This window comes from Lytechinus variegatus, chromosome 1 (assembly GCF_018143015.1).
Source record: "Lytechinus variegatus isolate NC3 chromosome 1, Lvar_3.0, whole genome shotgun sequence".
NCBI classification, from domain to species: domain Eukaryota; kingdom Metazoa; phylum Echinodermata; class Echinoidea; order Temnopleuroida; family Toxopneustidae; genus Lytechinus; species Lytechinus variegatus.
In genome coordinates, this window is record NC_054740.1 from 64,762,837 (window position 1) to 64,907,015 (window position 144,179).

Here is a 144,179-nt window from a genome sequence, read left to right on the forward strand (position 1 = left end):
ATATATTGAAAATAATCAAAATATATACAATTTAAGAATTTATATAGTGAATGTTTGGCATCATTGTTCTAAAAGAATACATGGAATTATATTGACTCTGAAAATTGAAATTTAATGCTATTTTTATGCGATAGAATATTTTCTTTGTTCTAGTCAACTTGTTGGGAGGATGAAATGGGATTTAGCATCATTGAATCATTTGAGTGTGATGTTTAATCTGATTAAATCTTAAATCTTTGGATTGTGACTCATCTGCACCCCCACCCTCACCCGCACTGCCATTATTGGGGAAAAATATATACAATTCAGGCTGCTCTTGTATGAACTCGCCCACACCTTAATGTCATAAGTGAGATGTGGCTCTATAAAAGCTTTGTATAATAATATCAAATAAATTTGGGTACAAAATGTTGTAACCGAAACAAAATTCCTATTTTCTTACATATACTTGGGTTAAATCGTCCGTTAATAGCCTTTCCATGACAGATGCTTATCAATTGTTATACCTACAAAAGTTGCTTCATCAACTTCTTCCAGTTCCTCACCATCTAGTTTAATATTACCATGCAACTTAACATTCCTTCTTCTACTGCTAATTAACATAAATTTTGTTTTCAGAGAGCTAGTAGTTAGCGGCAACACACCACTTTTGTACTTTATTAATATCAGTATTTATCTCATTGGTATCGATCTCATCCTCTCTAATTGGAAAGGTGTGAAAAAGATTAGTCATCAGCAAATAATCTAAAATTTAAAACTTTTGAAACGGATGGAAGATCATTTATGTATGTAATAAAAACAATGGAGGCCCTTATACCGAGTCTTGAGGGACACCTCATCTTATTTTCATTTTCTTTGAATATACATGTATCTCCAAATGCTGAACAAACTGATATCTGCAAGCTAGATAGTATTTAAACAAGTTTAAAGGAAGCCCTTGGACACCATGGTGGAAAAGCTTCTGTATAAAAATATTGTGATCAATTGTATCAAAAGCTTTTTTAAAATCAATAAATATTCCAAGGTTAACTAGTTCTACCATGGTCTAAGGATTAAGAATAGTGTTTGACGATTTGATAAGCGACAATTTTGTACTATATCTTTTACGAAAACCATACTGATGATTGAATAATGCATCATTGGATTCTAAAAAATCTATTGATCTTTTAATGGTTTCTTTCCAACCTAATGAATATTCATAAAGACATGCCTAAAACTGTCTCACCGGAATAATGCAAATCTTTAAAATTCAATAACTTAGTTATTTGTTATCCAATTTTGATCAAATTTTCATCATTTTGCTTTGTGAATATTACTCTATTTATTGAGATAGAAATATCTCCAGCCTGGACCATCCCTTCAAGCAATTGACTTTATACAAGTGTTGACTTATGCAGAGTCTACTGTGATGAGTGTAATCTTGCAAACAGGCGCCACCTAAAATTTTATCAAATAGGTTAGACACCGTAAATCTTGCCACTTGTTGAAAAATGTATGGCATTTAGATTGATATTTTTGACAGCAGGTCTATTTTGTCAATGTCAAATTCTATTCTGAAATATACTAGTACAGGTCTGTTGCAAAAAAAATCCTATATTAAAGCTATTTGGTGCTGCAAAAAAAACTTTATTTGGAATTATAAGAAAAAGTTACAGAAAATCCAGTATTTGATTTCTTTCATTGGTATAATATTAAATAATGTGATTATCTGATAACATCTTTTAAAAAATCTGAAAGTAGTTGTTTGTGCGTCTTCAAGACTGTTAATAATTTCACTACGCAGTCTCATGTATGAGTTTAGTGTGTACCTAGCGTATCCTAGATATATTTTTTTACACATATATGATGCCAACAAAAAGATAGCAGTTCCAAATGTTATTAAATAGTGAAATCTTGAGAAAATATACCATTCACTTGAATTATACATGTGCTGCAGTTCCAATTTACATACCTATAATAATTACAGTATGTGTTGTTTTCTACTTTCATAATGTTACTTGAATTTACAATGATCATGATATAAGTGGAATACTCTGTGGTACACGGCTTTGTTATGAATGTTTGTAGACCTGTACATGGAAGCTGCCAAATACTTGTTAATGCCAGCCACCTATTTTTCTGTCTGTGTACCCCTCTAACTATAATTAACACAACCACTGTGCATCTTACACATATGTCAGTCTACTTGCTTGTCTATATACTACGCACTGAGCTCCGGTGAAATTAGTTCATTTTCTTAGGCTTATATGTATGTGCAGTGGCAGACCGTGATGTGGAGGAAACAATGATTGGAAGGGCACTGAATTATCTGTGAACGATGCTGTGCCCCTCCAATGCTTTGTCTCCTCCGCCCGTCACGGTCCGCCTCTGTATTTGTGTGGTAATAGAGAAGGAAACCCTTGGAACAAGTGACCATAGGTGAAAACAAAGATATCTGTGAAAATTTGAGAAATTAATAAAAGTTTCTGCATGAAACCACTAAACCACTAAAATATAAAATACCAAATAGGATGCTCAAAGGGTTTGCTTTATTAATTAAGGGCTTAGGCAAAGTTTGCACATCCATTGTGACATATTTCTTCATAATTTTTTTGATGTAAATCCGGGAAAAGCAATTTCAAGCAATGTTTCATAGATAAATAGTAATGTTGGAATTAATTTCTCACAAAATATAATCAAAATTATCAGAGCTATTCGATGCACAGACTTGTGAAATCAGAGCAAATTGGGTTCCTCTCTTTAGTGTCCAGACATCCATCACACTATCAAAGCACTTACAATTAAGAAAAATGTTGATAGAAATAACATGTTCATGCTTTAATTTTTATACACTGACACGATTCACAGTGATTAAAGGGGAATTAAACATTTGGACGAAGTGGGCTTGTGTGGAAAAGAAAAATCAAAGAATAAGATCAAAGATAGTTGGAGAAAAATACTTGATCTACTAATAGATGTGATAAAAGAAGCTGTTTAAATGAAATAATTATATAGACAAGTAATGGGAAAGTTGTTCACATGTGACGTAACATATCTTTGTCGCATTGCCAATTGGAGGATCTACATTATAATAATGATCTAGACTTCAAATTCTCAAAACTTTATTATTTAATCAATTTTCTCACTTTAGTTGATCTATTTCTTTGATTCTTCTGATTTCACACAAGCTATCTTGTTGCAAAGGTTTAATTTTCCTTTAATGAAACAATAGGTTTCTTGAGAACAGGAAGAGCCATGATACCAAAAAAAATATGCGGTATAAGCCAGTTCGTAGTTCCTGTCTGCGCATGATCAAAAGATTCTACGCATGATCAGAAGAAGAAGGTCATTTGTACTAAAGTGACATGGTGCTTTAAAATCTAATGAGATAAGCACCAACTTTGATGTCCTTATTTTGAATTGTCGTTTTCATTTACATCCCCAAAAAACAACAATGCTTCCACAAACGACTGGTATTTCACAGTTTGTCAAGTACATTGTGCAACATGCTAAGATATGCATTCAAAGTAAGAATGCAACAAATACCTTCATTAAGTGTTCATTGGTGTGCTATTCTAGTCACCTGGTCTATTCAATTTCTTCATCCTGCTATGTAAGGCAAGCTTACGTAATATCTTGCTTTTAAATCTGCCTATCATGATGAAAGAAATGAAAGGTCATTTGACCAAAATTGCCCATGAAGTAACTACGAACTGGTCTATTCTGACAGACGAACACAGTGAGCTCAAGGAAATGTTGGAAGAAACTGTTTTGAAAAAGACAGAGAGAAGTGGTTTGAGAAGGATGGGCCACCTTGTGAGGAGGGAAGATGGTGATCCTGTAAAAACCGCATGGGACCTGATCCCCGTCTTACACAGTGTTCCAATATTGATCCAATCAATCTCAAGTTTATGGAAATCCATCAATGTCATAATTTTTTTCTCTAGAAAATTTGCTCGTCCTTTGAAAACAAAGAGAAGCATACTGAATTGTCAACAAAACAGTGAATCTATATGAATATGGTCATTCACAAAAAAATATTTTGAACACACATGTATTTTTTATGTTGATGTTGCTGGCTTTCCATAGTTGCGATTGATCAGATCAATCACACAACTCTTCATAAGACGGGCCCCTGGAATTCGATGGGATGAGAGGAAAGGGAGGTCCAAAGAAAGATATGGTGAAGAGGGATTAAAGCAGTGAGGTTGGTTGGTCTGAATGATGAGGATGCTCAAGACAGAAAAAAAAGTTGGAGAAGTGTCACCTTGGCATGACAGAAAGAGGGAAAATGCTAACTGAAATATATGGTAATGATGATGATCGACTTGTTACATAAAAAAAATATTGGTAAAGTCATTCACACACTTGCAACAAACATTTTTAGTCATCCCCTATATTAGATAATGACCATTGGCGACGAAACATTTAAAATGAAAGGTACATACATGTTGATTTTGTAATATCAATCATGCAATTCAAAGTTTGGACTATATTGTAGTTTGCATTAAATAACTAAAAGAATAAAAGTACCGGTAATACAGAAATTAACACAACAAAGAAGGAACAACATACCAAGGAACATGTTCATCTGCTTTGATTTATTATTCAAATTGATCAGTTTTCTTCCTCTTACCGCTATATATTACAGTTCAAAAGGTCCTACTCTCTAGATCACCCATTCTCATTGCCCGAAACCATCAAACATTATATACACATATCATCCCCACTCAAAGATATCAATCACAACAAAAAATATTTGAGAATAGCTGATGATACGAATTACTATTCATACCTATTTTCAATGTCTTTCGAATAGTCCTTTCAGTAAAATTTTCATTGACTCAAAGCTCACAGTTTTAATAGTAAACATAGTATTGGAAATAAATCTGGTTAAGTACAGCATCATTTTGGTCAAAAAACATTACATAATACATTTTAACCTTGTTTTCCTGTAAATTCTATGTACTAATTAGACTGCGCTCTGCCTAAGACTCTGGCAAGCAGACCTTATTAATCTCTACAACAAAACATCAATTTTATGTAATAGATTCCTACCAATTTTCATTTCACTTTATTAGCTGAAAATTGGTAGACTGATCAGCAGATTTATCTTTTCTCTTTTTTTCCAGGAAACCAGTGGTTGCGATTTCTTTCTAGAATTTAAATCCTCATGATTCTTCACCATAATTTAATGCCCACGAACATGGGTCAATGTTTTCATTTCTAAAAAAAGCCAAGCAAATACAAAGTAAAATTAAAGACATAATACATGATTAACATTTAAAGTCTGTAAATTAGAGACTAGCTCAATGCTATAGAGTTTGAGTCTGAGCATGGCTCATGGCTCAAAATTAACATGAAATTATCATTACTCTCTTAGAACATCAGGAAATAACACAGTATTTTCTTTCTGCACTTCATATGAATACACTAGAAATCTGTGCGGCCGATTTTGGTTTCTTTTTTTCAAAATCATAAGGTTGGAAATCAAACCTTTGTGACAACTGTGTCCTGCTAGTATTTCTTATCTTCATGATATCATATCAAAATAAAATAGCTGCACATGTCTGTTCTTTAATACTAAATCTATTCCAAGCCATGGAATGGGCTGAAACTTTCAGGATATATTCTGTCTTCAGATTTAGGATATCCAAACGCTACATTTTAAGATAACTGCGCAAGGCCGATTGAGATTTAGATAATATTGCTTTGACACATTTTCGTGGCACATTCAATGAAGTTAACATTTATCCAAGTTTATAAATCAAACATCGCATGGTTATAATACTTAGATCATTTAGAGCATGATTTCTATCTTACATGAATATTAGCATGATCGTTGTTTTCAATTGAATAAAATACTGATATAAATATATTTCCATTAAATGGAGGTCCTGATTATATTTTTTAGACACAAATACATTTTCATTCAACAATTATCATTTAAATACAATAATCACCCCCATTACACTAATTTCTATGCTATTATAATCCCCCTTATTTGGTTCATATTTTGTTATACAATTGTAATTCTCTACAGACAAGGGTATATTTTGTAGTAATTTGGAGTAAATTATATGGTTGGTAATAGTCTATGTTGTGACACAGCAGAGTATCAGCTACTTTAAAATAAAACCGAGAGGATTAGTGTTAGTTACTGGTGCAAGGAAACGAATGGCAAGCTCCAATTTGTGAACACAACAAATACACAAGCTTCAAATTACTCAAAAAAATTGAAAAATATACAATCGTTTCTCATTTCATTTTATCAGACCTGAATGCAATTTTTGCTAGCTCTTTTTATGTCGGATATATAAAAAAAAAATCAACACAATATATACACGACAGCATACATCCATGCACAAAAAATGAATTGGTGGACGAGCTTGACAAAAAAGCCTGGTTGTAAGATGTGCATATTCCATTCATTGCTGACAACATTGCAAATGCAACCAAAAACAAAGTGGCTTTAAAAATAAGTATGTTAAATTACAAATAATTGAAAAGAAATGAAAATGAAATAAAATCATATCCCACACTACACAAATATACTTATATATCCATGACACCCATATCATCCCAATGTTTTCATTTTTTTCTTTTTAATTAAAAAAAATTGCAACTTTTTCTCGAAGTGTAAAAACTAAAACTGGAATATCTACACATCATTTAATTCCAAAAACCTGCATATGGTAATCAATCACAGTTCTTACAACTTTTTATCATCTGAATTCAACATGACCTAAACATAACAAGGCTATTGCAATCGACCACTATAATGAGCTACATCTGCAGATAATCGGAAAAGAAAAATTGCCAAAGCATAAATCTCAAACACCATAGGATCTACAGGTTGCATATTGCAGGCAGTATATGTATAGTAATCATGTGAAAGATTGCATTTGAAGCATGTGATATTGGAGTGCTGTGTGTACTGGAATAGATTAGTGGTGAACAAATATGTACAGACCCTAGAGGAGGTGGTTGGTCCCTGAAGTGACCTGACCTCAATGTGGATATTTTTCTGAGGAGCGCAGCCCCCGATTTGTCGCATTTGCATCACTACAGGAGCGATAGTTTCATCACCAAACCTCTAAAGGCCATATATTCGGTTGATACCCATTGTCAATATAAGATGCAGCAGATAGGAAACACTATCATACCGATCGAATGGAGGATAAGAAATCCCAGTCTTCGTGCAATATTAAATTACCACAATTATCACAACAATCTGATAAAGGTCTTAGTTGATAATCATGTCGCGATATAAAAAAAAATCTAAAGCATGCGGTTGAAGCTTCACCCAAGCAGTCACAAATAGTCTTTGTACTGTTTACGACTGATCAGGTACTATTATCCCCTAGTGATGTCAGAAGTCAGGATTCATGGCATTTTTGCCAGATTTTGTGACGTTGGTTGGAATTATCTCTGGCCAAGGGGTCTAGACAAGTCACTTCTTCAGATTATATTTATGATGGATAAATTGGTTAATATCTTTTCACCAACTTCTAGGAAAACATGAAAGCTTGTTAGTAAGCAACTAAAGGACAGGTCCTCTCCGAGGGACCTGGTTTGGATGGTAAATGCCTTTGATCCCAAAGGGCACTAGGTCACCAAACCATCGGTACAAAACTGAGCTATGGCACTGCCTTGGACAAGATGAAATTGCAGAGGGAATCCTCCATGTATATCTTTGTGGCACATCTTTTTTTTCTTTGATTTTAGCTGTATTGCTCTGCACGAGAAATAACAATACATATGAGAGATTTTTTTTCACTAAAGTCACTATTACAAACGGAAATAAAAATAACAGATTGCATTTCACCCAATTTGAATATGTACAGACTTGGAAGTTTGTAAGATCAAATGCAACTCCGGGTATCTTTTTTATGTTTCTATTTCACTTATGTCGAAGGATTCAACATGACTATATGATTGACATTCCGTAACATGCATTCTAGCTAGCTGGAGTTGGAAGATAGCAAATACAGCAACAGTCAAGTGATTTATTTGTAAAATACTATTATATACAGTAAACATAGTTCAAGAAAGTACCACCAGTACGTCAGTTGATTTTAATATATAAGAAAGGATTGCATATCTTTCTCAATTTTGACAAACTATTAGTAAACAAACTTACAAGCCAAAATTTTCACAGCACTCAAAGCCTTAGTGAATTATGGCACTTCATTTGAAGAATAAATCCAAATAGTATTTGGGTTTGACATCACTTCACTATTCGAAGAAAAAAGAATGCATACAACACACAAATCAAGTTGCTTGATTTACAAACATGATCAAATATACAAAATTAATTCCATAGGCATGTACACAATCCATACCTTTTTTTTTAAACAAAAATCACCATACAATTTACACAACAATCACCAATTACACATGCAGTTTACTTCTTGTGAAATTTTACATTCAATAGATCTTGAATAGACAATAGAAAATTAGAAAATGAAAATAAAATCCAATCTCGCTCATCTGGGTCCGATAACACAACAGTTTACGATTGATCGTGTGTTTGATTTTCACTATTGCTTGTACAGTGTGGACAGTGCAATGAATCGTAGAGAGTTTCTTCTATAATTGCTAAGCTTTGAGTTACAAGCCCCAGGTTTTGATGGAACCAGAACAAATACACATGACACTTACAATCGGTTGCAAGTTTCTAAATACGTTCTGTCATAGACTTACAGTTATGATTAATTGTAAATTTGATTGCATCTTTGATGTTACAGGGTGTGTGAGAGTAGTAGCATGGAACATCATTTCTACAAATGACCCTGCCAGGGTTTCAAGGGGATCATCAGTCCAATATTTCACGATAGAATTTAGATAAGCAGGTGAAAATGTAGTGAATTAGACGCAGAGTGACAATGGAACTGGGCGATGAGGCCAAATAAACAATTGATTCTACGTTTGATATCCATGATTGATATTACAGTGGTCAATGCAAATACATTGTACAATTTCATTCTATGATCGGTTGCTAAGTTTTGTGTTACAGGTCCAAGGCCAAATCCCTTTTTTTTAATCCCATCATTTCATCACATGATTTACTATAAGACTAATATTCCATTCGATTGAGGCCATAAGTCAGAAGAAAATCCAACTCAAGGATGCTTTTTGGATATATAAACAGAAAATAATCAGCTTTAAATCATAATTATAATAGTAATAATAATGCAGTTTGTGCATATCACATATCAAATTATGATATAAAATCACTGTGCTCTTCCTAAGAACTTGGATTTGGTTTTCCTTGCAAAAGCAGGAAAAGCACTACTCTCTATTAGACACTATCATGGCTTGATTCACATCAGAATATCTCTGACACTATACTTAATAAAAATATATTTCTGAGACCAAGCTCATGTCCATTGACTTGCAATGAAGTTTGCAATAATCAGATATAGGGATTTATAATGACACAACAATATAAAAGAGGAAACACACACCTCTATCCTTATTGAACATTTGATGAAGAAACAAATATCTTCCTAAATCACTTGATAATTTGGAAGAGGCCTCATAGTGTGCAGAGGGATTTATACATAAATAAAAGCAATACGTAGTGATTAGTACAACATTTAAAAAAAAATACACATTTTTACTCAATTACAGCAACTACCTACAAGGTTTAGGTATCTTTATGATGCAAGTTAACACATTCGATGCCATCCTACACAGATGTAGTAGAGTGAGCCATCCAGGGTAAGCTGGGGATGAGAGGTGGAGGGTTAATCATCAGGATACTGATCTTGAAGATGGTAGTAGGCGTCATACCAAATCTCACCAGAAGATTTGAGAGACCTGAAAGACAGAATGGAAATGAAAGCTAATGATATCCACAGACCATCCACAAATTAATTCAATCTAATACAAAATGTATCGAATACATCACAGGCATCAATGGCATAATTGTGTAGAATTCATTAAATATGAATTAGACCTATAATGTAAGTGAATGCCAATTTTAAAATGCATTTTATACTTCATATTTTGCAGCTCATGTGTCAGCAATGTGATGTGATGGAAATTCATACTTGTTTTCACACCAAAAGTATTAATGCTTTCTTGCAGAAAGTTCTCATAATCATGAAATAAACATACCTACTAATCTATAAGTTTTGCTTTCGAAATGGCAGCTAAGCCTTTACACTTACAGTAGTGTTAAAATGTTGGTAAATCCCACCAGAAAATGAACATATTTCAAGTGTTCAAGTTCTGCCATGTTTTAGATATGAAATTGTGAATTCAAGTGATAAAATATTACATTGAATAAAAATTTATTTTTCTGGGCTCGCCAAACATTGTAGTTTTGTTGTCTCCATTCAACACTCCGCATGAAGGTGTGCATTTTCTGGTGGGGTTCACTAACTCTCTAGCACCACTGTATTTATATGATTCATGCATTGAGGCAATGTGAGAAGTATTCATGAGACAGTCAATTGCAGTTACTGCAAGGGAAGTGCAAGCTGCACTAAAACCTGTGTACACAAAAGAAATCACATCCTGTTCTTTCTTCTCTTACTTTAGAGGGCAATGTGAAAAGAAGCAGGTAAAATTATAGCAGTCAATGAATTTAAAGTGAAGCGATTAGCAGGCTGTGTATTTATCCTGCTCTTTCTTTTCCTATAGATTTTTTTCTGTTTACAAATTGCACCTACAGATATCTGGGTTACTTCATAAGTTATGCCTATTTGATTCAAGGTTTGGAGGCAATGTGAAAAGTAAAAGTATTAGCAGAAAATAAAGGAATTAGCCAGCTGTGCCGCAACATCCATTTACAATAGGAGAAAGAACAGGATATGCTTTCTTACAGAGAAAATCCTCATACCTCTTAATATTATATTGTTTAACCAAGTGCAATTCAGTATTTGTGACTGGGAAGCATGACCCAATAAATGCCATACCATTTCAAGTCGCATGTGATTTCAATTGAAATCAAAGTCATAAAGTAATTAAAGTGGAATCCAACCCAACTAAAAATTTATAATTCAGAGGAAAAAGAAAAATCAGAAAAGTTGATCGGTAAAAGTTTAAACAATATCGGACAAATAATAAGAAAGTTATGAATTTTGAAGTTGTAGACATTGGTAATCACGATACCCATGGAGACTTCAAATTGGCCACATATGTGATGTAGGGCAAGGACCACTCTTCCATGCACTCCACTACATAAATTTCTAAAATGTCATTTTTCCCAAAAGTTTTTCAAATTATTAAACAATATACTACCTGGGTTATATTAAGATAACTGCCCCAGGGGAATAGGTAATAGGAGAAAACCACAAACTCCTGATAATTAGATACATGGCATACGGGAAAGTTGTCCTTGCTCCTTGTTGTAATTTACTTACCTAGTCGCCAATTTTAAATCTACATAGACTTAGTGATCTCGATTTTAAAGCAGCCATAACTTTCTTGTTACTTGTCCGATTTCTTTCAAACTTTCACCATTCTGTTTAATTATCTTCCTTCTTTCCAACACTTCATTTTATGATTAAGGGTGGCTTCCCTTTCGACTACTCTTGAATCAACTGTAAAATTAATTTCAGTTGATAAAAAAAAACCTAATTTGTAATCTCTAAGAATACATGGGTGAAAGTAACATACATGTATTAATCCCAGATCCTTACCGGACTATATCAGCAAAGCCCTGTAGCAATGTCTTGGACTTGTACTCAATACCATGCTTTTTGCACAGAGTCTTCACGAGCGGTGCAATTTTATGATAGTTGTGTCTTGGCATCGTTGGAAACAAACTGCAAAAGAACATACATTTGGCAACATGAATAACACTTATGCAAAGTTAAAAAAATAAGTCATTTTTCGGCAGCAGTAACTGACAATGGAGGCTTTCACATTAAACTTCGAAAAAATCTCCCATCTCCCTATCAGTTTTCATGAGAACCTTGATTTTTTTTTCCAAATTCAACATTTATCTATTACCTCTCAAAAAAAGCCATTACGAAACTTTGTGTTTAAAAATGGATCTCATCTGACACCCCAATTTCAAATTCCAAGCTACTTTCACTCACCCCCCCATCCCCGATATCAAAAAGGAATGGTTATCCTTAAGTAAATAACCACGCACTCTCCCAGATAATCCACCTTCCCCCAAGGAGAAGTGACCTTCATAAGGCCTGGCAGAGAGAGAGAGAGAGAGGGTGATTTTTTAAACTTATTGTTATTTCGGCAATTATGGGTCATTTTGCATCGTTCCAAATTTCATGTCGATCTTCATCTAAATTCCGAATCGTTTTAGATATGCTAATGTCCTAAAACAAATAGAATACAAATTCATTCTTTCAAGATTAATGTCAGCCAGGAAGCTCTGAAGAGTTTGTTTACACTATTACGTAACAAGGACAGCTGCAATCCCACTCCATGCTGTTCATCAGCCTGTTGTGGTGGCAGGCATTGGTGTTATCGGCTCTTATCAGCAGCAGTCACTAAACCGACCCCACCCCAGTTTAAACGCGAGAAATGCAACTTTCTCTAAAAACTGAAATTGGGGTGTCAATACCCCACTTGAGATCCCATTGACTAACACGCAAGGCATTATCAGCAGTCAGATGAACCCCACCCCAGTTTAAATGAGAGCTCTCCCAAAATCTGAAATTGGGGTTTCAAATACCCCACCTGACCTCCCATTGACACAACACGCAAGGCAATGGAGTTCCCGTGTTATAAGCTGGTGGGGTATTTTTTAAACACAGGATTCGCGTAATGACCAATATACATCAATAATCAAAAGATTTAAGAATCACTTAGTAAAATGCACAATTTTACAAATATTTAATCTTAATTTTCACATCTGTGCATGTTTGAATAGTGTCAGAGTCTATACTACAAATATCATGACTCAGGTAAATTGTTTATATTCATATGCCCCCCCCCCTCCCCGGGCCATATGGTCTCCCAAAATACCCTCGCCTAGATAGGGTTAATGAGATGAAACTTACTGATGCTCAATCTGGAAATTAAGATGTCCAGTGAACCAGTCATTGAAGAAACTTTGTTCAAGGTTACAGGTGGCACGGAGCTTGGATGAAAAATAAAATATGAAAAAATTGAAATATATGACAAAGGAAAAACTCTTTTTGATTCATACAATTCAATATCCCAATAAATTCATTAAGCAATATTGTCCTCTTATTTAAAGGTGTTTCCTTGTGTTACATAAAACAAACAAAATATGTCTTCATGCATTCATTATAAGATCTATCTGCTCTTGTTGAGGCTGTGTTCAATCCACTGTGCTGAGCCTGGTGGCTTTAAGCAACAGTTTGAACAGAACCTCAATTATACAATGTAGTTTGGGTAGATCGTAAATGAACTTGGGTGCATACCTCTTTGATATACTAAAAAAAGGGCCCATAAGTCTAGTAATTTTGTCTATTCCCTATATACTTTAATAATTCCCTCTATACTTTCAAAATAAAATCCTGGTATATCATTATTAATATATCCTACATTTAATGAGTTGGACCAACAAATCTTGATAATCTAGCTCTTGTACACATAGCTCATCTTTATTTAATCTGAACCAAAATATAAATAACATGCTGCCCTGACTGACCTACTTTTCCTGAAGCTAAGTGCTTAGCAGAACGCGGTTTGTGCCTGCGCCCAAGAGGCTGCTCGATCTGTGCCAATGATTTGTGATGTCAATGATGGAACAGTAATCATTGACGTCACGGAATAGTAATTTTTCTTCAGAGGGCGATTCATTTTTAACATCATTGTAAAAGAGTGAGAATATGTTTGGTCACATGATACTAATCAAACCAATCGGCATACATGATTTGATTCAGGTAGGATATAACAAATATTATCATCAATATAGAGCGTTTTAGCCATACATTAAAAACGCATATTTTAGTCTACATCAATTGCCTGCGCAGTATTAGAGCAGATCCCTAGAATGATCGAAATCTGAAGAATATTCCATAGGCTCCTGTACAAAATTTGCTATTGACTATGAGAGCATATTCCACAGTATAGTGCGCATGCGAGAATGCGGGAACTATACAACATACAACAATGAAAGCAATGCGGTGCGCAGCAGAAGAGCACAGCGACACTCAATGACCTCATAATGAACTACATGCAAGTCGAATGTCAACAACCTTATTTGATCTTATGAAGTGATGATGCCATTATGTGACAGGTGATATGACTTGTTTAATCAAATTTCTCACTCTTTTTGATTGCTAGAGATGGGATAGAAGATAATAATTATATTGTATGGCTTTCTTTCATTGAATACCAGAAATATTCAACTCATAAGGGCCAATATTCCACTCATCTGCAATTCTTGGAATATTTGCCCAAACTCTTGGAATATTTCTCGCATTCCATTCTGAGCCATCCAATACGATATAAATACTTAATAAGCACATAATAACTGGAGTACTTCTCTATGCACTTTACACTAACCTGTAGCTCTAGCCATGGACGTGCTGCATCTTCATCGATCTCCATGGGTATGTGGTTAGATTGAGATACCCAGGTAAACCAAATACTTTCCATTACTCTGTAAATTAAGAAATAGGATTATTTATTAAATACCAATTGAGTCACAAAAGGATAACACCTCAAAAAAAGGAGACCTGTTTTCAGCTCTCTAACACTATCATCAACTAGGTTTTTATTAGAAATATGATAATCACTGTAAGAGTAAAATAGCTTCTTTAAATGGAGATAAAATAGATTGTGAATTGTTCATATATGATAGATTAAATACTAAATTCATTGTATGTCAGAAACATGTCAGAAGCCAAATGTCGATGAAACATTCTCCAGGAATCAAATCCAAAGGTGTTTCCCTGAAACAGAGCAGGTCCCCATACCATAGAGAGTAAGGGTTGATAGTTGATTTTTGGAATTGATCATACACAATAATCAATGCAATCAATCATAGAAATAGGCCCCAAGACCAATTGCTATATAAAGCTCTAAATTATGGGACCCTGGACTGATTAAACTCTCCTGCCCTTGGTGACATAACATGACCTGTCTGTCGAGGGGAGGGGGGCCACGTGGGTGAGTGGTTATGACGCTCATCCCAATCTGATCTGAGGGATGTGGGTTTGATTCCTAGCCCTAGCCATCGCTTTTTTTCATTCAGAAAGAAAATTACTCATATTGTGCTGCACTCAGTTCAGGTGAGGTAAATGCGTACCTGGTAGGAAGAAATTCCTTGAATGCTTGAGCGCCTAGACAGCCCAGCCAAAGCCGGGAAAATAATAGCAGCAGGGCCCGCTGGGAGAACAGTTTTCGGAACTGAATTGGCAACACCGGGGAAAAATGCCGTCATCATTATTATCATTTTCTATTAGTAAACAAACCTGAAGGATTCATAGAAGAGAAGAAGTTGCCACCATGTCATGAGAGGTATATAGAGGTATAGAAACCTGGCATAGTATAAGATGTTGCAGAACAAGTCCTAGAGGAGAAAAATGCAAATGAAAAGAAAATGAACAACTATTTACACATTACCATTAACACTATTGATAAAATGTGAATACAGATGAGGATATTGGAGTTATTAGATGTGGTGGGGAGGAGAGGGGGATGCCAACCTTCCCTCCACAATTTTTATTCTTCTATACTAAGCTATACAGTACGCACAAGTAAGGCCAAACAAATGCATGATGGGGTAATGCAGGCATTTCTGGTGCTGAATGTACTTGTACTACATGTATGCTGCATAAAAGAACTATAGCCCTTCCTGATGACTTAATTTTGTTTTCTATTCATGATCGGGTGTGAAATGATTTGTCTATTGATATACAATATGTACAGTGAAAACTATGTTCAATTTTCGGAGAATATGACATTTCATTGATTTTCTACCATTCCCTATGTAGGAATGCTGCTCGCATAGACATCACAAATCAAATAATTTAAATTCTAATAACTTTTTAATTATTTGATGAATTTTTCTCAAACCTTCGGCAATATTTTTCATTCTTTTTTCTGCTATTTTTACAGTAAACTTTTTGTCAGGGTAAACTTCCCCTTTAAGTTCTAGTGATATTGTAACATCAGTATCAGTTGTTCACGGCCTTGCTGAAAGCGGGCTTTTTAACCATGATTAAATATATAAAACACAATAAAAATACAATGATGAGGTTTGTCACACTTCGTCTGAACGAGCTCTCACATTCGAATTTTTTTCCTTAGGAAATGTAAGATCTTGATAAGATCTGAAAAGGAAGAACTGGAAGGGCCATTACTTGACAACAAGCAACCACTTCCTTCAAATCTTCTTGTTAAAGGGTACCAAGGATCTAAGCATATATTTATGTCATATGCCCTACATGGATAATTAAATACATGTAATCAAGAGCTTCAGTCCACCCCAACAAAAAGGTGATTTGAATAAAAAGAGAAACAATCATGAATAACACTGATAATTCCATGAAAATCTAATACAAATAAATCTTTTAACATTATAAAATGCATGTATTGCTTATTTTTCGGTTATACATGGATGCACAACACAGCAATATTTCAATAAGAAAGTTGATGATGTCAGACATTCGGCATTTCTTTTGCATCTTATTGTTAATAATAATTTTTTCCATTTTTGCAGTACCCATCACAGAAGCTCTTCAATGACTCATAATAGGTTCAACAATGTTAATTCCGAGTGTTCAGGGGGGAATCAAACTTTGATTTACAACATTATGTGGAAAAATTTAAAATGTTTAATATTTCATCATGGAATGAAATACAAACGAAATCTTGATTCGGTGACATCATTGATTCCATAATTTGTATATTTTGTTTAATAAAATTCAGCAAAACTTTGAAATATGTTAACTGTTTTATCTCATATCTGAATTTGACTAAATTCTGATGCTTGTTTGATTTTTATTTTTTCCTCAAAAGTCAATGGTTTGTTGGGGTGGACATGTCCTTTAAATGGCAAAAACATTTTCAACTCACCGTCCATTCTCTCTGCTTTATCATGTGACGATAAATCATGAATTGGAAGTATACAGGAAACAGCAAAGGAGGTCCAACTAGAAAATAAATTACAAGACATGATAAATCAGATTATATCAAGCTTAATGGGAAAAAGAAATTATTGGTTATATCACAATTTCTTACCACACTATGACAAAATATCAATTTCAGTTTAAATATTACTGAGCACTTCTAGAAATGTACGTCCACATAGTGGACTGGTACGAGATGACGTCATTTTTTGGCCTGCCATATGCCTCAGGTCTTCACACACGACCACTATCAGAATCGAGAACCTCGCCACATCCATTTTGCGGTTCTCCTAAATCATAGTGGACGTGTACGTGAGTGACGACATTTTTACCGTTTAAGCCCAGCATGAAGATCAACCTTTCCCTTTTAAAACAGTTTTCAATGACTTTTCACAAAATTAATGTAAGTTGTGCGATGAATTATGTTTATCATATTTGAAATTGCTTTCTGATCTACAAAATATATATCGATATAAATCCTAACTCTCGTAAAAAGGAATCAAAGCGAGTGAATGGGCAAGCGTGCACAAGTTGCACCTTCGCATCAACCGACCGGGTCGCCAGGCGATGGTACGCCAGATCTTCCGGGTCAGGCAGCGTGTCATGACCTGATGGTTATCATGCTGTTTCACATGGACGTACGTACACGTACCAGTAGAGTGAAATCTAAAGTGTTCGCATCTGTAGTGAACAAGGGCAGATGACGATTCAAATGATCAGACGACTGCTACGCCGTTCTTGTTCACTGTTCCTAAAAGTCTCCACTATCATGCTAAGAAGCCTCATAGGATATGAAAACAAATGATTTGCCAAAATTTGAGGAGAAAAAAATAATTTATTCAAAAATAAAACTGAAAAAGTTCAATGACCTCAAATGACCTTTGACCTTGATTTGGAGAATTATTGTTTCTGTTGTGCGAGCAAGACAAAAATTAGTGAGGTTATAAACCCATGGCTTAAAGTTTGTCAGAGCACATAATTAAACAAATCAGTGTCATGACAAATGATGTGATCAAGCCCACTGGTGAACTTTATCTACTATTGTGAAATTTCAAATTTAATACCAAGTTGTTAAGTTTAAAGCATGAGAGAAAGTTGACCCCCCCCCCCTTGTGAATATGTCAATAAGAATGCTACATAGAATTGGCTACTTTAAGAATCATTTCATAATCAATTGGTGTGACATCAAATGAAATAGGGGCCTGTTCTCATTGAATTTGGTTCATGCAGCTTTTTGATTCTTAATAGCGCATGGATGCTCGTCAGTTTGGACAAATGAACAGCTAGAGAGCTCAATGCCCTCTCCAAGGGATCAAAGGGTACTAGTGCATCAACTTGGTATTAAACCCAGGTCAGAGGATTACAATAACACTCCTTTATCAACTAAGCTATCACACCTCCTCAAACAAACTGTAAAACTGGCAAACCACTCTGCAAATCTTGCGTATAGGCGGAGAATTGGAACACAACTGATGAGATAGCAAAGATTAACTTACTCAGGAAGAAATACTTGTGTTGATGATTGTATGGCATCGACGACTGGCCACTCTCAGCGACCATCACAGGCATCTTCTCTCCAACAACAAAGAGCTTTTCAAGACGAACATCTGGATCTTTGTTCATCTGAAGCAGAGAAAAATGAAATATCAATTTTGTTCTCATATTTAGAGTCATCATCCTGCTACATGTACATAGTCATATACATCATTTTTTTTGTATTCATGACCATAAGCAGGGGAGTGGCAGCTGTCCCCCCCCCCTCCGCCACTGCAATTTTTAAAACTTACATATTTTACTGAAAATTTTACAATATTCATGAAAAATGTGCACAAAATCATTCAATTTCACTTCAGAACATGCAAAAGTACCCCAATGACAAGCTTGATTGCTTCGTTCCCTCAGTTTTGAAATTCTTAAACTTGCATGCCCCTGGGAAAAAAAATTTCATACAGACATGTTTGTATTCTATAGTTCTAGAAATTGTTAGGTACCAATTTACCTAATTCAGGCAGGATAAACATGAAAAAAAACATTTTATACTCATACAGTGTAAATATTCTATTAATAATAATCCACTTTTGTTTAGCGCTACTATCGCAACAGAACAATAAATCACTTTGCAAATAAATTGTTACCTTAAGTCATTGGATTCTGGCTCATTTACATGTAATTGCACTTTCTAAACGTATTTCACAGAGTACCAAAATGATGACATCACAAAAAACTTTTGGGGGGCATTTCAGCATTCTTTATACCATACCTCGGCAAGGCATGATACAAAACAACCACTACAAAAATCTGGTGGGAATCAGTCCATGGGGGCCTTAAATACATGTATGTCCTCATGAATACATAATTAGCCCTATTGAAGTCAATGTATTATTGGCCTGGTTCCTAACATTTAGAACCAGACCAATTACCGATATACATTGCTTTCAATGAGGCTAACTATGTATTCTCGAGTCCATATCTAAGGCCCCCATTGACCGATTCCTACCAAATTTGGGTTGTGAGGTTTTTCATCATGCTCTAACAAAATATGGTATCAAATATGCTGGAAATGCAAAAAGGGAAAATTGATGACATCACATTTTGGTACTCTATTGCAGAATCAAATCATTATTTACTTGGTATTGAGTTGGCAACTGACACTCCATAAAAGTGATGTTTACCTATCAGTTAGTAACCTCTACAAATGTCCAATTTCCCCAAAATAAGTATTCATGGGTATTGTGTACATGGAATTCAAAATATTTTGCAATCTTAAGATCGATCATTATCAAGAGGAGTAAAACAGAAATAGGTTGTTAACTCTGTACATACCACATTCGGCTTTGCATGATGCTGATAGTGCATGTGATTCCACCATTTAGCTGATGCACCCTGTTGGGAAGGATAGAACAATGTATTAGGATTCATACTATGTATCAATACTTCACTTCATTATAGCAAGAAAAAGTGTAAACAGCCCCTTTCCATTTCTAAACAGACCATCCGCAAGTATTCTTTCTGTTTCCTGAGCGCCTCTAATATATTCAGATAGAAAGCACTTTATACGTGTAAATGACTCGTATTTATACTATTAAGCTTTTTCGGTATTGAATTTTTCAATACCAGAGTTACTATTGCGTTGAATACCGGTATATCAATACCGTCTCTATTTCTGAGATAATCGCTTGCGTGACGATAAGGGGCACTGCGGAAAAAATTTCATTTTCTATTGCTTTACCTTTTACAAATAAATTCCAAAAGCAATCACTTCCAAGTTCTTGGTAATGGAAAAAATTGATCACAACAAGATGTCTAGGTTAATCAGTCATAGTGGCTGACCTAATAGACGACAGATATCACTCTGGGGCCTTTTTATCAAAGTGGAGACAATGGCAGAGTTGGGATTCGAACTCACAACCTTGCGATTATGAGTCCAATGCTCTAACCACTGGCCCACACGACAAGGGTTACTTTGTTTGCACAACAAGCAATTCGAAGCATAAATGCATAGGCCTACATCTTTATCCTGACATAAGAATAATGATTTTCTAAATACTCTTGAATACTATTTGTAGTAGATCATGGGCGGACTCTTAAAAAAAGGTGGAACACCTCAATCACTCTGGCCTGCATTACAGAGTTCAATATGGATGCAGTGCTGACTTTGAAAACTAAAATGAAGAATAAAACACCATTCATATGATAAGAAAATATGAAGTTCATGGAATCTAAAATGACCTTTAACCTTGATCTGTACTGAAAATTGTGCAAGACGATCAGTGATACTTCCCTATGTCCAAGTTTCATTAACTACATGTAGATCCATTAACTTTCAAAAAGTACCCACAACACGGTCAAAAAGTTCATTGATCCCCAAATAACCTTTGACTTAATCATATGACCTAAAACTCATGCAAGACAATCAGTGACATTTGAATACCCTTATAGCCAAGTTTAATTAACTAGATCGATATGCTATTCAAAGTAATGATAACATTTAAAAAACTTAACCTTGGTTAAGATTTCAATGTTGACTATAACGTCGTAGAAAAAAATGTACATGTATAGTCTTGCTCTGCTATGCACAAACTCATTCAAGTTGCACAATTTTAGGGGGTTTGGGCTGTCATGACCGTGAAACTACTTGCTGCCCAAATGTAGAACTACCACTTACCTTGACTGTAGACATGAAGATAAAGTGCAAGGCATGGTTCCACTTTGATGACTTGAAGCATGACAGGTGACCAAGATCATGTTGAAACCATCCTACCTGTGCCTGTATGTGAAACAGAATACCGTAAGTAACGGTGTATTAACCGCACCTTTTTCTCGGCGGGGTAGAAGCAAAAGTCGGGGGTGCGGTTTATACACGGTGACGGGTCTGAGCCAGCCCGCCGTAACCCCTCCCCTACATGTACGATGTCTGCCAGTTCACAACACATCGAGTGGCCGGGCGTAGCCGCCCAGGCAATGTCGTTTAGAGGGGTATGAGCCGCGGGTAATGGGAAGCGATTATTGCAATATTAATTAAATGTTGTCCATAACAAACGCACTCACCTTCATGACACTAATTTTGACTTTATTCTCGATTCAAAGTAGTGAAGTTCCCTGACTAATTTAAAAGAGACGCCAAGCATACTCGGTAATATTTTGTCACCGCTGAGCGAGAGTTGAGTGAGCTTAGAGATTGCGTTGTAATGTGGTTACAGTGCGACTTAAGCTGGCGCTATTCAAAGTCCCGTTTCGCGCCAGCTTGTTTTTTTTTCTTTCCTGTTTGCTTTTCATAAGATACCATGTAAACCACGCACGAGAGAGACGGCACGAAGTAGTAAAAAAACAACTGGAAAAAATGCCAATTTCTTTGTTTCTTGAACCTTCCTATAATCCCGTATCCAAAATTCATGCTAAGACATCAATTTTCTGAAAGTGATTGTGAGATTGTGATGCAAGAAATGTGAATGTTTCTTCCTCCTACGCTGGGAAAGACACAGATCATAATTTGATAAGATGTACTGGCATGACTTGTACTGTATCGTAGTTTGCAATGTAATGGCAGTGCTGTGTGTGTGTACACTGTGACTGTGAGGTGAGCGAGTGTGTAAGTTGCCAATATTGGCGGGACCGTTCTTTCTTTCTAACATTTGTAGATGAATTGATCAAGAACAGCATATTTCTGCATACCGGTAATCTCTTTGGATACTTTGAAATCTTAAAAGCTTAGATTTTGTTTCTCCGTACCTCAAATATGCATGTAAATGTGAGAAGATTTTTTTTTTTTTTTTTTTTTTAGTCCAAAGTTGGGGGTGCGGTTAATACACGGGTGCGGTTAATACACCGTTACTTACGGTAGTCGCTTTTCAATCATGTCTTCATGAAAATGTACCAGTACTTCAGGGGGGTGTTCTTAGTATAAATGTATGATACTGTATGTATGTACCACAGTCCATTTTCAGCCTAAAATTCTGTTCAAGAGGATCACCAATTTAGAAAACCATAGAAATTCCTATTTTTTCCTTTTTCCGGAGACCCCCAAATTTGTGGTTTCTTGTTCCAGTACCCGCTCATACCATGGACCTACTACATACTCAGCGCAGCACTGTGGCAAATTGCCATTGACTGGATTCAGCAGACAGCCAAAGCTCTGCACAGCGATCCAAAGACCGCTGATTGGTTCATTGCACAGAAATTTCATGCATATTTATACAATGCTCCGAAAAACACCTTATTTGTGCCATTCCAGAGCATTCCATTATTTATTCTAGGGCAGTTCTGGAGATCCCATTTTAAAACCAAAGTTTAGTTCCAGAGCCCCCTATTTTCTTCATTTTTGGCGCAGTACATACATGTACAGTGGGTATTATGTTATAATACAAGTTATGAAATCATAATTGTTTAAAATTTTCATATATGTATGTATGAATGATATGTCTCCCTTGTAATTAAATAAGTTGCAGCAATGAGTATCTACATGCAATGCACTAAATCAGTTATCAATCCAATTTTTTAGGCGTTGGAGGAAAAATTTAAATAAACCTAATATATTTATATAAAAACATACAAAAAAAGAAATGAGGGATATGACATCATCAGTTTTTACTCATTAAATATTCATGACGACATGCCTAAAACTGTTTCACTGGAATAATGCATGTTTCTTTGTCTGATTTACATGTAGATCTGTTCAAATTGTATTATTTTCAGCCTGGGGTATCCTTTAACAGGCACTAGCAGTAAAGACGAATGTTCAATCTACATCATTTCGTTGATAGTTGGTTGGTTTATTGAGTATACATGCAAGAAAAATTGGCCACTAAACTGTTTGATAAGAATTATTATGGTATCCTTACCATCCAATAGGGTAACTACCATGGTAACCATATACGCTAGCCCATCAAAATCAAGGATTTCCTTGAAGTTAAATACCAATGAGTTGGCAAAATTAACACTTTGTAATAACATAAACTTTCATGCAACAGCCCTGGATTTGTAGTTCACCATACCTGAAGTGTACCGTGCATAATTACACATGTGATAAACGTCAACCACGTTACTCCAAATGTCCTCATGACAATGTAAGACAAGATCTCCAAGCCGATGATATGACTCATATGAAGGAAGAAGAAGAGGAAATTGGCATTGAAAAGACCCTGAAATATAAGAAAAATGAAAATAAAGATAAATTTAAGGTATAACTGTTTTCATATATGTCATAAAAATACAGGCTTTAAAAAATCTTTTAATAAAGGGATGGAGAATTAATTTTGGGTTTCGGAGTGGACTGACGTGCAAGATTTAAAGATCATGCCTGCCTGAAGATATACGTTGTGACACTTAATGCGACAAAAAACAGATGTCACTATGAATGACTGCCAGGCTTTAATTATGAGCTCAATCAATCTTCTTTTTTTTTTACTTTGAATCCTGACCTAATCATAGTTGTAAACCATTCATAATGTATCATCAAATGAAAATGTACACTACCCATCCTGTGCAACCTAAAATTACTGTAAAAAGAAGGCAATTTGGCACAAACTATCCTTATATAAAAGCACTTATGATATAATAATATGATAATAAGTTACATGTCACTGTTTTTGCCCTAAAGAATTATATACTCATCACAGGCAGCATAAAAATGAGAGGACCCTGACCTCACACAATCATTTTTGTCTTCTTTTATGAATGTGATTTCAGGCATACTGAGGGCTAATTTTAGGTTCCATTTGGTTTACATAAATATGAAACTGATAAGTCTTTCTCTCATTGCAAATTGTGATTACTCCAATTTAACAAACACTGTTCAAATTCTTTAAATATTTTTTTTTCTGTTTCACATACTAACATGTACAAAGGGTCAGTAAATTACAAGTACATGTATGTAAACAATTTTATAACAAAGATTCAATTCAACCTTTAAAGGTCATTTAGCTTCAACAATCGTGATGATTCAAAAATAAAACTTGAATTGGAACTTTTAATACAAAATATGAGGAAAATAAAACTTGAATCAGAATGTGCATGTACTGTACATGTACCTTACACAAGGTACATGCAGTTGCATTTGTATAATACCAAGGATGTATTGTGTCAATATTACCCCAACTGTGTTCTGTCAAGGACCACATGACTTTGTGATAATTTTGGGGAGATAACCAATCTACTAATTAGCACTGGAGGTAAATAGCACATGTACACCCATCATTGACCTGCATGCAAACAATTCATTAGGTTTAAAACCGTATTCTCATCTCTGAACTGTCAAATTACATAAACACAATAATACATAGACAGTTACATAAACCAACATGTAATTGTTTCAATATGCACACATACACTTAAAACAACCTCTACATTGTAAAATGTTCAACTTCAAACCTGTAAATTATCCTTTAGTCAGGATATTGACCAACATGTAGAAAATGTTGTACAGTGTACATTGATTCCCCTTTTTTATTGTGTACATGTACATACTTCTTTTTTTTTCTTTAAAGGCCACTTTTTATGGCCACTTAATTTTTTTAAGGATTGGAAAAGTTCACATTATTAACACTTTACCAAAGCTTCAGACAGGATATAACCCTGTCTGAACACCTTGCATACCAATGTGTACTCTACATACTATGATGAGATTGATAAAGACAGGGTGATCACTGCTCAATTAAATGCAGAATGTTGGTACAGTGTGTCATAATGTTTGTTCATTGTTTACAGCCCCTGTTACATGTTTAGTATCAACTCTTGTATGACACCTACAAGGCTTTTGCTATGATGTAAAACCAAAGTTATGCAATCACTGAAATGTGTCAACCATTGTTGCTTATAGAAGGAATATAAATACACAGAATAACTGAGAAACCTTAAAAAAAAACATAATAAATGTGCAGTTTCTTGTGGTTTTTTGTTTCATAATCTTGACAAGATTATCATCAAATTATTGATTGGGGAATAATATTTTCTGAATGGGGCAATTTATACCTTCTTGTTTGAGCCACATGACACTCTTTAACGAAATCACTAAATTAATGCTCCTGCTTTCAAAATATATGTCTGAAAGATTAATGCTAATATTTAAACAAATAATGAAGAAAAAAAATGAATGTGTGTCACAGAACACTCAAAGCCATTATAAAAAGTGAATTTAGCAAGAAAGGAAACCAATAAATACAGCTGTTTATGAAAATATATATTTCTGCACGTTAATGTCAAAATGAGCACAAATACTGTAGTTCTAAAGAAAGGAACAGTAAATATTAGAACATGTACAGTATATGTGGGAAGTTTCCTCTTCAATTACCTTCCTGTATTGAGGAATTTTCCATTTGAAAGGGTTATTCTAATAATCCACTGTGAATAGTAAGTACATACAGGTACACACAGAATAGTTCATGATGATTTTAGCCAATTACATGTAATCACAGTACCAGCTCACAAATTTTACATGAAGCCACTTCTACATTTTTTCAAGAAAAACTGAGATTTTCAAATGTCAAACCTTTGTCAAGGTTTTGAAACTGAATTGCATGAAATTTGTAACTGTTCTTGAATATATAAAAAGGGAGGAGTATGCTCTATAAGATATCAATACACCACGTGCATAAATCTCATATAAGAACTGACTGTATCCGGTAATAAAAAGATAGTTAATCAATCTATGGGAGAAAGTCATTACAATGTCAATCCATGAACAGTTTAAAAAACAAATCATTTAGTATACTCTTCATGCACTGTCAGTCTGATATGCATGTTTACTGACAAAGTTCACTACAGATATACAAACTATTTATTAATCTTGACAAAAGGTCTGCCTAGAACACAAATGTCAAAAACTTCAGGGCCTTAAAATTTACTTCTTCATTTTCAAGGGCCAATTCATAAAACTTGTTATAATAACATATTTGCAATAACAGTTTAACCCTAAAAACACCAGGGGGGTGAGGGGCTATTCACCCTCCCCCCTTGACATTTTCAGTTACCGCTCCGGCAAATGCGTCACTCACTGACTTTTTCATATGAAGTCTTTCGCATCTTTTTGAACAAAATTTAAGATGGGTGTGTGGTTGAAAAATTATGCAACATTACACAAGTACAAAGTCAATACAAATTGAGTTTTCTCATCTTATTCATACAGATACATTTTTACTTTTCAGCTGAAATTAATTTTGGCATAATTATCATGCCAATTTTGGCATCCAAGGTATCACGGGGGGATTGATTCAGCACCCCTCTCCCCCAGTCATCATATAACATCAAAAAAAGCCCCGCCTGGTTAGGGTTTATAAAAGCTAATGAAATCATATGATTTGATTGGCTGATAGATAGTGTATTTGTTATAGAAATCATGCATTATTTCTTTATGATAAGCCTTCAGAAACCCAGGTATTGTTGTAAAGGTACGTGCAATCTGGCACAATGCTTAATGCCATAGCTGGTCAAAGTTCAAAGTAAGTTTAATTGCATATACCATCAGGGATCTTGTTCTATTTAAGTCATCAAAACCATACATGTACAACCCTAACATGAACCAGATGGACCTTGCATCAAATCCAAATTTTTGACAGGAGCTGATCCAGATGACTTAAAACATTTGCTAAGATAGGTCCACCCAAATATTTGTAATGGCCAAATTTGTTCAATATTATTATCACATAAAAATACATCTATAGACAAATACCGGTAATTGTTATGAGTTGTTGATCACTGCTCAAGCAATTAATTTTAGAACAGGGGTTCTCCGTTGGCAGGATATGTGCCACTTGGGTTAATGAAGCCTAAACAATAATTTTTCTAATTGTGTAGGGCCCATTAATGTTGTTTGCAGTGTATATAAACAGACTGAAGCTATCCAAAAGACATCATATTCAGATTTTTTTTTGAGGGGGGGGACTCTATCTCCTGGACCCTTATCATGAGGTTTCACTTCAACTTGCTACACATATGTACCATCAACTGGCACTGACAATATTGATAAATAGTGGATAGTGGAGGTAGATAATGCAAAAAAAAAGAAGAAACATTGTATATTGATTATTATATAATATTCTTTTTAAAAAAATTAATGAACAATATTTAGAGCACATGATTTCTTTTGTGTCTTTTTTTTTCTGAATACCCCAGATTGAAAACCTTTCATAGCTCCCAATACCTACCATTTTCTCAGCAGTTTCTCGTAGCTCAGCAAAGTCTTTTACAACTTCTTTTTGCTCAATTTGATCTTTGGCAATCTGTCCAATATGGATAGACTTCATGAACTTCCTCACATATTGTTCATCATTGTGAAAAGCTGTAAATGCTTCCTGTGGATGGAAGTGAAAATTCTTTTTAATTTTTTTAATCATTACCAAAATTAATCCATTAAGTATCATGATCAGCATTCACCTGTAGGCTATACATCATACAGTGAAACCAAGGGGGGAAATACCTTGATGCTCTATCATTACCTAATCACAAATTTAATCAATTAGGAGTTTCTTTTTCTATATGATGCAACTCATATATTGCATATAAGAATGACTAAGTAAAAACAAAATAGTGAAAGGGAACCAAGTCAATTATTCCATTGATAGTACGTGTTCTGGCTCTTAAACAGCAAAAAGAGCCTTACGGATCCGTCCTGTCCAGCGTAGTGTGTGATGACTTTAAACCCTCCCGGATGCCTCTTGCTCCACTGTGTGATGTCATAGACCTGGTTATCAACTACCAGCCACTTCTCCTTCACGGTCTTGCCATCGTGCTTCTTCACCTCATCCCAGGTGACATCACCCACAAACCTCCTGGGCTTGTGCACGGCACCCTGTACCTCTCCATTGGCTTGGTTCCTTCCCAGACCCATCTTTCACGCTACGGAAAACTACTTTACAAAAGAGTTAGGGAAAAGAAAACAAAAGACTTCATAACATTGAAACAGGATAGAAGATGAAGTGAACAAATTAAACATGTAAATCATAAAAAAACAAATATTGATGATCAAACTGATGCAAAATTTAAATGACCATTTCGTTTTTCAAGCTCTTGCACATGCGTCAGCAGCTCCATGATGCCTACAACCTCAAACATTGGAAAATGAATCCCTTTTGCAGTTCAATTCTGGGAGCTGATGGCAGCATGTACAATCAATGGCCGACAGTGACATTGGAGGTTATTTAGAATTAAAAGTTAAAAGTGACAAAAAGTTAGAGCTAATGTTGCAAATACAAACATAGTTACATGTATTTGATTTATTACTGAATGCTGAGAAAGAATGATTTTACAAAGCTAATTATTCAAAAATAATCCTTAGATCAATGTTTGTTTTTTTTTAAATATCTTTATAGCCTACATTACCGGTACTAGTATGAAGTGCTGCAAAGTATGACAAAATGACCTCGAATCTGAAAAGATGGTCAAGTGGTTTGGAATCACTCCTCACTGACATAGATCTAGATCTCATAAAGCCTTTGGCAGGTTTTTGGTATTTTCATAGCACAATAGCTCCCAAAAAGTGCTGATCCTATATTTTTTAACAAGCACATGAACCCCCATTTTTAACTTTTACACGTAGGTCTAGAGATCTACAGTCTTTGCCTTCCTCTAAGTTACAAGTTTGCAAATTATGGTGAAAATGACATGGATTTTTTAAAAAATTACGGAGAGCATAAATTGCAGCATTTATTGTACTTCTCAGATTTGTATATTTGAAATATATTTCAGGTGCTATAAAATTGAAGTATATCTAATGTTAACATCTAACTCTGGAGTCTGTACAAAATTGGTGAAAATGATGTGGAATGTCCTTAAATTAAATCCTATCCGCCCACTCAGGGTGACCAGACATCCAGTATTTCCCTGATCATCCCTTATTTTGTTCCTTTGTCCCAGCATCCTAACAAACCCTTCCCGAGATGCCTATTTGTCCTGTATTTCAGAATATTGAAGAAAATATAGTTGATACATAGAAAAGTGAAGAATTTTCACCAAGTAATCAACAGATGAAAAAGCAAAAACAATAAAATCAATTACTAATAAACTTTTGCAAGCTCTGCAGTGATTTTCTTGCTACCAAATACATTACATTTACAAAATTACTCAAACCTAAAACTCAATCACACAGTCGAAGCCTGTGAAGTTCCACAGATAAATTATTGTTTCAGATTCCATTTCATAAAACAAAAGCCACACTAGGTGATCGTGCATTTGCACTTCCTGCCCCTAAAACTATGGAATAGCCTGCCATTGACATAAGAAGCTCTCAATCCTTGACCTCTTCAAATCAAAATTAAAAACATATATCTTTAGTTAAGAAAATATGCTGTGTAGACATAAGTATAAAAGAGCTCTGAACAAACAAAGCTGAGTATATCCATATAAAAGCTGCGCTATACAAATTAATGTGTATTATTTAAATACAGATTCTCAATCGTGCAATTGTGCAAACAATCTCGCATGATAAATAGTTTTTCCACCAAAATAATAAGTAAATCAGCGGGAAATTTTTCAAAAAATATTCCGGATTCTCGGATTATTGATTTGGTGATGTAATATTTTCATAAGGAGATCTTGTTGTTTCAGCTTTCACTTTTGAGTCTTGTTGTGATCGATCGTGCAAACTTGTAATGGAATGAGAGATGTCTGTATGTGATGCTACAATATATCATTCAATATTTCAGTTTGACAATGTTTCAATTTGAAATTTCATTCATTTCTAAAATATTCTAGTTTTTTCTTTAATTCTTAATTACAAAACCCAAAATCATTTACATTTTTGTGAGATTTTATTTTTTTTGCTTGAAGTTTGAACCTTTTTCCTCTTTCTTCCATTTTTCTTTTCTTTTCTCTTCTTTCTTCATCCTTCTGTCCCTCCTGTTTACTATTTTTATTGTTTCTTCTATCTTTATTTCCAATTTTTCCTAGCTTTCTTTCCTGATCATTTCTCTCTCTCTCTGTCTCTGTTCATTTTTCTTTCTTTCCTTCTTTCTCTTATTTTCTTTCTTTTTCTTATATTTCCTTCATTCTTTCTTTCCTTGAATATTTCTTTGCTTCCTTCTCCCTCCCTCCCTCTCATTTTTCTTTTCGTTCTTTCTTTCCCTCCATTATTATTCTTTCTTTTTTATTCTCTCCTCCCTTCATTCTTTCCTCCCTCTGTTCCATCCTTTCTTTCATTGTTTATTTCATTTTTTCCTTCTAATCCTTTTCACTTATTCTTTCCCTTCCTGTTCCTTTTTCTTTCTTTCTTTGTTTCTTTCAAAGAATGAAGGAAACATTTTTCTCTCCTTCATTGTATCTTTCTTTTTTTTTTACTTTTTCTTCCTTTAATGCTCTCCTGTGTTTTATCTTGAAATCATATATTTATTCATCTTCCATTCCTTTAATATCTTTCTTTATCGATTTCTTAGAATGACCAAACCTCTTTTTTTTTCTTTCATCCTTTCATTCTATATTTCTTTTTCATTTTTCCCCTTATTTTTTTTTCTTTTCTCTCAATTGATCTCTTTTCTTTCCTCTTCCTTTCTCTCCTTCATTCTTTCTTTCAACCTCCCTTCCTTTTCTTTACTTTTTTTTTAAAGTCTAACATTGTGGAGCCTTCCTCATTGATTTTTTTTATCAAGACCTGACTTGGTTGATGCACTAATGCAGCGTGCTTTGTAAATTGTCTCATATTCATTTTGTGAAATCTGGACTTCTGGTCACCCTGTGCCCACTACTCACTAGCCTCTTGTCGTGGCCCTGGTGGTTGCTAGCTTCCCGGGCGAAGCGAGGGATTTCCTAATTCGCAAAGCGAATTAGGTCAGGGCCTCTTGACATCTGGGCAGAAATTATATATTCATGAGGAACGTCTTCCTAATGAATATACACAAATGCACGCATCCGTAACGTTGGGGAAGAACAACAGGAAACAAGATGGCGGCGTAAATATCGGGCAAGTCTCTTCCATCTTTTCATTATATTTTTCTCATTTTTTTTCTGAAGGGCAAGTCCAAGAATTCGCGCGCGTTACGTATGGGACATTTCAGAGGCTTCAATGACCTGAAAAATAGTGTTAATTGACTTTTATTAGATTGAATACCCTCATGATGGTAGACATCTAGAATAATCGTGGAAAAAATGGTGACATATGACCTTGACCTTGACCTTTTAGAGAGAAAAGATGGGCCGTTACGTATGGGACGCAGAAAAAAGACAATTTTTAAAACATTTTTTTCAAGTTGAGAATTCTCTGAAAGTATTTCATTTGACAACTTGTAACTTAGTGTGATAGAAGTCACAATACTCTAGTATATCTAAGGCAAGTTTCATGTCATAAGTCAAATCCCTCTAATTACAGACTCTAATTAAACAAATTAATGACATGTTACGTATGGGACAGTTACGTATGGGACATTTTGTCCCCATAGAGAACGTACACAATTTTCCCCATAATTAAGAAAATTGAAATAATTTAAAATTTATGGAAATAACCAAAGAGTTTCTGTCTTTTCAAATGTTCTATTGAGACATATTTGATATGACTGAAAAGGAAATTAGCCATTTCAACATTTTTTTTCTTGTTTTTCATGGTTTCATGAATTTCTTATGTATTTCTATTGTTTTTTATTTTTTTCATATTTTTCCATTTTCACAATTTTTTCGCTTCAGTTGTTTTCATTAATCAGTATTTATAACAAATCAGTGTTCAAAAACTAAAGAAAAGGTAAATAATCACTATTTAGAGCACTCTTTAAATTTGTTTTTCTCCATTCACTTTGTACACAAACCTACCCATTGCAGCGTCGGAATTACACGGGGGCGACGGGCGATTTCGCCCCCATGACAGCCCAAATCGCCCCTAAAAATTCTCAAAACCCAATGGTTTGGGGCGACTATTTATTTTAGAATCGCCCCAATAAAATACCATCGACAATGCAAAAAATACTTCACACAATTAAGTTCCCCGGCGGCGGAGCAAGCGCATCTTTTATATCGCCCTTGCCAGCTTCAAGTTGCAATATCCGAGCCTTCCGCAACACCGGAAGCTTCGCGATCGTAAATAAACGCGCAATGCAATATGGGATGCGGAGTACGCATAGTCTTTAGCACAGGCTTTTTAGAATTGTTGACGCACTTGCCGCATGGCTTCTGTATATGTATGCGTGCACAGCTGGTAAAGAGACCACATGCATCGTGCGGTATATGTACTAGGCGGTGTAAGCAATCAGTTGGACTGTGACAGCTTTGCTTATCGACATCGTCGAGTCGGAGTGCGAGATGGATAAGCAGCGAAGCCATATCGTACATGTATAAATGTAAATATCTGGAAAGCTAAAATCAAGTAACTTTCAATTTACGATAAGCACAGTTTCAAATTGCCAAGTGCGTCTCTTTTTCAATAGCATGGTTTCTCCATACTTCACCATGTGCAATATCTAATGCACACATTTCCCATTCGGGATATCACAATTCTGTGATATCGTAATTGTAATTGCTCAGGAAATAAATCCCTGTTCAGTTATAATTTACAACTATAAGCAAAGTGATTTTGGATTATTAAGGCTCCGTTTTGACAAGCAAAGACAGCGACTGTGAGGATAAAAGACTTGCACATCGTATGTGCTAGTCTTTTATCCTCACAGTCGCTGTCTTTGCTTGTCAAAACGGAGCCTTAATAATCCAAAATCACTTTGCTTATAGTTGTAAATTATAACTTTTTAATTTCTTTCTTGAAGAGGGGTAAATATCAGACAATAAATCATCAAACAAGGCTCAATCTAAAAAAAAATAGGACGCCGTGCGCTTGAGTGTGGTACTTGCATGCTGTTAGCTAGCCAGTTAGAGCTCAAGTTCTCTGCCAGAGCTCTGGGTGAGAATTATATCAGTAATGGCCTAAGTGATGGTGATTTTCTGTTTCAGATAGAGTTTAGATTTCATGTTAATTTTTGAAAACTGTCAAAACACTTTATGATTTCTTCATTGTGATTAATATTTAAGTTATTAATGAATACATTTTCACCGATTTTAGACTCTCCCAGAATGAAAGGAATTTTCTGTGGAGATCTGCGTTTTCAAAATAACTTGCGAAAAACCTAAGGTACATGAACCTACAATATTATGTACATAGCCTGTGGCTATGTGTCGGAATTTGAATAGACTGAGTAAGATATTGATTTCATTTCTTTAACATAATTTATATGCAATCCAAGTGCACTTCATAGTCACAATCACACACAAACACCCACACCCGTGATTCTAACCATGAAATTATTTTTTTTTTTTGATTTATTATTTGATCTGAATTCTCTCTCCATCTCTCCCTCTCTCCTTTATGTTTGTTTTATTCATTAATTTCATTTAGATTTTTTTTTTTTTTGGGGGGGGCGGGGGTTCATTGTTCATGGTTCATTAAAAGATGAAAAATAAATAAGCCCATGTGTGTGTGGTTGTAAAGGGGATGTGGAGTGAGGGTGTCAAAACACACTTAAACATTTAAATCTGATTTCTTAAATGTTTGAATAAGCCATTTGGGGCCTCAATTGGCTCAAATCTGAAGTGTGTGAAGCTGATTATTGTAAGGCCTGTAGGGCATTCCCCCACCACCGGGAGATAAAAAAAATGTTCTGAGCTGTTAGGCGTCACAGTGAGTCTCGTAATGTCAAAAGGTAATTGCTGATATGCGATAAAAAAGTAGCCCCATGAATTTGAAAATAGCCCCAAGATATTCAGTGGTAGCCCCAATGTAAAAAAAAAGTAGCCCCTAAAAAAAAAAAATTAATTCCTACCCTGCCCCATTGACATTGTGTATAAATGTCCCATACGTAACATGTTGTCCCATACATAACAATTTTTTAATTAAATTTTAAATAAAAAGTAAACTCTATTTTTAAAACTTTTGTGGTATAACATTTTCATACTTTATAAATTAGAACTTCCCAGAGATGCAACAATACAAGTATTGTATAAAATAACTTTAAAAAACATCCTCAAAACATTACGTATGGGACATTCCATCCTTGGACATGACCTAATTTGCATAATTAATTAGATGACACCACTTTTTTTCCCTCATAAGTATTAAGATGTTAGGGGGTCCATGTCCCACCTATGACTAAATCTCACAAGTTTTGTTTTTATTTTTATGAGTTTTTATAATTGTCCCATAAGTAATGCCCATTTTACCAATTATGCAAATTAGGTGCCCCAAATTAGCATAAATATGCATATTATCACACTTTTCTTAATGAAATTTTAAAATTCAACATTTAGGCTTTCTTACTCCACCAAAGATAACTTCTTAAATTAAAGATGAAATTTTGCCTTCTAGGGTGACCTTTTCTTGGACTTGCCCTGAATTCTTGTTTAAAAACAAAATTGATACCGTAGGAAATAATGTCAGAAATGAAGTTGTATCCCATACTTAGGCCATGTATGATGGGGGGACCTAAAGCTACGCACTTTGTTTAAAAACAACAAAAATTGTGCCAATTTTAATATTTGGACAAATTATCTTTCATTAATTTGTTGCAAATATTCTAAAGATCATAAACCAAGAAGAAAATATCACAAAACTCACAAAAAATACGAAAACCCCGCCGTGTTTCCTGAACACCTCTTAATTTCGCCGCCCGATGTAGAAGGGGTCCTAAAGCGACGCACTCGATTTGTAATGCAAAAAAATTGTATTTCCTGTGCCTCAAATAGTAAAATTAGTTGATATTATTATAGAAAAAATGTAACTCCAAAATTCCAAAGAGTTGTGGATTTTCTCTGCATTTAGAATTAGAGATTAACTGGAGCCTCTGAATAACAAACTGAATAGGAATCGTTCGTCACTCTGCAATCACAATTCCACAGAGAGAGTGCGCATTTGCCATTAAAAACTGCATGCACGATGAGTGGTGCGTAGCTTTAGGACCTGTGCCACACTCCGCTGTGCAGCTTAGGACCCCCTACGGCCATGACGGCCAGCCTACCACCATACATCATAAAGGTCTACACCTTTTTGAAGGAAAATAGAAATCTTGGGGACGAAAGTTTCAAGTTTTGGGGCCGTGCGTGCAGATGAATGGGAAGGAATACCTGGCTTCGTTGAGAGCAAGCATACGTTAGTAAATGATTTTACTCTCTAACTTAGAACTTGGCCTCCTGGCTAGCCATGATTGGCACGATCATGTGTGAACTTTGATGAAGAAAACCCGGGGGGGGGCACTCAAATTATTTTTTGATGGGGGTGTGCCTCGCTAAACACTGAAATGGGGGTCTAAGGAACTGACTACAAGGGGACTACAACTACAAGGGTGAAATACGGGGTCTTGGGAACTAAAAATGTACTTGGACGTGTGAAAAACAGGGTCTACGGAACTAAATCAAATCAATCAGGGCGGGGAAAATGAGGTCATGGGAACGGCACATTGTACCGTAACGACTGCAATCGCGCGTGCTCTATAGCTGGCTGTATTGTAGCTGAGGACATTTAGCTTGGAGCCGTGCGTGAAGCTTGCTCTCCGATCCGGGGTACGGTAGATTTTCACGGCTCGCGGTGCACAATTTTGGCAGGGCTTGGGAACGGAGGTGTTTCCTAACAGGGGTCTTGGGAGCTGGTTATTGAATAGGCAACTTATGCAACCTTAAAACTAGGCCTACAATAACTTTCTTATTTCTGGGCCCTGGGGCTATTGAGATAAATGAGGTGTTACATTAAAGGTCTTGATGAGCTCTAAATGATGCCATGAAGAAAACATCTTATTTCTGAGATCTAATTTTTTTGCAACATACCTAACTGGATTGCCTTTTTTTCTGACTTCTCACCTCCTGAGATTTATTTTTTGCAACATGCATATTAACTCTTAAAAAATTTATGACGTTTCTCTTTAATCTGTATAATTGGTGAGTGGAGCCAACATAGTTCTGCGGAACAACCAAAAATAACAGATTGAAGTTTTTGGTCCAACGTTAACGTTACCCGAATACCCGCCCACAATTGCAATGCACAACCGTCCATGCTCCACACATTGACTGAGTGATCATGCGGGCTACGTGCCGGTACCCTGGGCCTGGCGTCCAAGGGCAACCAATCCCCGCTCGGTTGGCTCGGCTGGAACTGGTCAAATCACATTGATATAATTCATGCTGTAAAAGGTATATGAATAAATTCCATTCGAAAATCAATTTCTTTCAATTTAATTAATAAAATAAAGTGAAAACAGACAAAATGTAAGTAAATTACTCACTTAAATTCCCGAAATTGATTACGGGTCACTCACACGAGCTAGCGGCAGCTGACAACGATTATTACAGTTATGCACTGTAAAGTATCGAACATGCGCCGGACCGATATCGTGCCCTTTGCCCTTCAGGGCCATGCGCGTGCGTGAACTGACAAATACATCAGCTTCCATGATGCCAGTGTTATTTAAATTCATTAATCAAGAACTTATCGTTTCAAAAAGGAGCTGTTATTCTTCGTTTTGCTTTGATTATAAAATTTCTCATAGAATAAGCCATGCATCGTTTGTTTTAGAACAATACATTTCAAGTCAATGATGTGTATACCTGGGAGCACAGAGTGTCGTTAAATGTGAAAGGTCTTTTCAATAGCATCGGGTGATCTTTCGCGTATGAGGCGAGAAACATACGATATTATGGGTCCGATATCACATCGATACAAAATTCACAAATTACGCAAGCCTTGCATATTCTGTAGGCACAGACCCTTGGTTTCGCAATTCGCAACATACTACAGAGTCTGAAGTAGTGAGACTAGTTTCACTGTGTACTGTGGCTGGCTAGCATAGCTTCCTGTTTGAGCTTCCAAAGGGATTACTCCATCAAGCATCTACAGACAGACTCTTTGGAGTAAATACTCAAGACCTTTTTTGTTTGACGTGTTAATCATGAGTCTGTGCTTGCAGACTAAACGGTGCTCGTAGTTACGCCCCGCCCTTCATTTCCATCACTGCATTGCCATAGTCTGCAGGCACAGACCCTGATTGGAACTTTGATCAACAAGTGTGCCTCCACGCAAAGACTAGCACATACAAAACTTGCTGTTCCAATACAATACTGAGCGAGAGAGCCTTCAGTACACAAGGCATGAGTAGGCTGCACATTCAGACCCTTATTTCGAGTGAAGGGTTTGCCCAGCAGACTAGCATTGCCATTGGGCAGGCAAAAAGACAATTTGACAAATAATAATTTTCTGGAGCGTATAGACCTCTGGCTAGTACTGGTTATCAACCTATACATTTATGATTTATGATATAATCATGATTATATCATAAATCATAATTATATCATAAATCATAAATGTATAATCATGATTATGATGATTATCATGATAAAATAATGATGATTATCATAATTCGTGAATTCCATCATGATTGATATTCCATCGGACCTTATGGTATCGGGCCTTATATGCAAGAAAAATGCCCCCTCACAAACGTGTAATGTGTCCCTTTGGCACCGGAGAATGTTCCGTTTTATCATAGGTCCATGGTTTTATGTATGAGCAAGTGCCCCATTGTCTTCTCGTAAGTTCCCTTTTCTCGAATCAGTGCCCGTAATGAACGTGTACTGTGCCCCTTTCACCTGAGGAGGGCATGTTTTAGGTGTCAAAAGTGCCCTTTCTCGTTATAAGTGCCACTTTTTAAAATAAAAAAATGCCTTCTCTCGAACGTATTCTCTGCCCCTTTCACCTGAGAAGGACCCGTTATTGCCCCCTTGCCTTCTTTTATAAAGTGTCCTTTCTCAAACCAGTGCCCCTTTTTACCCCAAAAAGTGCCCCGCACGAACGTGTGCTGTGCCCCCTTATCTGAGAAGGGCCCGTTTTATGTGTGAGCAAATGAATAGCTTTCTATAAATTGTAAGTGCCCTTTCTCGAATCAATGCCCCTCTTTACCCAAGAAAGGTGCCCCTCACGAACGAGTTCTCTGCCCCTTTTTCCTGAAATAGGACCAGTTTTACGTGTTAACGAGTGCCCCTTTGAAACAAGAAAACAATATTCCTATTTAGTAAGGATGATCCTTGTGCCTTAAAGTCAAGCTAGAGTGGGCTAGATTAGCAGAGGCGTTCAGATAGATGAATGTTTGGGGACTTTTGCCCCTCCCCAATTCTTCACGACCGAGAAAAAAAAAGAGGAAAGAAAAGAGAGAAGGGTGAAATATGATATAATTTTCTGAATATTGTCTAAATCTATCACCTGAAAATTGGATTTTCGTTATAAAAATATTGAAATTTGTGCTCGCTCACAACTTCTTATAAAGTTACGTGATACTACATATCTTGCCCCCTAAAAATTGTGGCCCATATATAGCGCCACTGAAGACTTTCATTCTTTCTTTGTTTTAAGAAAGTGCCCTTTTTGAAAGAAAATTGCCCTTTCTTCCCTGTGCCCCCCCCCCCCCAGTTTCAACTTCGCTCCGCCACCCCTGCAGAATATTATATTACTTGTCTTTCTCTTCTAATTACATGCGATTAATTATGCGTGCCACTTAACCTTGATTATCAAAGATCTTATAAGTTGATATTATTTTTGATACAGAATCATAATGTAGATCTGGGCCCCGTCCCACAAAGAGTTACGATTGATCCAATCCAACGTCACCTTCTAAAATACATGTTTGTTTCAAAATATACTTTCTAGATTGTGATGTAGTACATTCATACATTCACTGTTTTCCTGGCAATTTAGTCTGTCATTATGCTTCTCTTTGTTTACAAGGGAAATTTTCCAAATTTCCAATTAAAAAAAAAAAATTATGACACTGATGGATTTCCAGGATCAATCGCAACTCTTTGTAAGACGGGGCCCTGTTCTTAATTTGACGTGACTCTGCCCCCTCTTGAGAGATTTTAATGTTGATATATGATTTTATTCTTCATATCAACGGTCGTTGACTTTCGTCTTAGTTTCTTTGATTAGAATTTGCTTACTCTATAGGCTGACAAAAAAGGATGAGTCCTTCCGCGTCATTTGAAGTTGAAAGAAATATAAGTCCTAATTCAAAGAGTAAATAAACAACTTTTGTGTCTGCATAATACTGTTGTTTCCCTTGACGGCTGAAGCCAAATATTTCAAGGGGGATCACCGATTTTTTTTTAGGGGGATCGTCCCCCCCCCCTCAAATTTAGGGGGGATACGTCACCCTTGTCCCCCCCCCCCCCCCCGCTTCCGCCGCCTATGTTCCCTTTTCGTTGTCCGATTCGTTTCAAATTATTTCACCAATCTGCTTTTATATTTTGTTTATTTCTCTTTCATTTTTCTTTGTCCCAGTACCCTCATGTTAGCTAAACGGCAAAAGTTCGTTCAATTATCAATATTGATCATAATATTTTTTCAATAATTTGCGGGAGTGGTCTGGTTGCTATTCAAAAAGACCCCTAATTCGTGAAGTATTCTCTGCATGTTCTTTTGGAATAGTTATTGTTCAAAGTTTTTCAAGGCATGGTTGTTTAAAGCCCCCCCCCCCCTCCCCCCAAAAAAGTTCATCAGCAAGAACTGTTGGTCATTTTGCCCCAGAAATTTTTGACAAGCTTTTCTTGCCCCCCCCCCCCCTTCCTGGCAACGGGCGGGTTGCTATTCATATTTTCCGAGCTTCGTTATTTCGCAATTGACATTTCATTAAACTTATTTCGTTGTCCTTTTGTAAGGAGACTCACAGGCGCGTAGCCAGGGGGGCGGTGGGGGCGGTCGCCCCCCCCCCCCCCTCAAAAAAGGGGGGAAAAGAGAGGAGAAAAGGAAAAGGGAAGGGAGGAAAGAGAAGAAAGGTAGCTTTGTGTTTTTTTTATTCTTCATTTTTTTCTCAAAAGAGAAATTCCTTCACTCTTCTTGCTCTAAATTTACATATGAATTTTGCTTCCGCGCTGCGCGCAGTTAAATGACAATATTGAAGTTCTCAATTTTTTCCCCCACCTTTTCTCTTACCTTGTTTTTCCACCTCAGCTATGTGCTTCTTGTCAGTTAAAGTTAAAATTGTTTACATTATAGGGCATGAATTTGAGTAAGGTTAGGCCGAAGTAATTATAATGAAGTTATCTTATTTTTCAATTGATCGCGCAACTTCTGGTCTGGTCGGCTCCGAGCGGGTAAAATCTTTATATCAGTTTCTACCGTCACCTCCATAAAGTCAACATCTCCCGCTTTACAGCTCATTACTTAACAATCATATTTTTGGGGCAAACAGGTTCCTAATTTAAAAAGAGGAAGGTATGAAATTCGTGTCGTATTAAATAAAAAAGTACAATATTTTTTATCAAATTGTATTAAACTTCATGTCATTTCCCTGTATACATTCATCTCCTGTCCTGTTTTGCGCCCTCAGTTTGAAATTTTGAATGACACTTACGTTTCTATATATTCAAAATGAAGCGCTTCAGGATAAGTCAAAGAAATTAGACATCATTTTTATAGATAATTTCAATAAATCACAGAAGTTTCAACTTTTTGCGCACTATTTTCCTTGTAATGAAGTTCAATAATCTTAGAAAATCAATTGAATTAGAGCCAATTGGGTATTAGAGATATCTACATTTGATGAAACGTCCGCCCTTTGAAATTTCAGAGTTTCATTGCTCTGCACGGGAGGAATATCTTACTCTTACACTTCTTCTCCTCTGACTTTACGATTTAAAGATATGCACTGTTGCTAAATTGTTTGGAATCAAATATGATCTTTCCAAGGAAAGTATTCAATATATCTTTGAGAATACCCTTTTCTCGGGACCCTTTTAATGGCAAGAAAAATTGAAAAAAAAGCTTTAGCTCCTGCGCTACGCGCGGAGTTATTATAATTTTAATTTCCTCCATTGTATACCTTTTTGTGCGTTTACAATCACTTTTGAAAAAAAGGTTCAAAATTGCAACATAGTCGACCGAATTGGAGGTACTAGAGACAAGAGAAACGGCTCCATTTTAATTTATGAAACACTAAAATCTTCGCGCTTCGCGCGGGAGACTCCCCTCCCTGCACCCACCCCCTGTAATTGTTGGCACGCTTTGCATGCATTTACCGCCCCCTCCAAAATGAATCCTCGCTACGCAGTTGGAGACTCAAGATGGCAGTGTTTAACAGCAGAAGGTGATTATTTTATCCATATCTTTATGTTTTTAACCTGATTATCATGACAAGTCATGGATGACATGGTTACCATTTCAGGTTTTATATAAATGTATGTCCGACAATTTTCGTTACTTTCAGTTCTAAAATTACAATTTTCATTCGCAAGAGTTTTTTTATTGCATGTAATCTTCTATATAGCTTCATCAATGTTGAAAAATGATGGGGAATTTTGCAACAATGTAGAATGTGTTATGGCCTATTCAGATTCCTGTGATAAAGAAGACAATTTTCAACTTATATTTAATGATTAAACAAACAGATTAATGCTATTTATAATTTATATAACATGTGTTATATTCGGCGTGCTCCACTTTGGTTTGGGCGACCCTCTGCGGATGGTTACATCTAAAACCCCATTTCTGAAAGAAAATAAATATGACTTGGTATTCTAATTTGAAGTTAGACATACTGTATATAGAAATTTCTAGCCGAGCTGATTTCAATGTAATTGTTACAACTACATGTATATGCATTATACTGCGGGTAGAAATGTGAGCAAAATTTGCTTGTAAGGTATCATTGCTATGAAGCAAAAAAAAATGGCCCGAGGTCAGTTCCCTGAAGTAAACCTTGCAACTGAAATATTTGTTATCATAAAAAAAAAATATTTTCAAAACTTGGCAATGGATTTTATTTTTTCGTCATGTCAGTTTGTTTACAAAAAATTAAGAAGAAAGATGCGGAATATTATTATTAGCCAATACTTTTTTTTTAATCTGGGCTGTACATTGATCATTTCTATAAAGTCTACCATTCATTAAAATCTTATGATGTGTTTTTCATTCATGCACTTGAAGTCACCAGAGGACGTCATAACAATTCTTGTGATACAAAGATCACGTGGTTTGGTTCTATCGTTCATCTTACATGTATGGATGGATATACGCTGAAAGGCAATGGGATCATTCAATGTGTCCCAGGAGGATCGCAATTCTATCTGATATGGAACGATTCCATTCCAACATGTGAGAAGATTACAGGTAAGAGTAAAACAAATATTTTATTGTAGTAACCTTGAAATAATATCATTCAGAAATTTATATTTATTAAGAAACGTGTATGATGATTACAATCCTATTTCCTGCTTCGGTGAGTTTTACAGTGTGGTATGATGTAATTATACTGTTTCAATGTTGTTTTTTTTTGGGGGGGGGGTGGTGTTCGATAAGTTGTTCATTAATCAATTATCTTTTTTTTCTTTTTACCTCTTTTCGCATTAAATGAAAGGTAATTAATATGATCTTTTATTCGACAAAGCATCGTATAATTGGTAGGAAGGTGTATACCCCAGCCCAGGTGCAGATCCAAGGGGGGAGCCGCCCCCACCCTATTTTTGGCAATGAAAGACATTCTCCTGCACATCAACGACCGAGTAGCTCTGCATAGGAGGATTAACCTTTTTTTTTTTTAATCGTAAAAATGTCCAGTTTTCAGGCCTTAATATTAATATATTTCGCGCTCTCATTAATATTAAATTTAAAGATAAGATAGGCCTAACAGTTTCATGATTTCCTTTAAATGAAACTGTCCCTTTTTCAGAATGGAATATCGGCAAGTTTCATCTCGCGTTTCAAAAGAGGAATATACAGATAGTCGTCATTAAATTATGATGACGAAATGTCCTTACAATGCCCCGGCACTATGTCAGAATAATAATTTAAAAAAATCGACCCGTCGCGCTCGCATCGTTGGTCAAGTGTATATTCACTCATTTTACAATTTTGACACAGTGCTTGAAATAGTACTTAAATTTACCCCTTTCAGATTCAGCTCGCGCATTATTGATTTTGATGATACAAGCAATATATTTAGAATGCCCATATTCTAGGTCTAAATCTAAAAAACACGCGTACGTTTATTGAGATAAGCAGTTTGCTTTTCTTTATATATATATTACATCTTTTCAATTCATTGTAAGCGCTTTGGGCCTAATGGGAAAAGCGCAGTACAAATAATAAGTAATAATAATAATAATAAATTATCCATTTTTTATATCAGAATATACAAAATTTATTCTCGCGCTTTGCGCACGCACTATTAATGTACGTAGATACGCAATTACTCATCCTCTTAAAGATGTACATAACATAAACATAAAAAAAGGTTAGCGCATCCCCTTTTTAGGTCTAAATCTCTTTTTTTCCGCTCGCGCTTCGAGCTCGCATTAATAATTGTTTAGTTGTATACCGAATACCGATCCTATTCATGATTACAAAGTGCTTAGAATGTAAATTTTTAGGTCAGATTGTCAAAAATTTCAGCTCGCTCTCCGCGCTCGCATTATTTGATTAAATAACATGTATCGTTTTAACTGCAAACACTCCTTAACAGATCCCTTTTCAATCAGGCAGAACGAATAGGCCTATTACAAATTTCTGTTCGCAATTCGCGCTCGCAGTGATTTTTAGTTACATATACAAAGCTTGTTCACGATCACAAACATTGCAAAGACTGTTCATTTTTCAAGACAAAATGCATGAAATTTCCAATAAATAGCTAGCTCGCACTATTCGATTAGGGCTTATGATGATATTATTATTTATTTATTTTTGTAAGAATAAAGCTAAGAAGTGATTGTTAGGTCTACCACTTCAAAGAGACAAAAATCAACTTTGAGCGGCTGATCGAAGAAAATATTGGAAAATATTTTCGCCCCCCCCCCCCATTAGTGAAAGCTGGATCCGCCCCTATACGCAATAGAATCTTGGCAAACTCAAATGAACAACATCTTAAACATAAAATGATGGATTGCAATCATAACAGACATAGGCTTGTACTGACTATACAGGAAGACACAATTTCTGTTTTATTATAAATTCACTTTCCATTTTTTTTTTATATCGACAGTTATGAAAAGGCATATGATGCTGGGGATGCACCTCTCAAAAAGCTTTATTCCTCCTCTATATGTGTGTGTTGTTTGCATGATACAATTACTAAATCATTTCAAAATCCAGATAGCAACTTTGCAAAGGCCCCTTTATTTGGATCAACTTTTATCTTTTTTTTTCATGATTACAGCCAAAAGACCCCTTTATTTGGATAAACTTTTCTTTTTGTTGCTTTCATACCTACAGCCTCAGATAAACCGACCATCGATGTCATCACGGAGCAGTTTGGGGGTAATATCATAATGATATATTTTTATGGGTAATATCTATAGGTAATATCCAAAATTCCCTCTTCATGTTCGTGATAATTTTGTCCATGTTAATGATGAGGTCGGAAGTATGCGTGGGTTTATACGAGTGGTTTTATTTCGTAGCACCCTTCATGGACATGATTAACAAGAGTTTATAAATTATTTCCATGTAATTTCATTTCTTTGATTTATTCATTCATTTATGTCTTAAGCAAACGTTTAATATATAAAGTTGATTGCGTCAATTAAACAGCAAATATTTCTTGATCGGAAATAATGTAGTTAATTTGGATACAGAAACTTACATGTCAAGACAAATACATTATGGTATAAAGCACACAAAACATCTATCTTATGATGGAGTTGTCTTTTGTGAAAGATGCCCAAAACATGCTGATAATTAAAGTTATTCTTAATGAAGCTAAAACTGTATTTAATCTATGATTCTTTATTCTAAAAGGGTACAAAGAGATCTTTCATGATTTAGTTCATCTTAGCAAATTATTTTCTGGATTGATGCTGGATAATATGAGCTGGCTGTTTGGGTTATAGTTTTAGTTAAAGAATTTGTTAAAGGCGAACATTTTAGAGAAAAAAATGATTCGCCACAGTTGTAATTAAGAGTTCAGAAAACAAATCCAATCAGCCTACTTTCAAATATGTGGAATAACTCAAATTATTTTTCTTTTTTTTTTCTTCATTTTGAAAATATACCCCTTCTGTTTTTAAAAAATTTATTAATTCAATGAGTTTGCATATGGGATCGCCATCTTTCAAGTAATCAGCAGCACAAAAAGATAATAAGTAATGCAGTTTTCAAGTAAAAAGAAGGTTATAATAACAATTCTTCTTACATGAATACCATAATGATTTCATAGACGATCATTTTTGTTTGACATGAAATTACATTTCAGTATTTTTTTTACTAAGATTCACACGAAACAGTAATCCACATATTTATGTGAGTTATGTAATAAAAATCGTAGATGAAATAATAAAAATTAAATAGACATCAACCGATGTATCAATGATAATAGCCAACGAAGATAAACCTACACGGTTTAGCGCCTTATACTTATGCTTACTTCCTGTTTATCTGGCTTTATGTTCTGTTCATGATTATGATTATGTTCATGATCTTATGATGAAAGTGAGAGTCGATGGCGAAGTATCACTCTTTTGGTTTCAAAGAAAGAGGTGTCGAAATAGAACTCTTTAGACTTCTTGAATGTTGAAGGGTTTACTGTACATATCAAAACCGAGTATTATGGGCTCTTAATCTTTTTTGTCTGATCGTTTCTGTACTGTTGAGTCTATCAATGAAATAAATTGGGTGGTGGGTGAAGTGTTGTCATTTTTTCATATCCCTATAGTTTACAAACCTATAGTATGATGGGATCTATGGTAATGGATAATTGAGACTTTATGATACAGAAAACTGCATGTGAGACCTCTTGTATGGGAACTTCAACAGCATTGAGAGAGCCAAGCAGTAGATAATTACAGTGTTCTGTGATCCATCTCACAAAATATAAATTAATGGATAATTAATTGATAATTAAAGGGATAGACATAGCGGCCCGAATTCACAAAAAACCTAGCTCCTGGTTTTTGGTGGTTTAAACCCCCTCCTGGTTTAAACCCCGAGCTGGGTTTTTCATTTACGTTTCACAAAAGAGGTTTAAACCCCGAGGGGGTTTAAATGCGTCATAAAACGTCATGAAACGTCATATTTTTTAGTCTGCTCTTAGATGTGGTTTAAACCATGGTTTAATTTTATGAGCATGCGCACTTGAGGAGTTTGTGAAAAATCGCTGAAGTGAAGAAAATTTTTCTTGCGGACCTGCACCTGTCAAGCGGTCTTCTTGATTAGAAATTCGTAAGTATTCTTCTTTGAATTCGTAAAATAAATCCCCGCTTTCCTTCTCTGGAATATATTGATACGTTTTATGCAGTTATATGAAATTGGTAGTGTTGTTTTTCATGACTGCGAACGAGGTTTTGGTATTGACAAGTCCAGACGATGCACTTTATCGTCGCGTGTGTATTGCCACAGTCCCATCCGTGCATTTAAGTGTTGGGATATTTTGACGCTGTGTTGTTGAACGAATTGAAGGTGCTCAGCCGCGGGCCGGGCTTAAGCCCTAATTGTTTTATGAGCTTCACAAGGATGTTTATATTATTATGCTATCTATATCATAATTTGTGAATGTCAAGATAAAAATGAAATATCTAAATCTATATAATTTTTGTACTATTTGGTGCATTTTAAGAGGAGAAACTCAGAAAGATTTTTTTTTCAATTTTATTTTGAATTTGCCTTGACCATGTTGACTAAAGTAACTTCGTACTAAAAATAAAAAGCCTAAAATTGCATTTCAAAATATACATTTGTAGATCGAGACCAACCTTTTTGCTTTCGGCACAGGCCAATTTTTGAGGCTGTAGGAATATTAAAGAGTTGATTACTCAAAGTTTGGTCTAAAGTCTTTTCACTTGCAAATGAAGAAAATAGAGCCCCCCCCAAAAAAAAAAAAAAACCAGATTTATTTTAAGTCGTTAGGCCTAGAGGCCTACTTTTGAAAAGCATATTCACAGTTTCAAGCAAATTATTACAATGTTTTTTTTTTATTGCATTCACCGTGTTCACTGTGAGATTTGCATTTAAAAAGTGATAAACCAATGAATATTTTTTTTTTAATGAAAAATTATTATTTTTTTTTAATTTGACCATTGTTTCACAGAATTACATTGGCATCAGACTGATCAGAGGTACCATGCAGTGTAGGCTCCAAGGATTATCTCCATCTTCTTCACAGCCTTAAAATACTAAGAGGTATGATTATTAATTTGATTTACATTGTTTTGATTTGTTTAAAAGTATTATTGAAATGATCTGTTAAGATATCGAACATGAAATATAATTAGACTGAAGAAATGAAATGGCTTGAATGTAGTTTTTGTTAATCTCAGGAAGTAAATTAAGATTGCAGTAATTATGTTGGCAGATCAAATCTACATGCACATGTACAGTTTGGAATGATTATAAAGATCACAAAATAAAAGAATTAAAAATAATATTCAACTCTTCTGCATACAGCTACCTTTCCCCAAGACATTGTGGGCTACGTGATGCTAAAAAGCCATCGAAATCGTACAAGGATGGGCCATCTCGAGATCAGTATCGACTGTCAAAAGAAACCGTCACCAATATGCTGGAAGCCGAAATGAAGAGGGACATACAGAGGATTGATCAACTTCCTGTTTATTTGCAGGTGTTGACAACTGTCCATTTTTATGCAGTGGGTAAGTAATTTAATTTTTTTATAAATGATTATTGAATGTTTTCTTGGAACTGTTAAATCTAAATGACTGAGATTGTTTCTATAATTTAAGGACTCCAGATAAAGCTGATGACAATATCTAGAAATCAGAGGAGCACATAAAAAAAGAGTATCATTTCAGCAAACAGTCACGTACCTATGAATTGCATAATTTAAAAATTCCAAAACTACCACAACAGTAGTGAGGCTCTGCTTTTACAACTGTTATGTCAGGTTAGAGTTATAATTTTGCCATTAACCCATGGTAGAGCTTCATGAGGTAATATCATGAGGTTCACCAAACTTGTACACAAAATTTTGAAATTTTGAGTATAAAATTATGCTAATTTATGCAAAATTTATTCATGCTAATTTATGCGAAATTCATAATCACAAAAAATGCTTCTGTATTTGTAGACCAATTTTGATTTTTTTCATCCGTCTGGTAGAGCTACATGTACATGAGGGTCCCTAAATTTCCACACAGACTTAAAATTTTGACTAGAAAATTATTTATGTTAATTTATGCAAAATTTATTCATATATCACCAAAAAAATGCTTCTTCTATGTCACTTGTCTATTAATTTCAATTCTGTTTCCTCAATTTATGTCACAAATATAATTCACTAGTGATGACTTGGCTGAAATTAAAAATTGATGGTACATTGTTTGGGTACTGTACAACCCAATTATTTTTTTTTACTTTTAATCAAAAGATGTGCAAAACTTCAAGGTAAAAAGTCATTAACGCATTGGGCAAAAAAAATTATTCAATAGTTGTTTTTGAAGTCAGCACTGCTGCTATATTGAATCGCATAATGATGGCGAGACTGCCAAAGGCGTTCCACTTGTTAAAATATATTGGAGAAAATTGTATGATATTTGTACAAGATGAATATTCATTGTTTAACATCTGTATGTGCTTCAATGAAATGTTTTAAATTACCTCAAAACAATCACCTCACCCATCAACCATATGGTTTGTTTTTATTTTACAGGATCATTTTAAAAGATGCATGGTGATGAGGCAGCAATATCGCAGTCATCAATGTGTCAGAAGCTAAAGCAAGAGGCAATACATGAAGATTCCTACAACAAGAGAAGAAGTTGAAGCAACTCGAAGACAGTTCTATCTAACTGTTAGATTTCAAGGAGTGAAAGGTGCAACTGATGGGACACATGTCTACATCAAGAAGGGGGGGGGGATTGGGCCATATGCTTCTTATATACCCCTTCCAACTTCATGTGGAGAGGAATGCCTATAACAATGGCAAAAGCATTAAGAACATAGAAACACAGAGTTCATTCAAATTTATGAAGAATACTTTACTTCTTTATTTGTTAATGAATTGATTATTATAACCCTGTGATTCCTGCAGCTTAGCTTCAGCAACCTCTCTTTATTCAAAACGTCCATTCGTAGTTTGTGCTCCTTCAAGCTCATATCGTGTCTTTCAATCTCATTTCATGCTCTTTCAATCTCATATCATGTTCTTTCACTCTCATCTTGTACTCTTTATAAAGTCGAGACCATGTTTCTTCCATTGAACTTCAATTCTAATGGCATGCACTTCTACCTGCTCAAACTCTTCTGATAAGATGATTCTTTTTTCCTTGAGATGGGTAATTCAAATTCCATTTTGCAGAACAAAGGTTTGTGGTATTGCTGCAGGGTTGCATTTAAGTACATAACATATAGTAACAGTACAGTTGTAAAACACATACTATAAATCATGTTGTCAAAGATGTATGTTGTTTAACGTACTGGTAACTCTCTACTTGATCGGTTCAGCTTTGACACCAATGTACATTGTTGTGTTTTCTGATTGTTCTCGGAACCATAAATTGAATTTTTGAAAACATTAAAGACTTAATTATGAAAATTTCTTTAAAAACAGACAACAATGCAATGTATTCTTTTCAGAGGTATACAATATTCGGTGCACAGTTCATTGAATTGCTTGAATCTGTTAACATACATATATTGAAGCCCTTTTCATAGTTCAAATGATTCACCCTCCCAGTTCAGTTTTATAAATCCCTCTTCACCTCTAAATACCTTACTACATATCTAGTATATTCAGATTATTTTGTGTGTACCAGTGTATTGTGCATCCAATTAACATGATCTTGTAATTACATGTACATGTACTTGATTTGGGGATCATGTTTAATTTGTTACATTATTTAACATCTTTTTAACTACATCTGATTTATGAGTCTGGCCAAAGAGATATTCTGGCAGAAAGGGTTAATGGAAAAGGGAAACAAAGGCATTGTAATTTTAATGATACTAAATTACCTTGAAGAGGAATGTGATTTTGAAGAAGTTCCATCAGTCTGGGAATGTTTCCTTGATACCTCAGCCAGAAATGAATTTGTAGAATTTGTCCTCGTGGTGAAAGAAATAGATGAACTTCTGTTCTTATGCAGGTTTATAAATTTCAACAATGTGTCACATTCATCTCAGTTGGGAGGGTTTTATTATTTTGTTTCAAGGAAAGTGATGAATATTCTTGATAATGTAATTATATGACGATTTGGGAAGTATTTTGAGAGGTCCACTATGTGAGATAGCTTTTATTCAAAATAGCTTAAACTGGACATGGAGTTTTCACATTTGCAATCATTATTTGTGTATTAATTGCAACAAGCATAAAAAAGAAGAAAGAATGACCTTTCATTTTGTGAGGAAGCATTTCCTGATTTAAGGACTGTTTATTTCAATAGATTATTAAACGTATTTTCGTTTCATAAAATATTTAAAAGATAAAAGTTCTTTATACGGTTGATTTATTGAGATATGTCTTCAGTCAATGATGGATCTGAAGTGGGGGGGGGGGGGGACAGGATGTTTGATTACATGTAGGTTTTATTCAAAGTTCTTATATGCAAGAGTAGTTTCTAATCATGCATTACAATAAGGATTAAGAATGCAATTTTATAGGATTTTTGTTAGTAGGAAAATTGTATTCTGCACTTTTGTTATAAGTACCCCCTTGTATATATTATGGGGGGGATGTCAGATATTCACCTAGTATTGGAAAACGAAATCAGAGTAGATGCACTTGGTTGTTTAGGTGGTGTAACTTGAGGCAGTGCTGGATTTGAAGTTGGCGTATTCCATGGTTAAGGGAAATAAAGATGATTGTTTAATTCTGGGAATGCTTGATATTTATATAGATTTTCAACAAAATTAAATGCATAATTGATCTAACCTAACTTATTAAAAGAATTTGGTATGTATGAAAATGAATTCATTGGAGAAGTAATAAAAAAAAATCAATTTAAAAAATAAAATCCATTGTATATTAATGTCAACACAGTTACAAAAAATAAGCGTGAAGCGAGTGAAGTCAAAGAAGATGCACTGACTTTGCTAGGTGTTACTGGAACTTGATCTATACATGACCTGCAATGTATATATAATTTTTTTTTTTTGGGGGGGGGAGAAACATTTATTGGATTAATACATTACATGTACTGAGAATATTATATGCCTATAGAATGTACAGTCTAATGAATTTGACATTTGAAAATATTTCCATTATATTTTTTGCCAAGGTATTTTGTTGTACAATCATTAAAACAGGAAATAATTATTTGATTGAATATTGAAATTTTCATGATTTCTCTATGTACACCGCCTTGAAATATTGAAATAAAAAAATAGATAACTTTAAAATATTTAAACTGCTTCAATTTAAGATGCTTCTTATTACAGGTATTCTGTTGATGGACCTTGGAGACTTCCTGGGAAGTTGATGTTAGTGTTGGTTTGTCACTGTAAAAAGATAATGAAATTCATAACACAAGATTTTTATGAATATATTTTATAGAGAAATGTGTGGGGAAAAGTTGGTTAAGAATGGTTGTGACCAAGAGCTCAAGAACTTTTCTTTTAGAATGCCAATTTGTAATGCTTATTTATCCATTCAAATACATTTATGTATTTCCGAAAGAGCAAGGGGGGAGGAGGCGGCAGAGAGAAAAAGGTAGTAGAATGGTGAATGTGTGTGCAGTAGCGTACCTTGGATTTTCCACAGGGGGGGGGGGGCAAAATCGTCAGCAAAAAAAGGGTCTTCAATCACAAAAGGATTTCATACCAGAAAAAAAATGGACAAGCAAAAAAAAAAACAACTTCTCGTCAGGAGGGGGGGGGGGGCAGAATAGGTCCCTTGCATGGGCTGTGACTCGTCAGGGGGTAGTCTGCCCCCCCCCCGTAGGTACGCTAGTGTGTGTGAGAGAGATAGAAAGAAAATGAGCGGGAACAGGAGAAAGATTATGAGAACGATAAAGAACAGTTCATCAATTTCACTTCAATATTGTTTAACTATTGAGAAAAGTTTCAAATTGAAATGAGAAATAGAAATTAAAATAATTTATTTTGATAAAAAAATATTCAGAAAATATATATGCTAAATAAAGCCTCTAAAATATTAATATTACGAATTCTAGCTACAACTACCCCACCCCAAAAAAGGTTATCTTTCCAAAATTCGGGTCATCTCATCCCAAATACATGTTTTATTTCGATTTTGAATGATTTTGTATTTTTTACCATCATAAAAGACCTAAACTATTTTGAATAGGGATTTCCGTCAATGTTTCAGTGATCCACAAATATTTATTTTTATGCGTGCTAGACTTATGGGATGCACCTTTGATTACCATTAACAAAATGAAGTCAAGATTTAGGGAATAAACCAGGGCGGTCTCAATTTTAAGAAAGGAAAATAAACAAATTAGAGGATAAAGTTTACTTCAGAAAATTTTGGGGACTTGTTCTTTCTAGAATTTACATTTGAATTTAAATTTTTTGATATTTTTGGCGATGGAACTGGATTCAAAGGTCGTTTCGCAATTTTGATTATGACGTAAGAACAGCTGATCGGCAATCTTTGTTATGATTGTTGTTTTTATACTGAAAAAGCATTAGAAGATCCATACTTTTAGAATATTGGTTGCCGGACGACTGTACGGGCATGCATGCGCGTTGTTAACTCTCAGCTCAGCCTCAGCTAAGCTAAGCGATCGAGATCGTAGACATGCAAAATCAACAGCTGATTTTCATATTAAATGCAGCTTACCACCAAAAATGTAAGTATTATGAGAAAGCAATCTGATAAGATACTACTTATTCTTGAAAATGATGAAGTAATTATATTCATATTTCAAGTTTCGTCGGGTAATCTTCATATTACATCTGGTTGTTGTCATTTTATTTTCAGCCGAATTAAATTTATTCAATGATTAAAAACATGACATCGATGTTTACGGATGGGACCGACATGAGATTATCGTCGACGCGCAGACGACCGCAATGGTTGAGACAAATTTTCATTTTTATTGCATTTTGTGATGTATCTAAAAATAGCAGATGTACAATACAATTCGACTCATCCAACAATGAATAAGTTTTTAATGTAATTTCATTTCATGTAGTCAATTGAGATTGCAAATTTCGGTAGTTTAAACCCAGACTTTGGATTTTCGATCCCTGTTTGCCGTGGTCAGCAAAGACCGTAGCAGACAACATACGCTCTACTGAGCATGCTCAGAACCGTGGACTAAAATAAAACCATGGTTTAAAGATAAATTCCAGTTTTGGTAACGATCTCAAAATGACTTTTCACAGAATCTAATATAATTACCACCCAAGTGTTTGTTTGTATGAATAAAAAAATATGTGCCAAAGGATTCTGGAAGAAATTGTGTAATTGCTGAGAAATAAGCAAAATAAGCACGGATTCGGTCACTTCCGTCGGGTCTTTATTTCAGCAAAAATTATACACTGTCCCACGTGTGCCTATCTGTGTTGGTGATCTTCAGTGTGAACGTTTTTCAGCGTAGATTTCAAGATTTCACAAAGTTCAGTTTATGTAACTGTACCAGATCTAGATCCTCGATGATATACTGACAATTAAGCCTGGTTTTACAGACTTTCTCATGAAATCAGTGTTTACTGCAACTACTGGTATTTCTCTTTAAACCATGGTTTAATTTTAAACCATGGACTAAAGAAACCATCGTTCGTGAAACGGAGAGGGGGTTTAAACCCCCTCGGGGTTTAAACCATGGACTAAAAAACCTAGGAGGGGGTTTAAACCCCCTCGGGGTTTAAACCTCCTTTGTGAATTCGGGCCGCTATGTTCACAAACGCTGACGTATTGTGTCAGCACTTAAAATGAACATGAAAGTTATATCACTATTATCATTAAATATATATATATATATATATATATATATATATATATATATATATAGATGCATATATATATATATATATATATATATATATATATATATATATATATATATATATATATATATATATATATATATATATATATATATATATGTATATATATATATATATATATATATATATATATATATATATATATATATATATATATGTATATATATATATATATATATATATATATATATATGTATATAAATGTATAGTAGTGCCTAGTAAATATGCAGAATCGAAATGAAAATTATCATTTTTGTCAGATTAGATCCACGCCTTATATAAATATATATATATATACACACATATGTAGTGATAATTGGATTTTTAATCAGTTTGGGCGGCAACGATAATGACGATATCATCATGCATGAAAATGGTATAATAAAATGTAAAATGTGCCTCGGACAAAAAATGAATACATAATCTCTAAAAAAATGTATTCTCATCATTTTTTTTCCTTTGGTAGAATGTTATGAAAGCAGTCTTTCTAAGCAGATTAATCATGTTCCTTATAATATTTCGCATTTTATGGAGCAGATGTGGATGTGAAATTAATGATGTATCACATAGTGATAACGACTACCAAGGAATACTCTGATTGCGTGAGATTCGTATACTGTTATTTTGTAAAATTATTTTCACTTTCTAATTCTTACATGGATAATTATGTATGTTGTGGACATTGATTGAAATGAATGATCACGGATCATCAAACATGTATCTCTACAATTCAGTAGGTATATTTCCTTGTTGATGTTCTGCTGATGATATCTTACCAGTCCTAGTACATACCATGGACAAAATGCTAAGACTGAGATTGCTCTTCCTGAAACGTTTGCCTTGTAAAATGTATAGTAGTGCCTAGTAAATATGCAGAATCAAAATGAAAATTATCATTTTTGTCAGATTAGATCCACGCCTTATATAAAAATTCTGGGTGAAAGATGCATTTCGTCCCTTTTCAGCTCTTCTTACTCACTTATTTTTATTTTGATACAGATTTCGAATTGACGTCATCAGAAGATAACATGACATCCACAACAAAAGGTAAATAATTAATTTGCATCTTATTTTATAAAATGTTCCTTTTTTCCATTTTGGGGTTGAATATTGACGACTTAACTCTCCTAATATCAATAGTGAAGATGTATTAAAATCAAAACATTTTTTCTCTCTTAACAAATCAAATAATCATACTAATAGAGAGTGCAGATCGTAATGATTTTCCTAAACGCTACATGCAATAATAAAATTGGTGAACGAGTTCATTAATTGGTAGAATTATGAAATAGTTGGGAAAGTAACGAATTCATCCATCAAACCAACAAAAAATTGGGGGAAACAACCTTAGGAGAGATTTACAAACGAATAATTTTCAAAGCTTTTCCAAAGCTGTCAGCATGTTCAGTGCTTCCTAAGTTGATATTTTATTTCTCTCATGAAGTTCCTACCCAGGAGTGTGTGCCATCGACCACGCCCACCCTCGTTTTCATGGGAACTACAGGTGGCTTGGCCATTCTTCTTCTTATCATAGCAATATCCTGGATAGTCTATCGGATCCGAGGTCACATGTCTAATAAAGAGGTTAATGGAACGCAGGTAGGTGTCAAAACAATACCATAGTGCCGTGGTGCAGTCGTTTGTTCACTTGCCTCGTCGGGTTGGGGGTTCGAATCACCCCATAGGGGAGAGCGGGGTTGTCCGCCCCCGGGGCAAATCCGCCCACCACTTGATTTCCTACTTTGCTGTGACTGGATGTATAGGTTTTGTCGATGATGTAATGTTAACCTGCCCAAGGTAGCATCATACCTTGGCGAGAGGTCATCTGCTCGGAATTCCAGAAAATCAAATTTCCTTTTTTTAATAGACACTCATGAATGCAGTTATATTTTTTGTTAGAATGGTGTGATATTTGCCTACTGAAATATGCCTTTGATACTTCATATTTTGAAGTATCAAAGGCATATTTCTTTTTTTAAAAAGAATAAAAAAGAAAATGGCTGCCAGGGGGGCTAGTTCGCTCCTTTTGCGATGGCGCAGGTCCGCCCCACTTTTATACATAATTATACGCACATAGACCTACATAATATCCATATAAACATGACATGACATGCACGTATGTCGGTTTATGTGCTAAATAATTATAACTTTTCATAGATTATCGAACTATATTCGAACTATATATATATATATATATATATATATGTGTGTGTGTGTATATATATATATATGTATATATATATATATATATATATATATATATATATATATATATATATATATATATATATATAAACAAAAGTTTATATATATATATATTTATCACTGTTTTTCCCTATGGGCGAACTCGCCCCACCTAACCGGTGAACTTGCCCCAGGGTGGGGTAGGTTCGCCCAGCGGCAAAAGATTTCTTTACGGACCATTTTCGCCCAAACCGTATGCATGTCCTCGCCGAAAATAAGGTATTAGGTAGATATTACCTAGACCTTTATACATCCTAAAGCACGACCTTCCTGCTAAAGAAAGGGCGATTCTAGAAGAGCGTAAAAAAGGGGCGGACTCGCCCTGCTCTCCCCTACGTTGGCCACTCTCCACCCATGCATGTGTTGAACGTAATAACTGACAGATGTGCGCTTTACGGAATGGCGCCTGGTCAGGATATTCTCTCAGGAGTAGAGGTGGTGCACTTTCTATGTCAACAATGATCCATTCTTTTTTATTTGGGACATTCCATAATGTCATAATGAGCCTCGCAACGGTCGGTTAAGGAAAATCCCATTCGTTTACGTGCATTTTTTCAGTTGTTTTATCTGTAAGATTATGAGTGAATGGATCCTGTTTTGGTTAAAGTGTCCAGGTGAGTAGAGTAGCAGTATCATTCTAGAAGTTGTCACGATATCTTTTTTTTTAATACTTTTATTTGCCTTGTCATTTTCTTGTAGGTGACACACACTTACCTCGACATGTCTCGATCGCCGTCCCAAAAGGTTGAGGGACTGAACCAAGGGATATCACCAAAATCCACTCTATCCAGACCTCTCCCGGGACCCCAGCCAGGAGCTGAGGATTATGAAGAAACTACAAATATACAAAACACTGGGGTATTGTACGAAAGCATTCCAGAGAACAAACTCGGTGGGCAGTACGAAAACGCTCCAGAGCCCGGATCAATACGCGATGTAGAATGTGACTACGAGAGCGCCACCGATACTGTTCTTTCAGATAATCTTCAAGGAAGTGTAGCACTTGCGGATGATAGGGGCAATGCGGAATCTGTGGACCAGGATGAATTTGGTTATGTTCTTCCAAACGCTCGATCGAGTGCGCGGGTGCAAAGTAACGTGTTACCAAGTAAGATGAAATCGAGAGGTCTATTCATGGTCTTTGATGAAGATGGTTATCTAAACCCACACTCGTGAACATTGTATTGATTAGCCCTCATGCAAACTGGACCACATTCAACCATCGTGATAACCTACTCGATACATGTGTGACCCAATATGGTCATGGGTGGTTATGATGGGTTATTAACAGAAACAGAAATGAAAATGCTATAAAAATTGACCTTCGAGACAGAATATTTTCACTACCATGCATTACTGGAAAATGCACTGCAGCTGGCACATGCAACTATTAAATATATTCTGAGAAAAATTTCATCAACACTTGTAATCTTAAACGTGGTCAGATATGTCTGACAACTTATTAACGTTGCTGCTATTTAACGTAAATCTTTCAGTCAACATCGATTGACTGGAAGTACTGTTTACATGGTCCTGTCGGATAGAAGAGGGCTCATCGGGTCATAAGGTATTGATGAAAGGCGTTGTATATTTGGCGAGTTTAGGTCTTTACTATTAAAGACAATGTTTCAAATCAAATGAATGAATGAATACTGCAAAAAAAATCATACCTATGGATACCAATGGATGCTTGTGAACGCAGTCTAAGACTCTATATTCAGTTCCAAATTCTGTCTCCTCTTTAGGTTGGCCGGATCATGTCCTGGTGGGTCAGCATCAAACTTGAACTTCACAGGTTCACATCTCCAATACTTATCCAATCCATTCTCGAAGCTGTGGACAGTGGGTGCATTTACTAATTCATTACTTAGGCTATTCCAAGGTTTCCTCATTCTTATGTAAAAAGAATTCTTACGTTTCTCAGTTACTGATCTCGGAATGTACAATTTTTTTATCATGACCCCTGGTAGGCCCATGCACCTGTCCCAAATCTGGCACTACCTCTTGGTCATACCTTTGAAATAACTTGTATGTTTCGATCATGTCTCCTCGCGCGCGGCGATATGCTAATCGGAAGTTTTAGTTGAATCAATCTTTGTTCATATGGAAGGTTCTTAACCTCAGGTACCAACTTAGTGGCCCTTCTTTGTACATTTTCAATTGCTTGAATATGTTTCTTTAAGTATGGACTCCATACTGCATGAGCATACTCCAAATGAGGTCTAATCAATGCTTTGTATAGGAGTAAGAAGTTCTCCTTGTGAAGATAAACAAATGTTCTCCTAATTAGATTCATTAGGCTATTGGCTTTATTTATCTTTGACTGAAAGTGCTGGTCAAAACTAAGCTTTGTGTCGACAATCACTCCTAAATCTTTACTAGTCTCAACTTGAGATAGATTATGTGAGGCATTATCATGTTTATAGTCATTGAAATCATCATTATCACAAGATGGGAATTTTGACATTCATTTGGTCCATAAATGTTCACAAAAGGAATGAAGTTTACAAACGAGATAAACTATGCAAATCAATTACATGTCAGCAGTAATACAATCGACTTAATTTCAACACAATGTTAAGGTTATATAACAGTAAAAATGGATCGTAATCATCATCCTTGTGTAGAAACATGTAAACGGGTTATTTAAATATCAACATCGAATGAAGAGTTAATAAACGATATTTCTGTCTTAAATGTTGAAAAAAGAACATGTCATAGCTAGGCGATACTGTGTTCTGTCGAAATTGGGGCAATATGAGAAGAAAACGTCGGAAAGACGCCTATGGTAACTTTTCATTTCTTTTTCTCGTCGCTAATGTTATCCAAGTTCTTCTTGGAAGAACTTTATTTCAGTAGTATAAGACCTGTATTACGAATCCTTAAATAGAAATAGGCAGCCATTTTGTGAAAGCCTTATCAGGTCATCTGTTTCCTTTCGTAATGTAAAAGAATAAAACATTGAAAATATAATTTCAATAATTGTTTGATGTTGATATGTAACTTTTCTTTCACTTAATATAGTGTCATAATTATGTATCATTTTATTGTCCATTTGAGAAGGCAAATTGAAAATAAGGAAAGAATCTTGATACTAAATGCTTTTTAATATTTCACAACTGTGTTGTGAGTCTTAATACAACCTACATTTACCCGATTTTCTCCTTCGAATTAAAGCAAAATTATTTGTGTCTAGTTCAAAGATATCTTCATTCTAATTGAATTTCGGATGGAGAAGATGTGATGTATGTAGATGTGTAGTTTAGGCCTACTGTAACCAAAGACTTGCAAGGAGACGGAACACATGCATAATGCGTATATCACTTACGTTTATTGAGATCTGTATTACATTTCAGGAACATAATATTGAAACAAAATTTGATGTGATGATTTTTTTTGTGCAATTAAGATATTATGCACCTTAAACAATAAAGAAACAAGCACTTCGTACCATGATGTAAAAATTTATCGGTAGCTGCCTACATGGCTTGATTTTAACCTAAAAAAAACCAATGTAAACATCGAATATTACATAAATGTAATGTATGATACTATGATACCAATATGAAGACGACAATGTCATTTCAATTGCATATTATTCATCGTTTATACATTGAAATAAACAAATATTGCATAAGGGATTTCTGAGTATCACAATGGCACGATTCAACCTGAATATAAAATAAGATCAAAGATATTAGTAACATTGATACTTTTAAGCGCAAACTTAAAAAGTTTTGTCAATAATTTGTCAATACTCCACCACCAACAAATCAAGCTAAAATAAAACTGTAACTAAATTTGTCAAATATTGTATATTCTAAATAATGTCACTACAGTGCCTAATAACCTGTGTACTTGCCATGTTCCTCTTTTCATTTCCAGTTTTATTTGCACCACCCTTTTCTCCCTCCCTCTTTCCTTTTCCTCCCCTTCCCCTCTTATAATTTCTCCTTAAAATTTATCATTGTTATATCATTACAATTATTATCTAAATTACTAGTACTTTCCATGTTTTGTTGGCGCTAACATTCGCTCTATTTTAGTATTTTGTAGATTACGTATTTTAAGTTCGTTTTCCGTCCGTCCCTCCTATATATATGTATGTATATATATAGTATATATATATATATATATATATATATATATATATATATATATATATATATATATATATATATATATATATAGGTTATGTTAATTAATATTGGAACTAAGTTTAGGGACTTGCCTTTTTTTCACAAGCTCTGCTTTTCTTGGCAAGTCGGTCAATTCATCTTCAAATATTTGTTATGAAATGTCATTGAACTGTATGTATTACTTTGAACATGTATTTGCACTGTTACTTCGATTATATATATTTTTAATCTAAATCTAACATACATGTATTTCGTCGTGAACTACATCACATAAACATTTGGTAATAATTTCGAATGAGTAGTTATTCACCATTTAAAGAAAGTATAGAGATATGCATTGTGGTGTCTAAAGGTCATTTGAATTATTGATGATACTTATTATTTTAAATGGACTAAAACATTCAACACAATAAATGTCTATAGAGACCTCGTTATGAGTAATCCTCATGCATTCATTTGTATTGTGTATACAAATAGTCATAATAACGGATTATAGAACTCTGCAAAGAACAAACAACTATATATCGTCGAAAACTGTATATATAAAATATTACATGATAATGTGAAATGGAAGAACAGTAAGGTGAATATTGGTCGAATATAATATAGCACACCACTCACAACCGATGGTAGCGTACGGATGGTAGCATAAGAGATAGCAAGGATAACTGAATGCTTGTAATCTTAGACACGTCAATTTCTAGCAGATAAGATAGTCGGCCCGGCTGATTTCATGTCTCCATCGATTATTAATATTATCTTATCATTCAATTACATCAGTTCGCAATCTTTTCCGTTGTCGCCATCGAGACCAACATAATGGAGCTATACACAGGAAAGCGTTGAGGACGTTCAGTCCCGATATAAAACCAAACGATATGTCGTATGATTTAGTAATGTCATACAGACGACCTGTAAGAAATGAGAACACAAGATTCCAATTATACAAATATTTATATAATAGCTGCTTACTGATTTTATGTCTTCAGATAATACTGGATTTTCAACAACTATGCTTTCTTCACAATGGTCTTTCTTACCTTATCAATACATTTTGACAACATTAACAAGGCGTACTTCAAAGAGGTATCACTTTATTTTAACGACCGAAGTTACATCAACATAATTTCCAATATAGACTGTTCAAATTTTCTACTGTCAGTTTGCTATAAAATGTGTTTTGAGTTGTCTGCATCTGACACCTTAAATTCAGTATAATTGAGAGGTCTTATCCAAAGAGGGCATGTCCTAAAACATGCTCATCATCATCATCACCATCATCATCATCATCACCACCACCATCAAATGGGGTAAAAAATGGTTTACCCCATTTCGCCAATTACAACAGACGATGCAATACTGCAAAGGTCGAGTCTGTGATTTTGAAAAAAGAGGGGAAATAATATGACAGAGACAGTGAATATCGGACTCGGCAATAAAAGACAAAGATGGATGCATCCGTTGTTTCATGAAGCAGTCAAAACGTTTTGGATTGGCAAGCCATGCTTTAATAGCATACAATGGTTTACCCCTCCAAACCATCATCTCTTCAGAACCTACCGATACCACTGTCGACTGTGGACAATATCTACTCTTCCACTTTAATTGTGAAGGCATGACGTCCCGCCTCCTCGGATTAAGAAACTTACCAAATATTGCTCCTGCAACTGGACTGCTTAGGCCACGTCCTATGAAGAATATTGACATTCCAGTCTTATAATCTTCAGGGGAATCTTTACCAACGACATTCATCACTAACTGAAATTGAGATGTCACGAGGGCACCCATTAATACACCATAGAACGCAGATAAGACCATCAGAATTTCGAAACGTTGTACGACAAAGTTGATCCAGAAGAGAGCCGCAGACAGGAGGCATATCAGAGAGTGCCAGAGTTTAAACTTAATGTATTTTCGGGACCAGAAGAAGCCGATCCCTAAACGACCTATGAAGTTAAAAGCGCCTCCTACGATCGATATTTGGACTGCTTTCTGACTAGAATGGCCTTTAGCGAGGGCATTGGGAACAATGTATAGCAGCCAACCGATGTAAGAGAGGCCAAAAATAAAAGCTTGTAGACAAAGCAAGGCCATGAGAGGGTGATCTTTGAAGATTGTTAAACCAATGAATCTTGTCGTAGTTATGAACCCTTTGGAAATAATGCTCCGAGTCTTGACAGACCGGCCATCATTTTGTCCACCATCATCATTAAAACTTAGCTGACCATTAGAAGGTTCAGATGCCGCATTATATGTAACTCTATGTAAAGCTTTATGGGATCTTGATAAATCATCCGAACTTGAAAATTCGTTTTCATTTTCACCAGCACGTGATGAGGATGGGCTTTTCTTGTCCGAGTCCTGGGAAGAATCCATCCTTTTAATTGGTTCCAGCAAGGATGCTACCACAACAAGGTGCGCGTTTAATCCACCAAGTATCAAAAGTGAGCCCCTCCAACCATATTCGACAAGCAGTTCTCTAAAGAACCATGGCATCACCGTAACACCCATGCTTCCTCCGGATAACAGAATACCGGTTGCTATCATTACCAGCTTAGGGAAATAATCCTTTGGGCAAGTGTTTGTTGGAACCAAAATCAGTATGTTGCCGATCCCTGTTAAAGAAATCGAGAACAAGAAAAATAAAACTATGGTAAGTTTTATATGAATGTAGGTAAAGAACTAACTTTTTCTAATTTGAAGGAAATGATTTACGATACAACATGTGTCCTTGAAAGAACTTATACCCCTTTCATAAACCCAATTCTGCGGCTAATAGCAGCATAATTTGGTGGTAAAATCGGAGGAGGACCAGAGTTGTCCGCAATATTTTGATGCTGCAATTATCCGCATAATAGCGTCATCGGGACCAGATTTTGACTTTATGAACGCATTTCGAAAGTAATGCGGATAATTGCCATGGTGCGATCACAAGGTCACCCTTTCCTAACACGACCGCATTGGAGGGGGTGTGTGCGGTTGCCATGACGATTATCCGCCTTTTTCAGGACGGGCGCTCGTAAAAATAGTGCGGATTATTTTCGGAGTTTGTGAACGCAATTTTTATAGAATTATCCGCATTACTTAATAGGCGGCTAATTGGAGGATGGGTTTCTCTACAACTAAACACGCCGACTCAAGCCATTTTTCTCTCATCTACTCAAACCTCTCTCAGACTCAAGCCAGCCTTCTACATTTTGATGACTATCACATGGAGAACGTAATCCTATTATCTTTAAAAAAAAAAAAACGTTCAACGGTTATCTCACATTACTATAAATAAAACTGTTACAATCTTTAGGCCTATGCTGCATGTCTAATTTATTGCAATGAACAAATTTCAATAATTTTGTTTATTCTTTATCTATTTCTACCCCACCCCTTGATGACACTTTAAATGTTTTTTTTTTTCAAAATTCAATTGGCGAAGTTGTGCATGTTTCTCCTATTTGTTACAAGATGAAATGGGCAATATGACCTCTTCATCCTTATGGACACATACGTGGTAAAACCCAAGGATTATGTACCAAATGTCAACATAATTGATGAAGAAATAAAGAAATGAGAGCAATTTGAACAAAAACTTGACCTTTTGACCCCTAGATGACTTCTGACCCCATGACCCTCATGGACACACATGTGGTATTACCCTAGGATCATTATGTACAAAGTGTCATAATTGATAAAGCAATAAAGAAATGAGAGCAAGTTGAACAAAAAACTTTAACATTCTTTTGAACAGACATGACATATCATTTAAAATTTTTGACCTATAGATGACCTTTGACGTATCACCGTCATGGACACATATGCGGTATTACCCAGGGTAAAACCAGGGCATTGTATCCTCCGGTAATTTTTTTTAAAATAAATCCAGCTATTGTTATTATTATTACCCAAGGATCATATGTACCAAGAAATAAGAGCAATTTGAACAAGAACTTGACCTTTTGACCCCGAGATGACCTTTGTTACGACACTGCAACAAATACATGTAACAGTAAAAATTTTGTTTTAAATTTGATTTCCTTTTTTGAAATAGATCATTCATACACTAAACAAAACAAAAATAATAATCTTACATCTCTTGAAGGGGTTAGTGTCAGTTCTGATTAGTCCACAAATGTACATTCTAAATGAGATAATAGATATCCAATTTGGCTGGCAATGGTTCCTTAAATTAATGCCCACAATGCTGGCGATGATGAAAGTGATGTTGAAACTCGAGTTGAAATATCTGTGAAGATGATGTTGACTAACAGTCAATTTTAGCAATCCATGCGTGGGTTGAAAAAGCGTTCATTAAAACAGGTTGATGATCTCGATGAGAACCGAGAATTCCTCTCTCAAAGTAACTTCAAACAGTTCATTGATGGCGTGCAAATAATTCCATAGAAGATAAATGTTGTATTCGAGTTGGAAATAAGCTATATAAGGTCTGGTGTGAAACTCTGAGTTCTGATCTGATATAATGAATCCTGCAGAAACTGCCAGTTTATATATATAAATTTCCACTATTCTTCAAGCTTCTAGTATTATCTTTAAAAAAGAAAATTCTCCTTTTTTCTAGAGCAGTTCAATTCTGTAAGAATCTTGAATGACCTCAGTGAAAATAACAATGTAAAAAAAAGAGCTAATCCTATTGTGATTTTCCACTGCTGGCATGCAGGCTCTATTGTTTAGCAGTCAATATTGTCTTTGTACATTCCAGAAATAACAAAAATTACTCAGCCTTATTAAATAGGCATGCCTAAAAAAACCGGTGTGTTGGCTCAGTCGGTAGAGCGTCCGTCTCACAACCGGGAGGTCGGGGGTTCAAACCCCGGCCGCGTCAGACCAAAAGACGTTAAAAGATGGGAGTTGCTGCTACCCTGTTTGGCGTTCAACGATTAAAGGGATAGAGCCTCGTCGATCTGCCGGGCCCATGATCAATTGGGCAATGCAAATTTTCGGAGTATTTCATTTCTATTTCGAACAATAAATTATGGATTTAACAAAGCTTTACAGAGATATTCTGGAATATTCTTAATCGTTATATGCTATGAATTTCCTTAAAGAAGAAATGACTAAATAAATAAATGTAATTGCTCTTTCACTTCTTCTTCATAACACCTTTGTTGTTGACCCCAACACCCTCATGGACAAACATGTGGTATTACCAAATAATTATATGAACCAAGAGCCAACATAATTTAGGCAGAAATAAAGAAATGGGTGCATTTTTAACAAAAACTTGACCTTTTGACCTCTAGATGACTTTTGACCCCACCACCCTCATGGACAAATGTGGTATCATCCTAGGGTCATACGTATCAAGTGCCATAATTGATGCAGAAATAAAGAAATGAGAGCAAGTTGAACAAAAACTTTAACATTTTTGGAATAGACATGACCTCATATCATTTGACATTTCGACCCCTAGATGACATTTGACGTATCACCGTCATGGACACATATGCGGTATTAGCCAAGGATCATATGAACCAAATGTCAGCATAATTGATACAGAAATCGCGAAATAAGAGCAAGTTGAACAAAATCTTTAACATAATCGTTTGCCCTTTTAACCCCTATATGGCCTTTGACCCCCATCACCTTCATGGACACACATGTACGTGGTATTACCCAAGAATTATATATACCAAGTGTAAACATAATTGATGTAGAAATAAAGAAATGAGAGCAATTTCAACAAAACTTGACATTTTGACCCCATCACCCTCATGGACACACATGTGGTATTACCATGGGATCATATGTACCAAGTGTCATAATTGATGCAGAAATAAAGAAATGAGAGCAAGTTGAACATGTTTGAAACAGACATGACCTCTTATAATTTGACATTTTAACCCTTAGATGACCTTTGACCCCATTACCCTCATTAACACGTATGCAGTATTACCCAATGATTACATGTATCAAGTGTCAACATTGTAGAAAAGCAATTTGAACAAAAACTTGAACTTATGACCCCATCACCCTCATGGACACACAAGTGATATTACCCTAGGATCATATATACCAAGGTGAACAGACATGACCTCAAATCATTTGACATTTCAACCCCTAGATGACCTTTGAACCCATCCCCATCACATGTGGTGATACTCAATGATCATATGTACCAAGTATGAACTTAAATGATGCAGAAATAAAGAAATGGGAGCAAGTTGAACAAAAACTTAAATATGTTGGAACAGACTCACGGACTAACAGGAAAAGTGATTTCTAGGTCTCTACCGAACTTCGTTCAGGCGAGACAAAAATGTTTTCTCTATATTTTTCAAAATTTGAATTAGCTACTACGACAACTACTACTACTACTGCTACTACTACTACCACTACTACTACTAAACTGTTAGCATGTACTACCACTACTACTACTAAACTGTTAGCATGTAGTATAGTTCTAAGCTATACTTCTTTTTTCTTTTCGTATTTCTAGCAAAACCATTGGTATTGATTTTGTTGGTCTTGTTAGTGTTATTCATATTGTTATTTTTTATCATGATTATAATAATTATTTTACTATGATAACTATCATCATGGTATGTGCATTTCCCCCAGCCGTGTTAACATCTCGTCCCTCCAATTTACGAGCTAATGCTGATTAAAACAAACAAACTCCGTAGATTATCAAGATTAGCGAACGTTTCAACCGAAGTTGATACAAATGTTGCTATCATATAGAAATACTGCTTTGCGCGCCTTCCTCTTGACGAAACAATACAATGCGCGTCAGATGATCAATAACGACGTAGGCCTACATGTACATGAAACATGTTTTTCGAATATGAACTTCATAATCTTACCATATGCTGACATTGCAGCTGAAAACTGGCTGGATGTTTGAGCCCATGAAGATGTTACGAGTCCAAGGGTTGACACCGTCCCTCCAAACATAACGAGCTGCCGGACCGAAAATCTTCGAAGGAGAGGGATGTTCAACCATGCTGATTGAAAAACGGGTAATCTTAATTCAATTTTCTTTTCAATTCAATCAATTAATTTTTTTTCCACTTTCAATTTCATATTTACAGTTATGATACAATTGACATGGTAACATATAATCACATTTAAAGTATATACAAAAAATAAATAACATTCTAAAATTACAATAGACAATCATCAAATCGAGATATATAATAATTGAAAGGGAGGGAGGGTCAACTGAAAAGCAGAGCTTGTAAATGTACTGTCACATTACATTTGAAAATACATATTTATAGTATATTCTCGGTCCCGTCATTGTTCTATGATCCAGAGGCGTCGATCCTGTAAAGCAGGGGGCGATCGCCCCACCAATGAAAATATTGGGGGGGCAAACATATCGGTTTGCCCCCCCCCCCCCCAATATTTCCGCATGTGCAAAAAATAAAACAAGATTGTAATGTTACACAGAAATCAGCAAGCGAGATTGAAATACACAACTCTGAAATACACAACTCGTTCTTTATTTTAAATCGTGCTCAAAAAGTACGCTTTTCAGATTGGAATATAAAACTTTTCAGCTCGCACTCCGCGCTCGCATCATTTCTGTAGCAAAAACCCAGAATTTTCATGATTAGATAGGTGAATATAATGTCCCGTTTTCAGTTCTAAACCTCAAAAGAAATCCCCCTTCGATTTGCAATAATCTTTTGTTGTATTGGATATAATGTCTTGTTCTATATTAAAACGTCCATCAAACTGTCATTTTTTCAGATCGAAATGTCAAAATTTTCAGCTCGCGCTTCGCGCTCACATCTATTGCTGTTTTTTTATACCAATCTTAATCATTGTGTCAGGAAAGAAATTTATACAATTGTAATGTTTCAATTGAGTTCAAACATGTGCTTAGCATTTATTGTTTATGTTTCAATTGATGTTTAAATGTACATATGTTTTGGATGTTTCAAAGGCAAGCGTTGGAAACGTTTGATCCCCTGGAGTACAAAATCAGGTGGATGCCATATTTTGTTCAAGTGTTAAAAATATTCCGTACTGCTAAGCATCTTCATACAGGTGTCTTAAATAGTTAATACTGTGTTTTAGCATGGATGAATATAGGTATACAAATGCACAGGAAGTCCCTTGTTATTAAAAATGTGTTGCTTTATGTACTCATCTGTCACTGAAATTCTTTGAATTACTTAATAGAAATTTCACAGTTAGTCCTAGTAACGGTAGGGTATATTAGGAGGTTAATTTTAGTAATTCGAGGAGAACCACCTAAGCCAGAATAGACTACAGATGTTCGTGTAGGCAGTTTTAAGTTATAACTGAGGGACTACGTCGGTGACGAGATAACGACCCCAGCTGCCGCCGGTTCTCCACCGACATGATTGGTCAAAATTCATGTCATCATTGGGGGCTCGATCTCGTCCACTAATTCGTTGAAGCCACATCTCTCTTATCTGGGGGCTACTCATCGAGGGGTAACACAGTCTGCGGAGGCCGAGGCCGAGTGGAAGAGACATCGCAACCTGCGGAGGCCAGGAACTGGACCGACCACCAGGGCCGAGTGGGGCATGTCAGACCAGATGTGATGATGGGGGCTCACATTAACGATTACCGTTTAAGTTAAGTTATATTTTGTTATCCATAATCCATATCCATGTATATTTTCATGTAAATCATTGTAAAAGAAATCAAAGGAAACCACAGAATGATTTATGAGCTTTGATTAAATCTTTCATAACTGTAATCCTCGTTTTTTTCGTATTCCTTATTTGGTGTCAAGCAGCAGTAGTTAAATAATTAAAAAAAAGTCACTTCCCACGTGACAATTTGGAGGTCCCACCGAGACACTGCTGCTTGAAATAATTCAAAATTATTTAGGAAAGAAATTAATCTGTGGTCATCTTTCTAAATGGATACTTTATTGATGGTCTATTGGTAGTAGCTCTTAAAGTATTGCTCCCCAAGGTGTGCATTGAAGCCTTGGTACTAATCATACTTGCTATGCTTGAATTTACATTTGGATAGTACGGTGAATTATTGTGGGAAATTTTCAGTAGGAAAATATATTTCATATACCTTTTTTCGGCCGGGTAAACAGCATTTAGGGAAAGCAGACCCTGTTTTGATGCTATGGTATATAGTGGGCTGTTGGTCGTTAGGATAAAGGATATGTCGGGAAGAACTGTTTGTTCTTAATTCACATAATTACTGTCTATTCTTACGGGTAACTGGTTGGCATGATACCCGGGGGGGCCACTTCCATTCACGAGTGGATACCATGCGCGACCATGGGGTCTCGAAAAGCACCCTAAACACGTAATTTCCATTTTCTGAAAATGCACCCCTTAACAAGTATTGGCGTGTGAAACCCTACCCTTAACAAGTATGGGAAACAAAACGATACTCTTGGCAAATATTCCCTGAAATGAACCCCTAAACAAGTACATGAATGTTTTATTGTTACGGGTCCTTCGGTCGTCGCGGCTTTACCTTATTTGGTTTAGTACGACCCCACTTCTACACCTCGCGCAAATCGGACTCTAAACACGAAGTTTTGGGGCAAAAAGGACATCCTTTATAAAACATTTTAATTCTGTTTTATCATCCCCGCATATTCGACCCTAAACACGTAATTTTCCTAGCGAAATAGATACCCTTTTTTCATTATTTTGGTGTTTTTGACACCCTTATCACGTTACGTACGTAACGTGCCCTATCGTGAAAAAGACATCCTTTTTACGTGTTTTTTTGGTCGCGCATGGTATCCACTCACCAATGTAAGTGGCCCCCCCCCCCCGGTGCATGATAGCAAGTATTGAATGTTACAGACTGTGAATTTTGTATGTGTGAAGTGGGCTGTGTTCGCATGGTTGAATAATTGTATGCTCGTGGAGATACGATTTCTAGTGCGGTGCTTGTACTAGGGTTCGGCATTTGGTTGCCAGGTTAAAGCTAGTGTTGCTTTGTTTTGCGGACGCCTTTCACAATTCAAGTCTGGTTGTTAGGTTTTGGAATTTAGTCAATATGGCTAGTAGTATAGAAAAAATGAAGGAGTTTTCTTCTCTAGGTAGAGAGATGGGACTTAGTGGTAGCGAATTGAGTAGTTTTGTCACAGAGTATGGAACGTGAAAAAGAAGCTGACGAACGTGAGCGAGAACGAGAAAAGGAAGCTCATGAATTGCGCTTGGCCCAAATCAAAATAGAACAGGCAAAATTAGAGGACCGCCCTCTTGAGTTCAGTGGGATTAAGTTGAAGGTAGGAAAGTTTGATGAATCAACTGACAGTTTTGATTCTTACATAACAAAGTTTGAATTGTTAATGGATAGTCAGAACATACCAAAACAAGTTAGGTGCTTGCATTTAATTTCAAATCTGACCGGAAAATCACTGGATGTAGTGAATAGAATGAATAGCACTGATCGCACTGATTATGATAGGGTAAAGCGTGAGCTAATGGAATACTTCCATCTTACTGAAGATGGTTATAGGAAGAAATTCAGGTCTGTGAGACCAAATAGGGATGAGCGCCCAAAACAGTTCGCTGTTAGGATGAAAGGATACTTTGATAAGTGGTTGGATTTGTCTGGTGTTAGTGATTACGATTCCCTGGTCGATTTGGTTGTTAGGGAGCAATTTTTGGATTGTTGTCCCAGAGAGATAGTTGGATTCTTGAAGGAGAGGAATTGTGGGAAGTTGCATGAGATGGTTGAATGTGCTGAGATATATGTGCATGCACATGGATTGCATACTTTCATTGGTCATAGAAATGATAGGTTCAATCCTAAGAATCAGAACCAAAGACAGAATCAAAATCCGAAACAGAAATTAAGTCAGATCCATAACACTAAATCAGTATTAGGTCCACAGGCAGATAGGAAGCCTAAGTATGCTAGTTCAACAAAAAATAGCATAAAACCTAGCTATGGTAATAGCGGTACAAAGAATGGGTGTTATACGTGTGGTAGTCCGAGTCATTTGAAATGGAATTGTCCAATGAAGCCCATAGTTCATTCAACTCAGGCTATGACTGTGGAGGACACTCCCCTGGATAGTGTTAGGTCAAAAAATTCGAGTTTACATTCGAATAAAAATGAGGATTTTATGTCAATAGGAACTTTGCGTTCGGACGATAGGGCAAGTAGTCAGTCGAAATCCACTGGATTTGTTGAAAGTTCAGCTGGGTGTGTTCTCATAGGCAATCCAATGATTACAGTTCTGTCAGAAAGTGCGAGTGTTGAAACGCTTGGTATGGCATACGATGAGGTTGGTGCAATGATTGATGATATGCCAGTTGTATCGGGTAGGTTGTTACCCATGAACAAGCCTGTTTCCGTGCTGAAGGATTCTGGGAGTAGTACGAGTGTTGTGAGGACGAGTCTGGTGTCAGACGATCAGTTCACGGGAGTGATTCAGTTAGTTAGGCTGATAGATGGTACTCTGAGGCGTTTTCCTAGGGCAAATATCATGCTGGATAGTCCATATTTCATTGGAGAAATCAATGCGTTGTGTATGCCCAATTGTTTGTGTGACGTCATTATTGGTAATGATGTGAAGGGGGCACGTGAGCCCAAGGATCCTGACCTGCAATGGGTGCCTAGTATAGTTCAAAAGGCGAATAGTTCCGATGTTGATGATCGGGTATCCGAAGTTGATATGCAAAGTTCGGAAGTTGTGTCGAGTTCGGAAGATAATGTTCGGGTTTCCGAAGTGAGTGAGTTCGTTCCGAAAGTTGAGGCTTTGGATGATGCGTCTTCATGTGTGGATGAAGCGATGGCTGTTGAAACTAGAGCACAAAAGAAAAGTCAATCTAAACCTAAACAAGATTTGAGAGTGAAAGACTCGGGAGTAAAAGTGAAGTCGGAGGACTTTTTGCGCGCGCAAAAGGATGATTTGTCGCTTAAACCGTTGTGGAACAAGGTGAATGATAACGAGTCTAGATCGAGATTCTTGTTCATGTCAGAGAATAATTGTCTTTATCGACAAGAAAGGGATATGAGAAATCCAAGTGTTGGTGTTGGTCCCAAGTTAGTGGTTGTTCCAAAGTCACACAGGTCTGAGATAATGCGAATTGCCCATGATTCATTGTTTGGTGGACATCTCGGCATTAACAATACTTTGTCGAAAGTCAAAGCCCAGTTTTATTGGCCAAGCATGTATGAGGATGTTGCCAACTTCTGCCGATCATGTGACGTGTGTCAGAAGACTATTAGTAAGGGGAGAGTCCCCAAAACGACTCTCGGTAAGTTGCCGATAGTTGGCGTCCCATTTCAGCGTATTGCGATAGATTTAATGGGTCCATTCATTCCATCTGCAAGAGGACATACTCACATCCTAACGATAGTTGACTATGCGACTAGATATGTAGAAGCTATACCATTGAAATCAATATCGACTGTAGATGTAGCTGAGGCATTAGTCACTGTGTATAGTAGGGTAGGTGTTCCTTGTGAAGTGATGTCAGACTTAGGTACACAATTTGTATCTGATTTGATGAGGAAGGTGTCACAGTTGTTGTCAGTCAAACAAATAATTAACAAGCTCTAGATATCATCCGGTGTGTAATGGCCTTGTAGAAAGATACAATGGAGTAATTAAGACAGCTTTGAGGCGTCTTTGTTCTGAGGAGCCACGTCAGTGGGACAGGTACTTACCTGCTTTGTTGTTTGCTCTGCGAGAATCGCCCAGTTCGAGCCTGGGGTTTTCTCCATTTGAATTACTCTATGGTAGACATGTGAGAGGTCCAATGGATATTTTGAGAGAATTATGGACGAATGAGAATATTGACGCAGAGTAAGGTAACGAGTATGAATACGTAATTGACTTGAGGAAGCGGTTAAAGCTTCGTTATTATTAAAGTTTCTCAAACATTTTTTTTGGTGGAATTTATGTATACAAAAAAAAATACGATCTTTAAAAAAAAAGAAAATGAATGGCATGTAATTTTAATTTACTTGAATGTAAAGGCTGATTTTGAGAAGAATTCTACATACATGAAGCAATGTTCAAGGATTATACTTTCTTTTATTGAAATATAGAATACTATTAAAACTATGAAAGTGGTAACAAACACTGCACTTTGTTTTAAAAGAAAATGTATTCAGAAAGATTACTGAACTTAAAACATTTATTTGACAAAACGAGGAAGGATTGTAAATTTTAATGTGCTTTGCAGAAACTTAAATTGAAAAAAAAAGGGATTTTGAAACTGAAAAGTGAATTTGATCTTTTACAAAACCAAAGAAAAGCTTAGATGATTTGATATGAAATGGTTTTGTATAATGCATTTGGCATATATGTTATATAGGTATAGAAATCGATATTACTTTTGTTTCTGGAAAGGGCGTTATAATAGTTTGGTCAATACTTTGATAAATAAATTTCTTTAATAGATATAATTAAGGTTCCCTTAATTTCATCTTAAGATGGGGGATATTGTCAGGAAAGAAATTTATACAATTGTAATGTTTCAATTGAGTTCAAACATGTGCTTAGCATTTATTGTTTATGTTTCAATTGATGTTTAAATGTACATATGTTTTGGATGTTTCAAAGGCAAGCGTTGGAAACGTTTGATCCCCCTGGAGTACAAAATCAGGTGGATGCCATATTTTGTTCAAGTGTTAAAAATATTCCGTACTGCTAAGCATCTTCATACAGGTGTCTTAAATAGTTAATACTGTGTTTTAGCATGGATGAATATAGGTATACAAATGCACAGGAAGTCCCTTGTTATTAAAAATGTGTTGCTTTATGTACTCATCTGTCACTGAAATTCTTTGAATTACTTAATAGAAATTTCACAGTTAGTCCTAGTAACGGTAGGGTATATTAGGAGGTTAATTTTAGTAATTCGAGGAGAACCACCTAAGCCAGAATAGACTACAGATGTTCGTGTAGGCAGTTTTAAGTTATAACTGAGGGACTACGTCGGTGACGAGAAAACGACCCCAGCTGCCGCCGGTTCTCCACCGACATGATTGGTCAAAATTCATGTCATCATTGGGGGCTCGATCTCGTCCACTAATTCGTTGAAGCCACATCTCTCTTATCTGGGGGCTACTCATCGAGGGGTAACACAGTCTGCGGAGGCCGAGGCCGAGTGGAAGAGACATCGCAACCTGCGGAGGCCAGGAACTGGACCGACCACCAGGGCCGAGTGGGGCATGTCAGACCAGATGTGATGATGGGGGCTCACATTAACGATTACCGTTTAAGTTAAGTTATATTTTGTTATCCATAATCCATATCCATGTATATTTTCATGTAAATCATTGTAAAAGAAATCAAAGGAAACCACAGAATGATTTATGAGCTTTGATTAAATCTTTCATAACTGTAATCCTCGTTTTTTTCGTATTCCTTATTTGGTGTCAAGCAGCGGTAGTTAAATAATTAAAAAAAAGTCACTTCACACGTGACACATTGGTACCAAAAATGCTTTGAATATCAAGCTTTCAGGTCAGAATATAAAGAAATTTATTCGGCACACTCGCATTATTGTGTAGTGAGATATGTATCCTCTTCATGAGTTACAACAAACAGTCCTAAAGGCTCGGTGTAAAAATGGCAGAGGTAAAAATGGCAAAGGTAAAAATGGCAAAGGTAAAAATGGCAAAGGTAAAAATGGCAAAGGTAAAAATGGCAGAGGTAAAATGACAGAGGTATAAAAAGCCAGTCTTAAACCCCCACGCCAACAAATCCAAAAGCCCTCCATGTACAATAGATTAAATAAGAAAGGTTCTAAGAAGAAAATTAGAATTATAATGTTTGACTAATAGAAAGAGTAACATTTTTAAATCATACTGTAGATTTTCTGCACCAAATTGATTGCACCTGAGTTGGTTTTTCGTAATTCAACCTGGACTTACATGCACAGCCTTCTCATGTTAAATCGCTCTTCCAATATTCAACTTTGGAGCACGCTTTGGATTCCAAGTATTGTACTTAGGTCATTAAAGGGGAAATTCACCCTGACATTAAGCTTATTGTAAAAGTAGCAAAAAATAATTAAAATGATATTGGTTAGGGTTTAAGGGAATCAATCAATGATTTAAAAAGCTATTAGAACTTTATATTTTAATGGTGACGTCATTTGCCAGCAGTTTTTTTTTCAAAATCTGGCTTAATAAAAAATATCAATGAAATGTCATTAAAAAAATGAATATGGTATTCATTGTTTTTCATCTTTTTTTATTTCAATTTATTTCATTTTCAACAGAACAAAGTAAAGTGATCGAAATAATTACAATGAACTTATACAGACAATATAGATTGAGGCATGTCCAATATATGATATTTATCCATAAGTAAAACAAAACAAAGTATCATATATTAGCAAAATATCATTATAAAATAAAACAAATAATGTCTTTTATCCTGCTTTCAAAGAAATGGAAATGCTATATGCATCATTGGTAACTAGGTGTGCACTTGTTTTGTTTTTGTTTCTTTTTAAAAGAAATGCATATAATTATGCGCATAATCACCCCTTGAAGAGAGCTATTATTTTACCAATCCACATGGTTAAATTTGGAACCTATCTCTTATAAAGTGTGTAACCTATATAGACGTATGTGCAAGCCCTGATGGTAATATTTTGACCGGCACGGCCATCCATTTTTAAAGGGTGCTATAAGGGCCTACGGTTTCTGTGGGACCGGAAAATTGATTCGGTGTGGCTAAAATTTGCGACTTTATTATTTGAAAATAGTTGTGTTCACGTTGTTACTTTGCTATACTTTAATTCTTTAATTCTTTAAATTGACTTACCCAGATAGTGAGGTGCACCGAATACAAGTCCAAGTAGAGTGCCGAGGTGCGCGGCAGTGATGTCAAACTCCTGGGTGAGATCGTCCAGGATGAGGGCGATGGATCTGATGATGCCATTTTCCAAGAAAGATACAAAGAACAAGCCAAAGAGAATGATCCAACGCTTCCTCCTTAACCTCAAGTTGTTTCCTGGTTCACCTGTTGATGTAACACGAGTTACTGCATTGCAAGTATGATATCACCGACATCAACACGCACACAGACACACTCCCTCACCCTACCCCAGAACAATCAATTTTGCAAAACACGGAACGAACACACATAATCAACGCACATCTTACAAAGTTTGATCCGCCAGGTACAAGATGAAAATACTGCTGACGTTTTGGAAGTATTTAAGTGTATAGGCATGGGCGGAAATCCCAGGGGGGGGGGCAGGGGGTCGTGTCCCCCTACTCAAAATAGTAGGGGGGGGACACAATATCAAATGTCCCCCTACTATTTTGGGTCATCTTTAGATAGCTAAGGTTGCGTCTATTTTGCACTTTTTGTTTTTACTTCACTTGAATTATTGGCCCCTTCGTCGCTTTGCCCCTTTATTTTGTTATTTTTTTTTTTTACAATGATCAATTTCAAAACATTGCACTTACTCGGACGCGTATTGCAACCCTTCTGTTCCTGGCCAACATAGAAATGCCAAAATTCTAATCAAAATTGTGCTACCCATATATACAACACTATGGTTAGAATTTTGGCATAAAACAATCGTCAAGATCATATGACAAATTCGATTTATATAAATGCTGACAAGATATCTTGTAATAATAATAATAATACATATAATTTGTATAGCGTCTTTTCCATTTTGATTAAATGCTCAAGGCGCTTAAGAGAGTAAGACATAAAAGTAAAGAGAACTAAGAGAAGTACAAAAAAGGGCAAATTTAAAAATGAGGGAAAATTACTGTCTTCAAACCTAGTACCTGCTGGTGAACAAAAGCGATTTTAGGTTGCCCTTAAAGGATGTTGCAGAGTTTGAGTTCTTCAGCTCCTGTGGTAGTGAATTCCACAGGGCTGGTCCGGCATGAGCAAAGGCTCGATCGTCCCAGGATTTTTTTGATAGTGGGATATGCAAGAGACTAGATTGGGATGATCGCAGTGTGCGTGCAGGTTGATAGTGGTGTATAAGAGATTTGTTGTAATCGGGTGCGGATCCATTGATGATATGATGAACCAAAAGTAGAATTTTGAAAACTATATGCGATCCTTTATGGGCAACCAATGGGCAACCAATGGAGGTCTTTAAGAACAGGAGTGATGTGATCGCGTTTATTTGACAGAGAAACAATGCGAGCTGCTGAATTCTGAAGTTTTTGAAGTCGGGTAATTTTGGAGTTAGGTATATTAAAGAGAAGACTATTACCGAAATCAAGACGTGAGGAAATTAGTGAGTGCACAAGTTTCTCTGTTGCAGAACGAGTTAAATATTTTCGAATGAAACCAATGTTGCGCAATTGATAGCGGACAGATTTACAAATAGTTGTGACCTGATTTGACATTGACATTTGGGAATCAAAAATGACACCAAGATTGGTGTGGTCACATTAACATTTGCAAAATATACCTGTTCGTCTGATAAATATCCTTTTTCAGGTCTGGGTTGCACAATAAAAAACGCCGTTTGAAATTTTATACAACGATGAACTTTACAGATTAAAATGTTAATTTTTTGAAGATTACATATAAAAATAAAAACTTTTGTAATTTGTTATACAACTACAGGACAATTCACACAAATGACTTGCGTTTTTAATGTGTCCTTCATCTTTCGGGCAAACTTATAAGCATATATGTTCATTGTCTAGACCTAATAATGTGTGTTAAATATTGTCGATGAGAAATAACAACTCATGTTGGGCAATATTTATTTATACCCAAAGATAGGCAATTCTAGTGACAACGACAGTTTTGGCAGTGACTACCCAAATATTTTATGGGCAGCAACCCCGCCCCCCCCCCATGTTGGATATGAATTGGTTAAGTCATTGACCAACCATTTAAGAGGGTATGAATATTGTAGAGTATAGTTATAGAAAAAAATCATTCTACAAGTATAAAGTTGGCATATTGGATTAGTGTTGTATAATGCGTTATGTTTACACATCTCTGGGAATATATAATACTAGTATTGAAATCATGTCTTTATTGAATTCAACTACATGTTGACATACAGTTAAAAGTTAGTGATCCCCCACCAGAAAATGAACATATCTAAAAGTGTTCAAGTTCTGTCATATTATAGTACTGTAATTAATTGGGAGGTCAGGTGGTAAAATAATCATATTCAATGAAGTTTGTTTCTCTGTACTCGCCCGACATTGTAGTGTTGTTGTCTACATTTAGCATGAAGGAGTGCATTTTGTGGTGGAGTTCACTAAATTTCAGCACCACATGTTAGGTCCATGGTTCTATTCTGAACGCATGGCAGGTCAACCACAAGCATATAATACGTTAACATTAATCATATTCATTTAACACAGACACATATATCACATTCAAATATATAACACATTCCAAATGGTAATTTTGGAATGAGGTCAAGTATGATTGTGCATATCCTAAATGGTTATATTGCTCTGAATAGAGTGATCCATCCATATCGCTTGTCTCAACATATTTCATTATACCGTGCGTCCCAAAAAAAAACTATACACTTTTGAAATGACTGCCAAATAAAAAAAATATAGCACTTTAGGGGAAAAGACTTATAGATATGAAAAGCCAATAACGCTAACTTTCAAATGACACCAACAACTTGGAAAACTATTAATGCTTGAGCGAGCACTGCCCACTGAAACAAAGGGTATGAAAATTAGGGTGGGCTGGAAATTCCTGGAATTAGCCTTCCAATTTTTTTCACGATTTTTTGTTTGGTACCTTCAAAGTTAAGTGTTATTTGGTGAATTAAAGATCAGTTGTGATCGGTTTGTTGTTTGTAAAAAAATTAATGCGTTATTAAATTAAAATTTGATGCATGAGTGATCATGAATTGCAATTTTTAGTGCAGCATTTTGTCTTTATCATGTGGATCTCAACAATGTATTCATGACAGTCAGAAGAAGAGGGAGTATATGACTTAGGTAGGTGATGGGATAAAGGTCAACAGAACATTTAGCAACCCCTCCCTCCATCTCACCATCCCCCCTCCCCCCCCCCCCGCTTCTCACCACCTGAGAGACTAAGCACGGCTGGGCTGGGCAGGAATTAGCCTTAGAACCATGACAGTACTGTTGTTTTGAGTGGTTAGTCCTTTGGAACTTGCTAAGCCAAATTAATGAGTGAGATAAGTTTGAGTTTCTTAATGAGTTACTAAATTGAAATTTAACATGAGTGAACAGGAATTGTAATTTTAGTGTAGCATATTCATTTTGTGGACCTCAGAAGTGTGTTCGTGAGAGTCAGAGTAATGTGATGGTACCTGTTACACGCAAGAGGGTGAGATATGCTAACACTTGGTAAAAAGGACATTCCTCTTCTTTTTGTCCTTTTACAAATTAAAAGTCATATGTACCCTCCCCACTCCATCTCCATTTCCCAGCCACCCCCTCCCCCCTCTCTCTCTGTCTCACTTCCTGGATTGTAGCCTATTCAAAACTTAATTGCCAAGTGACCGGTGCATGGCTGATGGTCATTTTTTTTCATTGAATGATTACCAAGAAATTTAATTATTATGATGATCATAATGAAATAATTTATTTAAAAAAAATGAATGTTTGATTGATCGCATTGCACATTGAATTAGTTGATTTACTGATAAATTGTTGATTAAAATTAATGATTGATAGGACAAAGTTGATGCCCCAATTCAGAATTAATCATTAAATCAACATTCTGCTCTTTCACCAGGGAGAGCGGGAAAGAGGGAGGGGGCTGAATGTTCTGTTGACCCTTATTCCATCAACTAGTCCAATCTCACCCCCTATTCTCCCGACTCCCTTAACACATTGCTGAGATCCACATGATAAAGTTGAAATGCTGCCCAAAAAGTGTAATTTGTGTTCACTCATACATTAAAGTTCAATTTAATAATTTATAACATTTGCTTAAGTATCTAAAACTGGTCACGGTTGATCATTAATTTATCACAACGCCCTTAACTTTGCAAGTTCGAAAGGATTTGCCTCTCAAAAACTGACATAAATTGGAAGGCTAATTCCAGCTAGCCCACCCTAATTTCCATACCCTTTGTTTCAGTTGGCAGTGCTCGCTCAAGCATGAATAGTTTTCCAACTTTTTGGTGTCATTCGAAAGTTGACATTATTGGCTTTCCATATATGTAAGTCTTTTTCGCCAAAGTGCTATATATTCTTTATTTTGCAGCCATTTCAAAAGTGTATAGTTTTTTGGGACGCACTGTAGTTCACTAAAATGACCACGGTGTCATGCGATTTGTAGTTACGGTAAATAGAACCTACTAAACCAAATCAAATGATTTTCAATAGTCAAAGAATTAATAACTTGTGTCGTAGTTCAATGTGCAAATGATTATTTATAAAATGCATACGAATTATTTTTCAACCAACAAATGAATATAATTTTGTTTTTTTGTTTGTTCGGAACAGATAAAAAGGAATACAATAAATAGCATATACAAAACTAAGTCGTATAACATAATAACTCGACCGATAGCATAATTGAACACTGCTAATATAACAGTACCCTTCTTCCTTTGGCTCCTGCAAAATTACATAAAATAATGTACAGTATATAATAACCATAAACAAAATACCAAAAATTAAACACGAAGAAAATTAACATACACACACCGCGAACGCACGCGCGCGCAAACACACACCTACAAAAAAATATTATTTCAGGAAATATGTAAAATGTTTCGTATATCAGGGACTTAGACCCCTGTTACATCTGAGAGATTCCCTACCTCGGGCCGGCCCGGGGCCTACCTCGGGTCGGAAAGAAATCAGATGTAAACATCCCAAACCTACCTCGGGCCACCTTTTAGCGAACCTACCCGAGACCACATCCAGAGGTAGTCTCGGGTAGGTATCGGGCCGGCCCCGGTCCACCGATTGGTAGATGTAAACGCACACAAGCTTTCGAACCTATCTCGGTCCGTTCGCCAGCTGTCAAATTACGTCATATAGTGCGTGCTATCCCCTCCCCAGCCCCGTCGTTCTTCGAATGTTTTTGCGGCATGCGACATGTGAATTGTGATTGATAAAAGTCTTTGATTTGAGTGAAAAGAAGCATTTCAAACGTATCCTTTTCAAGTCGATCATATCTTCCACGACTGCTGGGATCATCAGCATTCTTTCAGAATCTCGGGTAACTTCAATTAGCGCGCGCGAATTATTCGGAGATAGATCGAGAGCGCCTTTTAAAGGTGTCAGCAATCGGATGCCGCTCGAAACAGTACAGATAGGGTGATAGGGGAGGGAATGAACACTGTGATGTAAACAGACCACATTTCGGACTCGGTCCGTTCGCGAAGCTAATACACCAATAATCCAGTCAAGGTTGCAAGTGGACTCGGTCGGGTCTCAGGTAGGATACTTTCAGATGTAACAGGGGTCCAATTCATAGATAGTTTAAGAAAATGTTTGTTGTTGTTTTGGTGTGATTTAAGTAGGCCTTATTGTGTTGTATAAAGAGAGATCTTTGTCACTCCTTCATTGACAGTGATGACAAAAAAAGGGATGAGTAGTTTTTTTCCGAACCGAGTCCAACCAAATCACTGTTGGGTGTTTTTTTTTCTATCGAGATTTGGTAAAAAGAAAATTCCATGATTTATTACAGTAAATAAAACGAATCACATTTTTACAAACCAAAGTTGAACTTCGAAACAATTGGTCAAGATTTTGGGCAAAAAGCGTTGGGTAAAATCTGTGACCAATAATAATTGTCGGTCGAAATCCGATTCAACTTTTGCTCATAACACCACACTTTTTTTCGATTGTTGGTTAACATCGAGTATTTTGCTCAGTTATTGAGCTAAACCATCACCAATGATTTAAATAACAGACCAGTCTTCCGATAAAATGCAAAAAGAAATGCATTTCAATTGTTTGATGATAGTATTCACTATTGTACTGAACTGTGTAACAAGAATATAAAAACAATATTTGTCATTGCATTATTATGGACATTCAATGTTTAAAGTATTTTGTTTCACGGAGAGTTTTTATTCAATATCAAATAATGATCATAATACATATCGGATTGATTAAACTTACCCATATCTGTAAACCCCTGAACACAGCCACCTCTTTTCTGAAACGAAACGATTAATAAAAAAAAGGTATATATTGAGAACAGCTTTTGTTGGAACGCTGTCGCATCGGTTGAGAGGTTTTCAAAATAGAACACCGATACGCGGGGTGGCAACGGGCATTTTCATAGGAAAAGAGGGCCTCGAATGACGTCATTTACATTCTCAATTAAGCGAAAAAGAATACTTAACTGTATATAAAAATGTGGTATTCATTTGTGTACATGACCACATCGGTCATTTTACTACGAAGTCGGGTTTTTTTAATGTAAGTTCAACACTATGGTGTTATAATACAACACCTTTGGATTTTAATTTTATATTCTTTGGTGTTAAAGGTCAAGCTTTTTCCCCTAAAAATGTTGATTTGAAATAGATAGAGAAAAAACTCAAACAAGCAAAAGGCTGAAAATTTCATCAAAATCGGATGTAATAGTCATGACATTTTGAAGTTTTGCTTATTTTTCACAACACACTGCAGCGATATGCGCAACTCAGTGACATGCAAATGAGATCATCGATGATGTCCCACTCACTATTATTTATTTTTTTAATACTTTGAATTATACAGTACTTCATTTTTTACAAAGTTTTCACAATAGGGACCAACTTGGATGCATGTATATTAAACATATCCATATGTTCGGGGAGAAATTAATAATTGTTTCACTCAACAACGAGGAGGAATTTTGAACATTCCATATTTCATATACAAAAGAAATATGGATGTCATCAGTTTCCTCGTTAATTTTTGCATACCCACCAGGATATGTTGTTATTTAAAATTAAGCCAAACTTTAAAATTGTCATTACTTTCTTATTTTACATCCAATCTTGATAAAATTTTCAGTGATATATGCTTGTTGGATTTTTTTTCTTTTTATCAAATCAACTTTATGTTTGGTTGGACTAGTCCTTTAAGTTTAATCTCTAGGATGCAATTTCAACTCGTTGGTTTGTGGTCCTCTGTATCAGGGTCCCGTAACACAATGGTTACCGATTAATCACACACTTTATTTTTATGATTGATTGTATATTGCAGTCAATGGAATCAATCGAAGAAAAACGTTCTACGATCATTTCTAAGCTTCGTGTTACGGGCCCCTGGTTTTGCAGTGTTCAGAGTTCGACGGACAAGCAATATTTTTGCAATACTCTTATTCAATCTTTACATTACCTCCTCTTGTTTAATTGTCCTATTTATGAACTCAAATTTCTCAGTACTGGTATGAAATTGGAAAAAAAACGAGCGTATACCGGAATAAATCGAAATAGAATGTAAGATTTACTGAGAAATGTAAATTTCCTCGTTATTTTTCCATCTGCTTGCAAATAGCAGGGGAAGGGTGGACTCAAAAGCGATCGGTCCATGTTAAATTGGAACGTTTCAGTGGATTAAGAACCGATCGTATTCACCGTTTTGTCAGTGGTAAGAAGAGCTCCTTCGTGAATAAAGGCGTTAAGATGACAGTGATGTTGATGATGATGATAATGAGGATGAGGATGGTGATGATGATGTAGATGATGGTGATGGTAATGATGGTGATCATGATTGCCGATGCCATGATGATGATGGTAGTGGTGATAGTGGGACGATATCAATGATTAATATAATAATCATTAACTAATATTGTTCGAAATGAAGGGTCATATTTTCTTTTGAATGTGGTCCCATCCACGGGCACCGCTTAGCTTGATTCAGATTCAGATTTTTATTTCCAACAGAAATGACATAAATATTGATACAAATCATTTTTCATACATCATAACAAATATTTACGATACAAAACATCAATGATAGTTAACCTATAAAGATATAATTATACATTTTGTATACCATCTCATATTGAATCCATTACATCCAGTCCTCGCCGGAGAAACATTTTATAGACAGATTATAATATATAATGCAGATAGAAGAAAGGTATCTGTGGAAATGGGAGATTCACTCAAAAGCATAGCTTGTATAATGTGAACCTCCCTCAAGGAAAAGAAAAGAGGAGAGGGAGGGGGAGAGAGAGACGCAATATGGAGATTTACTGAATAGATTAAACAGAACAGGATAACCAACAGAACCATTCTCAACCATCTCTTTCATAAAACCATATGGCAACCTGTTCACGAAATGCAAGTATTATAACAGCTGAAAATTAAATCAGTATTTTGGTGAGGAAACTAATATAAAAAAAAATACCATAGGGCAACACATTAAACAGACCCTTAGAAATCAGTTGCATGAAACCATCGGTATAGGCCTATTCATCTTTCTTTTTAGTAATGAATGCGGAAAATCCGTACTACTTGGCAGCTCTTTTTCTAATTAAATCATGCAAGATTGATTGGTAATTGGTTTAATTAATAACTTTGACATTTATGCTTTAGCCTCATCTGTTGTTAGATATATTTCAGTGTTTCAGTTAATGTTTCTTTAGCAATTAACAAATTGATTATGGGCTAGTTTTGGCCAATGAATGTATACGACACTAGGCTATTTCTGCTTTAGCGCCATCTGCCGTTGTATATTTTATAATGTCGAGTAGCAGAAGACATTTCAGGCTAGAAAACAAAAATTGAGTAAAACTCGTCGAACACGGGTCAAAACGTAACAAGAAATTTCGAGCGACAGACTGTTCGATGTAACCGATCGATTCATCGAAAAATTATATCGAACACACTAACTTTTGCCAATTGCATTGTTTGTATAATTATAATCATGTACGGCGCGCAAAGGCACCTTCACTTAGTTTAAAACAGGTGTGTCTGAAATTGTTTTCTTGTTGACCCCTTGTCCAATCCAAAAGTTCCAATCGGAGGTCTGAATGTGTCCTATCAAATATCGGGGGTCTGAATGTTTGTGAGGAGATCTTCATAATTTCATCTAGCATAATCGGGACGAAGTATTTGGATTTATACCAGGGATTTTATGGACATCGGTTTGCTTGAAATATGAGCTGGTCGGATCGGAAGGAACACCGGCTGTACCACCTTGCGAGGAAGTGGGACGAAAAATGGAGTGACCAGCTGGGAAGTTTTGGACTGGCATGCCTGGAAGATTATGATTCGGATTCAGATATCTCTCTCGAAATTGAAACGGTGAGTAGGTCTATCTATATACTCTTTCAGTTAGTTGTAATTTTTATGTCGATGACAATATGATCAGATCAGATGCGAGTGGATTAAGGTATGGTTCTCTGTATGTGACGACGGCGGATGATGTCGGGTTCCATATAGTGGAACGCAACATCCCCGGAACTCTTCCGGTCTTCGCTGTTGATATTGGCCGGCCAGGACCGTACCACCAGTAGATCTTCACCTGCCTCGTTTTGCTTCTGCCGGCAGACAAATTACCGGCATGGGCAATGCAAAGTAAGGACTTCTCTGCCTTTCCCACATGTTTATGCTTTTTAAATACAGTCCAACCTGAAGGCCAACCATTGACACTGATTGTTGACAGGTAACCTATTAACGTTAGACCCTATACTATAGACAGCTTCCATCACATGACGGGCCATAGATCTATGTTAGGCCTGATTTTTTTCTTCAAATTAAGGAGACAATTTGTTGGCCACTAATGGTAGGATTTCACTGTAAAGACCAGTGGTCAATAAGAGGCTGTTCTCACTATGCTCCTAAAACTAGTTTAGTGCACTCATCCTACAAACGAGGTTATAATATAATGGTTTAGTGGAAACTAGTTTAACGTGTAGTGAGAACGGTCGAAGCGGTCTTGGAAGCGATCTTTTAAACCAGTTTGGAAAACCACCTCGCGATGTAGTTTTCAAGATCGCTTTGCCTCGTTAAGCTGGTTTTAGCGTAAGTGAGGACACCACCGTTCTTCGAGAAGCGATCTTCGCACATTTTGAGCGCGCTACTCCACACGACAGGTGTAGAATGACCATGCTGAGGTTTCGAATTTCGCACGTGTCACCCCACTGAGAGTGTTTCCATAGCAACAAGAGTGCTCTGCGTGAAATGATTTTGAAAACCACTTTCGTGTGATCAAGGGGGGGAACGCCAGCAAAGCGATCTTTCAAAGTGGTGTCCTGAATCGGCTTCCAGTATTTAGTTTTAGAAAGCGTAATGAGAACGGCCTCTAAGACAGGTTTCTGTTTGACTTATTGTGACCATTCACAGATCGGGGTATCTTATGTCATCAGTGATAACTGAATGAGAGAAAAAAAAAGGAGATTGACAGAAGGTGCAAGATTGGAGAGAGAAATTGAGAAACATGAGGGATAAAGGAGACAGAGAAAAGGGGGTTGGTAAGAAGGAAAGGAGTGGGGTGCAGAGAAAGAGCGACAGAGGGGGAGAGAGGAAGGAGAATTTGAGACAGCAAGTAACATAGGCTGAAATAGAGACTAGAAAAAAAGGGACAACTATTTATAAACTTTGAGTGGAAAAAAAGAGAGATGAAAAAGTGATTTGTCATGGCCCAGTGAACTGGATAATCTACATGTTGGTCTCTGAGAACTGACCTCTTTTGAAACAGTCTTGGATAAAAAGACCCAACTTTGCTCTGCCTTTTGTCATATACAGATGAATGGAAGCTCTTTTGGGGCAAATCACTGTTTCCCTTCTCTATGCTGAAAATATTTTGTTTGATTATTAACAGTCAACATTTTCATTTCCTCAGAATATAGGGGGGGGGGGGCAGTCAAATATATTGTTTCACTAAGTGTGAACAAAAAATGCGTTTAAAGGGGTGTTTTTTTTTTCAGTTTTAGAGGCGGACCGCACGTGCACTCGTTAAGGGTAACAAAAACACCATTTTTGTTTAAAAAGGGGTAGTTTTGAAGAACTGGTCAATGGTCAGTCGCAGGGTCAATCGTATTTAGGTTTTTTTTCTCAAAGCTTTATTTAAGACTAGATCTAGCCAAATTTGTTTAGGGTATGGTTCCCCCCCCCCCCCCCCCCCGGAGTCATATTCTGGCGAAAACTTGTTGAGGGGCCAAAATGTGTAAATAAAGTCTGCTAAAAAAATTGTTTAGGGGGTTATTTTGCACACAGAGATAAACTTGTTTAGGGGGTGTTTGGAAATAATTTGGGCACGCGTGTGTACAGCAATACATTTGACTCCAAACCCCCCCCCCCCCAGAATATACACAAGTCATGCTCACTCCAGCAAGGACTGGATGTAATGGATTCAGAATGAGATGGTATACAGTGCAGCCTTGATATGAAGGGGGAGATAATTGGTCATGTGTGTTAGTTCTGTATGATAACCATGGAAGTATCATGGTTAGGGGAGATGTGAGGTTTAGAGAAGATTAAGGAGGGAGAAAAGAGAGAATGAGAGTGGGGAAGATGAAGATGAAAATAGCAAGAGAGGGAGAGATGGGGGGGGGGGGGTAGGCAGAAATAGAGAGAGAGAAAAAAAAGAGGAAAAGTTGGTAAATGGCAAAGAGATAGGCCAACACTATTATAGTAAGAATTGAGTGAATGTATGTATATGGGAAGGAGAGCAACAGAGAAAGATACACTTTAAAAAAAGAAAATTTATGTATTGCTAGCTTGTTTTGATTGAGTAAATCTAACTCAATTAGGCAAAGATGATCATTACTTATAAATTATTGTTGAATGTACTTATATATTTTTCAATTTAAATAATGCATGAATATTCATTAGACATGTTAGAGCAAGTTAATGTTTTTTTTTTAATAACTGTTATATCTATTTTGTGTTTGATTTTTTTTTGGATAAGGGTGTGCTAACTCTTTTATTCTTTTGTTAAATCAAAGAAAGAGCAACATTAAATAGTCATTTAGCAGAAAATTTCAGATGTCATTTTAGTTTATCGGAAAATGCTTATATTATTCTCACTGTTTTATTTGTAAGAATGAAATGATCACGTATAAATATCAATGTAAGTGAAAATGCACAAAGTCTAAAATTTTGATAAAAGATGTTCAAGATGAAAATGATGCCACTAAAAGTGGGACAATGGGGGAGCGGACTTTCTAATAACAAAAATCCACTCCCCCATTTTATTTATTTTTCTTCAAACATTTTAGTGATTGTTTTACTAAATTGAATTAAGTTATCGTAACTTAATTTTCTTGAATGCAATGGATGCAAAGAAAGTATGTAAATTTTACTTAAAACTGCCAAACTCATAAATTCTTGAAAAAATTCAGGCAATTTGTTGAAACAATTTTATTGAGTAATTTTCAACCAATTTTTTTTACAGTGTAGAGAGAGAAAGAAATGACAATGAAAAGGACAGGAGAAAGAGAGAAGAAAACTTGATAAGGGTATGCCTACTGCCATTGAAAACAGCTTCCCATTTATATAGTCTACCTAATGGATATTATGAAGAGTAGATTGTAGGACAAATCTAGGCATTGGACAAAGAGCATAATTATGAAGTTTTGGATTGCTAATGCTCTAGTTACTGAAATGATGCAGTACTCATGTTAATGTAACATTTTAAGATGATGATTATCATTCTACTTTGAATCAATTATCATCACAAATATTATCCCCACATACATGTAGATCCACAGAACAGCAGAAAAAAAAACTTTTAAAAGAGTCCCTGAAGATACTAATCTATTATTAATAGGAGGTCATCAAATCAATCGAAGTCAAGATGTAAGGTTTCTGGGAGTTGTAGTTGATGATCACTTATGGAAAAATCACCTCAGTTATGTTTTGTAGTACTAAGGTATCAAGGACACCGTTCTCACTACCTTCCCAAAACTAGTTTAGTAGAAACTGAAACTAGTTTAACGTGTAGTGAGAACGGTCGAAGCGATCTTCCAAATCGGTTCAGAAGACCACCTCTCGCTGTAGTTTTCAAGATCGCTTTGCCTCGTTAAACTGGTTTTAGCGTAAGTGAGGACACAACCGTTCTTCGTGAAGCAATCTTTGCACAATTTGAGCGCGCTACTCCACACGACAGGTGTAGAATGCCTACCCCGCGGTTTCAAATTTCACGTGAAAAGTGTCAACCCATTGAGAGCGTTTCCATAGCTGATAGCAACAAGATTGCTTTAAGTGAAGTGATTTTGAAAACCACTTTCGTGTGATCAAGTACATATAGGAATGCTAGCAAAGCAAGAGAAGGTTTATTGTACATATGAACCCCCCCCCAAAAAAAAGAGAAAATAATTGATAATGAAAATTAGAAAATGCAAAATTTTGAAAATTTGAAGTTCTAATCATTCTTATAAAAAGGGAAACTGATTTCAAAGGAGCCCACAAGGGCTGGTGCTCTTTTATATGATTTGGATGCTGTTAATATTAAAGTATATAATGATATTCGTGCCAAATGTTTTCCATTGTTATTATATTTTCAAACATTGTTTCATAGAAATATATAAATATAAAATCTATGATTTATATTACATTTTCTTTCATGATATGTCGCAACTGAACAAAAAAGTGTAATCTGGAATGTTTGTGCTGAGAAGTAACTAGCACAAATATCAAATGTTTTTATTAAGTTTTTAATTTGGATTTTTGTCTCACCTACATAGCAGAGTGAGACTATAGGTGCGGCTTTTCCGACGGCGGCGTTGGCGTCAACATCAAATCTTAACCTAAGGTTAAGTTTTTGAAATGACATCATAACTTAGAAAGTATATGGACCTAGTTCATGAAACTTGGCCGTAAGGTTAATCAAGTATTACTGAACATCCTAGTAGAGTTTCATGTCAAATGATCAAGGACAAAGGGCATTTAGGGTCAATGAACTTAGACCATGTTGGGGGAATCAACATCAAAATTTTAACCTGAGGTTAAGTTTTTGAAATGTCATCATAACTTAGAAAATATATGGACCTAGTTCATTAAACATGGACATAAGGTTAATCAAGTATCACCAAACGTCCTGCATGAGTTTCACGTCACATGACCAAGGTCAAAGGTCATTTAGGGTCAGTGAACTTTGGCCGATTTGGGCGTATCTGTTGAATTACCGTCATAAATTTAAAAGTTTTTGAATCTGATTCATGAAACTTGGACATAATAGTAATCAAGTATCACTGAACATCCTGTGCAAGTTTCAGGTCACACGATCATCGTCAAAGGTCATTTAGGGTCAATGAACTTTGGCCGAATTGGGGGTATTTGTTGAATTACCATCATAACTTTGAAAGTATGTCGGTCTAGTTCATAAGACTTGGACATAAGAGTAATCAGTTATCACTGAACATCCTGTGTGCATTTTAGGTCACATGACCAAGGTCAAAGGTCAATGAACTTTGGCCATAATGGGGATATCTGTTGAATTACCATCATAACTTTGCAAGTTTATTGATCTGACTTTTGAAACTTGGACATAAGAGTAATCAAGTATCACTGAATATCCTGTTTCAAGGTCAAAGGTCATGTGAGGTCAATGAATTTTGGCCACATTGGGGGTAATTGTTGAATTACTATCCTATTTCTGTAAGTTTATTGGTCTAGTTCATAAAACGTGGAAATAAGAGTAACCAAGTATCACTAAACATCTTGTGCGAGTTATAGTAGTTTTCAAAGTCAGCACTGCTGCTATGTTGAATCGCGTGATGCAGGTGAGACGGCCAGAGGCATTCCACTTGTTAGAAATTATGAAGATTTCAGGGGAGAAAATGACACTAAATATTTTTCAGCTCCTGATGACAAAGCAATGTGATGAAGGGGCATGACATACTCATTTGTTTGATATCAAATTCGTCATGACAGCACAAATATTTTATAGGATACAGTAAATTTATGTTTGGCAAGTGTCAAATTTTCTATGAATTTCCCAGGTGGGATAACCCTGCTTTTTTGCAGGGCCAAATAATCCCGTACTATAGGTGGGGTTAGCCAACTTTGCAAAAATGCTGTGTAAAAAGAAAGTGGGCTAAGCTTAACCCCGTACTATAGGTGGGGCTAAATTGCCATTTAGCCCCACCTATAGTACGGGGTTAAGGAAATTTTAGCCTGTGTAAAAAGGGTATTAGAAGGTTGAAAAACTGCCAAATCTATGATATATTTTTGTTTTAACTTTCTAATTCAGATTGTTATTCAGCTTAATTGTAATACTGCCGTAACATTAAGAAATAGTGAAAAAGGTTGTTTCAATTTTAAATCTGACCATGAACTTAATGTCAGTGGATTTCCAAATAGCCTTTTGTGTTGGGGATCATTCCTCATGTGATTCAACATTAAGTGTAAATCCACTCTTTTTAAATTTTCATCTTAAAATAACTTTAATTTTTAAGAGATGCTTCATGGGATGGAAAGATGTCAGGATAGTATATTAGTTCAATGTTGTAAACCCATCAGTTACTTCACGTGGAACCATATGTTGACATACTTATAGGGCTCAGAGTGGAGGAGAGAGCTCGCTAATTCATTTTCTTGACAAGATTGGTAGAAGACTTGGTGTTACTCATTCTAATTAAAGGGGTATGTTATAATTGTTGTTTATTGATTTTTTTCTTGTTGTTTGATGATCCAACTCCTGACACCATTGAAAGGGTTCGTGCCGAAGTCAGACCGCACAACACAGACACGAGTCACGAGGACTGAGATTTTGTGAAATTTGTTATCTTCGTCTTCAGGGTAGACCTGTGTCCTTCACACTTGAAGATTAATAAGGCGATTTGTGTGTCTGGTGCTTGTGCTGGACGGTGCAGTTGAACAAAAATAAAATCACAACTGAAACAGCCTCTGTATGATAGTAATAAAACATAAACAACCGCTTTACTAATAGTCGATTTGACATTTTCCGAACCTAGAAATGTTCTTTCCGATGAAGTTTTTTTCTTGATTCGTGTTCCTATGGGGTCCTAGAACAAATTCAGCTTGGTTGCCAAAAGTTGCCGTTTGGGCAATTTTGCTAATTTGCATAAATCCAAAATGGCCGCCATATGCAATCTTGAAAAATTGACTTGTGTTCCCCTTGCCCCAGAATGACGAGTAATACCTCTATTTAGGGGTTTTGGGGTGTGCAGAATCCATTTCTGCTTTCTATTTTGCAATATAATGTCATCTTTAGGTCAAATCCAAGATGGCCGCCATATGACGCCATCTTGAAATATCAATTGTTGAACCCTTTGCCCCAGAATCATGAATAATAACCCTATTCATGAGTCATTAGGTATGTTGATTCAATTCATGTAGTTATTTTGCACAAAAGATAATCTTCAGATCAAATCCAAGATGGCTGCCAACCGCCATCTTGAAAAATTACTGTCTGAGGCTTATACGTGTTAGAACTAATGTAAAGGGATTTCAGTAAGAATACTCATTTCTTTTATTAATTCTCAAGTTCATTTCAACATTAATTGCTCAACTTAGAATGAATCCTCTTTAGGTTTGGGCTATCCATTTCGAGTGTATTTTTTTAAGGTCCATTCATACCTTTGTACTGAAGAGGCTTTTAGGGTCTTATTTTAATTTGAAAGTGTTTTATCAATATTATTTTTCTAAATCAATGTGTCCAATGATTGGTAGGCATCAGTTCGCCTTAAAAGACGATGGTGTAGCGCTAGGCCTTACATTTTCGAGAGTGACTATAGAGCACCACTCTAGAGTGGCAGTCTCTAGAGCAAATTTTTACAGATGAAGGAGGATGGCGCTGAGACACGTTTATATAGAGATGATGCCCTAGCCTTCCTCCTAGGCCTTTGGTCTGCCAATTTAGCATTCCGATAATTTTCTGACGTCTTGACCCCTGTACTTAGTAGCTCTCCATAGAATGGATGGCGACTATCATCTACACCTTCATAAGTGTTAGTGTCTATGCCGGCAAGTTTTATGTCATATTTGCATGTGTCTTTAAAACGGAGGTGTGATCTATCGATGGGGTGAGACCAATCACACAGCTTACCTTACCTTGGCGAATCCAAGAAGGGATTCGCCAAGGTTTCATGGGGCAAACATGCCCCAACCACCTGAGGTGCCTTTGACTAAGGAGCGAGAATAAGCTTTTGATGCCAGCACTTACGCTGAAGGGCCTCTGTATTTTTCACTTTGTCCTGCCATTTAACGTGCATGATACGTCCGAGGCAGCTGACATGGAAGGTGTTTAGCCACTTTTCTTGGTCGGCGTACGTTTTCCAGGACTTACTTCCGTGCAGGAGCTTGGCCATGACTGTGACAGATTTTACAATCCTGATGCTTATATGCTTGTCCTGTGAAAGGGGACAAGAGACATATAGTCGGTCCAAGGTAGGTGAGGAGTCCACCATAACCAGACGAGTGTGTGCTGTTGATATACATATCTGGAGGACAGTCGGTGTCTTGAGTCTATCAGGATTTCTGACTGTCTCAAAGTCTGATGGATGGTCCAAACCCCTTACATGCACAAGACAGGCAGCTGTTATGTATGACTAGGTCTTGTACTCCCACTTCTTGAGAGGCAGGGGCGACATCGTTTCCGTAAAACATTTCACGAATGAGAAGAATCCTGACCGTGGAACAGTCTTGGGGAGCCTATCTTCTGCAGGAGGCTAAAGAGTGCACTCCAGCTGACCAAGTCAATGGCTCTTGTCAGGAGGAAAAGTCCAATAATAAATATAAAGGAAGTTAATAATTAAATCATTTTTGTCTCACCTGCGAAGCAAAGTGAGACTATAGGCGCCGCTTTTCCGACGGCGGCGGCGTCAACATCAAATCTTAACCTGAGGTTAAGTTTTTGAAATGATGTCATAACTTAGAAAGTATATGGACCTAGTTAATAAAACTTGGCCATAAGGTTAATCAAGTATTACTGAACATCCTTTCAGAGTTTCATGTCACATGACCAAGGTCAAAGGTCATTTAGGGTCAATGAACTTAGACCATGTTGCAGGATTCAACATCGAAATCTTAACCTGAGGTTAAGTTTTTGAAATGTCATCATAACTTAGAAAATATATGGACCTAGTTCATGAAACTTGGACATAAGGTAAATCAAGTATCACTGAACATCCTGCATGAGTTTCACGTCACATGACCAAGGTCAAAGGTCATTTAGGGTCAATGAACTTTGGCCGAATTGGGGATATCTGTTGAATTCCCATCTTAACTTTGAAAGTTTATGGATCTGATTCATGAAACTTGGACATAATAGTAATCAAGCATCACTGAAAATTTTGTGTAAGTTTCAGGTCTCATGATTAAGGTCAAAGGTCATTTAGGGTCAATGAACTTTGGCCGAATCGGGGTATCTGTTGAATTACCATCATAACTTTGAAAGTTTATTGGTCTAGTTCATTAAACTTGGACATTAGAGTAATCAAGTATCACTGAACATCCTGTGCGCGTTTCAGGTCACATGACCAAGGTCAAAGGTCAATGAACTTTGGCCGAATTGGGTGTATCTGTTGAATTACCATCATAAATTTAAAAGTTTATGGATCTGATTCATGAAACTTGTACATAAGAGTAATCAAGTATCACTGAACATCCTGTTCAAGTTTCAGGTCACATGATCAAGGTCAAAGGTCATGTAAGGTCAATGAACTTTGGCCATGTTGGGGTTTTTTGTTGAATAACCATCATATCTCTAAGTTTATTGGTCTAGTTCATAAAAAGTGGACATAAGAGTAACCATGTATCACTGAACATCTTGTGCGAGTTAGAGTAGTATTCAAAGTCAGCACTGCTGCTATATTGAACCGCGTGATGCAGGTGAGACGGCCAGAGGCATTCCACTTGTGTGAATTACAAACCTATTTTAAGTCTGATGTGGGTTTTAACTCCTAAAAGTAAATATTTCATATGTGTGAAGTATCTTTAACTGAGGTAAAAGACTGACTTTGAAGTCAGCAATAGCTCCTATGCAATGTGACTTATTGGAGTAGCCAGACTCTTCCATGCTTTCTTTCTCTCTCTTTATTACCTCGATCAGTTACAGATACTGAGAAGGTTCAGGAAAGAAATAAGTTCGTAGAAATGGAATGTTTTTTTTATTGCAAATTATGTGTTTATTTTAGGAGTGAAGTGGATTTGAACTCATGAAATTATATATTTCATATTTGTGAAGTATCTTTAACTGAGGTAAAAGACTGACTTTGAAGTCAGCAATAGCTCCTATGCAATGTGACTTATTGGAGTAGCCAGTCTCTTCCTTTCTTTTTCCTTTCCTCTCTTTTTCTCTGTATTTCTTTCTCTTTATTACCTTGATCAGTTACAGATCCTGAGAAAAGCTTTGCTAACTCAAATAAAGGTTCAGGAACGAAATAAGTGCATGGAAATGATTTTGTTTTGTGAATTCCAAATATATTTTTAGTCTGAGAGTGAAGTGGGTTTTAACTCATAAAATTATGTATTTCATATTTGTGAAGTATCTTTAACTGAGGTAAAAGACTGACTTTGAAGTCAGCAATAGCTCCTATGCAATTTGACTTATTGGAGTAGCCAGTCTCTTCCATGCTTTCTCTCTTTCTCTCTCTTTATTACCTCGATCAGTTACAGATACTGAGAAGGTTCAGGAAAGAAATAAGTTCGTAGAAATAGAATGTTTTTTTTAATTGCAAATTATGTATATGTTTATTTTAAGAATGAAGTAGATTTGAACTCATGAAATTATATATTTCATATTTGTGAAGTATTTTTAACTGAGGTAAAAGACTGACTTTGAAGTCAGCAATAGCTCCTATGCAATGTGACTTATTGGAGTAGCCAGTTTCTTCCTGTCTTTCTCCTTTCCTCTTTTTTTCTCTCTCTATCTTTCTCTTTATTACCTCGATCAGTTACAGTTACTGAGAAAAGCTTTGCTAACTCATAGGTTAAGGAAAGAAATTCCAAACATATTTTTAGTCTGAGAGTGAAATGGGTTTTAACTCATAAAATTATGTATTTCATATTTGTGAAGTATCTTTAACTGAGGTAAAAGACTGACTTTGAAGTCAGCAATAGCTCCTATGCAATGTGACTTATTGGAGTAGCCAGTCTCTTCCTTTCTTTCTCTTTATTACCTCGATCAGTTACAGATACTGAGGAAATCTTTGCTAACTCAAAGGTTGAGGATAGAAATAAGTACATGAAAATGATTTTGTTTTGTGAATTCCAAACATTTTTAGTCTGAGAGTGAAGTGGGTTTTAACTCATAAAATTATGTATTTCATATTTGTGAAGTATCTTTAACTGAGGTAAAAGACTGACTTTGAAGTCAGCAATAGCTCCTATGCAATGTGACTTATTGGAGTAGCCAGTCTCTTCCATGCTTTCTCTCTTTCTCTCTCTTTATTACCTCGATCAGTTACAGATACTGAGAAGGTTCAGGAAAGAAATAAGTTTGTGGAAATGGAATGTTTCTTTTGCAAATTATGTAGATTTTCATTCTAAGAGTGAAGTGGATTTGAACTCATAAAATTATATATTTCATATTTGTGAAGTATCTTTAACTGAGGTAAAAGACTGACTTTGAAGTCAGCAATAGCTCCTATGCAATGTGACTTATTGGAGTAGCCAGTCTCTTCCTTTCTTTTTCCTTTCCTCTCTTTCTCTGTATTTCTTTCTCTTTATTACCTCGATCAGTTACAGATCCTGAGAAAAGCTTTGCTAACTCAAATAAAGGTTCAGGAACGAAATAAGTGCATGGAAATGATTTTGTTTTGTGAATTCCAAATATATTTTTAGTCTGAGAGTGAAGTGGGTTTTAACTCATAAAATTATGTATTTCATATTTGTGAAGTATCTTTAACTGAGGTAAAAGACTGACTTTGAAGTCAGCAATAGCTCCTATGCAATGTGACTTATTGGAGTAGCCAGTCTCTTCCATGCTTTCTCTCTTTCTCTCTCTTTATTACCTCGATCAGTTACAGATACTGAGAAGGTTCAGGAAAGAAATAAGTTCGTAGAAATGGAATGTTTTTTTTAATTGCAAATTATGTATATGTTTATTTTAAGAATGAAGTAGATTTGAACTCATGAAATTATATATTTCATATTTGTGAAGTATTTTTAACTGAGGTAAAAGACTGACTTTGAAGTCAGCAATAGCTCCTATGCAATGTGACTTATTGGAGTAGCCAGTTTCTTCCTGTCTTTCTCCTTTCCTCTTTTTTTCTCTCTCTATCTTTCTCTTTATTACCTCGATCAGTTACAGTTACTGAGAAAAGCTTTGCTAACTCATAGGTTAAGGAAAGAAATTCCAAACATATTTTTAGTCTGAGAGTGAAATGGGTTTTAACTCATAAAATTATGTATTTCATATTTGTGAAGTATCTTTAACTGAGGTAAAAGACTGACTTTGAAGTCAGCAATAGCTCCTATGCAATGTGACTTATTGGAGTAGCCAATCTCTTACTTTCTTTCTCTCTTTCTCTCTCTTTATTACCTCGATCAGTTACAGATACTGAGAAGGTTCAGGAAAGAAATAAGTATGTGGAAATGGAATGTTTCTTTTGCAAATTATGTAGATTTTCATTCTAAGAGTGAAGTGGATTTGAACTCATAAAATTATATATTTCATGTTTGTGAAGTATCTTTAACTGAGGTAAAAGACTGACTTTGAAGTCAGCAATAGCTCCTATGCAATGTGACTTATTGGAGTAGCCAGTTTCTTCCTGTCTTTCTCCTTTCCTCTTTTTTTCTCTCTATTTCCTTCTCTTTATTACCTCAATCAGTTACAGATACTGAGAATTGCTTTGCTAATATGAACGTTCAGGAAAGGAATACGTACATAGAAAGGGAAACAGAATGTACATGTAGTATCGAGAATTACGAATGTATAATTTTAGTCTGAGATTGAAGTTTTACCTCATTAGATTATGTTTATAGCCTATGCAAAGTGTGAAGTTTTTTTAAGCAAAGTAAAAGACTCGTTTTGAAGTCAGCATTTGATAGCTCCTTTGGAATGTGAATTTATGGGAGCATATATGTAGGTCCATGATGTGAGTAGCCAGTCTCTTCTTTTTAAAATTTTTTTTTTTCTTCTCTCTCTTTAATCTTGATCGGTTAGAGATACTAAAGTTGACTTTGCTAATTTAAAAGCTCAGGAATAAGTATAAGGAAACAGAATGTTTTTCTGTGAATTGCAAATGTATATTTTTAGTCTAAGAGTGAAGTGGATCTTAAATCATTCAATTATGAGTTTATGTTAAATATCTTTAATAACTGAGATAAAAGACTGACTTTGAAATCCGCAGTTATTAGCTCCTTAGCAATTTGACTTCGTGGGAGTTGCCAGCCCCTTTTTTCTTCCTCTCTCTCTGTATTTTCTCTCTATTTCTCTATCTTTATTACCTTGATTGGTTACAGAGACTGAAGTCATGTTTGATAACTAAAAGGTTCAGGAAAGAAATAGGTTTGGAATTTGAATGTTCAGTGTTGTCTCGCCTGCACACCGGAGCGAGACTAAATGCGCTGCTATTCCAACGGTGGCGTCGGCGTCGACAAATGAGGTGGTGTCATCAACACTGAAATCTTAACCAAGTTTAAGTTCTTTTAAAATGTCATGATTTAGTTCTAGTTCATGAAACATGGATGTTATAAGGATTACCAAGTATCACTGATCATCTGGCGCAAGTCTTAGGTCACATGATCAATGTCATAGGTCATTTAGGGTCAATGAACATAGTATTTTATTATCATACAACTGATAATTTTTATGAATACTTATAGTTGTTTTCAAAGTCAGCACTGCTGCTGCCTAATGCAGGTGAGACTGCCAGAGACATTCCACTTGTTTTTTTTTAAATACGGAGAAATCACTTTTTAATTAAAATAATACTTTAAAGTCATTTCACTGGAAAAGTATGGTTGCACAGAAATAAAAAAGGGATCAAAACTCCCGAAATCATAGCCCAAACCTTGAATGGTTTAATTCTAAAGTAAGCGGTTAATGACGAAATCTATCAACCATCTGACCATCTTAGACATGACTTGACCTCAAACTAAAAATGGAGTGATTAAAAGAAATGAATCATTCTCACTGAAATCCCCTTACATGAGCTCCAATACATAACAACAACCTTATTAGGGACAGCACTTCTTCAAGGTTCAATAATCTCGGAAGTAGTTTTCTTTTTCTTAATATGGCGTTTAGTGGTCATGTTGAATTATTTTGACCTGGAGATGATCCTACATTGCAAAATTATGAACAGAAATTGAATAAACATACCAAATAACTCACGAAAAGAGGGATATTATTCATGATTCTGGGACAAAAACTTGAGAATTAATAAAAGAAATGAGTATCTTACTGAAATCCCTTTACATTAGTTCTAACACGTATAAGCCTCAGACAGTAATTTTTAAAGATGGCGGTTGGCGGCCATCTTGGATTTTATCTGAAGATTATCCTTTGTGCAAAATAACTACATGAATTGAATCAACATACCTAATGACTCATGAATAGAGTTATTATACATGATTCTGGGGCAAAGGGTTCAAAAATTGATATTTCAAGATGGTGTCATATGGCGGCCATCTTGGATTTGACCTGAAGATGACATAATATTGCAAAATAGAAAGCAGAAATGGATTCTGCACACCCCAAAACCCCTAAGTAGAGGTATTACTCGTCATTCTTGGGCAAGGGGAACAAAAGTCAATTTTTCAAGATTGCATATGGCGGCCAATTTGGATTTGACCTGAAGATGACCTTTTATTGCAAAAATGATTACAGAAATCAGTTCTACACATCTCTAAACCCCTAAAACGAGTCATTACTCATCATTTTGTGGACAGGGGTTCAAAAGTTAGGTTGTCAAGATGGCATCTGGCGGCCATTTTGGATTTATGCAAATTAGCAAAATTGCCAAAACGGCAACTTTTGGCAACCAAGCTGAATTTGTTCTAGGACCCCTTAGGAACACGAACCAAGAAAAAAACTTCATCGGAAAGAACATTTCTAGGTTGGTGTATTGAGCCTATGAGACTGTCAAATCGACTATAAAATAAGAGTATATAAATCAACTCACAATATTTTGCTGCATAACGCTGTTACACACGAAAACGAGCGCGCATTTGTGCGCTTGCGCAAAATGTTGAAATGCTTGAAATTACCTTTTTACCTATTTTCTGAGCAGTTTTCATTTTTGACTCGCACATACGCGCGCGTCATGACCTCTGCATGACTTTTAATAACATCGACAGTTGACATTTGACCTAAAGTTTATTTGATGTAAATGTGATTGATTATTGATGATCCGTTATGTTTACTAAATGGTATGTAGATGACGTCATCATAACCTGATGACCTTGAAAAGCTTAGTACCGCATCTCTATGATAGATTTTATGTATGACAAAAATTCAGCAAAATTGATAGAGCCAATTTGGAGAAAAATTGGCAATAAACATTGGTACGAAAAATATAGAAATAAATAATAAAGAAAATTCTGACGAAAATAATTTACAACATAATCTACATCATTTACTCATTAGACCCATATAATAGGGAAAAATAATAATGTTGAAGCGGGAGAGGGGGATATGTTACAATATAATTGTTCATGTAGCATTCAGGATTTAATGAAATGGACCTTGAAGTATTATTTTCCACTTGTGCCTTTAAACAAATTTAAACCCCATTGAACATATCCCATTTGAGGAATTATGTATATTTGCATAAAACACATTTCAATATAGGCCTAGAGGGGGGGGGGGTAGATGAACTCAGATTTGGGGCTATAAACTCCATATACTTAACCTCTTTACAAAGCTTTGTTGTTATTGTTAATGTTATTAAAGGACAAGTCCACCCCAACAAATAGTCCACCTGAACAAATAAAGAAAATCCAACCAACATAACATTGAAAAAGTGAAAATTTCATAAAAATCTGTAAAATACGAAAGTTACAACATTTTAAAGTTTCACTTAATTTCACAAAACAATTATATGCACATCCTGGTCCGTATGCAAATGATGAGACTGATGACGTCATCCACTTATTTTTTCTTTTGTATTTTATTATTTGAAATATGAAATATTCTAATTTTCCTCATTGGCAAGTGAAATAATTATTAATTCCTCTTGAAGATGTGGAATTGGCATTGTTCAATACTATATGGTTCAGTCAACTTGGTTCTTATTGTCAAATCTGTAAGAAAAGAAATAATATACCTATAATTCAAACAATAAAAACAAAAAGAAATAGTGAGTGATGGACATCATCGACTGATTCATTTGCATGACCCTGAATATTGTGCATATCACTGTTTTGTGAATCTTAGAGAAACTTTAAAATGTCATAGCTTATTTTACATGCGATTTTGATGAAATTTTGAGCATTATGCTATTTTGATTTTCCTCCTTTTATTCAAATGAACATTTTTCTGGGGTGGACTTGACCTTAAAGTAGTTGGATGACTGCATTGATTGAATTGGTAAAAAGTAGCAAGGATAAGTGTAATCTGTTTTGAACACTCTTCATTGTTATAATACATGATATTCACATCTTTTAACCACAAATATTGATTCAATATACATTTCTCTTCTAGACTACCAGCATGACCAGTAAAAGTATTTTTTTTATTGAATTTGTTATTTTGGTTTTTGATTTGGAATTAAGTTATCTTTTTGTGTGATGTTTGATATACATGTATTATCATATTTCTATTGAAATAATGTTTTTGGAGAAAGTTAAGTCATAACTATGCATTGTAATATATTTACTACTCCCACAGGAGTAATAACATATGTAGGGCTTAAAATACATCATATGTGCTCTTTTCCTACAGCTGCAGCTTATGTCCTGTGATTGTAGCAATTAGAGAGTTACATGGAATGAAATGTTTCTTTCAAACTTGTAAGAATTCACCTGAAATTGGTTCTTTTGGAACTACTGATGATATTCAGTTAACAGCTTAGTATATTTCGATATCATGCAAGGAGAGGATTATGTGAAATATAAGAAAATAACATCTTGTATGTACATGGAGATAATGTGAATAATGTCCTTTTGTGTTCTTTTGGGGAATAGCTTTGGGTTCACAATCCAATGGAGCTGTATGAGAAAAGAGGAGAATGTGACTGGGGGAAGTTTTTAAGGATCAGCGAGAGTGAGGATGTAAGGAGAGTGGGAGAGAGAGAAGAGGCATTGTAATCGGAGAAAGGAATTGAGAAAGAAGAGAGAGAAAGAGAAAGGGAGAGAAGAAAGAAAGAAAAAAAGAAAAAAAGAAAGAAAGAAAGAAAGAGGGAAGGAAGGAAGGAAGGAAGGAAAGAGGGAGGGAGGGAGGGAGGAAAGAAAAAAGGGAAGCAGGAAGGAAGGAATAAGAAAGGAAGAAAGAATAAAGGAAAGAAGAATAGGTAGGTCAGGTCCAGTGGGAGGATTGAAATGAGGGGATATATCATAGAATCAAGGGTCAATAGAAAAAAAATCACTCAACATATGTTTTGCAAGGTTATGTATGTACAATATTTCTAATATATCCAACATATCAAAATTCATGAAGCAAAATTGACATTTTCTCACTGGACCAGCCCGAACAAGGAGCTAACAAAACAAGCTGAAAACAACATTTTCTATAGCCTGTGGTGAGGGAGGCAGTAGAATGTGCAGTGTATTCAACATTTGCATAGAATGGTTTCGCCATTCTTTCATAGCTTGATATATTTAGCTTTTTTATTTGGTGGTTAGACATTCTTGCAGTCTCCATTGGATGTGAGACCTAAATACCAATGGATGGTGGTCTTAGCTGAAATCAAATAACACCAACAGGGCAGGTGCTTAAAGGGAAGAATGAAAACAATATTGTGATATTTCATTTTTTTCATGATATATTTTGTACACAGATGAGCAAAAGCTCTTCCTTTCACTGGTGCGCAACTGGCTGTTTTCATTGAGTTCTTTTATCAATCAGGGGTCAGTTTCATATAACACCTCTTAAAATAAAAGTGAAAAGCTATTGAAATCCTATCTGATTGGTTGATAGCAAATTTGTAGAAATGTGCATTTTGTTATAACAAGTATTTTTTGGTTGTTATAAAGAGCTTGATGAAACTGGACCCAGATTTAAGCCGATAACAAATCAATGAATGAGTTGTGATCAAACAAATCTCCAAAAATTAAACTCTTTCTGCAATGGGTCCCTATGGTTTATTTCCAATTCGTCCAATGCCAATTCGTCCAGATGCCAACTCATCTACGACCATTGGTCTATCATCAGTTCGTCTACTCACCACATGGTCTATCTTCTATTAATATATCATTCATCTCTCCATCCATCCATCCTCTATCTAATTTATGTATCTGTTTAAATATGTCTGTGTATCTGTCTGTCTATTTATCTTTCAATCTAATATCTGTTTAATAGTTCACACGTAATTGTTAAAACTCTAGAATTCAACACTGAAGATATTTTCACACTGTGGACACCTCTACAATGTAACTGTTCATAGCGTGTTCACATGGTCGACTATGTGAATATGTGATTCACACTGTTGAAATGCTCAAAATTTAACAGTGTGAAGGTGATGTCACATTCTTTTCCACACTGTGAACACACTGTGTATTTTCCGGTAGGGAATTACCGGGAGAAATCACAGTCTCATACCCCTTTCATAAACCCATCCTCCAATTATCCGCCTAAGAGCAATGCGGATAATTCAATAAATATTGCATTCACAAACTCCGAAAATGATCCACACTATTTTTTACGAGCATCGACCAGAAAAAGGCGGGTAATTGTCATGGCAACTGCACACACCCCCTCCGATGCGGGAAAAAGTGAACTAGTGACCGCACCATGGCAATTATCCGCATTATTTTGAAAATGCGTTCATAAAGTAAAAATCTGGTCCCGATGCCGCTATTATGCGGATTATTGCAGCATCAAAATAATGCGGATAACTCTGGTCCCGCTCCTATTTTACGACCAAATTATGCGGCTATTATCCGCATAATTGGGTTCATGAAAGGGGTATCAAATCGCTCTTTTAAAAGTGGAATAATCATTTTTCATTAAAATAAAAACGAACAATGTGAATATGATCATTTACATTGCCAAAATATTCTACCCATTTCTCTACTCCTTATATGAAATTAAAAGATTTGTTTTCTTTGTTCATTTCAACAAGAAGTGTAAATTTACTTTTTGCTATACGTTGGTGTCCAAAATCAAATACTCCAAAAGTGAATTTTATTTGATCCTTTTTTTGCAAGTACATGTATGCGGGTAGCAGCCATTGTAAAGATTCTTTATGTGAGGAGGAAATAAGCGAGATTTGTTTTGTGCTAGAAATTTACGACCCACCATTAAGTTACACATTAACTTTAAAGATCATGTGTACATACCTGTATGCCTAGATGAGTTGTATAACATTGTTGTATTGATTAAATGAAAGCATCAATGTTCAGTTCCAAATGATGCTATTATTACAACATGGTATAGTCATGAAAACATGATCTTTAGATGTAAAAAGTAATTTTTCGTTTTGATCCTGCAAGAAAAAAGGAAGAAAAATAATTGAATACCCTCCGCTATTCACTCTGTTGAAAATGTCCATCTTACATCCTGCCAATTTTCATTGTAATGCAGGCTTTGGAAATTAAGTGATAGAATATTATTCCCCCTCGTCTCTTCCTTTTCATTTGTGTTGCAATTTGACTTCTGTTTTGATATCAACTTCGAAATTGTCAATTCAAAATGAGTGACATTATTCTTGCAAAAGTCATTTCCATTTCACATTTTGCTACATGCAAGAGCTTCTGTATGGGGAGAACAAAATTTAGATATAATCATAGATCTATCGCCAGCCAGCAATCTAATTCATTAGATGTTGTTGATATTGTGCCCCGTTCACATTTATCATACTACTCTCCGTTGAGATTGGTGTGACCAGGTTAATTCAATTTTTTTTGTTGTAAGTATTCTTCAAATGTTAAAAATAAAAAATTCTTTATGAATTTTTTATTATAAAAAATCCTCAGGTTTCTTTGTTTCATAAAACATTTTTAAAAATCATGAATTTAGAAAGAACAGAAATCACAATATTTGCAGGTTATCTCAGAAAAAAAAATGTGATGATAAAAAACATTAAAAAACACTTGATAGAAAGCAAAATCTATTACCTGCTGCTTCCATTAAAGTGATTGGGTAACATTGGTTTGACTTTTAAAAAATCTGAGCTAGAAGGTCACACTTGTCACCTGTGTCTGTGATATGTTACAAAAACAAAGCCCAGAAAAAATTGCGTTCGAAAATAATTATTAAGTGCTTCAAAAATTGAAATATAAAGTGACCGGAAACACCATCTTAATTTCATCCCATACACTTATGTGTACTATTTAGGCGTCTATAAGACGCCTATTTCCAAAATCGTGGTTTGCTTTGTAGTTTTAGCTTTTCATTCTCAATAATGGTTGTTTTCAGGGTTTATCAGTTCTAATACATGCACTTGTACACATGTGTCATCTTGGTTTGAGAATTTTTTAAATCGGCTGCTCACAAAGTTAAACAATACCTTTAATCAGCAGACAACCTAATTTGAACCAGTTTGCAGTGTGAACCTTGATTTGCAAAGTGACTCTTGCATACATATTTTTATCAAACATAGTTTGCCATTTTATGTTGCTTTGTCTTATGGTTTGTACATGTCGCCACAGGAAAGCATAATGTAGATTGTAGAGCAGTTAAAAAAAATTGAATTTGCTTTTCTGAAAATGAAAATCTTCGGAATTTATAATAAAATGTAATTAAACAAATGACCAATAAAGATTTTTTGTGCTATCAGATTGATTCACCAAGCATACATGGAGATTTCTTGAGTCCATGCATGATTATATGGCTATCATGGTAGAATTTTTTTTTATTTGTCTGAAAATGAAATAAAACTTTGAAACAATGTGTTATTTGCGAAATATATATGATAGACCAATTTTACTTATTAAACCTTGATTACCTGTAATCACTCAAAAATATGAAATGTATATTGTACATTTTTAGCATTTTGTACAGGATTTCATTATATCTGGTTTTTCTTCAGTTTTATTTGTTATAACCATCATCATCATTATCATCATCATCATCATCATCACCATCATCACCCACCACCATCATCATCATTATCATCACCACCCTCATCAGCATCAACACCATCAGCAACATCATCACCATCAGCAACATCATCATCATCATCACCATGATTATCATCATCACCATCATTGTCATCATCATCATCACCATCATCGTCATCATCATCATCATTATCATCATCACCATCGTTGCTTACATTAGTATATCAGTTCTGATTTATTACAGCTTTCATGGAGTGTACATGGTAAAAAGTACAATGACCCATCCTTCAGAAAACTCATAAATGTATTTAGCAACCCAACTTTATGTTCATGTTATGGCTCATTAGTTTCATAATGTAGATGAGCATCAATGTAACAAAGCTAGGTGATTAGGGTTAATGACTGAATTTTCCCCATTCACATGTCCTCATTTTTTATATTCATGAATGTGGTCTCATCAGATATGTTTTTATCAAATTGATTTTCAATGTGATTACAGCTGATATTTGTCATTTTTGGTTCATCAGTTTCAAACATGGAATTTGATTTGTCAGTGCAGATTGAATTTTCTTTTTTTAATTTACCATTTTGTTTACAATATCTAATTGTGAATGATTTTACATATATTTATGATTTTTCCCATCTGATTGTGTTTGTAATGCAGTGGTTTTGAAGTATCAAATTCTGCTAATTTCAGCCATTCTCATTTTCAATTTCATATTTGTTTACAAATTCATATTTCACAGCAATTTACAAGGTATTGTACCTTAATAGAGGTTGACATAAATACAATCAATGGAAATAAATAAAACATGAGAAGTGGATACTTTAAATCCAGTTATAGTTAAGAGATCATAGACTGAAAAACACAAAACACAATTTGATTGTTGGAATCCATATTTCTCTGGTACTTAAAGGACAAGTCCACCCCAACAAAAACTTGATTTGAATAAAAAGAGAAAAATTCAACAAACATAAACATTGAAAATTTCATCAAAATTGGATGTAAAATAAGAAAGTTATGACATTTTAAAGTTTTGCATAATTTCACAAAACAGTTATATGCACATCTCGGTCGGTATGCAAATGAGGGAACTGATGACATAACTCACTCACTATTTCTTTTGTATTTTATTGTATGAAATTTGAAATATTTTGATTTCTCGTCATTGTCATGTGTAATGAAGTTTCATTCCTCCCTAAACATGTGGAATTCCATTATTTTAACATTTTGTGCTTCAGGCAAGGAGGTCCTAATCGTCAAATTCGTAAAAACTGAAATATTGTATAATTCAAACAATAAAAAACAAAAGAAATAGTGAGTGAGTGACATCATCGACTCTCTCATTTGGATGTAACTGGCTCGTTCATATACCTATTTTGTTAAAAATAAGCGAAACTTTGAAATGTCATAACTTTCTTATTTTACATCCGATTTTGATGAAATTTTCAGCATTGTGCTTGTCTGATTTTTCTCTATTGATTCAAATCAAAACTTTTCTGAGCTGAACTTGACCTTTAAACAACCATGGACCTACATGTAACATAGCCATATCATCCCCAGAACCACCCCCTCCCCTCACACTTTACACAAGGTGATTTTTTCAAAGCCCACCCATTGATTTGAATGCAATGTCGCCCTCTTGTGTGTGATTCCATTCATGTGAGAGCTGTGGTGTATATTGTAGATCAATCCTCTCTCTTTATATTTTTGTCTCTGATTTTTACTGCTTTTATCGATAACCTTTTTATCGCTAGTCTTTTCGATAATTACTTGTTTTTTTGCCACTTAACAATATCGATAACCTCTCTCATTGTCGATATAATACCCGCTGTGATGTAGGGACAGTGATTTTGTGTTATTTCATGGAATTCATGGAAACAGCCTTTTGAAAGAGGCTTTTCAAAATCCTCAAAGCAACAGAAATCACTCCATAACTCAACAAAATATGAATACTTACAAGCCACAAAACACGATCTCATCCCCAAATATAACATAATGATGATGATGATAATGGTGATGATGATGTTGATGATGATCAGTGGTGATAATGATGATCAATGGTGGAGATCATGATGATGATGATGATCAATGGGAAGATGGTGGTGATGATGATGATGATGGTGATGATGATGATGATGGAGATGGTGATGATATTGATGATGATCAGTGGTGATGATGATCAATGGTGGAGATGATGATGATGATTATGATAATGCTGATGGTGATGATGATGCTGATGGTGATGATGATGATGATGATGATGATGATGATGATGATGATGATGATGGTAATGATCAATGGTGATGATGATGATCAATGGAGAAGATGATGATGATGAATAAAGATCATGATGATCTTCCGTTCTTATACATCAGAATGACATCTCTAAATGCTTTACAAATGAAAGCTCCTTAATAGATAAAATTGGGTGATTGGCCGTGGACAAGCTAGCTAACATCCTTGGATGGTGCCAATTTTACCCAAGCCAGTCAAACTATCCATTTTCCTAGCTTTCATCTTGTACCGGTCTTCTAATAGCTCAATGATGTAATTCCCCTATGCAAGTAATTTTTCTATTTAGAGCATTTGCACCTCACAAGGTTATGTTTGAAATGGCTTACCTGGCGTGAGCTAAGATGTCTATTAAATGCCTAAGATGTAATGCCAAAAAATACAATCAACAGAACAATTAAGCATTGCTGTAGGGATTTCACATCAAGCCATGGACAAAGCACAGTCTATTTATTCATACATCCTTCTTTGTACAGTTTAACAAATTTTCATTTAATACAATTTCAAAGTACTTGAATTTGGGCTTAATAAGTATGCAGTGTGCAGGGTGGGATGAAGGTGACAAGTTAATGATATGCTATTTTTAAGCTTGGGCATATCAAAATTAGAGTAAGACTTTTTAAAAGAAAATGTGCCCCTGGCTCAGGGAAAGTTACACGGGGTGGAGGACAACTTTGCCCCCCAAATGCCCCAAATAGACCTGAAAAGGTAAAAAAGAGCCCTGGATATTCCCATAGGGTTTAGTGTAAATATGATAAAGTTAGCACATTTTGAAATTGAATGATATAAAAAAACAGCCCTTCAAAGTTTGTTTGTTTTGATTATTTTTTTTCCTGCCCTGCATGGCTTCTCATTGGGATGGAGTGGGGGAGGGGTACAGCTAACTTTTCACATGTAATTGTTACATTTTCTTTATATTTTGTTGCCTTATTTTCTTTTGAAGAAAACAAATTTCAAACACGCCACAATGATACTTATACTTGTATCCTATTCATCTACTCTAACCATGAAAAGCCCATTGAGAGATGTAATGACTTGTTTTCTTAAATTCAAAGAGGAATTTACCCATGCTTCATTGGATGCCATCAAAATACTTCATTTAGCTCTTTCATTTTTGAACAGCTGTTTTGTTTGCTTCAACACCTTTGGGCCATTCTAGTAGTTGTATGTTAACTTATAAACCGAAGTGGAATGAACCCTCGTTGCTTATCTTGAAAAGGGGAGAGAAAAAAAGAGGGAAATAAAATGTCTTATTTGCAAGCTAACAGGTAGGCGGTTAGTGGTTTTATTGTTTGGAATAGCAGAGGATCTGTCCAGCTGCAGAGGAATTCTTATGGATATTTTTGCATTCTTCCTGTTTTTTAAAGATAAATTCGCATGTTTTTCAGAATAGGAGATTTATCTTAATTTTTTTTTAATTGAATCAAGGATACGGATAAGATGTGAGTAAAATCAAGGATTTATAGTTGCAGTTTTCTTTTCAAATTCTTTGTCCTACTCTTTTTGACACTGATGTTTTATGGTACTTCATCAAAACAGTTAGTTTGAACACAAGCCTGTTCCCCTCTCACAGAAAGTTGGATTAATTCAGGTAATGATGCTAGATATTCCCTGAACCTAAGGTAGCTGGTGAAAAGTTAGTCGAGGAGAAGAGAGAATAAGAACATATTTGGTACGACAGTGGTTTGTACTCTCAATGGATACAAGGCAAGATGTAGAATCATTCCTCATGGTATTATTTCAGTAAGTGTGTATGGAGCAATACAATTAAAGGGGAATGAAAGCTTTGGAACAAGTAGGCTTGTGTCCAAACAGAAAAATCAAAGAATAAGAACAAAGAAAGTTTGAGAAAAATCGGACAAATAATGAGAAAGTTATGGTCATTTGAATATTGCAATCACTAATGCTATGGAGATCCTCCCATTGGCAATGCGACAAGGATGTGTGATGTCACATGTGAACAACTTTACCTTTGATGGACTATAAAATACCCTAAAAATGTCTCTTTTTGCTTTTTCTTATTATGATACAAACTCTGTATCCATGATGTATTCTTTAAAAATCTGTATTACATGCCCTCCTATAGAAAGAACAAATGATCTACTGATAGATGTGATAAAAGAGGCAGTTTAAGTGAAATATATACTAAAGTAATGGGGAGAGTTGTTCACAAGTGACATCACACATCTTTGTCGCATTGCCAATTTGAGGATCTCCATAGCATTAGTGATCGCAATATTCAAATGCTCATAACTTTCTCATTATTTGTCCGATTTTTCTCCAACTTTCGTTGATCTGTTTCTTTGATTTTTCTGTTTTCACTCAAGCTATCTTGTTCCAAAGGTTTCATTTTCCTTTAATGGGAGGTAATTTAGTCAAGGAGATGCTTTGAGCAAACACCTTTCTTCTGGATGTGTTAACATCTAATCCTTTGTCACGTCAATGATGATGTATTGCATTGGCAAGGATACAATTGCATTCATAATGATTCGTTCTTCATGTAGTTAGCATGCCTAATTTGTAATGAATGAGTTGGCAGATGTACATGTATGAATATTATCCCTTTTATGCTCTTTTTGTTTGATAACTGTGTGTATCTAAAATATTTATTATTCTTTATGATTTTTGCTTGATCATTCCTACATGGATTTAAAGCCCCTATCACAATTATTCAGAATCAGCAAGAATCAAGCAGAAGCTGGAATAAGAAAAATATTCAAAAAATCTAGAAATTTTTGGGAGGAACTTATGAATTCACGAACTAGAGTTGAAATTCAGTAAATTGACCAGGTGAACATCATATACTTGTCAATGGAGTCAGATTCATAATTTGTACTACATTCTTGGACATTCTAAATATTCTGACTGCATTTGAAATATTTTTGTCATTTTCTTTTGGCCGTCACGAAGGTTTTGGTCATGTTCAAAACATTCAAGGGGTATTTTTGAACGGTGTACGAAGTAGATTTAAATGACCAACTGGTGGATGAACAATAGTCCTTTCATTCTGGCCAATTCTGCTTGATTAGGAATAAGTGTGATGGGGGCTTAAGATAAATCCAGGTCTTCAGTCGTGGTCATTAACCAGTCATGTCAGACATTGGATTAAAATTTGACTGTGGGAGATTTTTATTTCAATCATTTGAGACAAATAAATCTTTTAAGATTTGTTACTTGCCTCTTGATTTATATTGAATTTCAATCCAGAGTAGGATTTGTTTCACACGGTTTTCATTCATATTCTTGGTTCTCATTTTTCCCCTCTCTTTTCTCCTTGTATGCGTGTTATAAAGGCGTGAAATTATTAAAAGATGAACAAATTTCTATATATGTTTTCTGCCTTGCTTCCTTCATTTCTGCCACACCATATATATATTCACAAATCTTTAATTTTCTCTCCTTTGTCACCTCCTTCACACCCCTACTCTCTCCCTCTCTCTCTCTCTCTCTCCCTTCCCCTCATGATTTTGATTAACATTTTATAGCACCTTTCCCCAAAGATATGTGAATTCACTTTCTCCCCCCCCCCTCCTACTCTTACTCTTAATCACATCCAATTATGATACACCTCTATTATATATTTGATGAAAAATGCATGATTTTCTATATAAAGATTAAATCCTAAATACTTTAATCCATTTACATTTATACATTTGAAATTTTTTGAATGAAAGCTAGAAATTGTCTCGTTTTTTTTAATGGATGTTGAAGTTCTTCACTAAGCAATGATATTCTGCTGCTGCTGCTTTGTTGTTTTTGTATTCATCTACAATCATATCATATATCCTTAGCCAGGTTTAGATAGCAGACTATAGGATAAATCAAATAGGATAAACTATTGATTTGGTTTGACAGGTGCTAGGCTTTCTACAACTTGTACACTATTTCAAAAAATGGCACCAAACTGCTGTAAGGAGTACAGAACCTCATTGGTCTGTACACATAAAATGATTGTAGAGTTTATTTTTAGAAAAGATCAAGTCCTTGCTAACCCTGTCAGCTTTATTTCAATTTAGATTCAATTTGAGATTGCAATGTCTCTTTTCCTCATTTTCAAGAGACTACACATATTTTTTTTTTTAGAGTTGGCAACACAACACATTTCAAACTGCATACACTCTAAATTTCAACAAGGATTTTAAATAAATCCACATTGACTGTGGAGAGTGACCAGCTGATCAAAGGGTTTGTTTTTAAACCTAAGGATTAAATTTGGAATCTTAAGAGATTTATTTTCAAATCTTTTAGATTGAGATTCAAGTGTTGCCAGGGGTAATGTTTGGCTGGTCACTATTCATACACAGTCTCTCAGAATTTTTTTATTTATGTACTTTTTTAATCTAAATCCTTGATATTTAGAGTGTACACCCATGCATGTGTCTACAAAATTAGATTTGTATAAAATTGATTGGATTCATTTATATTAACAGGTAAAATGTTATTTGTTGAAGGAAATTCACTAAAAATCTATGTTGAGGTTAGGAGCATAACTACAGGTCCAGAGATGCATTCTAGTCCATAGTATTTGCCTCACAAATATAGGCAATTAAATGGTCAAACACAAAGTTTTTATAGCCACTATTGACTCGTAGGCATACAGTGAAAACTATTGACTTGGCATATAGGCTGTTAATTATACCTGTATCCATGGACTTGAAGGCAGAGTAAGATACTAGTTGCCAATGAAGCAAGTAGATGGGGAGTGGACGGGCACATTATAAAGAGTTGTGATAGATTCAAATCAAATTGCGATTAATTAGTTGTGTAGTTAAGAAATTTTTTTTTGAAGGAATTTTCAGATCACCACGATTATAAAACAGTCCTGGGTGCCGTTTCATAAAGGTGTTCGTAAGTTAAGAGCGACTTTAAGAACGACTGGTGATCCTTTCTTACGCGCTAAACCATCGCCAATTCAATATACATCTTACCGCAAGAAGGGATCACCAGTCGTTCTTAAAGTTGCTCTTAACTTACGAACAGCTTTATGAAACACCCACCTGGAGTACATGGAACTAGTAGCACTGATTTTATCACCTCTGGGCAAATGGTTTCACTATACCTGTTAAAACATTCAATATTTGTATATTGTCAGTACTGAACTAATGGATTTGGGTATTGAAGGAGATCTAGGGCCCCGTTTTAAGAAGAGTTACAACTATGTTAACTTTGCCATTATTGTAACTACCATGGGAACCTTGATTGTGATTTGCTACTGAATCCTGTTGGTAGTTGCCCCTATAATGGGTCTCTGGTTTACAATTAATACCCCTTTCATAAACCCAATTATGCGGCTAATAGCAGCATAATTTGGTCGTAAAATCGGAGGAGGGCCAGAGTTATCCGCATTATTTTGATGCTGCAATTATCCACATAATAGCAGCATCGGGACCAGATTTTGACTTTATGAACGCATTTCGAATGTAATGCCGATAATTGTCATGGAGTGGTCACAAGGTCACCCTTTTCCAACGCAACCGCATCGGAGGGGGTGTGTGCGTTTGCCATGACGATTTTCCTCCTTTTTCAGGACGGGCGCTCGTTTCGGAGTTTATGTACGCAATTTTTATTGAATTATCCGCATTACTCTTAGGCGGCTAATTGGAGGATAGGTTTATGAAAGGGCTATAAGTTTGATATCATTTATCAAAATTCTCAATACCTTTACATCTCGGGCCCTACATGTATGTACATCACAAAATAGATGAAGAATATAAAGTAGTATTGACTTCTTCTGGTAAAATTAAGTCATAATATTGTGGAATGTATTGTTTATTTTATTTTGTGAAATCTACATTCTTTCAAATTATACTAGTTGCTTTATATGGAAATTATGTTTTGTATTTTTGATCAGTAAAGCAAGCAAGTTCTTTTATTGATTTATATATTTTAAACAGAGGCCTACTTGTAGGTATTATATACTAATAATGTAGGAGGAAAGGGGACTGCAATCTGTTATGTTCATTGATTTAGTTCACTTTCTACCTGTTTGCAGGGGGTTAGCTATATATCATACTTTAACTGCAGTTTGAGAGAAATTTATGATTCATTCTATACATACATTGATGTGAATACCCTCTTATTGTAAATAAGAAGGTACGCAAATAAGAGGGTACGCAGCATGAGAGTACTTATCTGACCCATGTGGTGTAAATTTCAGGGGAATTCCCTCACGTACACCTGTCATGCAGTTATCCCCCAGGTGTACACATGTTCCTGGCAGTCATTACATACCTCAATAGACTCCCCTGCAGATCTTCAACAAATTCGGTTGATGCTCCTCTACAAACGTGAAAAATAACTTCTATTATGATATTTTAGTATGAACCTGTTGACAAATGACTTCTGTAATTTCCATATAGGCTTTGTACAGGGATCACCTGGTTCCAGTAGGCAATGTGTTAAAATTGTATCGATTCTGAAAAAAAGTAATGGCAAAGTATACAACAACACTGACAAATTATATGGAACTTTTAAAATTGTTTTAGTGCTTTTGCTAGGTTGGTTAGATATAGCACAGTATGAAGGCCAATTAAAAAATCTTGTCAGGTGAGGCATTCCTTTGCTATAATATAAGAAAATTAAAATGAAAATGAATGAGACAGGTGTCTTGTTGTCAAGAGTCTTATTGTTGGAGAAATCATTAGTCTGCCAAACAAGGGGGGGGGAGGGGAGAAAATTGATTTGCCCCCTCCATTGAAATTAGGTGAAGGTTCACCATAAGTCTAAATTGCACTTTTTCCTGTCATCACTCTCATTACATTAATTGATCCAACCAGACACAGACTGTTGTCAAATTGACCCAATTATTCATTGTAGAGTGCCTAATAGACCCCCTCCTGCTTTCTGTGAAGATGGAAATATGATTCCTCCCAAGTGTCACCTTGTTACCATTAATATTCTAGGTCAAACACTTCAGCATGGCCTCGCTAAGATATGGTTAGGTTTTAAGTTAAATTAGTTGACAAATTAATTTTGATCTGATTAGAGTAATGCCTAGAATTTGCTATGAAACAGCACTTGGAATGATTCGAATAAGAAACATTTTTGAAGTAGATGAAAGTAAAAGAACTCAGGGAGGAGGTAATTTATAATTATTTCATATCTTTATTCACTCCATTGTGTAATGATTACCATCACTTTCTACATGCAACTTACTTGGTTTACTTGACCATTCCATAATTGATCAATGTCACATATGTATTCAAGGCTGCTTTCCAAACTAAAAGATAGTCCTAGTGGAGTTTAGTCCCTTTATTTTTAGAATTATTTTAGAATTGAAGTGATGTAATTGTCAAGAATCGCCTGAAGGATTTTTGATGATTTTGCTTTGTAAAACAATTGTTTTTTTTTAGTGTAGATAAATATTTAAGATAATTGGCAGTTAGCATAGGATTGTTTATGATTTCCAGAGAAATTTATTCCAGGGACAATGTATAATAAAGTTATTCTATCATTTAGTGGATAAAAGTAATTTTGGAATTTTGCCAATGAACTTGGTGAACCTCCTCCAATAGCACCATGGAAGAAGCCTGGTCGCTTCTAGAACCCAAACATTACCCAATGGAACCCAAAGGGCTCTCCAACTCCCATTGTCATCCAACACCCAGGGTCACTGTTCCACAAACAGACTCTGCCAAAAAAGGGAGAAAAAGACCTCCAAACTCTCGCTGTGAGCTTGAAATATCATTCGCGAGCCATCACAGCTGCCTCAGGCTCCCTCATCCATCCGCTTTTAGCGCCTTGGTTTTGCAGCATCCGAGGTTAATCCTGTTCGTTTGGTAGCTTTGATTCCTTAGAACGTTCCTCATGCTTTGCCATCATCCATCATTCTACGATTGCACCACTGTGGCTTGAGAGTTTCCTCAAGACTTTGTTTCAAACTGAATGTTCCGCTCTGAGAGAATGGGTCAAAGTTCACTCCCAGTGGAGGAGGGTATGTAGTGTTTTTGTTGTTACACGTGGGATATTCCATTTTTTTGTGCATACTGGTACTTTGAATCAATGGACCTGCCCGGGAATGTTGTTGTTTGGTTACTGCGATTCCCATGTTCCCCCCTCTTACTCCCTCGCTTGGTGATGGGGGTCGGTGAAAGATCACAGACTGGTAAAATGGGAATCAGAGTCGAATGTTCATGCATCACTTTCCACCCACATTGTCTGCATTTGGATTGATACACTGGAGAGTGTCCTTACTTATTACCATGGCAACTGTTCGCTTTGGTAATCCATCACTTTTCCTTGTATAGGTTAGAACCTCTTGTTTTACTTTAAGTTTAACGTTATATGCTGAGGCCTATTTCCCCTTATTTCAGGCCATCCTAATTAAAGTATATTTAATAGTAGCTTTATTGTGTATGAAAGTTAATGCACCTATTATTCATAATGAAAGTTCAATGTGTAGAGTAGAGTAGTGTTTTATCTAGAGCGGGGGCAAGGGGTGGGGCACTCAAGTATATCACTGAACACTTCTGCAAAACCACTTTTTCTTTAAAAAAATGCTTTCCTCAGATGACATTCTATTATAATTATCCCATTTTGGGGAGCAGTTTTGACACCAGAAAATGTTTTTTGTGGTCATGCATGTGTATTCCAATATAGTTAAAGTCTGCCCAACCCCTTTCTTTTTTCATACTACCAAAATCCCATTTTTCTGTTTCAGTATATTTCTTGTAAACTAGAAATACATCAGATGCAACTGTGTAGGCAGAATTTTCCTATTTATTTCTTACTGTCAGCAGAAAACAAATGCTTTTCATTTGTTGAACCGGGGACTGCAAGTCTGTTTGGTTTTCCCTGCAAGAGGTCTGATAATGGAAGAGACATCAATCTTTCTTTTCTCAAATAATGAGACAAGTGGGAGGAAAAGGAGATGAGTTTCCTGGTGATGAGCTGAATCTCGGCTTCGATACCTCATTAAACTAGCTAAAGTTTAACTCGGTAGTTTCAGTCCCTGATCGGTTTACAGTTTAGAGTCCCTTGTATGTCTTGGCTTTCATTTTTTTTTTAGTTTGTATCATTAGCATTTGCTGCACAATCCTCTCAATTAATTTTATTTCTATATTAATAAATGTCAATTTTTTTCAACCATCAGCGTGTTATTCTGTTTTACATTCTGATAATATGATAAAAGTATTTTAAAAATCCTTTTGCTATAAAACTGTCCTGTATTTTTGATATTCAGTATGTATGACTATTAACTTTTTAGGGTGTCACTCCCCTTCACTCTTCCCCTGCCTTCTCCCCTTGCACTCTACCACTTTTCTTTCCACATCCTCTCACCACGCCCCTTCCACTCCCCTCACTAAGTCATATCTCCGTCACCTTTGATGATTTAGTATCTTGTCTTTGTTTTCTAACACCCCCCCCCCCCCCGCAGTCAGTCAAATTTCAATTTATTTATGTCTTTTACTTATTCTCTATCTATGAAGCACAATATTGAATTTATTTCAAAAAGCTTTTATTAAAATATTGTTTTCCAGCCTTCCTTTGCACCAGTTTTAAAAGTAATAACCAGAGTATTGATAGCCTAATTGAGTTTTTTACCATGAAATGTATCACTATCATTTAGAATTCTCATTACTCATACCAGGCAAGCTATTAATGGGAAGTTCTTCAGTATAATTAAACACCAGACATGTAACCTTATCTCAAGACTTTCTGTGAAACATTCCCTTCTTCCTGAACCTTGATATTGCAAATTAGCTATTTATTTCTATGAAAATTAAGATATCCACAGTATAGCTGAAGTGTTTGATATTTTCCTCCCTCAATCTAATTAAGCAAAGAAGTGTTAATCACAAATAAAATCCTGGGATGAAGAATAGGATAGGACACTTGTTTGTTCTGGAAATTTGTAAATTATTGCAAATGTACTTCAGGTACCTCGTCAGTTTGCTGTTGTCATTGAAAAATTAGAGTACCATAGAAGAATCAAATTTCAAACTAAACTATACTTTGCTCGTTTAAGAGGATTAAAATATTTATGAATGCAAATTAAAATTTACTGTGTACTTTTGCTGCATATTCATTTGCACATTTCTTTCTGTGTTATGCTTTGAATAAATATTACTCCTCATATTGTTCCCTTTTCTCTCTGCCTCTCTCTCCTTATCCAACCCATTCTCTTTCACTCTCCCCCTCTTTTCCATTCTTTATGTATATCTGTCTTTTTCTGTTTTCTTCATTCATCTTTTGATGATGTATCTGTCTCTCAGTTTCACCTCAATCTGCTTTTCATCATCCCCTAGTGCAATACCCATTATGCTTTCATAGGAAGATGCCCAAAGCACTAATTACTTAATTGCAAACACCCATCCAGAAGGCAAACAGGAATCCATCTAATATCTCTTATCACAGGATTGATTTGAGATTATTAGCTTTTACAAATTTACAAATTTAGTTTTACTTTCATGTACATGTGTAGCAAATACTATCACAAAATAGAATAAGAGAATAGCTTTGTGACAATGTGTTCTCAGTATTTTTCAAGTGCAATAGTGCCTGCTTCAAATTTTGGGGTTTATTAAACCATAGCGCTGTATGATTAAAGGTATTGTTTAACTTTGTGAGCAGCCGATTTAAAAAATTATCAAACCAAGATGAAACATGTGTACAAGTGCATGTATTAGAACTAATAAATCCTGAAAACAACCATTATTGAGAATAAAAAGCTAAAACTACAAGGCAAACCCCGATTGTGTAAATAGGCATCTTATAGACACCTAAATAGTACACATAAGTGTATGGGATGAAATTAAGATGGTGTTTCCGGTCACTTTATTTTTCAATTTTTGAAGCACTAAATAATCATTTTCGAATGCAATTTTTTCTGGGCTTCATTTTTGGAACATATCACAGACAAAGGTGACAAGTGTGACCTTCTAGCTCAGATTTTTTAAAAGTCAAACCAATGTTAACCAATCACTTTAAACAATAATTTTCGGGGGGGGGGGTTACAATTTTTTTTCCTGGAATGGAGTGTGGCACCAACAGATCTCTTTGCAGTTCTGTCTGACCTGGGATGTTAAAATATACATTAGGCTTATCTACTTTAGGCATTGTCGTAAAATTGATCTTAACCCATTGTCTGCTAGAACCTGGTGATCCATATACAAAGCCTACAGGAAATCCAGAAATCAGAGTCCAACAGGTAAATAGAAAAATATGTCAAACACTAATATATACATGGATCCAAGCATATTTTTCTCAATTTTCTGTTCAGCAACCTATATCAACTTTACTTTACCAATGATGAAGATTGAGTAATTTTCTAGCATTTTTGTCAATGAGGAGGTGTTCTGCACAAATGCTATCTTCACAGTCAGTTCTCTTTAGTTGTTCTAATTAGCCCTCTTTCTCTAAATTCTCCATCCTTCTGTCACATTCCCTTCTATTCATCTCTCTGTCTCTCTCATCTCTATATCTTATTCTCATCCTTTATCTTCTATCTCATTTTCTCTCAATCCCCCACACCTCTCTCCTCCCCTCTCCTATCTCTCTCTTTCCTCTTCTTCAATCCCCTTTCTCGTCCCTCATTAACAAGTGACCTTCCTCTCTCTACACACGTGTATATACCCAAGTTCATTAGTACATCTTGTAAGGAGGATCCGCAAACAAGTGTTTATATCACAGCCTCTGGCATTAGAACTTGTGTAGCCTGCATGCGTTGGGTATCCACAACCCTGTGGTGGGATCAATGCAACCAAGGATTAGTTTCATAATGTTTTTGTGGATTTTGCATTATCGAATGTGGAATTTTGATCGAGCGCTTTGAATTTCGGCAAGCTGTGATGTAATATTGTGGAGCTTTGAACTTCCTAGCTGGTGGTAATCTTGCTTTCTTTTTGGCATTCAGCTGAATTCTCTTGTGGCTAATTTTATAAATCCATTTGCTATTCAAATAGAACGTTTAGTTAAATTCAGAGCTTTTAATCACAAATTTATCTTTTCAAATATCACAATTGAAATACTGATCTGTATGATATATGTTTAATGTTTACATAGTATGTCAGACAAAATGTGGTAGAAACATTATTTTTATACTTAACATGAAAAAGGAATCAAAGATTTGATCCCAGATTAGAATATCTTATTATTTTCGGCATGAATACAAATATCACTTAATGCATCATTATCTGATTTTCATTGGCGCCAAGTAGATGTATTTGAATGTCTTAGGCGCGTCTCTCACAAAGTACCCAACCCCTCCTGCTCCTTTGTCCATTGTAGCCATAAAATCTCTAAATCTTGAAAATGAAAACAAAATGACAAAGCTGTAAGATTTATAGATTCTGATTTTATTTCTTATCATAAACCTTTTTCTTTTGTGGCGATGCATTCAGTTTTAGCATTTTGTCAACTTCTTTTATTTCGTTATTTCATTTTCTGATGTTTTTCGTCTCTTACCATGGCATTCTATTAGTGTTATCATTATCTCCAACTGTAATTATACCATGTTATTTCAAATGGTGAAAGAAGGGAAATTATTTCAGGTTATAATTCAAGAGGTTTTGAAAATCATTTTTAACAATTCTGGTTACACATTTTATGCCAAAATTAGTCAACAGTTCAATTTGGGAAAAGTAATTGACTGAATTAAATTTGCCGCAAACATATATTACCATTGAATACCATGATTACTGAAGACTGTCACACGCTAAAAATAAAGTTTTAAAGCAGCAATTTCAATGAGTTGTATTAGTTGTATAGTTACTGCATTTCAGGTGCTGATTTGCAGTACATGAGATGCTGGGAGCAGCACAACAAAACACTATTGCCCTTTTTACACAGGATTTTCTTAACCCCGGACTATCGCTAACCCCGTACTATCCTTAACCCCGTACTATTTTTTTTCCTTTTCACACATGCCAAATTGTTATTGCTAACCCCGGATAAGGAATGCTTGCTTTTTACACACGAAACTCGCTAACCCCGGACTAGTGGTTTTTGTCGATCATTCGTAGTACAAGTGCTTCACTCGTACACTTTTTACACACGCTACAATTTCCTTAACCCCGTACTATAGGTAGGGCCAAATTGCCATTTAGCCCCACCTATAGTACGGGGTTAAGCTTAGCCCACTTTCGTTTTACACATGCGATCTTAACCCCGTACTATTGCTCTTAGCACCGCAATTGGTGGGATAACCCTGCTTTTTTGCAGGGCCAAATAATCCCGTACTATAGGTGGGGTTAGCCCACTTTGCAAAAACGCTGTGTAAAACGAAAGTGGGCTAAGCTTAACCCCGTACTATAGGTGGGGCTAAATGGCAATTTAGCCCCACCAATAGTACGGGGTTAAGGAAATTTTAGCCTGTCTAAAAAGGGTATAAGAGCACCCTTGCTGCTGGAAATCAGCACCTGAATACTAGCTCTGGAAAGTGCTGATGAAGCACTTTATTATTTTTTGATTGTATAATCATGCTGACACTCTACTGTTACTGCATTAAATGACCTTTTGTACATTTATTTACATTGTATGAAGGCTTTATAAAGGAGATATGATTTTGAAAGGAATCCAAGTTGGATAATAATACTCAGTAATAATAATACTCAAATTTGATATAGCGCAAATTGCAGTTAAGTCTTAGCACTCGGAAAGGTAGGATGAGAAAGAGAGAAAGAGAGAGAAAGAAAAGGAAAACAATCATATACATTGCCTAAAAACATCATTATACATATTTGAGACAATTTTCACAATTTGGAAGTAGATAATGCAACATTTGGAAATTTGAATTTATCAGCCTGCATTATGGTAATATTGAAATCAACATCAGACCATGGATCTTGTGAACAATTATCTGGGCCCCGTTTCATAAAGACTTGTTATAATGACATATGCACAATTTCTTTAACAAACTTACAATCAGCCTATCAGATTGAAGGATTTCAGTAGCTTTTAACTGTTATTGCAAATTTGTTATTGTAACAAGTTTCATGAAATGGATCCCAGATCTGACCAATTTCTTAAAGAAGTATATCAGGACCGGTGAGCAGACTAACTGGACCAATTTCATGCATCATAAATTTGATTATTTGCCGCCCAATTTGCCCGGCATTGGGTTTCATATACAATGGATTGCTGCTCTATTCCATTCTGTGATTTGCATGTAGGATTTGGGGTTATTATCAACATTCATATCACTTTCACTCCGTTTCTGTCTTCAAGTAATTCTGATTCAAGAGCAAGGTATGGTAGGATAACCGCTGAGAAGCAATGCTGTACAATCTCAGAAACGATTTAACCACCCTAATAGTGTGAACCTACCAACTGTTGGTTTAGAAAAAAATGCATGCAAAATGAATTGTGATTTTATTTAACCTACAGTTGCTCAGTTCACACTTTCACCAACATTAGATTTGGTTACAAAAAATTCTTGAGAGTGTATGTAGGCCTATAGCATTTTTATTTGCTCTGGTCTTAATATCTCAGAGGGCATATGATTAGAGTTAGGATTGCAATAGAGTTTTGGGTTCAGAATAATTTAAATGCAAGGATTAGGGTTTATTTAGTTTCAGTAGTTAGGTTTTATGTTTTGATTAACATGCAGATTTTCCATTGGAGAAATTGTCGGCGGAGCAAAATTAATATCAGGGATGCATATCAAACTGTACAAAGTTTTTCTAAATTTAAACAACAATGATCAATTTATAATATTTATTGCTTAATAAATTATTGTTGTTGGATTTTTTGAAGTATTTTTTTAGATTTGTAGAGTAATTACATATTCTACATTACAAGTTATAGATTATTTTCCATACATTAGTGAACAGTTCGTGGCTTTGATGTTATCTGTCCTAAACTCTTTACTGTCCAAAAAAAATCTACCCATTCACCTTGAATTATGAGGACGCTACTTTTAAAAATGAAACTGTAGGTGATTGATCAGTGTTATAATCAGACCAGTTAAGATTGTAAATATTGAACTTTCTCACATCATTGCATTAAGAATATATCATTCTAAAGAGGGGATCTAAATTTTTACAATTTGTACAAACTAGGAACTACCTGTATTGAATATGATTTTCATGCGCAACAAATAATTCACTCATTCAAACATAAAAAAAAACATATCTTTGACATACAGCAGTTTATTATAAATGCCTTTGAAACCTTTAAAGTTATTTCTAATTTCTTGGTTAGGATTGTATCACAGTTCTAAAATTATGTGGTTGTATAAAAAAAAACCAGGGAGTGTACTTTTTCTTTCAAGATCATTTTATTACCAGCCAACCAGGAGATGTTTGAAATCTGATTGAGAGATATCATATGAAAAGAAACCACTGTAATATACTTTCTCTATCAGTATAGAAATTCTTTTTGGGATTGGTATAAATGAAATTGTAAAAAATATACTATATATTATAGAGTTAGGATACATAATGCATGAATGTTATGAATAATATTTGTTATTGGGGGAATGAAATACAAGCTATATCATTTTGGTTAAAATTTACATTTTTCTGATTCCAATCAAATAAAAAAAATGAATGTGTTTATGTAGATTGCAACTGTTTTTGGTTACATAACAATAGCTGTACAACCTGTTGCTTTGGTATTTTGTCAAATTGCTAATTTCAACCAAATTGAGGATTGTTTCATCATTCTTGCAGTTATTCATATATAAGCGGGATTTTGAACAAAAAGTGTAAAACCTGACAAAGCCAGCCTTGTTATTGTTATGATAATTGCATTGTTAATATTAGTATCTTAATTTATTAGTATTGATGTTATAATATTTCTTGTCATCATCTTCATCATAATCATCATCATCATTATTTCAACAGTGTCTGCAATTATAGACTATCATGACACTGCCCACTCTAATTACTACCATGTAAACGCACAAGTTCTCATCAATACTGGCCTACCTGTCATTAAGAAAATGGAATGGCCAAAAAGATTTATTAATAGTAAAGAGGAAAATTGAAATGACCTTTTAGTTGATGAACCAGCCCTGATGATGGTCAGTTAGATCACGTCCAGATTACTAGTATTAGGTGAAAAAAACTGCCCCTCCCCAAATGAATTTAGTAGGACATACAGATTCAGTTTTCATCTGAATCATGTAAGAACTCTATTGTTATTTCTATAGGACTAATGGGGCGTTGTATGAAACTTACAATCAATCGCAAGTCTATTTTCAGTGTCTATTGTCAGTCCCTAAATCAATCTTATGTGTTGCAATGTGACTGATTTCTGAACTGCTTCTTGCAGCAAGGAGTGTAATCTGATTTGCTACAGATAAAATTAATCCAGTAATTGTGAAATTACAACAGAAAATTTGTGATTGACTGCAAATATTTTCTTGCAACACCCCTAAGGTCTAGGAGGAAGAGTTGTGTGAATTGGTAGTCAAGTCAACCAACCCCATCTATCAAAAAAATATTATGATTCCACTTGAGAGTTGGTTGTAACATCGTTGAAAGTTCATTGACAGAGAAAATTACCAAGTGCCTTGATATCTGACAGAATTAATCACCATTTAGAGGTCATATGGCCAGAATATGAATCAACCTTCAATGTCTGTCACCACTTATTACCTGAGTGTACGTATAGCTACAGATATGCTGTAAAAATGAAATATATGGAGCTATATTAGGTGTACTTTTGAGAATAGTCATGCACTGTTAATGAAGGATAACATGATTATGGTTTAGGGAATTCCAAGTCAATTCAGATAAATTGTTGAACTTCTCGTAGGACAGTTATGTAAAATTGAGATTTATTTTAAGGAATTTCTATATTCTACTGCAAGCTCTCTGTTCCTTGATATTGTAGGTGTTTAAGATTCAAAAATTTATTTTAATGCTCCTGAGTTGGTGATGAGTATAAAGCTTAAGAAATTGAGCATGTAATAAATCTTCATGGAGCATGGCCCTACGTAAATGTTAATATCACAGCTGCATCACATTGTGATCATATGACAATTATGACTGTAAATAGAAGTTATATTAGTAAGTTATTGCTTTCTATTTGAATTCATTGCTGTTGGTCCAGCATTTATTTCAGCAAGAAATTAATCTAAATTGTGCTGCTCCTGATCCAAGTGAGGTAAGTTGGTACCAGGCAGGTGCTCGATTGCCCTTATCGCTGGAAATGGTAGATCAAACTTAAGCTGGATGACAGCTTTGAGGTTAGATGTTCTATAGATGCATAATGATGTATGATCCTTCTATTACCCTTTTTACACAAGATTTTCTTAACCCCGGACTATCGCTAACCCCGTACTATCCTTAACCCCGTACTATTTTTTCCTTTTCACACATGCCAAATTATTATTGCTAACCCCCGGATAAGGAATGCTAGCTTTTCACACATGAAACTTGCTAACCCCGGACTAGTGGTAGCTCATGAATATTCACGAGCGTCGACGAGGAAAGTATTAAAACACGAATTCCAACTCGCTGACTTATGGCGCGCGCTTTTTCTCATCGCCGTGTTCCCTGTTCATGAATATCTATTATGCTTACCTCTGATTGGACAAGAGGGCCGGCTCTGTTGTGGGGCATGAGTGGGAGCGCTTAGCCCACTTTCGTTTTACACTAGCGATCTTAACCCCGTACTTTCGCTCTTAGCACTGTAATTGCTGGGATAACCCTGCTTTTTTGCAGGGCCAAATAATCCTGTACTATAGTATGGGGTTAAGGAAATTTTGGCGTGTGTAAAAAGGGTATTAGTTTAGAATCCACTCTCATATCATGAATGATGTTTAAGAATTGCAAATCATTATGTAAAATATTAGTCGGACAAAATCATTGTTGATAAGAATATATGAAATATTGTCATGATTAATTCCCTGTGAACCAAAAGTTAACTTGAAGGATTTATTGACCTGAGATGAATTTAATGAAAAACCGAGTTGCTGGCAGGGCGGGCTGGGAGATGAATGTACATGTACAATCCAATAAATATTACAGCTCTATATTGATAGGATAGAATGGCACCTGGAGTTTACACTTGCATCAAGGGCATTATATAGATTATTGGATCTGTTCATACTTGACATTTCTTTCTCGATGTGCTTGTATACTTTTCAAAATTAACATTTCCTAGCTCAAGTAACAACAGGCTGTCAGTGTGAGTTTGATTTAATATGTTTTTGTAATTTTGTTCAATATTTCTTCATGGTTCCCCGGTATGTATCATATACCTGTGAAAAGCAACAAGCCGCATTTCTATTTCAATGAACGTGATCTCTTATTCACATTTTGACCGGCATGGTGGCTCAGTAGTAGAGTGCCTGCCTCGTGAATGGAAGGTCATGGGTTCAATCCCTGGCTCAGTCACACCAAAGACTTTTTAAGACTCTTTAAACATTAGTTGATAAGGTCACAGAGAAGAGACACTTTCTCATAAAAATATGGCAAACGCAATGCTAGTTTGGAGCGGGGGGGGGGGGGGAGGGCACTTCCATTGACAAGTGGATACCATGCATGACCCCCCAAAACAAGTAAAAAGGATCTCTTATTTAAGATAGGCACGTAACGTATGTAACGTAATAAGGGTGTCAAAACACTAAAATAATGAAAATAGGGTATATATTTCGCTCAGAAAACTATGTGTCTATGGTCCAATTTGCAGGGGTATAAAAATACTAAAATATGCTTTACAAAGGATTCCTTTTTGCCCAAACAGTACGTGTTAAGGGTCTTTGAGTGGGGTGTGTGGAGTGGTACTAAACCCAATGAAAGTAAAGGTAAAGCTATCCGGCGTCCTTGATCACATCTGTGACATAATAATTAATATAAAGTTGTACTTGTTTAGGGGGTCAATTCAGGGAATACTTGTCAAGGGTACCATTTTGTTTCCCATAATTGTGGAGGGTAGGTTTTCAAATGCCAATACTTGTTACGGGTGCATTTTCAGAAGATGGAAAATACTTGTTTAGGGTGCTTTTCGAAACCCCATGGTCACGCATGGTATCCACTTATCAATGGAAGTGGCCCCTGGGGTTTGGAGTAAATTACTGGGTACATGCCCCTTTTTCACCCCCCCCCCCCTTTCCCTGATTTGCATCTGATTGATTCTAAACAACATTAGCCATGCACAACACCTGTATGCATTTCAAATCAAAGTATAATTATATAGGCCAATTAACTGACCAAATTTTATCCTATTTGAGCACCATTGATGCATCTGTAATATAGTTGCATGGTTAATTGTCCCAATTTAGAGTGGTGAGTATGGCCTTGAGCCGCTTAGCCAGCAATTATAATGGAAATAAGATTGATTAATGTTTCCCATTCCATTCATCCTATTGAATAACTCAGTTAATCTATTGGTATGGCTTGGTATATCAATTAATTATTTGTTACCTTATTTGAGGAGAATATGGGTTCTGACCATTAGTTTGAAAATGGATATGATTTACAACTATATAAAAAATACTTTTAAATGAGTTGGATAGATTGCAAAATGTGTCTCCTTTGGATCAAACATTTATTTTGTTCTTATTGTACTAGAGGCTTTACATCCTAAACGTAAATTTTAATGAAAGTTGAAAATTTAATCCTATTCTTAGTCTATGGAACTCTGAAGCTGATTTGCATTGAGCTGGAGATGCAATTACCACAACATAGACCTTTACTATTACCTGTTTATATATCTACAAGCCCCCAGATGATCACCATCATTAATAATAAAAAATAAGAATCATTATAACATGATAAACTATTTGGTGGGGCTTCCATGTCAGAAAAACAAGTCAGGGTTGGGCATGATGCTTGCTATTTTCAAAACAACCCCTGGGGCACTGTTGCAGAAATATCTGGAAAAAAAACTAACAAAAAAATCAAATACAACTCCCATATGTGCACTTTTGATTGGTTGAAAATAAAGTAGTGTTTGGTTTTTGGAGTTGTGTTTGATTGCAGACTGCTCTGCAACTGGCCCCTGATCAACATGATCACCCTCTCTGCAGAGTTGCAGCTTTTGACAGGAAATTCATTTAGCCTGAAGCGGCCGAGGCCACATTTATGAGATCAACTTCATTATTGGTTAAAATCAGCCAATATTTAGTGTCGCATTATGTAATTTGTCTTGGTTAGTGAAATTGAAGCGCATGTAGTTCGTAATCAGATCTGGCAGGGGTGTAGGGAAACACTATTTTGTCGTCTTCTCTTACACTTGGCCAAGGTACATTGATACACAAAAAGCACCCATGCAATGTTTAGGTCCTTGCCCCTGACATTTACATGTAGGTATATATATATATATCTATACATTGCAAAAATCAGCTTTTGTAATAACAATCAAGATTTTGGTATAATGTACAATAATCAGAATTCATAAAGAGTAATGAGGTATATCTTTGTACTTCAATGCCAACCTTTCCCCTTTTTCCCCCTTAAAATTGATTTATATATTTCTGATATCATGGATATATACACTACAAAGGATAGTTTGCTGCCATGTTACTGAGCATTTTTAATTGTGGATTTAAAACGGGATTTAAAAGTGATCGCCAAAGCCAAAAAAAAATAATAATAATAAAAATGACCACTTGATAATTCCACAAATTATTTTACAAGATCTGCCTCATACATAGTTACTGCTACCCTAGTATTTGTAAATATAAGCAAAATATATAAATGTACTTTTCATAATTGTGCATATTGATTTCTTGAAGGATTAGTGAAATTTAAATCCATTTCTTGAGTATGCCATATTATATCCAGGTCACTGCGCTAACTTGCCCTCTACCCTTTTCACATTCAGCACTAAAACCATGTCTATCTATCGACTTCTGAATTTTGTAAGCCACTCATGTTAACTCAATCTTGAGATCAAAAGGTTCATGGAAAATAAAAATATGAGGCTTTTTCATTAAAGTAATACATTCATTAAAAAGAGTGTTATTTGTGTGATCTATGAAATACTGAATAATTGATAATTCTAAGTCTAAATTTGGCATGGTGTCATGTTCATAAAATAAACCAGTTTTGTAATTAGCTCCTTTTTTGACTGGATAAGTAATCAGTTAATCTTTCAAAAGTACTGATATAAACTTCTCGGTTTATCCATATGCAATCTTATGAAGAGAAACCACTGCATAGACCAGGTGAGACGATGAAGTTACATTAATTTTCAATCAGGAAAGCTCTTTTGCATTGTCCTCTTCAAACTAATTGGCTACATGTATATCATTTAACCCATTGCCTAATACCAAAGATGACTGAACACTTTGATGTTATTCTTTAAATGGGATAAATATTTTGAAGTGATTTATAAATAATTATGCTTATTGTATCAGCACTATTCTGATTTACAACCAATAACATTCAACTGCTCATGTGCAAATTGTAATAATGATAATATACAGTTCTTGTATAGCGCATATCACATTATGAATAATGTCTCTATGTGCTTCCAAAGGACTTGGATATTATTACCCCAGCTGTAGCTTAGCAGCCGTAATTACTAAGATTACAGTGCACATGCATTTCAAGGAATAAATTCCTGCCAGGTACCCATTCACCTCACCTGGGTTGAGTGCAGCACAATGTGGATGAATTACTTGCTGAAGGAAACTATGCCATGGCTGGGATTTGAACCCACGACCCTCTGTTTCAAAGTTTGGAGACTTATCCACTGGGCCACAATGCTCCACTTTTGTAATTGTAATTACTGAATGGCTTATTGACGTTAGTTGACCACAGCAGTTTAAAATTGCATACATGGATAATTGGTAAAAAAAAGTTATTTTAATCAATAAAATTGTATCATTTTCCCTTCAGGATGGAGATTGAATGGAGATATATATTCTTTCAAAATATATGTTATCGTTTCATGATTAAATATCATATATGAAAAGGTGCTAGATTTTTTTCATCTCTCTCAGTCCCCATTCATCCTCCAAATTATCGGTCAGTGTCAGCCCAAGTGTACTTTGTTTAACGGGGAATCAGTGATGCGTACTCCCATCTCACGCATCATCATGGTGTCACAGCTGCGATCGCCACTGGTAATGGCCTGCTCACTTTTGGTTGGCACGTTTCTTCAGCATTGGGAGAATGTTGGGATTATGCCAGCTGAACGGGTGTTACATTTTTAATTTCCATTTTCATTCGCAGTTGATCGTCAAGTCTACATTTAATTTGTCTCTGTTTATTTGCCATACTGCCTTACATTGCACAAGCTGGAATTTACTCCCATGTAGCTGAACAGACTGGTATATTTATTTTTTGTGAAGGTAATTGACCATTCCATTTGTTTTATACTCATGAGTCTGTGTATTTACAAACTAGAACTTGCTTAATCATGGTTTGATGGCACAAGTTACATCTGTTTGATACAACAAAACAATCGTCGAGGAGGCTTTTTATATTGCTTGTAGGCAATCGCTCTTCACTTTCATGCTGTTTATTGGTTGGTAATTGAACAGGTCGTGGACAAAAGGAGTTAATATCTTGTGTTGGATATGATTGGATGGTATACTCTGCGTGTGCTTCCTTTATTGCGAGTCACTCCATTCGTTGGCCAAGGGGTGATTGCCCTTTGATCATGTGCTGAATGAAAACACTCAACGGATATATGCATCTCTGTCTGTAGGATGGTGATGGCTTTTCAATGATTTTCTTTTTTTTTCATGGATTAGAACATTTTTGATGTATTTTCCTTCTTATCTGAATTTCTTGTTAATTGAAGTGCTGTATATTAGAATTCGAACTTTCAAAGTAATAAGGATAATTCTTTTTTTAGATGACTGGTGAAATTTCCTTGTTCATGGAAAATGTAAGTCTGTATATAATATTCTAGTCAACTATATAGGTTTTAACTGTGCCATGCCCACACACCTTAATAGAAAAATGTGATTTTGAATCATGATCATCCCTCAATGATCAATGTATCAAAATTGTTCATATTGAAATCAGTGTTTTGTTGATTAAATGGCTGTCATATCGAATCCTTTTAAGGATGAAAATCTTGCCTCAAGTATGATTTTTTTTTCATTTCAAATTAAAGAAAATTTGGTGATATTTTTTTATGCAAAAATGCCTTTTACCTCCGCTGTGTTTTGAAACATTGTTAGCATGATTGAAATAGCTGAAGATATCTCCAATAATTTGGAAGATTCCTTGGGACAGCCTCGTGAAAGAGTTGGTATGACATCTCCCTTTGACAACAAAGCCCCCCTTAGTCCCTATGGCTTGAACTTCAATTGGGATGCTGTATAGACAGATCAGATGGTGATAGTCTCCTCAATCAAGACCTTATTGAGCATTGCTGCAAGATATAAAATGAAATGATATGAATTACTATTGTCGGGAAATATCTGGTCACTTATTGGAGCTTACGAAAAGACTTTGATATAGGTTTAGCTGTTACCTTTAGTCAGAGTTCTGCTCTGTTTTTTCCTTTCAATCAATGCATTTCATGATACACAGCCACTAATGTTAATGATCAGGAAAGGCCTGCGAGTTGACAAATTTTTCCTTTAAAGACATAAAAGTTAGTGCAGGAGTTGAAAATTGAAGGATTTAAGAAAATATGTAACAGTACGGTGACTGTTGGGAGGAAAAAAGATTACTTAGTAGCACTAAGTAATATCCCATGAAAACTGTAGTGTTAATAGGAGGTTTGTAATTACGTTGAATGAGAAAAAACTGTGATTACTACATGATGTTGAGTACGATCTCAAGATTGATGCATCTAGTGGTATCACTTCAAGGGCGCAGTTTGCAAGTATATATTATGAAACACATATCATTCTCTATAAGAGGGTCAAGAAAATGGTCGCTAAATCATGTATGCGGCAAAGCCAAAGACTTCTATTTTATAAGAGTACCTAAAAGAGCTTTTGTAAAATTACCAATATATACAGTAAAATTTGAACTGTGTTATTGATAATCAGTTTGCTGACGCTGCACATTTATGATAAATCATGTCTCGTCACCTTCCTCAGGAAATGCAAAAGGGTCTGTATATCCAGACTAGTCCAAAATTAGACAGGGAAATTGATAACTACATTTCCATCTCCAGTCCACCTTTTATCCATTTTTTCATCCATCTTGTGTTATCCTGCTTTATTATGATGAATATTGCAGGATTATGATCTCTCAAACATTGCCGACAGGCACAGAACAAGTCAATTCTTAGCCCGTCACCCCTGATTCAATGTAGGAATCAGGCCTACATCATAACTATCTTGACCAGATATAGACGTAGTGCAGTGTGGTCGTAGTTACATTGTTACCCGTGTTTAGGTGTTTATGTGACTTATATCTTGTGTGGATTTATCATATTGTATGATTTGATAGTATTCCATCCTTTTGATGAACCCTATCTTTTGGACTATGGTATTGTGTGACACTTGACCTTCAATATATCAGGTATGTTTTATCTGGTTTAATGTCTATGCAGTTAGGAGTATCTGTCTGTTTTTGTCATACTCCAAAGATAGATCATCTCACCGTTTGGATCTGTAAATGTGAAGGTTACACAGATGATTGTGTATTGTCTTATTTTGTTTCTGATTAAATGCACTGGTAGCAAGATTGGATGCGGTCATTATTCCATCTACGGATTCAAAACATTAGATATTTGCCATTTCTGTACATTTTTTTTTATAATTCCATTCTAGAAGTAAATTGGTGCCGTGTGCTTGCTAATGGATTAAAAAATGGCTGACTTGTTTGCTTTCTAAATTCATGCTCATTTCTTTAAAATATCTTCTGATGAATAGAGTTCTTGATGGTTTTGCATGTGACTGACATGGGGGGGGGATGTCTATGTTGGACATTTTGTGATAATATGATCAATGGACCTAGATAGGATTGGATCAGGACCATTCTATCGAGACCACATGGATAGCTTAAAGCAATGTTGTTGTCTTGACAACCATTTACTCGACCTGTTCACATTATGTTTACACACTTCCAGAGGGTCTTATTATCAACATTATTTTCATTACCATGATTCATTGTTTACATTGTTTACACAGAAGTGCTGTAGAAGAACTGTTTATCATTATAATATAAAGTTATTCTCTTTATCATCATCATCATCATCATCATTATCATTATTATTATCATTTTTGTTTGCACTTAAAGAATCATTTTCACTTTTAGATCTTATATACATTGGTTTATGGTTAAGATGTAGACCGTGTTTATCATATTAGTCCAATTGCAGCAAACATTTATGTAGGTACAATTTATTTTGAATGTATATAAAAACAATACAGATAAACAGCTCCTACAAGTACACTTTTCAATAGATTTCCAAAGGAAAATAAGACATACTTGTAGCATAATAAAATTTGTAAATTTGATACCAGCTGTGCAAAATTGTTCTATGCGTGACGGATATCAGGCATATTGAATTCTAGTTGTACCCTTGAAATCAGCACAATACACATATTGACGTTTCATTATTCCCAATTTTCATTTTATCACATTATCAAAGGAAAGTGGGAATTGGTATATTGTTAGAAATTTAGAGGAATAAATAACATTTTCAAATGAGAATAAATTGATTGAGGTTGGCACAGCATGCTGTTATTGTTAGTATATGCAAACATTAAATGCAGATACACAAATAAATACTTGCTTTGCTTACATTCTTGTCTAATTGTACTCCCAGATTGAATTTGACTTTGAAATTAAGACCCCAAGATTAGAGTTTCCTGCCCGAATTCAAGGAGGGATCTTGTGGCAAGGCTGTTGATTGAGAGCAGCCTGATTTTACTGGAAATCCTTGTTGATATTTCTTAAGGATAGTAAAATGCTGGCAAGTGATTTTCTTGTAGTTCGATGGACTATCGGAATGAATCCTTTGAGCGAAGGACAGCCATGTTGGAAGTTGATACTGGATATCTAAGCAGTGGCACAAGAAGTATCATCTGTCGAGGTTCAAAGGGGCTTTAAATCTATCTTAAATGATCAACAATGCCATTTGGGCATTGGGAAGCAATGAGGATAGTATCTTGTTGAAGTTTGTGTGTTTGAAATTCTCTAGCAAAGTTGCTCATTTTAGCATTGTACATTAGCAATTGATTGTGTTCTCTCTTAGTTTGTGATGTCTAGTTCAAGATCTGCATTTGATGTGCCTTGAGCGAGAGGATTATACAGAATACAGCATAAAAAGCTTGTCCACGGTGGATCTTGTAATAAAGTAATACCCCCCCCCCTCTTCATAGCTCATGGATTTTGTAGGAACTAGTATCCCAAATATCAGAAATAATTGTCCCTATAAAAATGAAATTAAGAAGAGAGGTATGTTTTGGGCGATATTTTCATTTTCTTTTCAATCTTTTCGCATGGATTTTGAAGATATAGTAGCTTCAACATCTTTTCGCTTGCATTGACTTTGGCATCTGGATCATGTATGTTCTAGGAATTTATGGAAGCAATTTATTATCTAGGCTTATTACACAGGAAAGTCAAGTCTTTCATTGTGGTGTCTCCAAGAAATCAGGACCTCGGAAGTGAAGGCGTTTAGGAAACAAAGTGGATTTATTTCATGGCATGGCAGTTGTCTTTCTCTTCAATTTTCATGCATGATGCTAATTTTTTTCATCATCTTGTTGTTAGATTTTTCCAATAATAATAAAAATAATAGAGGGGTCTTTGAAGCTTGTTGAATGATATGTCATGGTTGTCTGGTTGTCATGCCAATTGTGTAAGAATAACGATTCTTCAACGTTTTCTTCCATTATTCTCGCTGTGTTAGCTAAATGTTTCTGTGATATATTTTTGTCATTAAGAGGATTGTGTATGATTATGTCTGTTTGAGTAGACCTGCTCATAATACAATTCGTGATCATTATTTTTAAACCTTGTCATTTCCAAGATGAAACTTAACTCCTTGATGAACGAATGAAAGATGTCGTCGAACAGTTCCTTAAATTTTATTTGACAATCGTCTGCAGTCTGTGAGCATGGGCCCGATGGAAAGAATGAGACTGGAGTCATCTCGTCAGAATCTATTACATCGAAGCAGTATTTAGCTCTTGAAAAGCATCCCAGGCGAGACATGACATGGGATTTGTTTTGGTGAAAAGACACATAGATACAACAATGTAACCCCACTCTCTGCACTTTGCCAACCCCTGCAATCATATTGAAAAGTCAAACAGTCAAAACGAACAAAAAAGACCTTTCCCTGACCGTGAAAAGCTTGTAAAATCGGACAATGCACAATCCGCCAAGCAATTTGGCAGTGTTTTAGTGCGCATCGTGGAGAATAGCTTTTATTTGTGCAATAATCAATTTGGAAGTGTCTCGTTGTCAGATAGTACTCTTCGTGGTCTGGATGTAATATTTTATATGTGACAAGGCAGCGATGAGGAATAATGAACAAGGCTATGATTTGGATACAGCAATACGAGAGCTGGAACGCATTTCACATTGGAGACCGCGGAAGGTGGTCCATTTTTCGCCAGATGTTGAGAAGTTCTTCACCCTAAAACCCAGATACTGGAGCCAGGAGTTTGCAGAAGACTTCACACTGGTAAACATTTCATTATTTTAATATTTTTTTTTTACATGTGTTAGTAGTTGCAAGTTACTAGTGTTTGTATTGTTGTCGAGGATGGATTTTTCCATCTCTTCTCTACCACCTTTGCATGTACATCAAATATTCAATTATGTAATAGATAATTAGAATCAGTGTTCGGTTGAATGCTCTGAGAAATTGGTTTCATTCTTTCTAGTCCTGTACATATTGTCATCAAGTGAATCCATTGTTTGAAATGTAGTGGTGTTTCTTTTTAAAAAAAAGTATATATAGATATTAGTCTATGCCAAATATCATTTGTTTATATATGTATCCTCACCTAGCTGGCAGAGAGGTGTTAGGATTTATGCATACACTAGGTCAATTCCTATGAAGTGTTGGTCAGGCAGTAGGCAGTAACTCTTTTATGCACTGTGTATTACACGTACATTTGAGCTAATGCACTTATGCTGGTTCTATGACATTTGCTCTGGTGACAAATGCTCCAATGGAAAGTCTGCACATTAAACGGAACACAAATCCAACCACCAAAACTAAATAAACCCTAATCCTAATCTTTACATTATTTTGAACCAAAAATTCTATCACAATCCTAGCTCTAATCATATGCCTTATGAGATATTAAGACCGGAGCAATTGTCGCCGGAGCAAATGTCATGTCACCCTCATGTCAGTTGCATAGGAATTGAAAATCACTACGCACGTGCAACCTGCTGCCCTTCTGCGAGGCGACCACTGTGCATTTTCCCATTGTTTTGATACTACATCAGTTTGCATTGACATGTGTTATATTGAGGATATGCCAAGTATATCAAATTGCAAGAGTATAGAAAATCCAGTTTAAAGGTCTACAGTATGGTAATCATTTTTATTTCTTATGCTTTTGTACATGTAGATTTGTGGTCAATTGTAATACTAATTGTATTTTTTTTTACAAAAATATGCACACTTTGTACAAACCTATTCATTGAGTCTTTTATTTTCCACATTTATTATCTCATCTTCTTCTTGGTTGGTAATTATATTATCTTTTTTCTTAATACCAAACTATGTATTCCCTTTCATTCTCCTTTTCCCTCTTTTCTCTGATTTACCTTAGTACGGTATTTACATAGAAATGCTTGGAATTGTTTCAACTTTTTTCCCCCATTTCCGAAGCCCGGTTCCGAAGCTGAGTAAATCATTGTTGTCTCTCTGTGTCTCACTCTCTCTTTCAATTGTTCTTTATCTCGCTCCCGCTCTTTTCTCGCCTTCTATTCTCCCTCTTTCTTCTTCTGTATGTTTATGTCGTGAACAGAATCTGGATTTTCTTTCTTGAATTTTCTCATTCTGTTCAAAGCATAATGGCATTTAAATATCCATTTCCCCTCTCTTTCTTCTCACAATTGCCCTTTATTGATACCGTTCTCATCCATTTCTTTATCTGATTCTCACTGTACATTGGCCATTCTAGATCATGAATAAAAGAGCCATTAGGTGGACACAATGCATTGTTTGATTGCTCACCGTTTATCACCAAGCCCCATCAAGATTCAATTTTCGTCATCAAATCACAATTTCCGGAAGGCCAGAAGACAAAGATGTGTGTCTTCATCTTTTTCTAAAATGATTTTCTCTCTTTCTTGCCTAATCAAAGACTATCTGTGTCTTATTCAATAATTGAAGGTAGGGAGAGATGGAGATTGAGAATGGAAGAGGGAGAAGCAGATGGACAAAGAGACAGATAGAGAGAGCGATGGAGAGAGAGAAATGGAGTGGAAGAGAAAGAGATGGAGACAGACACAGAGAGAAAGGAAATTAGAAAGGGAGAGAGGCATGCAGAGGAAAGAGAGATATAGCAATGAAAAAGATGATTTCCATTTTGGAATGGGATGTACTAGATGAAATTCTTCGTTTTATGTAATCAATATAGATGCATTATCACTGATGCGTGAAATGCCATTTATGAAATTAGATTATGTGATGACCTCTGTGAGTCTAGATGCTGTAAGTAATCTAATAATCATATTTTAAAAGTCATTGGTCATCCCTGATACTCGGACCTCTTTCTCATGAATATTACCTGTGTTTACTTCATGTCACAAGGATTTATTGCCAATGCAAGCATCCAGTTCTGGCATTTATTGGCATACATAATAATTTAGGGTATTTATAATGCGCACATATCCACCTTGTTAGGTGCTCAAGGCGCTCATATATTACCCGGCTAAGCTAGGCGTTCATAGCGCACACAGCTTTTTAAGGAATTACTTCCTACTGGTACCCATTTACCTCACTTGGGTTGAGTGCAGCACACTGTAGATCAGTTTCTTGCTTAAGGAAATTACGCCATGGCTGGAATTCGAACCCACGACCCTCTGTTTCAAAGTCCGAAGACTAATCCACTTGGCCACAAATAAATACATGTATTCATTTTTAAACCAAAATTTGAAAAATACCAACAAAAATTCTACCTGAATATTTATTATCATAAGTTGGCATGCAAAAGGCATTCAAGATTATGTGTAAATGTTTTTACTATTGCTTTCATTGGTCATGTAATCATTAGTTTATTCAGTATCTGTTTTCCCACTACAGTACATTACACCTTGATTGTATTGGTACTGGTAGTATTCCAACCTTCTAATCTGTCTTAAACTTTGGACTTTCCAGCACACATTTTGATATTTTGAAGTGTAAATTTGCCATTCAAGACTCTGGAATCATACCATTTGTTTTTACATGAGATTTGAATTTGGAATGATCAAAATTGATATTTTTGAAACTCTTTAGCCATTTTGTTGGACACATTGTACCTCAGGCGAGCCTGATGGTAATCCCCTTATGGTATTGACTGACTATGCAAGAGTCAAGTGGGATAAGAGAGGGTATTGGAGAGGCTTAAGATATGACAGTTATCAATAATTACTTAAGGGGATTAAACTAATCTCTTACAGTTAGAGGGTAATTGAGCTCTCAGACTTGCACTGTAGGCTTGACTTTTAGACCTTTTTTTGAAGAATTCATCAATAAAATTGCGTGTTGGTTCTGGATGACTCAATGAAATTGCTCCCCAGATAGAATACTCCACAGGGAGTGGTTTACGTCCATGGTTGTGCTGTGCTGAAAATTTAAAATGTGTAAGATACCTTTAATAGAAAAATTGGTGGTAGAATTAGCATAACAGTATTAGGTTAGTGTATTTCAAGACACTATTTCCAATAATTCAGTATATTGAATCTCAGCATTATCACCATATTTACATAATCTTGAAGGTTTTGCAGTTAGCATTGTCTTCAGTTGTTTTTGTCTCAGAGACTGGTATGGTAATCTATGGTAATCACTTATCATCCCCCATCGAAAGAAATTGTACAGCATGTAGACCTATAATTTGAATAAAAATATTCAAGAATGAAAAGGTCATTTTAATACCTGTGTAACAATAATATTTTGGAGTTTGCTTTTAGTTTATTCTGATTTTAAGGGTTTGAATTATATTCATACATGTTAAAGATTGTTTTGTCATTTCTTTATTTCCCCCTATATTTGGCTTCTTTTGTGTGTGTGTGGGGGGGGGGTAATTAGAGTGTGTCATTATTTTATTTACTTCGTTATTATTTTTGTTTCTTTTCTAATTATATTGGTTTATCATTGTGTGGTGTTGTACTACTAAAGTAATTATAAAAACTTGTATATTATTTGGACAGGACTCTTGTGGAAAGTATTACATAGCTGAAAATATGATATGAGATTGTTAATATTTCAATATTAACATAATTAAGTATTATTTAAGGGCAAAAATATAGATCGCTCTCTATTTGTAAAATTTTGTTAAGAATTAAGATGATAGTAGTCAGCTTTCCCATTTTTAATGACTGCAATTAAAAGAGCTGACACTTGGGGGTAATGAGCTACCCCAGACACAAAGGCCCGAATTTACAAAGGTGGTTTTGAAAACCCACGGTTGAGTCCATAGTTTATGCAGATTTCCTGCATAAATTACGCTTATTTTACCGCGTATATTTAAAATATCCAATGCTGATGCATGCTGTTGCTGTGGTTATCAACGCTATTTTATTCACTGTTTTGAATTGATGAGTCCACTCTTCAAACAGTGGACTCGTGAATAAAAAAGCATATTTAACCATAGTAACAGACGTCAATTTGGCGCACTGACAAAAGCGTGCATCAGCATTGGACATTTTTTATACATCCTTCTGATACGCGCTAAATTAATCGTAATTGATACAGAAAATCTGCATAACCCATGGATTCAACCGTGGTTTTCAAAACCACCTTTGTGAAATCGAGCCAAAGTTTCTGTGTTGGAATTTCATGTAACTTCTTGTGTTGTATTGAGATAGTACTTGATATTCTCTAAGACTCATTCTTCAATATAGGATGGTAACACCCAAAAAGCGTCATTTTCCAAGGTACAACTTGTAATATTAGATTCCATACAGGTGAGGAATACATCTGAGATATATGATAAAGGTCCTATATTTTACTGAGGTCAGTAACCACAAAAAATCCAACCGAAAAAGAAATTTAAAAAATGATTATAAAGATTGCACTTGTACTTATTTTCAATCTCTGTCTATCTATCTATCCATCCATCCATCCATCCATCCATCCATCCATCCGTCTATCTTGCTGTCTGTCTGGCTGTCTGTCTAACGTCTTCTATCTATCTATCTATCCATCCATCCATCCAGCCATCCGTCTATCTTGCTGTCTGTCTGGCTGTCTGTCTAACGTCTTCTATCTATCTATCTATCTATGTATCTATCTATCTATTTATCCATCCATCCATCCGTCTATCTTGCTGTCTGTCTGGCTGTCTGTCTAACGTCTTCTATCTATCTATCTATTTATCCATCCATCCGTCTATCTTGCTGTCTGTCTGGCTGTCTGTCTAACGTCTTCTATCTATCTATCTATCTTGTTGTCTATCTATCTATCTTGTTGTCTATCTATCTATCTATCTATCTATCTATCTTGCTGTCTGTCTTTCTCACCCTCCATGTCTATCATGTTTGTCTATTAATTTTGAAAGGTTACTTCTCTGTGAACAGAATCATTTTAAGATTGTAACAGTTGTTTTGAAATAAGGAGCATCCTTTGAAAATTTGCCATCTGATCTATCTTATGTTTCATCATCAGGAATTCAGATACATCTATCCATCCATCCGTCTATCTTGCTGTCTGTCTGGCTGTCTGTCTAACGTCTTCTATCTATCTATCTATCTATTTATCTATCTATCTTTCTATCTATCTATCTATCTATTTTGTCTGTCTATCTATCTATTTATCCATCCATCCGTCTATCTTGCTGTATGTCTGGCTGTCTATCTAACGTCTTCTATCTATATATCTATCTATATATCTATCTATCTATCTGTCTATCTATCTTGTTGTCTATCTATCTATCTATCTATCTTGTTGTCTATCTATCTATCTATCTATCTATCTATCTTGCTGTCTGTCTTTCTCACCCTCCATGTCTATCATGTTTGTCTATTAATTTTGAAAGGTTACTTCTCTGTGAACAGAATCATTTTAAGATTGTAAGGAGCATCCTTTGAAAATTTGCCATCTAATCTATCTTATGTTTCATCATCAGGAATTCAGATACATCTATTTACTTCAATAACTCCATACATCTACTTGATTTGCTAGTTCAGCCTTCTGGACTGCCATACCCGAATAGAACTCCCAAGGATTTAAAAAGCGCGCGCGCGCCCTCTCCCGTTCAGGCTTACTACCCATGAACACCGCGCAATTAGCGTCCATCTTCCTCTTTTGCTTTCGGCAAGCCTACGGATCAGACGTGCTCAGATAAGTCTCCCAAATTTCAAATCTTTTTTGATTTTTGGTTTACTCTTTTTGCTTATCTTTGTGCATTCTCCCTTTTTATTTCAATCTCCCCAATCTTTGTCTATCCCCGATCTTCGTCATCCCCAAGCGCTCGGGCAAATTAAGAATGATTCTCAACATGAAGAGAATCAATACATTCATTCCGACCGAACATTTCCGGATGGAAACGTTAGCCACGATCCTCCCCTCACTGGAGGCGGCGGACTTGGCAGTGTCCCTGGATTTACGCGACGCGTACTTCCACATTCCCATCCACCCAGCCTCACGAGACCTGCTGGGTTTTCAATTCGACGGCGTGACTTACCGATTCCGGGCCCTCCCGTTCGGGCTAAGACCGGCGCCCCGAGTGTTTACACGCATAGTCACCACCGTGGCAGCCTATTTGAGAAACCAAGGCCTGCGACTCTTCGTCTATCTAGACGACTGGCTTCTTGTCGCAGACTCAGAGGTAAAGTTACAAGCTCACCTCTCCTTGCTGCTACGGGTGACTCAGAACCTCGGGTTCATAATCAACTGGGAGAAATCGGAGCTCACTCCTTCCCGCGTCCCCACGTATTTGGGCGCGAGGATAGATATACCAAACCAGCTCGCACGGCCCAGCCCAGAGAGGGTGCGGTCGATCACGTCTCTCGCCCGCTCCCTAAGGGGGCGCAGTCACGTGAGAGCCCGCGTCTGGCTTCAGTTACTAGGCTATATGGCCAGCTTAGTAGACATAATGCAAGATTGTCGTCTCTATATGAGGCCCTTCCAAAGACACCTTCTCCGCTACTACAGCCCCGGAGTAGACTCACTGCATTCTCGGATTCCCTTACCACTGGCTATCCGTCGCAGTTTAGCGCCCTGGACTCGCCCAGCGTTCGTGGCTCAGGGAAAGCCACTACAGACTCCCCTCCCGTCAGCCTCATTGACCACCGACGCCTCGCTCTCCGGTTGGGGAGGCCACTGCGAGGGGGAGATGGTGTCCGGAGATTGGGCTTATCCAGGCGCCCTCCCTCACATCAATGTGTTGGAAATGCAAGCGGTGTCCAACGCTCTTCGCCACTTTCAGCACAAGCTAATCGGGCGGACAGTGCTGGTCCGCACGGACAACAGGTCTGTGGCAGCCTACATAAACAGACAAGGGGGCACACGGTCGAATTCTCTCGACGCGTTGGCTGCGGGTCTCTGGAAGTGGTGTCGTGCAACGGAGATTGTCCCGATCGCCTCGTACATACCGGGCAGGGACAATCTCATAGCCGACTTCCTCTCTCGGGGGCGGTGCCTCCCCTCCGAGTGGGCACTAAACCCAGAGATCTTCAGGTCGATTCTCCACCGCTGGGGACCGCTGGACATCGACCTGTTCGCAACAGCGCTGAATCGGAAGCTCCCAGTCTTCTGCTCTCGAGTAAACGAGATGGAAGCGTCACATCTCGATGCTTTCTCAATGAACTGGGGACGTCAGAGGTGCTATGCCTTCCCGCCTTTCTCCCTGATCCCGCAGGTCCTCCGGAAGGTGAAGGCGGACAGGGCGTGGGTACTTCTCATAGCACCCAACTGGCCGGGAAGGGCGTGGTTCCCCCAACTACTGGAATTATTAGTGGGGGATCCTCTCACTCTACCTCCGACAAGTCAGCTAGTTTCCCAGCCCCTCTCGGGAATCAGGCATCCGCGGCCGGAGTCACTACACTTGACTGCATGGCCGCTCTCGGGGAGGATGCCCGGGCCCTAGGTCTGTCGGCTCGGGCAGCCAAGTTTGTCTCGGAAAGCAGGCGTGCTTCCACGTTGGGCTTATACAACTCCAGACTTGGCATCTTTTCAGAGTGGTGCAATCAACGCTCACTCGATCCTCGCTCTGCTTCGATTGCGTCGATCGCAGATTTTCTGGTTGACCTTTTTGATAAAGGCAAAGCGATCGCAACTATCAGGGGCTATCGGTCCGCGATTGCAGCGACGCACCGCGGTTTCGCGGATGGTTCTTCTGTATCTAACTCGTCAGTCATTACGGATTTATTAAAATCCTTTTTTGTGAAGCGGCCACCAGTCAAA

The 144,179-nt window shown here is 35.8% G+C and overlaps 3 protein-coding genes and 1 long non-coding RNA gene across 6 annotated transcripts; 2 read left to right on the forward strand and 2 right to left on the reverse strand.

The window, feature by feature from the left end:
- Positions 1-4,565: 4,565 nt before the first annotated feature.
- Positions 4,566-36,749, reverse strand: LOC121419865 (acyl-CoA 6-desaturase-like). Of its 2 annotated transcripts, none has more exons than XM_041614330.1 (13): positions 36,674-36,749; positions 28,102-28,350; positions 27,647-27,793; positions 23,501-23,647; positions 21,175-21,276; positions 19,833-19,892; positions 18,506-18,632; positions 16,957-17,033; positions 15,351-15,448; positions 14,440-14,536; positions 12,963-13,042; positions 11,634-11,759; positions 4,566-9,804 (listed from the first exon to the last, which is right to left on the reverse strand). In XM_041614330.1, exons 2-13 carry the CDS (start codon positions 28,327-28,329, stop codon positions 9,732-9,734), a joined length of 1,362 nt encoding a protein of 453 aa, XP_041470264.1. In that variant the 5' UTR covers positions 28,330-28,350; positions 36,674-36,749; the 3' UTR covers positions 4,566-9,731. The 2 variants fall into 2 exon arrangements, with proteins under 2 accessions (XP_041470264.1, XP_041470271.1); XM_041614337.1 differs by having other exon boundaries at positions 28,102-28,347; positions 36,674-36,744.
- A 9,541-nt stretch (positions 36,750-46,290) lies between these two features.
- On the forward strand, positions 46,291-49,819 carry LOC121419881. 2 transcript variants are annotated; one of them, XR_005970650.1, is made up of 4 exons: positions 46,291-46,584; positions 47,450-47,541; positions 47,806-48,011; positions 49,028-49,819. It is a non-coding gene; the product is annotated as an uncharacterized LOC121419881 (long non-coding RNA). The 2 variants fall into 2 exon arrangements; XR_005970649.1 differs by having other exon boundaries at positions 47,450-48,011.
- A 5,919-nt stretch (positions 49,820-55,738) lies between these two features.
- LOC121419887 lies at positions 55,739-58,867 on the forward strand. Its single transcript, XM_041614361.1, has 2 exons — positions 55,739-55,890; positions 57,235-58,867. Exons 1-2 carry the CDS (start codon positions 55,783-55,785, stop codon positions 57,709-57,711), a joined length of 585 nt encoding a protein of 194 aa, XP_041470295.1. The 5' UTR covers positions 55,739-55,782; the 3' UTR covers positions 57,712-58,867.
- A 1,334-nt stretch (positions 58,868-60,201) lies between these two features.
- On the reverse strand, positions 60,202-67,629 carry LOC121431578 (monocarboxylate transporter 12-like). The gene is made up of 7 exons (XM_041629124.1): positions 67,490-67,629; positions 66,803-66,812; positions 64,588-64,653; positions 63,841-63,907; positions 62,324-63,289; positions 61,491-61,586; positions 60,202-60,206 (listed from the first exon to the last, which is right to left on the reverse strand). Exons 1-7 carry the CDS (start codon positions 67,627-67,629, stop codon positions 60,202-60,204), a joined length of 1,350 nt encoding a protein of 449 aa, XP_041485058.1.
- Between the last annotated feature and the right edge of the window lie 76,550 nt (positions 67,630-144,179).

Coding starts and splice junctions, on each gene's coding strand:
- LOC121419865 (XM_041614330.1), bottom strand. CDS start 28,329: ATGGGTCTGGGAAGGAACCAAGCCAATGGAGAGGTACAGGGTGCCGTG. Junction 21,277..23,500: donor TTATGCACGGTACACTTCAG/GTATGGTGAACT, acceptor TTTCACATACAG/GCACAGGTAGGATGGTTTCA. Junction 13,043..14,439: donor GTCCATGGCTAGAGCTACAG/GTTAGTGTAAAG, acceptor TTTTCATCCAAG/CTCCGTGCCACCTGTAACCT.
- LOC121419887 (XM_041614361.1), top strand. CDS start 55,783: ATGGGAACTACAGGTGGCTTGGCCATTCTTCTTCTTATCATAGCAATA. Junction 55,891..57,234: donor AAGAGGTTAATGGAACGCAG/GTAGGTGTCAAA, acceptor ATTTTCTTGTAG/GTGACACACACTTACCTCGA.
- LOC121431578 (XM_041629124.1), bottom strand. CDS start 67,629: ATGGTTGAACATCCCTCTCCTTCGAAGATTTTCGGTCCGGCAGCTCGT. Junction 63,908..64,587: donor CAAATTGCTCTTATTTCTTG/GTACATATGATC, acceptor TTTTTTTTAAAG/ATAATAGGATTACGTTCTCC. Junction 61,587..62,323: donor AGTTGCAGGAGCAATATTTG/GTAAGTTTCTTA, acceptor CATTTCTTACAG/GTCGTCTGTATGACATTACT.